The sequence below is a fragment of the Muntiacus reevesi genome, chromosome 4 (assembly GCF_963930625.1).
Source record: "Muntiacus reevesi chromosome 4, mMunRee1.1, whole genome shotgun sequence".
Lineage (NCBI taxonomy): Eukaryota > Metazoa > Chordata > Mammalia > Artiodactyla > Cervidae > Muntiacus > Muntiacus reevesi.
In genome coordinates, this window is record NC_089252.1 from 6,425,627 (window position 1) to 6,569,805 (window position 144,179).

Genomic DNA, 144,179 nt, shown 5'->3' on the forward strand with positions numbered 1-144,179 from the left:
AATCAGTGTTGCAGATGGCAGGTTATTGTGAACGCTTGTTCCTCTTACAAAATGCCCCTGACCCCAAGGCTGGGAAGCTAATAAAAATGCCCTTATGAACCTCCATAAATCAAAGCACATTTATTTCTCTTGTAGGGTTTTTTTTTAGGGCAGGACTACCATAAATGAAACCGATTAAAGCCTGGAGCACATAATACTAGACCACACACAGTGACAGCAGGGTATATATACACCATGTGCAAAAGTCCTTCCACTAATTTATATGTCTCCTACGCTTATACAAACATTTTATTACTAAGAATTACCAAATGTGGACATTTATTACTGCTGATGTAACAAATGAACTAGAAAATACATTTACAGAAAACTTGCTTAGTTCTCAAACCTAAGACATTTTAATCTCAAAGAAAAAAAAGAACTGCTAATGCTATTGTACCCTTGAAGGCAGAAAGTGGAGTTTATGGAGGGTGAAATAAGAGTTACTAAATGATGCAGCTCAACTGCTTTTACTACCTAAATGAAATGCAAAAGAGCTTGATAGGGAACTCAAGAGCCAAAAAAAAAAAAAAAAAAGTGCCTAGGCTACAAGAGGTTTTCAGGAACTGAAGGCAATGATCTCAATGTTTATTCAAATAGGTCATGACATTCTATAAATCAAAATAAACTAATTCATTCTTTTTTTCCATTTTAGTCAATTGGCAATAAGCATTAAAAAAGACCTGCAACTCTATACATACAGAACCTGCAAAATCAGTATCAACTGAGGCTTTATTGCTATTTTAACTGTACACATTGAGTAATGCCCAGCTTATTTAATCACTTTCCTTGGCTAGTCAATAGAGGTCAAGACCAAATTCCAAAAAAGCAAGAGTACATTAATGTACTATTACAATACACAAAATTTTATATCAAATGGTATAGTATAGTTTTACTTAATTGAACTAATTTTTCCCAGGTCTTCCTTTGCTCTGTAATTTTAAAGCTTTAACTCACTAGAATAAGCATTGTCCCAGATTTGTTAAGCTGCTTTTATCCCCAGATGAGCTCAATTGTGGTATATTTTCATCATCAAGAAGAGTATTTCTTCCATGCTATTATGCCCTCCGTGATATAAATGACACACCATTGTTTTTGCCTTCTTACTTTGTATTATATTTATTTACTTATAAAAGTAGAACCCATTTTCCCACATGTGTCCTAACAATTGTTATTGATTTGAGCACTAACCCTCATTATTCAAAATATAAACTGTACCCATAAACTACAGTAAAACAAAGAAATGACAACAAATACCTTTTGATTATGGAAATACAGTAGAAGTAATCTATGAACTATACCACAAAAAGGAAAATATTTTCAGTTAGTTTTTCAAACACCACATACTAACGGGTTAGGCTTTAGAATTAGGTCTTACTTTATTACAGTGTAATTTCATTCTCCTTCATTTTAACGTTCTGCCAAAGTAGGTTTCTTTTAAAAAGTATTGTCTTGGTGGAAAAAGGAGTTATTGTTTAATGAGTGCAGAGTATCAGTCGGAAAGACACGATGTTCTGGAGATGGACTGTGATGATGGTTGATTAATGATGTGAGTGTATTTAATGGCACTGAATGTACAATTAAAGTTAAAATGGGGAATTGTATGCTATGGATATTTTATCACAATTAGAGCATACTCTTTTCTTAAAACAAAATCTGTAAGTTCTGGAACCATCTTACTTTACTCCTCATATCACCCTTATGATAGTAAAAGCTATTCTGGCTTCCCTTCTCTCATTGATTGTGAAAAGGAGTTATTGGGGGAAAAAACTACTATCAAGCCCAAGCATTACCACTTAGAGACATACTGGAAAAGTCAGATTAAGTGATAAATGTGTGTATAGTCACAGAGGAAGGTTCCATCTGCAATAAGACCAGCTTTGCCAAGAACAAAGTAGAATGATTAAATCTGTTTTGTAGTCATTAGCAGAGTGATGCTGTTTGACTGTTTATAGGGGACCTGTCCTAATAGAAAATAGATGTGATATAAAATGGGCTTCCCTGATGGCTCAGTTGGTAAAGAATCCACCTGCAATGCAGGAGACCCCGGTTTGATTCCTGGGTTGGGAAGACCTGCTGGAGAAGGGATAGGCTGCCCACTCCAGTATTATTGGGTTTCCCTTGTGGCTCAGCTGGTAAAGACCTGCTCTAATATAAAATAGATGTGTCTTAAAGTAAAACCTATATTTTTGGGATATTGTGCTTTCACGTTCACTCATTCATACAGAACTTACTAGAAGCCAACAAAATTGTTGTGGAAACAAACATAAAATAAGACACAGCCATAAAGCTTATCAGTTCCTAAATGGATATTCTTCTCGTAAAAGCATTAGCTTATTTAACAGGAGGGCCTCCCTTATTTAAAAATAGTGCTATAAAAATATCTCCAGTATGGCCTTAAGGTGTCTGTGAAATGGAACAAAAGTTGCATTTGTCACATAGGGTTAATATGAGAATTAAATGAGATAATCCATACAAATGTCTCCTTGTCTGGCACACATTCACAGTCAACAAACAGTAGCTGTTATTCTCATTATTAGCAGTGCTATTTAATTCAAGATATAAAGTATCTATTTGTTTTCAGAAAGAACAGAATAATTAAACCCAAATATTTCTAGCTGAACTATGACACAGGAAATATTAACATATGATAGAGGATTTTATGACATGAAAGTTGTCATTTTAGATGAAAATCTCAACAGTAATGGTTGTTCAATACAGTATAAAAATTTGTAAAAAAGAAAATAATAGCATTAGGTAGGTAAGGCCCAGAATAGATTAATATGTGCCAAATAAAATGCCTAGGGTGCTAGCAAAGTTACTTTCTAAAGTCATTACAGAGTAACAAGAAGATCAAAAATAAGATAAATTATTTCAGGATATTTTTATGAATAGGATAGGGATATAATGGAAAATGGTAATTTGATTAGTGAATTCATTCCTAATTACACAGCTATACCCTAAGGATGGTGATTAATGAATTAATATCAACTAGAGGAAAATTGCTAATGATTTGAGTCATTAGTCGATTCTGCTCTGTTTTATGAATCCTGCTGTTTATCATATGCTGTGCTGTTTATCGGGCTTCCCTGGTAGCTCAGACAGTAGAGCAACTGCTTACAATGAGGGAGACCTTGGTTCGATCCCTGGGTCGGGAAGATCCCCTGGAGAAGAAAATGGCAACCTACTCTAGTATTCATGCCTGGAAAATCCCATGGACCAAGGAGCCTGGTGGGCTACAGTCCATGGGGTCGCAAAGACTGTTTATCAGTATAGTTCTTTTTCTCAGTTGCCTGTTTGAAATTGAGTAAACCAATGTTATCAACTTATTTAAATATCTATAATAGAAAACAAAGAATCTGAAAATAAGTGACCATTTGCCATAATGGAGCAAATCTATTATGATTAAATTATATAGTTACAAATCTAAATTGCTCGACTTGCATCCAGATATTCAAATGAAGGTCAAGGATCCTGGGTAGAGGAAAGATACACTGTCTGACAAGTCATTTACAGCCCTATGGATGCACCTGGGATAAATGGCAGTCCTCTTCAGTGGGTTATTCTGAAAAATAAAAGGTACTGTCTATAAAATGCTTCCTGAAGTCTCAGGCACAGAGGGAAAAAAAAACAACTAAAGAATTGCTAAGTCTTTTAAACAGCAGAATTTGCGGGAAAGGAAAGTATATTTTTGATTCAATTTCAGGCTTAATATAAGCCAACAATATGAAGGAGATACAAAAGATAGTAAGACAAAGACTGAGTGAAGTGAAAGACACAACTTCCGCAGCACACAATCATTTCTGCAGTGCCATGTTTCGACCAGGAAACTGAAAAATTGCCACAGGTTTGGAAAAACATTATCAAAATGGTCATAGGTTTAGAACCTGTGCAGTAAAAGCTTAAAGAAGCACAGAATAAAATTTGGAGAAGAAAGTATTTCAAAATAAAAGTATGGTTTTTAATATTAATACTTCTCTATAAAATGTTTCACTGTAGACTGCAAGCTAGGATTCTTCTCTTTAAATAAATTAATCATAGACAATAAAGATGAACAGATTATAACTTAAGAAAATTTTCCCAATTATCTCATTGATGCTGTGCATAGAATTAGGAATGTATCTCATTATAATTTACACTATAATAATGACTCTAACAATAGGGGAGACATAGCCCTCTGTGATACAATGGAGGCTATGCAATATATCCCAACTATGAAAAAGAAAAATCACATTTACAAACACTTACATTTCAGGCAGTATTTTAGACACTCTAAACTTCTATAGTATTCATATAACCCAGTTTAAGAATCTGTGGTCTAAGAGATATTTAATGTTTCATTAATTCTGATTTTTAAAAAAATTCCCAATGTGACCAAGGTATCATGATGTGACAAGTATCATTTTAAATGTTTTGATTTAGGGTTTTAGAATCTTGATTATTTTTCTATATATTATATCCAAAATCACAATAAGCAATATTAGTTTACATTATATACTTGTATTACAATATTCACTATAGTTTTTCCCTCAAATTTTGTATCTAATAAAAATATATCCAAGATCACAGAAACTTTAATTCTCAAACACCTTCTCTGAAAAGATTACTTGAAGATTACAAAACTACTTTGAAACAGAGCAGGCTATTGGAGAAAGGAATGGTGCTACTAAACTACCAGTAAAATAAAAATAATTCTTTGGTAATTGCTGTGCAATGGAGCTGTATCAGATATTTCGAATAAAATCAGTTAAAAGTAATCCTAAACATATTTCAAACAGCACGTATAAATTTGGGGGCCAGAAAGACTTTACTTATTATAGAGAAATCAGAAACTTCAGAAATATTCTTAAATACATAAAATCATTTCCTATTATTAAGCAAATTAAAATTGTGGTAATTTGTGGAGAATTTTGTTGTTAAAACTCAATCGTCTTACGTATTTATTCTTGCAATATTGCTCTAAGATAACTTGTCAAGGTCCAAATATAAACCAGCTATTTTCCCCTGGAAGCTCAGTTGGTAAAGAATTCACCTGCAATGCAGGAGACCCGGCTTTGATCCCTGGGTTGGGAAGATCTGCTGGAGAAGGGAAAGGCTACCCACTCCAGTGTTCTGGTCTGCAGAATTCCGTGGACTATGTAGTCTGTGCGGTTGCAAAGAGTCAGACATGACCGAGCAACTTTCATTTTATTTTTACATGTTTTGTTTTTTATATATTTGTCACCTCATTTCAATTAATATCTGGTGATGTCTGCATATACAGCATGGATATGTGGAGGGAAGTATACGTGGGTGTGTATATATCAAGGTAGCAACTGCTGTCTTTTCCCTGTGTCCTCATGGAAACTTTAAAAGATCAACTTGGGTCAAGAAGCGTTCTTATCTTCCAAAGGTGAGAAGTTACGAGGAAAGCAAACTGAGCTTATTTATGTGCTCATTCCTAATGCCCGAAACAAAACAACAAGAAAGCATTGAAATGTTCATTTTTTTTTTTTTTTTTTTTTTTTTTTGGCAAGGATGGGAGTAAGATGGTGACAAAACCTGTTTCTGCCAATTTCCCCTCTATTCCTCTTGCTCCCAAATCAACCAATGACACTACTCTGGGAATACGGATGTCATTATTTTCTTGCCCTAGTCAACCTTAAAAATGGTTCGGGGTATGTTATACTAACAATTCAGAAGTGGAAATAGCATCAATTATTCCTCTTATTCTGAGACTCAAATCTTATCAACAGACACAATCACTTTAGGCATCTGTATATGTGCATGTAAATGCATATATACATATAGACTTTATGTTAAAATTTAGTTTTTTACTCTTTTTACATCCTTAAAACTGTGTTAGGAAAATTTAGATATATATCTTCTCCATAACTCCAAATACTTTTTACTCATCATCCCATTTTTAAAATTACATGTCTGATACCTTGCACGGCCCCATCTCAAAATTCAAACCTATATTTTCTACTCAAGCACAAGGATTTTGGCAGTTCAGCCAGAGGGCTTCTATTGCCAGTAGTTATTATGCATACTCTGACTAATAATGATGCTGTGCTAGTGCTAGCTGAAAATCTTTATATCCAACATAGTGTCTTTGATTCAGAAAAAAAAAAAAGAATATAATTACATGGTGTGTATTCCAAGAAAGCTAGATATTTTTAAACATAAAGAGTAAAAATTAGCTTAAATAATTATATATCAGGATATATAGCTTCTTAGAATTTTTGTTTTGTCTTTTGTTTCAAGTTTTTGGGTCAGAATTTTTCCTCAATTCAAAATGCAGTAATGCCATTTGTTGAAATTTTTCTCCTTAGGCATATCTTCAGGTCTTGAGATGTGAATATAAATTATCACAGAGAACAAATTAAAAGTCAATCTTGTTTTAGTGTTACTTAGCTCTTTTTTTTGACCATGGCATACACAGCATGCTGGCTCTTAGTTCCCAGGCCAAGATCAAACCTGTGCTCCCTGCAATGCCAGTGGTTAGTTTTAACCATGTGATCATCAGGAAGGGCCCCAAATGTCAATCTTGTTTAAGAATAATTTTACCAGGTTTTTATAAAAATAAATTATTATTTCAGCAAACACTGTGAGTGCATGTTTAGTCAATAATTGAGTAGTTAGCTCTATTTATAATGGAAAACCAGTAAGGACCTACTGCATAGCACATGGAACTCTGTTCAATCTTATGTGGCAGCCAGAACAGGAGGGGATTTGAGGGGAAAATGGATACATGTATATGTAGGGCTGAGTCCCTTTGCTTTTCACCTGAAACTATCACAGTAACTGACTATTCCTCACTACAAAATAAAAAGCTTTAAAAAATAAAATATTCTTTTCACATAAACTAAAAAAAATGAGTGTCTATTTGTTGATTTAATATATACATGGCACTCTAAGAAACAGACACAAGGTTTGTTTTCTGAGCATAAGAAGTTCACAAACAAGTGAAAAGGGAAAAGTACAATCAGTTCAGTCACTCAGTCGTGTCCAACTCTTTGTGACCCCATGAACCGCGGCACGCCAGGCCTCCCTGTCCATCACCAACTCCTGGAGTTTACTCAAATTCATGTCCATTGAGTCAGTGATACCATCCAGCCATCTCATCCTCTGTCGTCTCCTTCTCCTCCTGCCCTCAATCCCTCCCAGCATCAGGGTCTTATCCAATGAGTCAGCTCTTCACATCAGGTGGCCAAAGTATTGGAGTTTCAGCTTCAGCATCAGTCCTTCCAATGAAGACCCAGGACTGATCTCCTTTAGGATGGACTGGTTGGATCTCTTTGCAGTCCAAGGGACTCTCAAGAGTCTTCTCCAACACCACAGTTCAAAAGCATCAATTCTTCTGTGCTCAGCTTTCTTTATAGTCCAACTCTCACATCCATACATAACTACTGGAAGAACCACAGCCTTGACTATGTTGACAAAGTAATGTCTCTGCTTTTTAATATGCTGTCTAGGTTGGTCATGACTTTCCTTCCAAGGAGTAAGTATCTTTTAATTTCATGACTGCAGTCACCATCTGAAGTGATTTTGGAGCCCCCAAAAATAAAGTCAGCCAGTTTCCACTGTTTCCCCATTTATTTGCCATGAAGTGATGGGACCAGATGCCATGATCTTAGTTTTCTGAATGTTGAGCTTTAAGCCAACTCTTTCACTCTCCTCTTCCACTTTCATCAAGAGGCTCCTTAGTTCTTCACTTTCTGCCGTAAGGGTGTTGTCATCTGCATATCTGAGGTTATTGATATTCCTCCTGGCAATCTTGATTCCAGCTTGTGCTTCCTCCAGCCCAGCATTTCTCATGATGTACTCTGCATATAAATTAAATAAGCAGGGTGAAAATATACAGCTTTAATGTACTCCTTTTCCTATTTGGAACCAGTCTGTTTTTCCATGTCCAGTTCTAACTGTTGCTTCCTGACCTGCATACAGGTTTCTCAAGAGGCAGATCAGATGGTCTGGTATTCCCATCTCTTTCAGAATTTTCCACAGTTTATTGTGATTCACACAGTCAAAGGCTTTGGCATTGTCAATAAAGCAGGAGTAGATGTTTTTCTGAAAAGTGCAATGGAGTTGTTTTAAGTAGTCTGCTACATTAAACTATGAACTAAATGATGTCTTTGCACAAAAGAAGGTAAGCATCTCTTTCTGGGTGTGTCTGGAAATATTTAACAGAGGAAAATATTTCAACAATAAAAAATATTGGGTTTTTCTGAATATGAAAAAACTAGGCACCTGGGTGATAAAGCATTCAGCTAGAATGGTTAGCATGTGAATTTTTTCTGAGGGAGAGTTCCAATCCCAGAACATTTTCAAAGGAAGACTCAGGTCAAGTGACATCCAAGAGGTAGACTTGGGAAGTCTATGAAGGATGCTGTAGAGAATACACTGAGGAATTCAAATTGCTTGCAGTGAGTTGCAGGTTCCTGTGGCATACTGACACTTGACATGAGGAGCTCCAGCTACACAGGGTGTTAGAATCTCAGGAGTCCAAGGGTATTAGAATGAGCTAACGTTGCTTCTCATTGCGCTCAGTTCACTAATGCTCTCGAGGAAAGCACCCTGACATTTACCTGCAACCTCTCCTCTTCGCAGAACCCATGGAAGAATTCAGGCAAATTTCTGAGCCTGTGCACACTCACTAAAGTTCACGTATGCTCTCCAGCACACCATGGTGGACACTTGATTAATTTATAACAAAGATGGACACACCTCAACAAACACTGTAAATGAGGATTATGAAATTTTACTTCAGTTAGAATGCCTTGCGAGTGCCATGAAGAATCTATATTCCTTGAGGTGGAATGAAGATTAAAACCTTCCTTCTGTGAGTTCTTTGAGGTCGATGAGGTAAAAAATAAATAAATAAACTTGAGAAGGCTAAATTCCTTAGGTCATTGGTTTGCCTTTAATAGCATGTTTGGCAAATAATTATACCTATATTTCTTTCAAATATAAAAATAAATTCATACCATAATTAGAAAAGCATACAAAGCCATATGAGTCATATACACTGCCTCTGCTTTGGTTAAATTATTTAAGCATGAGTCTTTCTCAAGTATGATATGTATACATTTACTTGTTTTAAAATAATTATATAATATTCAAAGTACTATATACCCCTTTTCTTCAAGATAAACTTTCTATTTCTTTTCAAAATTCTTTTCTATTTTTCCCTCTTTTTCCTGTTCTCCTCTTTCTTCTCTTTTTTGGCCAAATTAAGTTTTTTCACTTGCTTATATTTGTTTCTTTTAATTTGTTGTCAGTCACTTTGCATATTTCTAAAAGAAACTTCTGTCTACAAGTTGACTTACATATAGGGGCTGTTATAAATGAATAAAAATCATTGATGAGAGAAAGATCTCAATTTTAAAAGTATCATGATATAATTTTCCCATATGGTCATAGTAATTCTCATTCTCTTCAGAAATAACTGAGAACGTCTATTTCCCCAAAGATTAGAGGCAATGGATGCTGTAAAATTTTTCTTCTTTGTTGGTCAGTATGTTACATTGACACATATTCAAATTTGCATTTGTTGAATTCCTAAAGCAACAGTATCTTTTAGTAATTTTGACCAGGCATTTAAATTTTTTGAACAATGATTTGCCATTCATGGACTTGGATCATTACTAAATTATATGATTTTCTTTCTCCAATTTATTTAGCTACTTTCTGTACGTTATAAACATTATCATGTTCATTTTTAGGAAGCAACATTTTCCCTAAATAAGTTTGGAGAGGTTTTACTCCTCATCCATGATACCTTAGAAAGTATGTGCTGAAACTGTCTTTAAATTCTTGACTTTTAGGCATCCCATTTTATTTAGGTTGAAAGCTCCATGAAAATATTTTTCCAATGCTTAAGTTTTCTGTTTTTTTTTTTTAATGCTCTACCTCTTGCTTTCCCTCCCAATCAGTTCCTTCCACACTCCTTTTCCAAACAATGAACTGATCATCGTGCCCCAACTTAAGTAAAACCCTCAAGGTTTTCCCCTTCTTGGCGCGTCCCTTTCTCTCAACCTGCATACCCAATAAGAATCAATGAAAATATGGTCTGAATTTCCTCATTTTTCTCAGTTCAAATGTTGCCACCTCAGTGTGGCCTGCTTGTACCATCCACTGTGACCAGACCTACTTTCTCATTCACACATCCCCAAAAGGCACTCTCTTAATTCCTTTGGAATGCTCAATTGTTCATTTATTTCTTTGCATTTAATGTTACAGGGTAAGATGACAACAAATAACAGGTGTTCAATACAGTTCTTAATTTCTATTGCTGAAAATAATATTTAGCAATAATAAGTACTCGGGCTTCCCTGGTGGTTCAGCAGTAAAGAACCTGCCTGTCAGTGCAGGAGACATGGGTCAGGAAGATCTCCTGGAGAAGGGCATGACAACCCACTCCAGGATTCTTGCCTGAGAATCCCATGGAGGAGGGGCCTGGTGGACTCGAGTCCACAGGGCCACAGCAGAGTCAGACAGGACTGAGAACACATGTACAGCACAAGGACTCATTAAATATATACTGAACAGTGGATTCCCTTATTTCCATATACATGATAACAAACTTGTTTGTTTTTTTTAACATGTTTGTCTTTAAAACAATTTTTACTCATTAACTATTACTGTATTCCTCACCTGGGTCTTAGCTTTCTCTAAGTTACCATAATATGCATATTGGACCACTTCTTTCTCATCATCATGTATATAATTGATTACAAATATTTGATTTTATGTTTTTCATTATCTCATATAAAATAACAAATGTAATGCATTTTTTAAGTTAATTTTAATCTCCTAATCTGATACAGTAAATCTGTTTTATTGAGAGCAATATCATGATCTCTTAATCGCTTCGGCTCTATCTAATTGGATGTTGAAATCAGACCTAATTTTCCTTCCTCCAGTTGCTGCTGATGAAGACCTGGAGGCTTCCACAGCCTCTCCTTACCCATTTCAGGTTGAGTTTGCCCTTTTGGTCCAGAGAGATAGCTATCCTGCTTTTGATTGTGGTTATTTCCTTTTCCCTTACCTTTTAATCAGTTTCCTTTTGTTGTTATAATGAACATATTATTACTTAATGATTAGGTCAGAAAGGGATCCTCAAAGGGAAACTCACAACATCTTGACCAAAACTGTAGTGAGGACTTTCGATACATCAACAGTTATCAGTTGAATTACATTTTCCTAAATCTGTTGAAGTCCTAGCCAACAACATCTGTGAATGTGGCCTAATTTGGATATAAGATCTTTGTAGACAGTCAAATTAAGTTGAAATCATTAGGGAAGGAGGGCCCTAATCCAACATGACTGTGTCCTTTAAAAAAGAGGAAATCTGGACACAGACAAACACACAGGGAGAAGGCCATGTGAACTTGAAGGCAGAGATGAGAGTGAAGCATCTCAAAGTCAGTCAATGCTGATGATTGCCCACAAACCACCATAAGCTAAGAGAGACCATGGAATACATCCCCCTTGCGTCCTCAGGAGGAGCCAACCCCACCAACACCTGGACCTTGTATTTCCAGCCTCCAGAACTGTGGGAGGGTAAAGTGATGTTGTTTAAGGCACCAGTGAGGGGTAGTTCATTACAAAGCCTCTACCAAACTAATGTAACACCTGCTATTTAGGAGCAAAATTCTATATTCATATTTTATGTAAGTGAAAGTCAATATTTCAATTCAAATTCAAATCTGTGTAACATATTTTCATCCAAAATGTTCTTTATATACTTTAGAACTGTATAGGTTCCCTGTAAGAACATTGATGAAGTTCTATGGTTCTATATTAATATTACTAAGCTACTATGTACCACGAACCAGTTTGTGGATATATGACATTTCTGTTTTTTTTCTTCTTATAACTGACATGCAGCCCTGTATAAGTTTCAGGGGTACAGCATATTTAAACTTCGCCTACATACAAAATATAAATACACATATATTAATGTCCTTTACATAGAAAATAAAAATTATACTTACAACAATGAAGTTAGGTAACATATCATTCAAAGCACTCTTAAGCACTGCTTTCAGAATAGTTTGCTTTCTGAAAGATAACTTTGAAATGACAGCCTAGGAAGATTTTACCATGGTATCTCTTTGTCTTCCTCTTTAACCCTAACCTTCATTACAGGATCTGTAGAAACAGGGAGAAATCAGTTGTGGTGACATCTAAAAATGCTGTCATCTTTTGCCCAAGTCTCTTTAGGCTTCCAGATCCTTTACTGGTAACAGGAAGTTGACCTTAAGCTCTCTCAACCTAAAGTCCATGGCCCTCTTCTGAAACTAAATGACACAGAACATCAACCACTTGATAAATCTTGAGCCTCTAGCTTAAATCTCTCCCTGTTTCCACTGCTCCTTCCCTTTTCCTCCCTGAAGTGATAAATTAAGCAAAAGCAGAAGAATGAGGGGAAAAAAACTTTCAGAGAAAAATAAAAGGCATTTACCTCAGTTATTAGAAGTAAATTACTACCCTGAATCACAAAGCAGAAATATAGGCCAGCTTTTTATCCCTATTATTATTGGTGCTGAATTATTCACTGATACCCATTAGAATGTGATAACCTGGTGATTTTATATTTAGGTTTCCTTATAGAGGACGTCAGCAGCTTACTCTGAACACCTTGCAAGTTGACTAAGCACTGACTCAGAAATTATTAAAATTAATGATAAAATGGTAAATTCTAGTTTCATGTTTCAAAAACCCATGCCTAGAAAAATATTCTCCTTTAACATTTCTCCTTCTCTTCCTCCTCCTCCTTCTTCCATAATTACTATTATCATCACCACCATCATCAAATAAGCAAGGTCAAGAATAACTCAATTACAAGTAAGAGCTAAACTGTCTTAACATGCTTTTCTTATAATGTATTTCTTTAAAAAATCTGGGATGGCCATTTTTTCTCTTTCTAGTTTCACATTTTTTTAATGAAGTATATGTAATTTTTCTTCATACACCTGTGCTGTAATTCATAAACTGTCAAGTGAATCCTTTTGCACTTTTTAAAAAGCTGTTGCTTTTTCTGGTTGTTTTATTGCAAAGGTATCAAATCTAATCTTTTGGGTATGAAATCATTTCCATCAGTTTGAAAAAAGGAAGCTCTCTAAGTTTTACCAGAAGGTTTTCTGTAACTTTCATTGCTCTGTAAAAGAGAGACTAAAAAATAAAAGAAACTCCTAAGAAAAAAAGTCTTTATATATGGATAGATTTTTTGATTTATATTACTGGGTATAAAGTTTCCCTGGTAGCTCAGCTGGTAAAGAATCCACCTGCAATGCAGGAGACGCTGGTTCGATTCCTGGGTTGGGAAGATGCTCTGTAGAAGGGAACGGCTGCCCGCTACAGTATGCTGGCCTGGAGAATTCCATGGACTGAAGAATCTGGCAGGCTACAGTCCATGGGATCACAAAGAGTCGGACATGACTGAGCGACTTTCACTTTCACATTGGGGATAAAAATGAATACCACATAAATTTTTCTCAAACCTGTGTATGCAATATGTTCAAATTACGTTAATATGAAAGATAGTCACAATGCAATCTCTATTTCACTTTCTTTAAGTGATTAAAATTGTAACAATGATTGAGTGATTTTCTCTGGGTTGTGAAATGCTGAGTTTAAAGTTTTCTATTGAATTTGCTAGTATGTTTTTCACCCTTTCTACAACATGTTCATTTATTTTATATTAATAAAATGCTAACAGTATAAAATAAGTAACCCTTTCCACAACATGCTCATTTATTTTATATTAATAAAATGTTAACAGTATAAAATAAGTATACATTGTATGGCTTATGAACTAAAATTTTAAATGGAGAATTTTCTAAAAAGCACAATGTCATAAGCAAATATTTATGTGTTTATGTGCAAACATAAAGATGAGAAATTAATATAGTATTTATTTTTCATAGACTATTTAATATGTAATGCTGTTCTTACTTCTAGAGACTTGAAATTTTAGAAATATTTAAGCACATCCTATAAAACTTTTAGGCATTTAACTTAAAATGAATATGCCATTTCTATAATCTTTCTACTATCTTCAATGCTAAGTTCAAAGGCTCCAAGTATCTTGCTATCTTTCCAAATGGTTTACTGTTCTACTCACACTTGAGGCTTCCCTGGTAGTTCAGTTGGTAAAGAATCCACCTGCAATGCAGGAGACCCTAGTTCTATTCTTGGGTTGTAAAGATCCCCTGGAGAAGGGAATGGTTACCCACTCCAGTATTCTGGCCTGGAGAAGTCCATAGACTGTACAGTCCATGGGTCACAAAAAGCTGAACACAACTGAGTCACTTTCACTTTCCACTTACACTTATTACAAATGAGCATGGCATATGTTTATTTTTATCAAAGGAAAAATTCAATTTAATGAGGATAAGATATAGAAAAAGCCTTAGTAATATAAAATAATTTTAAAAACTCATTATATGAGAAGAGTGCCTACTCTTTTAATCTTTATTTTCAAAAAATAGGAGTTCAAAAAATTTGACTATTTGTATCTCAAATCCATCTTTTTTCTCTTAAGTTTTTTTAGTCATGGAAGGTTTTAACTCATCTTTTCAATATGAAATTTAATTAATTTTCTATATAATCAACAATTTTCAATGTGGAATATAAGCAACAACTTAACTCCTTGCCTTAAGTGTGCTTACAGGAATTTATCTGAAGCAAAGCAAATGCTTTTTCATCTATGTGTCTATTTGCTTTAATTTTGACCTAATTATGGAACACACTAAAGGTCTATAATCATTTAATGACCTTGAGCCCATTTCTATGGATATATTGTTTGCTTATTTTTTTGGGTATACATTGAACAGATATTATTTTCCAAGGAATACTTGAACAAAATGCATCACACCTAGGAAAACCGGGGCTTTGCAGTGGTAAAGGATCCACCTGAAAATGCAGGAGATGCAGGAGTTTGATCCCTGGGTTGGGAAAATCCCCTGGAGGAGGGCACGGCAACCCACTCCATATTCTTGCCTGGAAAATCCCATGGGCAGAGGAGCCAGGTGGGCTACCATCCATGGGGTCACAAAGAATTGAACATGACTGAGCAGCGCAGCACACATAGGACCCAGTAATTACATCACCGAAGATGGAGATTAAATGACCTAAGGATCTAGTATAAGGTTGTCCTTGACAAAGGTTCAGTTCAGTCGCTCAGTCGTGTCTGACTCTCTGTGACCCCATGAATCGCAGCACGCCAGGCCTCCCTGTCCATCACCAACTCCCGGAGTTTACTCAAACTCATGCCCATCAAGTCGGTGATGCCATCCAACCATCTCATCCTCTGTCACCCCCTTCTCCTCCTGACCCCAATCCCTCCCAGCATCAGGGTCTTTTCCAATGAGTCAACTCTTCACATGAGGTGACTGAAGTACCAGAGTTTCAGCTTCAGCATCAGTCCTTCCAATGAATAACCAGGACTGATCTCCTTTAGGATGGTCTGGTTGGATCTCCTTACAGTCCAAGGGACTCTCAAGAGTCTTCTCCAAAACCACAGTTCAAAAGCATCAATTTTGGGGGCCCAGCTTTCTTCACAGTCCAACTCTCACATCCATACATGACCACTGGAAAAACCATAGCCTTGACTAGATGGACCTTTGTTGGCAAAGTAATGTCTCTGCTTTTTAATATGCTGTCTACGTTAGTCATAACTTTCCTTCCAAGAAGTAAGCGTCTTTTAATTCCATGGCTGCAGTCACCACCCACAGTGATTTTGGAGCCCCCCAAAATAAAGTCTGACACTGTTTCCACTGTCTCCCCATCTATTTCCCATGAGGTGATGGGACCAGAAGCCATGATCTTAGTTTTCTGTATGTTAAGCTTTAAGCCAACTTTTTCACTCTCCTCTTTTACTTTCATCAAGAGGCTTTTTAGTTCCTCTTCACTTTCTGCCATAAGGGTGGTGTCATCTGCATATCTGAGGTCATTGATATTTCTAACTGACATGGAACAACAGACTGATTCCAAATAGGAAAAGGAGTACGTCAAGGCTGTATATTGTCACCCTGCTTATTTAACTTATAGCAGACTACATCATGAGAAAGACTGGGCTGGAAGAAGCACAAGCTGGAATCAAGATTGCTAGGAGAGGGTGGGGAGGGAGGTGGCAGCGGGGATCGGGATGGGGAATACATGTAAATCTATGGCTGATTCATGCCAATGTATGGCAAAAACCACTACAATATTGTAAAGTAACTAGCCTCCAACTAATAAAAATAAATGGGAAAAAAAAGATTGCCAGGAGAAATATCAATAACCTTAGATATGACAAAGGTTAGTCACCATTATAATTACTTTTTGAGTTGGGGAAACTATTCTTTCTTTGGAAACAACTAGAAAAGACAAGCCTGAGCTACAGAATATGATGAAGAATGCACATAATAACAAAGCCCTAGGGTAATAATGTAAGACTAAGGAAATTTAATACAAAGCCTCTTCTTTGTAAACGCAAAATAGAAAGATAATAAACCGGGTGAGGAAAAAATCCTATGTATGCTTGTTAGAATTACTTTTCAGAAGAAGTAGCATTTCTGGGAAATTTGAAACAAGAAGAGGTTTAAGTTATGTAGAGATTTCTGGAAGTAACTTTTCAATTAGAGAAATAGTATGACAGCACATTTAGAAAAAATTTGACATTTTTTAAGGCTCATGAGTCACAGTAGCTCCACAAGCAGGGATTATGGTCCTGAATGTGTAAGGAAGATAATGACACAGTTTTTAAAAATCTGAATACTATATTTCTAATTTATAAACATATCTATTTAATATTAATATTTTATTCTTATTCATTTATTTCTCAGTAAGTGTTAATGTCACATGAAGGCATGTGAAAACCTCTTCAGTTTCAGAGAGTTCAATAAATAATACATACACACACATTTCAATGACAGTAGACCATATGGTAATTGATTATATTGGTATCTAAAAGAGCATTATCAATATTTTTATGTTTCAGCTTTTGGAAAAGAATTTTAGATTTTCACAATGCAAAAAAGCATTTATACAATTATACGTAAAATATAAAAAATCTTATAAACATCCCATGAATACTTAAGTGTAGCTAAATAAAATATCTATTAGTGTATAAAAGGTTGAAAATTTGAATATAAGATGTCTAACATTTTTTAATTTCTTGAAAAATATGCTAATTTTAATCAACATTTGTCAATCAAAATATAAAGATGCTTTTTAAAAATTTAATTTTTATTCTTCTACTCTTCACATTCAAAGATAATGTAAAAGAATGTCAAGATAAGTACTCAAAGAAGACAATTTAGTTCAGTTATTCAGTTGTGTCTGACTCTTTGTGACCCCATGAAATGCAGCACGCCAGGTCTCCCTGTCTAACACCAACTCCTGGAGTTTATTCAAACTCATGTCCATCAAGTCCATGATGCCATCCAACCATGTCATCCTCTATCATCCCCTTCTCCTCCTACCTTCAATGTTTCCCAGCATCAAGGTCTTTTCCAATGAGTCAGTTCTTCGCATCAGGTGACCAAAGCACTGGAGTTTCAACTTCAGCATCAGTTCTTCCAATGAATATTCAGGGTTGATTTCCTTTAGGATGGACTGGTTGAATCTCCTTGCAGTCCAAGGGACTCTCAAGAGTCTTCTTCAGCACCACAGTTCAAAAGCGGCAAATCTTCAGCACTCAGCTTTCTTTATAGTCCAATTCTCACATTCATACATGAGTACTGGAAAAACCACAGCTTTGCCTAAACTTGCCAGCAAATGTGTAAAGAATGGAAAATAGTCTAAGTGCAGACAAATATGAACAAAAAAATCATAATCTGCAGATAATATGCCTAGGAAATCCAAGAAAACATGTGCAAAATTTTAGAACCATGGATGTTGTTAACAGAGAATTTTTTTTTCCTATTGTAAAGAGTGGTACAGTGAACATGTATCCTTTCAGACTATGTTTCTGAAATAGTCTGATAAGGACATATACAATCATACATAGTAATACAAGCCACAGATTGAAAGATCTGCTATATATATAACCAAAAAGAATTATATCTCTAATATTTACTCCTGCTAATCAATAACAAAATGTCAGACAGCCTCAGAGAAATACAGACAAATATTCAAACTGTACTTCACAAAAAATAAAATATCTAAATGAATAATACATGATGAAAAGGTGCTCAATTTTCTGAGAAATCAGAGGAGTGAAATTACTCCAGGTGACAACTGTACACATCCACAAGACTGGAAAAATATAAAATCTGAATAAAGAGGAAAGATTTTTTAGGATGTAAACAATAAGAATTTGCAAACCAGTTAATCCTAAAGGATGTCAACCCTGAATATTCATTGGGAGGACTGAAGCTGAAGCTCTAATACTTTGGTCACCTGTTGCAAAGAGCCAACCCATTGGAAAAGACCCTGATACTGGGAAAGATTGAGGGCAGGAGGAGAAGGGGGCAGCAGAGGATAATATGGTTGGATGGCATCAAAAACTCAATGGATCATTTATTTTATTTTTCTGGAATTGAGCTTCAGGAGTTGCTTGTATATTTTTGAGATTAATCCTTTGTCTGTTTCCTCATTTGCTATTATTTTCTCCCAATCTGAGGGCTGTCTTTTCACCTTACTTATAGTTTCCTTTGTTGTGCAAAAGCTTTTAAGTTTCATTAGGTCCCATTTGTTTATTTTTGCTTTTATTTCCAATATTCTGGGAGGTGGGTCATATAAGATCTTGCTGTGATTTATGTCGGAGAGTGTTTTGCCTATGTTCTCCTCTAGGAGTTTTATAATTTCTGGTCTTACATTTAGATCTTTAATCCATTTTGAGTTTATTTTTGTGTATGGTGTTAGAAAGTGTTCTAGTTTCATTCTTTTACAAGTGGTTGACCAGTTTTCCCAGCACCACTTGTTAAAGAGGTTGTCTTTTTTCCATTGTATATCCTTGCCTCCTTTGTCAAAGATAAGGTGTCCATAGGTAAATGGATTTATCTCTGGGCTTTCTATTCTGTTCCATTGATCTATATTTCTGTCTTTGTGCCAGTACCATACTGTCTTGATGACTGTGGCTTTGTAGTAGAGTCTGAAGTCAGGCAGGTTGATTCCTCCAGTTCCATTCTTCTTTCTCAAGATTACTTTGGCTATTCGAGGTTTTTTGTATTTCCATACAAATTGTGAAATTATTTGTTCTAGTTCTGTGAAAAATACCATTGGTAGCTTGATAGGGATTGCATTGAATCTATAGATTGCTTTGGGTAGAATAGCCATTTTGACAATATTGATTCTTCCAATCCATGAACACGGTATGTTTCTCCATCTGTTTGTGTCCTCTTTGATTTCTTTCATCAGTGTTTTATAGTTTTCTATGTATAAGTCTTTTGTTTCTTTAGGTAGATATACTCCTAAGTATTTTATTCTTTTTGTTGCAATGGTGAATGGTATTGTTTCCTTAATTTCTCTTTCTGTATTTTCATTGTTAGTATATAGGAATGCAAGGGATTTCTGTGTGTTAATTTTATATCCTGCAACTTTACTATATTCATTGATTAGCTCCAATCAAAAAATGGGCCAAAGAACTAAACAGACATTTCTCCAAAGAAGACATACAGATGGCTAACAAACACATGAAAAGATGCTCAACACCACTCATTATCAGGGAAATGCAAATCAAAACCACAATGAGGTACCATTATACGCCAGTCAAGATGGCTGCTATCCAAAAGTCTACAAGCAATAAATGCTGGAGAGGGTGTGGAGAAAAGGGAACCCTCTTACACTGTTGGTGGGAATGCAAACTAGTACAGTCACTATAGAAAAAAGTGTGGAGATTTCTTAAAAAACTGGAAATAGAACTGCCATATGACCCAGCAATACCACTTCTGGGCATACACACTGAGAAAACCAGATCTGAAAGAGACACGTGCACCCCAATGTTCATCGTGGCACTGTTTATAATAGCCAGGACATGGAAGCAACCTAGATGCCCATCAGCAGATGAATGGATAAGAAAGCTGTGGTACATATACACCATGGAATATTACTCAGCCGTTAAAAAGAATTCATTTGAATCAGTTCTAATGAGATGGATGAAAGTGGAGCCCATTATACAGAGTGAAGTAAGCCAGAAGATAAAGAACATTACAGTATACTAACACATATATATGGAATTTAGAAAGATGGTAACGATAACCCTATATGCAAAACAGAAAAAGAGACACAGAAGTACAGAACAGACTTTTGAATTCTGTGGGAGAAGGTGAGGGTGGGATATTTCAAAAGAACAGCATGTATATTATCTATGGTGAAACAGATCAGCAGGTGGGATGCATGAGTCAAGTGCTCGGGCCTGGTGCACTGGGAAGACCCAGAGGAATCGGGTGGAGAGGGAGGTGGGAGGGGGGATCAGGATGGGAAATATGTGTAACTTTATGGCTGATTCATATCAATGTATGATAAAATCCACTGAAAAAAATAAAAAATAAAAATAAAATAAAATAAATTACTAAGTAAAAAAAAAAAAAACTCAATGGACACAAATCTAAGCAAATTCTGGGACAGTGAAGGACAGAGGAGCCTGGCGTGCTGCAGTCCATGGGGTCACAAAGAATTGGACACAACTTAGCGATTGAATAGCAACAGATGATTATTTCTCAATTCCAACACTCTATCATTAATAATAAAAATAAATGAATGTTACTCTAGAGGTTTCTGACCTTTGCTTATTTTTTATATTTTACCAGATATTTCAATGAGAGATAAATGACACATGCAATATTTGTGTTTTACAAAACTGTTGCAGGAAGGGAGACCCCTTCCAGGGCCTGAAAACTGGGCTCTTGTCTAACACTCAGAAATGAATTGTCCGAGAAGACTCATGTGCTGACAAAGCAAGAGATTTTATTGGGGAAGGACACCCAGGCGGAGAGCAGTAGGGTAAGGGAACCCAGGAGAACTGCTCAGCCATGTGGCACTGGTTTTATGGTGATGGGATAATTTTCCCGGTTGTTCCTAGCCAATCATTCTGGTTCAGAGTCCTTCCTGGTGGCACGCCTTGTTCAGCCAAGACGGATGCCAGAGAGGATTCTGGGAGGTGGTCAGACATGTGGTGTCTCCTTTTGACCTTTCCTGAACTCTTCTGGTTGATGGTGGCTTATTGGTTCAGTGTTCCTTACCAGGAACTCCTGTCCTAAAACAACTCATGTAAATGGTTACTATGGTGCCTGACAAAGGTGGGCGGTTTCAATCAGTGTGCTTCCCCTAACAAAACTGCAGAGATGAAAAAGTTCTAAATGATGAAAATCCAAGTTCAAAATAGTTTGATAGGATAACAGATAAGTTAAATCTAATGTAAGAAAATTAACAAGAATTCATGTCTGGATATATCACAATCCATGTATAATGTTCTTTTGCACATATTTTTGAAGTGTTCTTATCCAGGGCTATGACTTCAAATATTATCCACATGTGGATAACTCCTACATATATATTTGATTTCTAGACTCAGGATGCAAAAGTCTAAGGAATAATTACAATGGGATTTATTTCAGGTGCTACGTATATAAAGTGCTTATCCAAATACTGTACCAAGACATCTGTCCCTTGCTCATTTCCATTCTAGTTACAGCATCAGTTTATTGTATAATACAAGCTATAAACTCAACCACCTTTACATTCCCAATTTCCCTTCCCACCCGTTTCATCCATCACTAAATGCTAAACAGTTTCTTTTCAACATCCCCTTCCTTTTTATGACATCTTAACTTAGACCCTCAGGGACTCCTAGCTTCCCTGTCTTCATCATTCCCCAAGTTCAATTCAGCCTCCCCTTCAAGTCATCAGAGGGGTGAATTTTCAGAGATATAAAATCTAAGGATGACAGCTCCCTGTATTTTCACCTCCTGGTTTATTCTCCCCTCCTTCAATCAGCCCCAGGTTGACTTCAGTTGTCCTTACCCCCAGATTGCCTGAGCTGCAGAGAGACAGCTCAAAGGTCACACCCTTCCTAGAATATTCCAAGAGGAAAGACAGTTTTAGCCCATTTTAGATCACAATGGATCATTTTGTTCTAGAGGTCCTGAGGCATCCTGGAATCTACATCACATCCTGTCTCCTTGCACTGCCTGTTCCTGACCTCCCCTCCCCTGCACAACTGTTGAACCCAAGAGTCCTTCCTAACAGGGATCTCGCACACTGTCAGCTATTCAGAGTCTCCTAGGGAACCCAAGCTGTGGCAGTGTATTGCCATAATGGATGTGGCACTTCCAAGATTTTCTGCTGTGGTTATTTCACCTGACATATGCCTACTGTTGTTAGTGTCTCCTGCAGTATGTTGATGTTGCTGTTCAGTCTCTGCGGCCCCATGACCTGCAGCAGACCAACGTCCCTGTCCTCCACTATCTCACGGTGTTCCAACTCATGTCCATTGAGTCAGTGATGCCATCCAGCCATCTCCTCCTCTGTCATCCCCTTCTCCTCCTGCCTTCAGTCTTTCCCAGCATCAGGGTCTTTTCCAGTGATTCAACTCTTCACATCAGGTGGCCAAAGAATTAGAGCTTCAACTTCAGCATCAGTCCTTCCAATGAATATTCAGGGTTGATTTCCTTTAGGATGGACTGGTTTGACCTCCTTGCAGCCCATGGGACTCTCAAGAGTCTTCTCCAACACCACAGTTTGAAAGCATCAATTCTTTGGTGCTCACGCTTCTTTACAAGGAATTACATTAATAAACAGGAAAGCACTTACCACAAAATTATCTATTATAATACCAAACCAAGATATCATTCTTAGAGAAAAGGAAGCCAAGACAGCTGTCCTCGACATTGAAAAAATTACTATGTAGACAAAGGTAAGAGGCCAGGTGTAGGCAGGAGACAGAAACCCTATCAGTTATGTTAACAGATAAAATTTGACTTAAAGAAGAATCAATAATTCATCCAACATTGTTAGCCAGGTAACTGACAGGGCAAAAGAAGATTAAGGTAACATGAGGGGAGCCAACTGAAGAACCAATGGCCATCCCTAGAGTAACACTGACATCATTCATATTTCGAAATTCAGTACGGGTCCCTGAGTAGCTAACACCTTACCTCTAAGAAGTGTCGGCTGATGCCGGTAGAACTTCAGGGCTGGAACGATGCTCTAGGAGCGCTGGAGAAATTATAAAGTGAGTTCCACTGTTTCTACACAAGTTTCCACTGCCTCAGTGGAGAAGGAACATAGGTTGGTGACACTGATACCAAAAAAGGGGCCAGCAAGAGTCAACAGCTACAGATGGTTTCCTTTCTCCCTCACTTTCCTTCTCATCCGATCAGATCCCATGGATGGAGCCTACAGCAACAGGCCATGCAGTCATTTGGCACCAGAGGGTTACATGAGAAGAGTGGCTTTGAGACTGGGAGAATAGCTTCAGAGTTGATTGCCATCCCCACCACTTCCCACCCCCAGGAAACACAGCCTAAGGAGAGCTTGTTTTGTGAGAGGAGCATCTACCGCTCACATTTTCACACGGAGGAAGGTGAGTTAGAGCGCCAGTCTCCAGCTTACCGCCTGCCTTCTCTCAGACAGGAGCTGTCACTCCTCTGGGAGATGCACTCCGCAGCAGGAGAAGCAGGACGCAGTGCGCCAGCCACGGAAGCACGTGGTCGCTGTGCGCTTTGAACGCGTTCTCAGCTCGCTCAGGAGAGATACTCACCAGGACACACAGGGCCTCTGCAGGGAGGCCAGCAGTCTCGGCGGCTCTCCTGTGACTCAGCGAGTCACCCTCCAGGGGAGACTCAACCGAACATCTACGTGATTTTATCAGGTACAAGCCCTATCCCGCTATCTAGGTTTATCTTTAAATAGCTGATACTTTGAGTTTGTCTGATTCATGTCCTGTAACAAATGGACTCAGAGCTCACATGGAAAAGACAAAAAGAGGATGCTGTTCACTCGCCTTGGCGTGACGGTGGTTTAGTCACTAAGTCACATCCGACTCTTACAATCCCAAGGACAGTAGCCCACCAGGCTCCTCTGTCCACAGGATTCTCCAGGCAAGAATAATGGAGTGCGATGCCATTTCCTTCTCCAGAGGATCTTCCTGACCCAAGGATCACACCCGCGTCTCCTATTTGGCAGGCAGATTCTTTACCACTGAGCCACAAAGGAAGCTCACTGGCCTTTAAATGTCCATAATTACTGATGGCTAGACATTTCCAAAGACTGAATCAGCCACAGATGTAAGAATTCCTTCTACCTTGAAATCACTCCTAGGAGCTCTGAGGATTCCAGAGTATTTTTTTCTTTGAAGAGTTTCTATGACTCAAACCAGGGTAAATATATAGTACCCATAGTCCTCTCAAAGAAGGAGGATACCATGTTTAAATTATATACATTCCTTCAGGGGTGAAACTCTGAAATATTTGATCATTACTTATACCTCTAGGCAAATTTCCACCTTCCCAAAACGTGCGTGGTTATACTATGAGAAAAATATGCAAATACGTATGTTAAAATCTCTTTTCCTCTCTGCAAAAATGAAACGATCTTCAGAGTTGTAAAGTGAAAATGTTAGTCACTCAGTTGTGTCCGACACTTTGCGACCCCGTGGACTGTTGCCCACCAGGCTCCTCTGTCCGTGGGATTCTCCAGGCAAGGATACTGGAGTGGGTTGCCATTCCCTTCTCCAAGGGATCTTCCTGAGCCAGGGGTCAAACCTGGGTCTCCTGCATTGCAGGCAGATTCTTTACTGCCTGAGCCCGTTGTAACCACTTTTCAAAGAGTACCCAGTATTCATGTGTTTAGCTGGTGTTTCCAAATTTCAAAACACAGAATTTTTAACAGGGCCTTCAAATTAAGAGCAGCCAAGCTAATATTTTATAAAAGGTAAGGAGATATTAATCAAGCTCACTTTAGTGAGGAATCGTTCCTGTATACTTTGGGTTTCACTTTCTCTTTTTTTTCATTTGTCTTATTAAGAGACACATGACTGAATCTCTGTTAGCCTCCCTTAATAATCAGCCCTATGAAGTGTAAATTTTTTTAAAATTTTGGTCATGAATCATTCAATTACATCACATTCACTTCAACCACAAAAGTGCAACAAAGGGATCTGAGATAGGTGGTCACAAAGTAATTAAAAGTATTAGGTAATTAAGCCTTGACTTTGAACCATATGAACACTGTCTGTCTCACTTAGTGAATTATTCGAGGCAGGGGAAAAAAAGAAACTTTATCTTGATCTATTAAAAAAATCAAAATAATATGAGTTATAAAGCAATTAATTTCTATAGCTTGCTGCTCTTCTTTCTCCTCTTCAGTTTTTAGGCACAAATCTAGTTCCATTTCAAGGGCAGATATGAGTTCAAGGAGTAAATTCAACATCTCTCTTTTATTAGAGCATCTTTGTTATTGTAAGTAAAATTGAGCTGGTTTTCATTCAAGTCTACCGTGTCTATGAAACAAGATCTAGTCATGCATTAAATGAAGGTTTCAAATAACATTATGCTGGGAATTTGTTACATGTTAAACACCAATAGTTTTCCTTCAATATGTTTATTGGCATAACAGTTATGCAATAATAAAATACAATAAAACTTTATAACCCTCCATTCATACCAATAGCTCCCACAGCACAGCGGTTCTTCAAATGGTGAGTATAAAATTAATAAAGGGAATGAATCTGTGGAAGTGATGTATAAAAGATGTGATGGGCTGAAAATATTAAGTAATAATGTGCTCCAGATCCGATTCCTTCACAAAATTGCAGGACGCATGTAGTAAATGAAGCTTTGAAAAAATGAACTTTCAATGATTCAGAAACAGCTATGTGCACGGTGACAAAGCTAATGTTGAGAACAGAAAAAAGATGAACAGCGCAAACAAAAGATTTGAATTGCTCTTTCAGATAGAACGGATAGAAGTTGTTTAAATAATGGGATTTGAAGGTTTCTCTACCCAATTGTAAGTCCCTGAAGGGCAAACTAAATGAATTTCTCTGGGACCAGAAGGTGTTGGGAAATTTCTAGGATCTCAAAAAGAGACTGAACCAAAATTGACAACACAGTTGGAAGAGTCAATTTATAAGGGGTTGAGAGCAAGTCTTTCTAGAAGGGCATCTACAGGAAGTGCCTGAACACGTAATTTGTGGAAAGATCAACAAAGGGAGGGGAGGATGGGAATGAAGAGAGAAGTTAGACAGACTTCATGATCACGCCGGGATCTTTAGACCAACATCAGCTGGTGGAATAACTACCAACAGAGGCGCCAGCATTTTGAAAAGCTTCGGCTGTAGTATCTCATATTGTTTTATCAGTGTACTGTCACTGATTATTTTATACAATGACCTGGCTTCAACTGGCTGCTAACAGTGTAGCCCCTGGTCTGGTCTGAGGAAATTCCTGTAAACCCAGACCTAGTTATTATATTTGCAAACATTCTATTTTCACATTCCTCTGCGGGGATCAGGCATTCAGAAAGCTCAAATTTTTCAGTTGCTAATAACAAGTCTCAGATTCAATACTGTTTGGCAGGGAAGTTATATTTACTTAATTCCAGGAGCATTTGAATTCTCACACACAGATTTATTGTTTCTCTTTTTGAACTTGTTTATCACATGCAGAGGTTATAGCGGTTCAGTTGAAAAGAAGAATAAAAGCAACAGTTACCATAAAACTGCTCAAAGCTCCCCAGAGCCGGCAGGGAAAAAGAGAGAAAAACAATTTGCTAAACTGATCATAGAATGATTTACCAGTCAATTAAGGAACACTTTTCCGCAATGCAAGGGGATTTCAAACACAGATGAATTGCATCAAGATTGCTTTCTTTATTTGCATTGCAAAAACCAGGCAGACCGCAGTTTTGTATAAGGAGCTTCATAATTTTGCAATTTTCTATTGCCTGAACTTTTATTTTGGCACAAGGGCCATGTTCATCTGAAGACAGTCACTCAGGTACTTTCCAAGCATGCCACTGAGAAATTGAAATTAGGAATAGTACATCACCAGATGCTACAAACGAAGGAGCCTTCTAAAAAGCAGTACTCAGGTGTCACTTTGAAGAACACCTGCCAGACACTGTGTTTGAAATGAAATAGTATTTAAAGATTTTAACTTGTAAGCATGATTTCTGATGTATTTAATTCACAACATTGCACAGAGGATCTTCTCATAGGAAGCTAAAGACATGTCTGCTTGTGACACTCAGTGGAAAGACTGACTCATGATGGTTGCTGATAACATGGGTTTGGTATTGAAACAAACCTCAGAAAATCCCTCATGTTGGGCTGCTGCTACAGAAATTTGATGCATGAGATTCTGAAAAGAAATACACTTTAAAAATATTTAGCTTTAATATTGAAACACTTTAATATTTAATATGAAACCCTAGAAAAAAGGAGGGCATTTTGACCTAGCACCAATAATGTGCCATGTCACTTATTATGGAGAAAATGTTCTTTGACAAAAACTCGCCAAATCATAATTGCTTCATAACTTCTTACTTAAATGAAACTGTTTAACTGTACAATAAAAATTGATATATCATGCTGCCAAACTTTAATATCAGAACTTGGTTTTTAATAGGTCAGTTTTTTAGGTGAAAGATGAAAGTGTCTTAAATCTCTTGATTAGCAATTGCCTTTACTGGGTGTAATACAGTGGTTTTTTTTTTTTTTTTTAATGCTATTTTGAGCTAGTTTTTGAGGTGCTGCCTTGAGGCTGGCCAGTTTTTTTCCTTGTGGAGCTGATAAACTCTGCACCACCTCTTATCCAGCTTTCACCCCCATCAGGTCCATGATGCAGAGGCCCTAGATGCTCCAGGGTCATGTGACAGACAGCTAGGAACAGCCCCTGTGCCCTAAATCATATAAACACTAAGCAACTGGGTTTCCCTGGTGGCTCGGACAGTGAAGAATCTGCCTGCAGTGCAGAAGCCCTAAGTTCGCTTCCTGGGCCAGGAAGATCCCTTGGAGAAGAGAATGCTACCCACTCCAGTATTCTTGCCTGGAAAAGTTCCATGGACAGAGGAGTCTGGCAGGCCACAGTCCATGGGGTCAGAAACAGTACCAAGTGACTATCACTTTCACTTAAAACTACTATTGAATTTACTGATGTGTCTCCTCAAATGAAACCTCAACTTCGATTAATTAAACCTTGTAGTAACTATGCGAAGAACATAGGGGATGAGAAATAAGGCAGAAAGTTGCACTTAAAAAAAAAAAAAAATTCCTAGTGCCACCTCTCACCATCCTGCTCCGAAGCAAGCACTTTGCTTTTCCATCAGAGGCATTTAGACCACTAGCATCAACCACCCCAGGTGGGGATTTCCCCCTCTTTTCAGTCACCATTAGAAGTCCAGGATGGGCAGATGTTTCTCAAGTAATACATCTCATTGTATTAGGACCTTTTCTTCCCATCTTGACCAACTTCTGAAACCTTGCCCTGTGCCCTCTGAAACTCATGAGTTTTCATCAGAAATCCTCCCCTCCCCTTATATCAATTCTTCCACTGTTCCATTTACCATCTTCTGACCCTCGGCTCTTGTATAAGGACTCTGAGACCCCTGCTCCTCTCCTAAGCAGCATGTCTTTTCATATCCAGGAGTCACTCACTGGGGATATGGTGTGTGGACTCCTCACTCTGCTTCTCCACCTTCAAATCTTGTCCTTATCCTCTTCCTTCGAACCATCTAAACTTCTGTGCTATAAGACTGTATAACCTGTTGTGTGCAGGCATGCTAAGTTGCTTCAGTCGTGGCCAACTCTTTGTGATCCTATGGACCACAGCCCGCAGGCTCCCCCATCCATGGGATGTCACAGGTAAGAATACTGGAGTGGGTTGCCATTTCCTCCTCTGGGGGATCTTCCTGACCCAGGGATTGAACACAGATCTCCTTCATGGCAGCAGATTCTTTACTGACTGAACCACCAAAGTCCTCCAGTTAAATCACTGCAGTGCATGGTCATTTCAGAATCTCTACAACATTGCTCTAATTTGGCTTCCCAATTTGATCTCGTAATTATTCTTCTAGACAAGCTTTAAATTTCAGCCAGCTTTAATATTATCGATTAAACAGTAGGTGCTTTTGCTTCTAACTTTTCCTTTTGCCTAGAAGATGCTAGTGTATTTCCTTCCTCTCCTTTGCTTTATTCCCACTTGATACATTTCTTCCTCGTTCTCACATTTTATCAGCATCATAAATACTTCTATCTTCCACTAAATTTAACTACTCTTAACTTATAATCTTTAAAATTTTCTACAGAATTTTAGTGGCTACTTGCATAGTAGAATCTCCTTTACATATTTTTCTACCCTTCTAAAGGTGATTATTTAGGACAATGTATTTACTGCAAACAACTCTTATACAGTCCAATGTAAATACGATGATTCAAAAGCATATACTCAGGCACTTCTCTAAGTTACAGAATAATCTATATCAAGCACTGATAAATGCATAATATAAAAAGGAAAATATTACATTACATAACTCTCTCTCAAGGGCACATCTACTGATCTAAACTGGCATGTAGAGTAATAAATCATTTCTTTTTAATTTCATGGTACAGAGAGGGAGGTGGTAAATTTTCTCTAGGTGCTATATCATCTATCCTTAACACTTTGAATTATAATTATATATGAAATGTAAAAGTTTCCAATCTTTCACTTACAGTACCTCTGAATTGTTAATCCCAACCTAATTTTAAAACAAAAATCATCATAAAAAATAAAAATGCTATTGTTAATAAATTTATGCATAGTATTATATATACTTTGTCTAATATTGACAGCAAATTTATACTGTCAGTAAATATTTTAATAAGTACGTATTGTGCTCTGTGTAATATTTTAGAAAACAAAAGAAAATAATCAATTTGAATAAGTTTATATCAATTTTTATATTATTTCCAGTATTGTACAGCTTTTCTTTCACCCACAAGTAATATTAAAACAATGAATCCTGGCAATTGATCTCTGTGATGTATGACTTTACTAAAAGTCAAGGGTATGATTTATTTAAAATTTGGGTACTGGATTGCTTATGTAAACCTCTTGCTAAAAATTTTAACAACCATAATAAAAAAGAGGAAAAAAACCATTAAGGAATTTTTTGACAAGAATCCACCATTTATAGACAACAGAAATTTTTCAAAGAATATATAATAGTAAAAATCAAAAAAGTAATTTTTTTCTATGTTGCTTAGTACTTACTCACTTTATGGCTTAGAAGCCACTTTCCACATCAAACATTCAGTGTCCTAATCTATAAAATAAAGAAACAATCTGAAATTGGGAGTTGTGATGATTAGATGAGAAAATAAAATAAAGCTCATCACAACAGACGTCTATCAGAACGTGTGCTGTTTTCCCATGGGTCTGCATGAAAGAGAACACAGATAGGTCAGGGCATTGGCCCCACATGCTGGGACTTCTCACACTTCACTTTGACCTTGGCTACAAACTGGTGTCACTGATTACTGGAACTCATCAATATTCATGCCCTCCTCTTCAATTCCCAAGCCTATTGCGCATGAAGGATTATTATATAAACAGATGTTTTCAACAGAACACGAAGGAGAAATCTTTGGTTGCTCTCTAATGAGCCAGGCAATTCCTTCAAATTAATTTTAAAAAAAAATTTTTTTCCTAGGCTAACTTTTGTGTTAGAAGTTAAGGAATCCACAGGAATGGAGCAAAATCTTACCTTGAGATCCCATTCAGAGCAGAAGCTCACACTCTACATTGACAGCAATGTGAGTTATAAATAAGACTCTGTTTCATGATGTCACTGAGATCTTGTTTTCATTGTTCCAGAAATTAACACGAAGTACTCTGGCTAATACAGTATTTAAGCAGCTTATTCATGCAGATGTAACATGAGGTGGATTTTGCATGGGCAAAAATAACTCACTCCATTTTCATGCCCATAATTGAGATTCTTCATTGGAAAATACAGTTATCTTCTTATATGCTGACATTGGAGAAACTCCATAGTTAAATGTTCTAAGAGTGGAAATAATAGTTATAACCATAAAGAAACCAAGGTCAAGTAAAGAAAGGATAACTATGAAAACTATACTTTTAATGAAGGTATTATTTGAATATGTTGACTTTTCCAAAGCAAAAAAAACCCAAACTTTAAAATATCAATGTGTTGACATGTCTTTGGCTAAAAATCCAAAATACCAGACTCTCTGAAGCAAACAGACTACCCACAAATTGCTACGTACGCAAAGAAACCATTAATTGCAGTAACCACCTCTTAAACAATCATGCAGAAATGTATCAGTGGATAAGCTGTCAAAGAAGCTGCATTTAAGATTTTTATGAAAACAAAACAGAAAAAGAAAATTTCTTCTAAGAAGGTAGGAGATATTGAGTCTATTTTCAGTGTACTAGCTGTATATTGGAAGAAAATAAATGTTTTGTCTAGAAAACAGGGTGGATTTGAAGTACTTAAAAATGCTCACACTTTGATTTTTTTAACTCTATAATTTCAGTAGTTTGTGGGGGAAATGAATAGGGATTTAAAGAAGAGAATGCCAACAATTTTAGTCAAATGAAGATTCATTGAACTATAGTCAACACCTATAGCTCTCTCAAAGTTTTCATAATGCATGGACCATTATTTCATCATTAAAGAAACAGTCTTAGCAGGCATAGGTGATGAACCAGACAGCACATAATTGACACTTGCATAAAGCAACAGTGGCTAAAAGTGCCATTCAATTCATTCAATGCAGAGATTTCTAAGAATGGCAGCAGAGTGTCAAATGGGGATTGTCTTCCAATTCTGCAGCATGAGTCTAACTAAAAATATGTGATACAACATGGGGGGAAATGGCTAGATGCTGGTAACTCTGTATCTTTCAGATATTGATTTTCACAAAAGAACAACCTTCTGCTTTCAGCGAAAATACAGAAATCATAAAAGGTCATCAGCCCCACCATAAGACCAAGAGTAAGATGGATAAATTACAAAGTCACACGAGTTTTTCTACCCATCACAGAGCTGAGGATAAGAAGAAACACCACAAAGCTAAATTGCAGAAAAAGTGAAGTCTTTGCTAGAGGAGACCATAATTACCTTCTCTTCTGCTGCAATGGTGGGACTGCTGGTGGGGGTAATCTGGAAAGACAGCCATAAGGCTAAAGGGGTCTAAATGTTACCAAATTTGTAACATCTAGGTAAAGGAGGATGTGAGAGATTACAACCCACCATTTTCCCCATGGTCTGTCAACAGACCTGACAAGCCGCAACTCTCCAAAGGCTGGGGCAGGGCAGAGCCAAGAGAAATCCTTCTCCCTCACCCCAGGTGTTTTTGGGCTTTTGTTGCTATTGTTTAGTCATTAAGTCCTATCTGAGTCTTTTGCCACCCCCAGGGACTGCAACCTGCCAAACTCCTCTGTCCATTGGGATTTTCCAGGCAAGAATATTGGGAAGGTAGCCATTTCCTTCTCCAGGGGATCTTCCTGACCCAGGGGTCAAACCCATGCCATCTGCATTGGCAGGCAGGTTCTTTACAGCAGAGCTACCAGGAACAACACACATATAACGCAGACCTACGCAAGGGGCACCAGTGCAAATCTCTGATCTGAGAATATCTGAAGGTGGTGATGAACACTCTAAAGCCAAGAATAAGCTCCATCACTATGAGAGTCGCGCATACCCCAGACGAAGGCTTCAAAGTGAAAAGAACATTTTTTTTTTCTGGGGTAAACAATATTTACATTAGTCAACAATGCTTTTCACACACAACATTCTGAATATATTTTAGAAGCATGAGACATGAGAGGAAAGCAGAGAAATGAGACCCATATTCAAGATGTGTTTCTGTTGATACACCAGTTACACTTTTCTTCTGTATCTCCTTGTGCTTTATCATGTCCAAATTTTATTCAGGACGTCCTGGCTAAGTATAGACACAGACTATTGATGTTTAAAGCAAAAATGATAATGATATATTGCGAAGTTCCAGACATAGGCAGAGGTAAAATAAATACTTTTTAAAATTCAAACTGAATAATTTTTAGATTTGACAATTAAATGTTAGAAGTCTCTTATTTATGTTCAATCTTTAGATTGGAAGGGTTTCCTTAGTGACTCAGCTGGTAAAGAATCTGCCTGCCCTGGGTTGGGAAGATGCCCTGGAGAAGGGAAGGGCTACCCACTCCAGAATTCTGGCCTGGAGAATTCTATGGACTATGTATAGTCCATGGGGTCGCAAAGAGTCAGACACGATTGAGCGACTTTCACTTTCACATACTGGAATATTTAAATATGTTCTATTGAAAAGATATCCCATTTAAAAAAATTTGAAATTAAAACTATTTTTGATGTTTAAATGCACAAGAGCCTCACTCATATCTTGTATACTCATTTACATTTTAAAACTAAAAGTAACAATTTAAATGTGTTGTGACATTCTTATTTCACTTTCTTCTATATGCTGCTTTCAAGCTTTACAATAATAAATTTTCTTAATAACAGAGCAAGCTGACGGCATAAATGACATGTTTGTACTGCATATGTATGGCTCCTTTATTCCTGTGAAGGCAAAATCTATACCAGTGTATAGATTTTTAAGCAACAATATCAAAATTTAATTTGCCTTGAACACAATGCTAATGTCAAACAAATGTAATTGGGACTGTTCTAATTAAGTGAAGAGTTACACAAATGTTCCTTAGATAAGACACCAAAAGCTCACGGTATAAAAGAAATTATGGATAAACTGTACTCCATCAGAATTTAAACTTCTGTCATTTAAAAGACAATGTGATGGCAATGAAAAGCCACAAGCTAGGAGAAAATATTTGCAAAATATACATCTGGTTAAACACTCACAGCTCAGTAAGAAATCAATTAACTCAAAAAAAATTTTTTTTGTAAACACATTTATCAAAGAAGGGACATGAGTAGCAAATAAACACATAAGAAATGTTTAACATGGTTAACATGTTAAATGTTTAACATGATTTAATATGACTAATATAATTAGTCATTAAGGAATAAAAATTAAAACCGAGATACCACTACACATGTAGTAGAATGGCTAAATTTCATAAAAATCTGATAATATCAAGTACTAGCAACTCAAATTCTCATGACATTATCCTGAAAAATGAAAAACATTATAGCCAGCATAAGAAATTGTTTGGCAGTTTCTAAGTAAACAGAAGTATGTCATATGATCCAGCAGTCACACACTTAGGTATTTACCTAAGAGAAATGTCAACATATATCTACATCAAGACCTATAAATGAATATTTATGGTACTCTTAGTGAAGGAAGGAAGGTGAAGATAAAGTCGCTCAGTCATGTCGGACTCTTTGGGACCCCATGGACTGTAGCCTACCAGGTTCCTCAGTCCATGGGATTTTCCAGGCAAGAGTACTGCGGTAAGTTGCCATTTCCTTCTCCCGGGGATCTTCCCAACCCAGGGACCGAACCGGGTCTCCCGCATTGCGGACAGACGCTTTACCGTCTCAGCCACCAGGGAAGGCTATTGTTATCACTCTTAGTGATAATAGCCAAAATCTGAAAGCAACACATGTATAATTAGTGCACAGAAAAAAGTCATAGTACATCTATAAAGTGAAATATTACTCAGTAATCAATGGAAATGAACTACTGAAAAATATAGAATCATTATTATATTTTAAAAGGCATTATGATAAATGAAAGCAATCAGACATAAAAGACCACATAGTCTGTGATTCTTATTATATGACAATCCAGGAAGAGAAAACTATAGAAACAGAAATGTAAGCAGGTTTTCCCAAGAATGGGAAAGATGGTCGGTGGGAAAGGGGACTGATTACAGAGGGACATGAGGGAACATTGGAGGAGTCAGAATTATTCTCTATCTTGATTGTGGTAGGGTTTATGGAATTTTATACATTTACCAAAACACATACAACTGTAAAACAGCAACAAGAACAACAACAAAAATGATGGATTGTACCATATGGACATTATACATTAATAAACACATCCTCAAAACAGAGGGAAATGCACACAGAAGTAGATTTATGGTTTGGTTTGATTTGAATCAGGAGCTATTTAAAGTATTGGGGCAAAATAATAATATAAAACAAAATCAAGCTCTTCTGAATTAAATAGGGTGGAAAAATCTATTTAGTAGGTTTTCTGTGTGATTTTCCTGTTTCACAACTCATACTGCCTTATTTACTCAGAAATGTCAGATGTAGGTTAATAGATTTAAATAGGAAAACTTTCCAGTCATTCTAGTATAATTTGGACTCAAAAACTGGCTTCTGCTTTCATTACGACAGTCCAGAGAATTGTAAACCTTTTAATACTTCTGAACACTAGTTATATAAATAACACTAGTTATTTATAATGCATTCTCTAGAACAATCTCACATGCTGTCAATCTTTTGAGGGACCTCACTGATTTTTTCAGCTGTATTGTATTCTTGAAAACAAACATACTTGAACGCATATGTGTTCAATCTCTTTCTCTCTCTCCTCCATCCCCACCACTCATGTACACACACACCTTAAGAAGACTACTTTAAACTTTAAACATTTTCTATGTTTAAAACTTTGTCATCTCTGTCTGAACTTCTATATAAATCACTACTGAATTATGAAATAAGGTTTATTCAGACAAATCTGTCTTGTTATTTGTTGATACAATTAGATTAAGATACTATACTACTAATTATCTTATAGTAATTCTGCTGTTTTCAGGTTAAGCATCAAGAAACATGATTTTTGGTCAAGTTTCCCATTTAGTACCTTTACCTGTCATAATTTGGTAAATTTACAATTATTTAGTATATTTGTTGCTTTGATAATTACATTTTTAAATAGTTCGGATAAAGAGATATGAAGCTCTGTGCAAATTTGTTTCATACCCATTCTGGTTGTTCAGTATCTTTGTGACCCCATGGACTGCAGCGTGCCAGGTTCCGCTGTCCATCACCATTTCCCAGAGTTTGCTCATGCCCATTGAGTCGGTGATGCCATCCAACCATCTCATCCTCTGTTGTCCCGTTCTCCTCCTGCAATGAGTTGGTTCTTCACATGAGGTGGCCAAATCCTTATGCAAACTACTTATTATGGTTGATAAGAGAGTGTGATTATGCTCTTTTCAAGATTTGAGAGAAATTATATTTATCCATTTTTTTTCATGATAGTTGACGTATTCCAGAGCAGTGAAATACTAACTTATGCTTCACCTGAGGTTTTAAGTGAAAGTGTTAGTCACTCTGTAAGGTTTGAGACCCATGGACTGTAGTCTGCCAGGCTCCTCTCTCCTTGGAATTCTCCAAGCAAGAATACTTGAATAGGTAGCCACTGCCTTCTCCAAGGGAATCTTCCCAATCCAGGGTTTGAACCCAGGTCTCCTGCATTGCAGGCAGATTCTTTACCATTTGAGCTTCTGGGGTTCCCTTGCTACCTCAAGACCATGAATATATTCTGGTGTGTTTTCTATCAAAAGAATCTTTGTTTTTTACTTCTCCATGTGTATCTAAAATCAACCTAGAATTTATTTTTGCACATAATGTAAGGCAGGAACCAATATTTTTTTTTTACAGATATCTACCCAACAGACCCCAAACTGTTTACTGAAATGACAGCTTATCATATGTTGTGATGAACTGCTATTCTGCTGTAAGTTCAGTAACCACACACACAACTTCTTGCATCTGAACTTACACGGAGCCAATACCACCATCTCTTAATCATTATAGCTTCAGAGTAGCTCACGATATGGAGTTCCCTGGTGGTCTAGTAATTAGGACTTAGCACTTTCAGTGCTGTGGCCCCAGGTTCAATCCCTGGTCCTCGGTAGCAGAACTAAGATCCCATAAGCCACGTGGGGCCGGGGGGCAAGGGCAAAGGGGGAGAAGAGGGGAGGGGAATCATGCTAGGTCATAGTTCAAGACTCCCAGCTTTGTTCTTCTCTGTATTATCTGGATTACTGCTTTCATGTTTTGATTTTTTGAAATCAACATGTACATTTCCACTATAATTACCTTCAGGGATTTTTCTTAGATTGCATTGAGACCTCTTAATCATTTTGTAAAACATACTCTTCTTTATGTATTGACTTTTCCAATTCATGAGCAAATTATATCCCTTCATATCCAGGGTCTTTTTACAATTTTTTCAATCATATTTATATGTTGAAGCCTTGGTTTCTTTCCCATATTATATTTATATCCAGTTTTTTATGCTTTGAGGCATAAATGGTATTATAGAATTACAATTGTTCCCACTTCTTATGCATTTATGCATTTGATAAGTTCACATATTAATTTTAAGAATTTTTGTTCATTATCTTCAGTTTCTGATACACAGGAAAATGTCCCCGCAAACAGTGTGCTTTGTATTCCATGCTTTTGCTCTTCAAGCTTTATAATCTCCTTTGGAATTCTTTATTTCATTAACTAGGACACTCCTGAAATATTTTTAAAAATCTTAAAATCTTAGTCCTGAACTGCAATAGAACAGTGGATAATTTCAGTAATTCATCAGTAAAATTGATATTTGCCATAGGCTTTTAGTGTGCATGCTTTAGAGAATTAAAGAAAGCTCATCTATGTTTGTACTTTTCTAAAATTTTTGTCAAGAACAGGTATTGAATTTTTCTAAATGTCATCCTATGTCTACCAAGATTAGCATAGGATTACTCTCTCTATTAGTGTAAGGCTTACATTTGTCAAAGATAAGTATGTAAGTGACTCAAATAGAGGTTGTTAAAGACTTTATTTGGGCTAATAGGTATCAAGAAGCATCTAAGACTAGGTAACTTTCAGATTGAAGCAAGGATAGAGATTATACAGGATGGAAGAAAGCTCATTAACAGGTATCAGATGTGGTTCTGTAGGACTCAATGATTTACCACAATCCACATTGGCTATCCACTTGCTAATCACACTGCCTTGATTACAGTTAACTTTCATCCATTCTTTTAATCATGCAATGTGAGCCTTTTAATACAGTTCTTTTCCTCACAATTAATTTGGTTACTCTAAAGCTTCATATTTTCATGTTAATTTTAGAATCAAATTGTAATTTCTTCAGAAAGTCTTTAGTGATCAGTCCTGAAATAATACTGGCTTTATAAATCAAGCTAGAGGAAAAGTTTTAGCAATATTAATTCTAAGTATATGAATGTACATTGCTTTATTTATTGAGGCATTGTAAAATTTCCCTCAATGGTCTTTGTAGATATCAGCTTTTAAATTAGCAGGTTTTTGTTAGATTTTTCCAAATTTTTTATGTTTTCATAAATGATATTTATAAGTTTATATGTTCATTTGTACATGAAGTAATCATATGGACTTCTTTGTTCAGAATTATTACACTGATAATTTTTTGTCTGTGCCTTTTGGCATATTCTAGAGCTTTAAGATTTTCATATTCTAGAGTTTTAAGGCTGAGCAACTGAAATGAACTGTTGGCATATTCAGGATGCCAGCTTCTCCAGCATCCAGTCCTGCAAGTATAATAAAGGGAAAACCTGAGAAATTTATCACCTAAGATGTTGAAGTTTTCAGCCTGTCTTCTCTTTATCTTTCAGATTATATTCATATCTGTTTTACACATAACATTAAAAATTAAATGTGCTTAGTCACAAGAATGAAAAGTATCTACTCCATTTTGCCCAGAACTAGAAGAGAAACATCAACATTTAAGTCTTTATTTTGAAAGATATGCTTGTTGTTGTAAGCTGACAATTATATTTGATCAGCATTTAAAGACATTATTCTGGCTTCTGGCTTCTATTGTTTCTTTGGGTCCTTAGCTCTCACATCTACTATTGATGCTTTAAATGTATCAGATTTTAATTTTTAGCTGTTTAAAACATTCTGTCTTTGTTCTATGTTTCTGGTAGTTTTAGGAAGATGTAACTAGGCATGGTTGTCTATTGAGGTTTGTAGAAGTTACTGAGTGTGTGGTTTGAAATCCTTCATCAGTTTTGAAAGTGTCTTGGCCATTAAATTTCTTCAAATACTGATGATGTCCTATTTATTGACTCACTCTTCCTTATACTTTACCTCCAAGTTTATCAGACTTTTCACCTGTTCTCATTTGCCTCTTACGAATTTTTTTCTATATACTTCTCATTTTTTTCTTCTCAATTTTCAGCTTGAACATATTCTACTCATCTACTCTTGTAGTTAAACCTAATTTAGGCATTGTAATTATATTCTTAGAACTTACATATCTTTCCATTTAATAGTTCTCCAGTTTTCGTAAAAAGTTTTTTTGTATTTTCTCCTTTTCATTAAACACATTAATCTCAGTTGCTTTAAAGTCATCGTCTTATTCCATTAGCTCAAATACCTTAGAGCTAACTTTTATTTCTTGATTTCTGTTTGTTTTAGTTTTTGAGCACATGATCCTATTTCTTGGCATTCTTAATTTCAACTGAGTATCTGATATGTTTTACTAAAAATATAAAGGTGATAGAAAGCATCAAATTTCTCTAAAGTTCACATTTTCTTCTAGACCTTCATCAAAACAAGGACCTTCTCATCTTGTCCTCTTCCCATAATCCTAAATCTAATTTCTGGTTTTTTAGCTCTGAGATGACAGAAAGTTCTGTAATGCTTCTTAGAGAATTCTGGTTTAATATTCCAGTCACTCTAACTAGGTACAACTTCATCAAGTCTTGAGAAGGAAATTGAATGTGTTTTGATTCCCTCAATATCATCTTTTTTTTTTTTTTTTTTTTGGTTAGATTTTAATTGAGCCTTTGGATACCACCAAGATTTCTTACAGTTTCTTCATCCCCCAAGTGTGTTCCTCCATCCAAGCAAAATAGATTCTCAGCCTGAGCTCAGAAACAGCAAATATATCCAGGGATCAAAATAGCTATAGATCAACAAAAACTTCTCTGAATTCCTCTCTTCTTTAGAGTTTGACTCATTATTGCTTCAACTCATTAATGCTTTGAATGGATACTTTTTCAATTGTATCCCAATTTTCAAATGGTTCTCAAGAAGATATACTTTCTGCAGCCACTGTTATAACCTACCTGAAAGTGACTATCTGGAGATCTTTTCACTTAGTAATTTCACAGATTCCATTCCTTCAAATTTTTATTTAGTTGTCTTTTTATGAATACTGACATCTACACTGAAAATAACTAAATAACTAAAATTTTCAAGATGCATTTCATTCATTTATCATTTTTTTAAATTTATTGCAAGATTTTAGAATCATGTGTATACTTCCCGGTCTCTAGGTAACTGCCTATATACACAAGATAGTTACATGAGATTTCTTTCCTGTATCCTCGAGGGACAATGTAAATCAAAATGACATAAAGCCAGAGATAGATGATAGATAGGGAGGTAGATGGATAGAACAAAAGATAAATTTATAGGTGATTGAATAAAATAAAATATATAAATTTAAAATTTATTAAAACAGGACAATTAAATAGGAAATTTTTAAACCAGATCTCAGGTGGTCAGGTTTCAAAAGTTGAGACTGCCACTAGAGCAAATGTTTCATAAGAAAAATGTTATAAGGCATCAGTAATTTTTATTAATGACAAACATGAGAACATGTAAACATAGAGAAGATAAGCAACTACTGAAGTCTTTTTGAGAGATTTTGGCAAATATGAAATATGTATGAATTTTAGGAAGTGACAAGGAAAAAAAAGATTTGCAACTTTTAAAAATACATGGACACTTATCTTAAAGAAAAATAATCGATATGTTCAAAAACCCATTGCTTTTCTAATATTTTAAAGGCATAAGTTTCCTATTCATTTCCTATAATGAAATTCTAAAAAAGGTCCATGACATTGATCTTGGCAATCATTTTTTGAATATGACATGCAAAGCACAGGCAACATTTAATTTTTAAATTAAATTTAAATTTAATTTTAAATTTAAATTTTATTTAAAAAAATTTTTTGGGGTAGAATAGCCATTTTGACAATATTGATTCTTCCAATCCATGAACACGGTATGTTTCTCCATCTATTTGTGTCCTCTTTGAGATTCAATGCAATCCCTATCAAGCTACCAACGGTATTTTTCACAGAACTAGAACAAATAATTTCACAATTTGTATGGAAATACAAAAAACCTCGAATAGCCAAAGTAATCTTGAGAAAGAAGAATGGAACTGGAGGAATCAACCTGCCTGACTTCAGACTCTACTACAAAGCCACAGTCATCAAGACAGTATGGTACTGGCACAAAGACAGAAATATAGATCAATGGAACAGAATAGAAAGCCCAGAGATAAGTCCATTTACCTATGGACACCTTATCTTTGACAAAGGAGGCAAGGATATACAATGGAAAAAAGACAATCTCTTTAACAAGTGGTGCTGGGAAAACTGGTCAACCACTTGTAAAAGAATGAAACTAGAACACTTTCTAACACCATACACAAAAATAAACTCAAAATGGATTAAAGATCTAAATGTAAGACCAGAAACTATAAAACTCCTAGAGGAGAACATAGGCAAAACACTCTCTGACATAAATCACAGCAAGATCTTCTATGACCCACCTCCCAGAATATTGGAAATAAAAGCAAAACTAAACAAATGGGACCTAATGAAACTTAAAAGCTTTTGCACAACAAAGGAAACTATAAGTAAGGTGAAAAGACAGCCCTCAGATTGGGAGAAAATAATAGCAAATGAAGAAACAGACAAAGGATTAATCTCAAAAATATACAAGCAACTCCTGAAGCTCAATTCCAGAAAAATAAATGACCCAATCAAAAAATGGGCCAAAGAACTAAACAGACATTTCTCCAAAGAAGACATACAGATGGCTAAAAAACACATGAAAAGATGCTCAACATCACTCATTATCAGAGAAATGCAAATCAAAACCACAATGAGGTACCATTACACGCCAGTCAGGATGGCTGCTATCCAAAAGTCTACAAGCAATAAATGCTGGAGAGGGTGTGGAGAAAAGGGAACCCTCTTACACTGTTGGTGGGAATGCAAACTAGTACAGCCAGTATGGAAAACAGTGTGGAGATTTCTTAAAAAACTGGAAATAGAACTGCCATATGACCCAGCAATACCACTTCTGGGCATACACACTGAGGAATCCAGATCTGAAAGAGACACGTGCACCCCAATGTTCATCGCAGCACTGTTTATAATAGCCAGGACATGGAAGCAACCTAGATGCCCATCAGCAGATGAATGGATAAGGAAGCTGTGGTACATATACACCATGGAATATTACTCAGCCGTTAAAAAGAATTCATTTTAATCAGTTCTAATGAGATGGATGAAACTGGAGCCCATTATACAGAGTGAGGTGAGCCAGAAAGATAAAGAACATTACAGTATACTAACAGATATATACGGAATTTAGAAAAATGGTAACGATGGCCCTATATGCAGGGCAGAAGAAGAGACGCAGAAGTACAGAACAGACTTTTGAACTCTGTGGGAGAAGGGAAGGGTGGGATGTTTCGAAAGAACAGCCTGTATATTATCTGTGGTGAAACAGACCACCAGCCCAGGTGGGAGGCATGAGTCAAGTGCTCGGGCCTGTTGGGCTGGGAAGATCCAGAGGAATCGGGTGGAGAGGGAGGTGGGATGGGAGACCGGGATGGGGAATTCGTGTAACTCTATGGCTGATTCATATCAATGTATGACAAAACCCACTGAAAAATAAAAATTAAAAAAAAAAAAAAAAAATTTTTTTTAATTTAAATTTTAAATTAAATTTGCACAGGCAAATTTAAATGAGACTATATCAAACTGAAATGTTTCTGGATAGCAAATGAAATGATCAGTAAAAATCAAAAGGCAACCTACAGAATGAGGCAAAGTATTTGCAAATCATGTATCTGATACTGGTTTAATATACAAAACATAGAAGGTATACATACACTTCAATAGTAAAAACAAACAACCCAAATAAGAAATGAACAAATGACCTAGAAAGACATACAGGTCTATCACTAAACATCAAGGAAATGCCAATCAAAACCACAATGAAATATCACCTTACAGATGTTAGAATGGCTACTATCAAACATGTGAGATAACAAGTGTAGGCAAAGGTCTGAAAAAAAGGGAACCCATGTGCAGTGTTGATGGGAATGTAAACTAGCACAGCTATTATAGAAAACAGCATGGAGGTTCCTCCAAAAATTAAAAAAAAAAAAAACTGAACTACTATAATAACCAGCAACTCCACTTCTGGTTATATAACCAAAGGGTATGAACTCACAATCACAAAGAACTATTTGTACTCCCATGTTCATTGCAGAATTATTCACAAGAGCCAACACATGAAAACAAACTCTCAAGGGGTGAATGGATAACAGAAAGGTAGTATTTTCTCTGAAAATGAATGAGCAACCAGACATGAATGGCATCCTTGCACCTGCCACTAATAATAAAGCACTTTAATAATGAAGGACTTTGTAAAAGTCCCCAGAGTTTGTATAGATAATCAACCTAATTATGTACCTTAGGTTAATCACTTGGTGCTTGAAAATAAGCTCAACATTCAGAAAGATAGTAATTAATTTCATTTTGGGTCTGATTCATCTTAGAATAATACTATTTCAGATAGGAATATTATAGAAATATGTGTCAGATTTTTTTTATTTGTGAACATGTTAGTGGATCTATTTATACCCACCACTTTTGCATCTCTTGTTTCATTTGTGATTTTTCATAAATGATTTTGCCTTAAGGAGTTGCAGTGAGGACAATTATACTTTAGACCAGTTTAGAATTAACACCTAGTGACTACCCATGGCGGATATAAACCATTCACTTCCTAGGAGTTATTTAAATAGCCCTAGAAAATTTCACAGTGCTGTGAGAGAGATCCTCCCAGACTCATGTGCAGATTTTATGTGCCTTTCTGGTATGAAGACATGGTTCTGTGTAGGGGAAGTGCACAGAGTAAAACCCTCAACAGCGATGGAGTGGCAGAGGGCAAAAGCTGCTGTGGTCCTTGAAAACCACAGGTCACCACTTCTCTGCCTGTGGTGACGAACCATAGCCCTCAAAGTCCGCACTTGTCCTTGCCTCTATTTCCACCCATCCTGGACATGTTGCCTCATTAAAATCATTAATCTACATAGATCCAGGCAGAGGCCAAATTCTTCTCTTAAAAAAAAGTATGAGGTCTTTTATTTTTCTGCAAGCTAAATTAGAGGTTTCAGTGGAAGAAAATAATTAGATAAGTTTTAGCAATATCTGATTTTCAACATACAGCAAGTGCAGTCCAAGCAGGGTCAGGAGAAAGGAAAAAAAAAAAAGAATCTTTTTAATGGGGGCTATTGATCTATGGTAAAGTATCATGATTAAAATAGACTTTTTGAATTTTAGTTGCAAAGACATAGTATATTCTAATTGCTATAACCTTTGGAAATCTTCAGAAGGATAATAGTGCAGTACAAAGGTTAGAGCGGATTTTAGGGAGGAGGTGTTTAACTGAATGTGATTATCTGACACCAGGGATAGAAACCTAACACAAAATAAATCTCCTATTTTTTCTAACAAAGACAGATAAGCAAAGCAAAACTGAAAATTAGGTTTCAAATTTGTAACTAAAGGCATATTTCTGCAATACTAAGTATCAAAACTATACCACTGAAGATAGAAAATTCTTAGAAAACTTATTATTAGACTCTTATTAGGTAGAGCAGTAATAACTTCTTATATTCGAATTGTTGTGAAATCTTTTTCTATTTCTTTTTTTTTAGTTTTCACAAACCCAAAGATATTTAGTGCACATTCAACTTAAGAAAAATATTTCAAAGACAAAGCACTCTGCATATGTTTTCAATATTGCTATATATCTAAAATTCCGTATTAATATAAGATCAGTTCTGAGGGTGTCAAGAAAGCTTCACTAAACAGTTAAAGTGTCAAGGAAAACTTGATTCAACACTAATGCAATGAGATAGAGTGATGGAACTGGACTCCACTGAACCAAAAGGCTGGAGAGATTGAGCACTGGGTTGAATGAGTAGAAAGGCAGTGGGAGAGAGGGGAGATGAGGGGTCGGACCCAGGCCTCTGTTTGCTCACTGGGAGTAACCGTAAAACGTGGTGAGCTGGGCTCCTACCCTCCAGGGAGATGGGGAGATTGAAACACAGGCTAGAAAAATGGTGCCCTAAGGGATGGCTTCCTGGTGTCTGAGAAAGACATTCCTGTGTTAAAAAATCACAGGAGACCCAGAAAGACTGACATCCCAAAGGGACAGATCATTTAAGTGCTTTCTAAAGCAAATGCCCTAAAGCTTAGGGAAGATGAGGACAGTATTAAGGTCGTCTTGGTTCAAGGACTTGTAACTTTTCAAAAACCAGTCAACTGGCTCATTGGTGCTGATTTTCTATCACTGTTTATTTCTGAATATGAACTAGTGAGTGATAGTCGCTCAGTGGTGTCCTACTCTTTGCAACGCCATGGACTGTAGCCTGCCAGGCTCCTTTGTCCATGGAATTCTTCAGGCAAGAATACTGGAGTAGATTGCCATGTGATCCACCAGGGGATCTTCCCAGCCCTGGGATTGAACCCGGATCTCTTAGGTCTCCTCCATTGGCAGGCAGAGGGCCTTTACCACTGAGCTACCAGGGAAGCAGCCCTTGAACCCCTATCCTAAACCAGCTGGCCAATCTTTAAGGAGAAATACTTTCTGACTTTTGTCAGAGTCAGTGACAATTCTTTGTAAGTCCCTGATTCTTTCTCTTCCTGGAAACATTCTTTCAGGGATATTTGAATCTGTGTCTTCCAAACTGCAATGCTTAAGACTCTAAATCCAGTCTTCTAATTTTTGCAGCTGCTACATTATCTATTTTGGTTGATACCCTCCATCCTAAATACTATTAAGGTAATAGTTAATTTAACATTTGAGTATTAAGTCTCAAATAACCTTAGAACTCAGCTGTGGGACTATTGACTAGCATCAGTTATGGAATTCAACTTTGGGGTCACTGACTCGCTAGAATGTTGAAAGGGATCAAACACTTTCTCAGTATAGGGAGAGATATTACCAGAGTTGGGGTAAATAATTCATATCAACTCTGGGTCTGCAGAGTAGAGTATCTGCATTTTAATACTTCTCTTAGCCTTTTGTCCTACAGTCTCTGGTGTAAGACACAATGGCAGATTCATCACCATAACTTCACAGTTGGAAAAGCTGAGGCACGCCACCAAGGCAAAGAGCCCCTTGGAACAAGAACCCCTTGAAGCAAGAGGCTGGCAGTCAGAGAACATACTCTTAAATACTCTGCTATGTGAGCAGGATGATCCTCATTTTACAGACAAGGAAGCTGACACTTTGAGTCCCAACACCACAAACACACTAAGAGTCAATTCTGGTACTGTTTTCACTGTACTACCTCAATTATATTTGTGTATTTTCACATTTCACTGTTCAGAGTTCACAAATAGCCAGTTATGTTTTAAGATCTGTATCTATCATTTTTGACCTCCTGAAATCTTTGTTGAAACTTGTATTTTAGTTTCCAGCTAGGAATGCAAAAATTATGAAGGAGATGACAAAAAATAACTTGGAAGAGGAAAAGGAGAAAGAAAATAAAAAGACAAGATTATTTTGTGGGTCTATCCTTGTTTTCCAAAGCTCAAAGATCCTAAGGAGAAAAGTAACCTAGAAAAATGATTGTGGGTATCTTTTTATATCTTAAATATATTTATAAGTTAGTTTTCTTCACTATCTTTCTTCATCCTTTTCCATATTTTCTTGCCATTAGATGTTGAATACATTGCAGTTTTATAACTTTGACAAATAATTGTACAATTTCCACTGTGGCTACCTTTGTTTCAATCCTTTATTTTTAATGTCAACAGCCATAATAGATTCATACCAACTGTATAAGTATCAAAATATCTAAAAGCCATAAACTAAAGTGCAAAAATTTGAGGGTAATTATTAATAACTAAGTCTTTTTTATAACTAATCAAACTGCACACCTATATCTTCATAAAGACAATTTTCCCAGTATAAAAATAAAATCAGAGATTTCTTTAGAATTTTAAAGATTTTAAATAATAAATAATTTTAAATAATAGTGTGGTGTTACTAGTTACAGAATTCATACTTGGAGCTGAATTCTGAAGTTCATTTAACTAATATCAGTTATTTTCCCACCCACCCAACAGTCCCCATAGAAACAAGGAAACTAACAGTGCCTTTTAAGATTTTAAAGACTAACATGAAAACTCTTTCAGATTATAGACTTCACCTCAACTTTAAAATTTTCAAAAGATGAGTTTTATGGGTAAATTCATTCTTATCTCATCCTTTAATAGGGAGAAAAATCATCTTATTTTAGTTAAAAAAGGAATCAGAAGTGAAGAAAGCTACTGAACTGGTTCACAGGGAAAGTGTACACAATTGATATATTTGTTTAATAATGAATGCCAACCATCAATAAAAGATTGAGCATACACTGACAGACACAGGCAGTATGTTTGGTTATTAAATAACTTAAGCCCAGATACTTTTTAGATCAGAGGGCTCTAGCATTTGAAGTTATTCCTCTATCAGAGGTCATGGTAAAATGTAAGTCCACCGTGCCACTGGAGAAGAACGGAGAGCAATTACGAGCGGCTCCGGAAAGGATGGCAGAGGAGCCTGGCGGGGTACGGTCCATGGGGCCGCAGAGTCGGGCACGACTGAGCGACTGAGCGACGGCAGACACCTCCACTATAGCACTTAAAAACAATCTATGATTTATTAGTAGGTTTTAAACAAAAAGTGGGATAACTAGCTAATTATCGAAGCTTCTGCAGACTCTATCCAGGGCATATGTATTAAGGAAGAATGCCATATACTCTAAAAGAACTCCTAAATGCCACATCATGTTCCTGCAGAATATAGGGCCAGACTTTTAATAGCCCGATGGTGACAGTGCAGATGCATCTAAGGGCAGGGCAGCAGCAGAAGAAGCTAATTAACATCAAACACTAATTAGTCCCCCAGTATTTAGCAATGAAGTATCAGCAGCTGTCTTAGATGCCATATGCTAATTAGCATTAATAAACTTCAGAAATAATTGTCTCCATTGTTCTGTGTCATAATACTTCCTCTAATTGTACTTTGGAGAGCACCGCCTATAAATGGTAGCAAGCATTCCATAGCATCGCTTGAAGTTTAATGAGCCATTTGCTGTGACTTGTGGCATTAGGAGAGAATATATACAGGAAAGAGGAGAGATTAATGCCAATTTTTAAAATTCATAATTAAGTTGTTGCCTGGTACTTTGTGTCTCCAATTATTCAAATATTCAGAAAGGAAAGACTGTTACTTTGGCTCCAGATAATCCTTAGGCAAATAAACGGTGAAGTTTAAGAGAGATGGCTCGCATCTGTGCCTCAGTCAGCACAGGTTTAGGCTTTCACTGGAAACTGTCTGTGCCATCACACTCGAGAAGCTGGAAATGTCAGGAGGGAGAAAGAGCATCTTTCTTTGCAGAGAAAACAACACCCGTTTTCCTCATGTCAGCAAAAGTAGGGAGAATGAATCTTTGAGAGTATGATCTGAAGTAAACACAGAAGATGGCCATTAATTATCTTGGAAAATGCTTAACACTCCAAAAAGTTTCACTGGTTATCGTTCCATGAATTAGACATCAAAATTCAGTATCATGAGAACGTGATGAGTGCCTACAGATATTTTAATACCAAAGACCACAGGATATGATTCTTGCTTTAATGAAGCCCATGGAGCAATTAAAGGGGAATAATATGTGTGTGGTAATGCCCTAAACAACTAGCCAATATAAAGATGCATTCTGGAAATTTAAAAAATTACATATAACCAGAACATTTTTAAAAATTGAGAAAGTAATATAGACCCATATAAACTAAGTCTTTAAAACACACATACAGTCTATGGTATAACACTTACATGCTCTTCTATAAGCATTTTTTTTAATTTGAAAGGAAAAAGCAATACTTGGCAGCAAATTATTGAAAACTTTTCCAGAAATTAAATGCTTTAATAAATACTATAAGCATTTATAATGTATACATTTGTTAGTACTATTTGCCATATGTGTCAGTAATGCAGTCTGTTCTAAACCCCCTGCTAAACTATAAAGACACTTAAAAGTGTTTATTTTCATTGATCCTAATTATCAGTTTATACTTAACTCATGTTACCTCAAACAGTATCTGAAAAGAACCACTGTCCTTATTACTGTATGACATTTTCCTGTAACTGCTATTCACATTAAATCATTTAATTTGCTAATTAAATGATTTGTTAATTTAAATTTATCTTAATTAATTTAAATTTAATTTGCTAATTTAGCAAATTGCTAAAAAAATTTAAATTCTAGCTAATGGTCAAATGTAAAATAACAACAAAAGAAAAACTGTTGTTTATTAAAGAATACCAGAATAACTTCTTTCACAATATAATTTCTGAAAGTTCAGTAATTCTACTGTCTTTGGATCTTAAAGGTGCTGTAACTTTTGAAAAGGATATGTTTTGTCTTTGCTCTGGCCACTAGAAACTTAGAGCCAAATATTCTGTCTTCCTTTATTACATGGGATCATACAGTTTCCATTTATCTGTATAAATGTTATCTCTATCTCTGTTTCATTATCCATAGGTTTATTGTCCTGATTTCTCTATTATTTTAAAAAACTTAACCCTTTGGACTTTATATACCTTTTTAAATGTTTAAGTTACATTCTAATTATTTGTGTAAATTAAGTAGATCATCATTAACTGGAAACAAAACAATTCTATCAACTTCCAAACAGAACTAACATATTGGGTTGGCCAAAAAGTTCATTCAAATTTTCCTATAACATCTTATGGAAAAACTCAAACAGACTTTTTTACTAACTCAAAAATTTACAGCAAAATTTCATTGATTTTGATCATTTATGTTGATTCATGTAAGAGTGTGGCTTGTGAAACTTGTTTTTAATTCACAAATGGTATATTATAAAGGGATAGAGCATATTCAAGAATATATTTTAAGGGCTTAACAGGGGTAACTGCCATTAATGAAACTGAGATATAAAAAGAAAGATATTTTATAGAGAAAAGTTTAGGCAATGCATCACTGGATATTACGAAAAATGTTCCAGAGGGACACACACCACCTTAAGCAGATAGATAATATGTTATCCTCACTATTGAGGTAGGAGAGCTGTAGATTGAGAAAAGAGAGCAAAAGAGAGAAGGTCGGCCACTGGTTTTGTACTTGGTGTAAAAAATAAATTGCAGCTGTGAGCTCTGTCCTCTGCGGCATGTCTTCCTCTGGCTTAGGAAGCTTTGATTTCATGTAATTTTATGCTTTCTATTGTCTTGATCAATTGAAGTGAGGCAGAATAGCAACCTGACCATGTTTGGTCTTGGAAAATGGTTATTAATAGGTAAACAGAGTGCCTGATGAACTATGGACGGAGGTTCATGACATGGTACAGGAAACAGGGATCAAGACCATCCCCATGGAAAAGAATGCAAAAAAGCAAAATGGCTGTCTGAGGAGGCCTTACAAATAGCTGTGAAAAGAAGAGAAGTGAAAAGCAAAGGAGAAAAGGAAAGATATTCCCATTTGAATGCAGAGTTCCAAAGAACAGCCAGGAGAGATAAGAAAGCCTTCCTCAGCAATCAATGCAAAGAAATAGAGAAAAACAACAGAATGGGAAATACTAGAGGTCTCTTCAAGAAGATTAGAGATACCAAGGGAACATTTCATGCAAAGATGGGCTCAATAAAGGACAGAAATGGTATGGACCTGACAGAAGCAGAAGATATTAACAAGAGGTGGCAAGAATAGACAGAAGCACTGTACAAAAAAGATCTTCATGACCCAGATAATCACGATGGCGTGATTGCTCACCTAGAGCCAGATATCCTGGAATGTGAAGTCAAGTGGGCCTTAGGAAGCATCACTACGAATGAAGCTAGTAGAGGTGATGGAATTCCAGTTGTGCTATTTCAAATCCTGAAAGATGATGCTGTGAAAGTGCTGCACTCCATATGCCAGCAAATTTGGAAAAGTCAGCAGTGGCCACAGGACTGGAAAAGGTCAATTTTCATTCCAATCCCAAAGAAAGGCAATCCCAAAGAATGCTCAAACTACTGCAAAATTGCACTCACCTCACACGCTAGCAAAGGAATGCTCAAAATTTTCCAAGCCAGGCTTCAGCAATACATGAACTGTGAACTTCCAGATGTTCAACCTGGTTTTAGAAAAGGCAGAGGAACCAGAGATCAAATTGCCAGCATCCGCTGGATCATCGAAAAAGCAAGAGAGTTCCAGAAAAATATCTATTTCTGCTTTATTGAGTATGCCAAAGATTGTCTGTGTGGATCACAATAAACTGTGGAAAATTCTGAAAGAGATGGGAATACCAAACCACCTGACCCACTTCTTGAGAAACCTACATGCAGGTCAGGAAGCAACAGTTAGAACTGGACATGGAACAACAGACTGGTTCCAAATAGGAAAAGGAGTATCTTAAGGCTGTATATTTTCACCCTGCTTATTTAACTTATATGCAGAGTACATCATGAGAAACACTAGGCTGGAGGAAGCACAAGCTGGAATCAAGATTGCTGGGAGAAATATCAATAACCTCAGATATGCAGATGACACCACCCTTATGTCAGAAAGTGAAGAGGAACTAAAAAGCCTCTTGATGAAAGTGAAAGAGGAGAGTGAAAAAGTTGGCTTAAAGCTCAACATTCAGAAAACTAAGATCATGGCATGTGGTCCCATCACTTCATGGGAAATAGATGGGGAAACAGTGGAAACAATGGCTGACTTTATTTTTGGGGGCTCCAAAATCACTGCAGATGGTGATTGCAGCCATGAAATTAAAAAACGCTTACTCCTTGGAAAGTTATGACCAACCTAGACAGCATATTTAAAAGCAGATACATTACTTTGCCAACAAAGATCTGTCTAGTCAAGGCTATGGTTTTTCCAGTGGTCATGTATGGATGTGAGAGTTGGACTATGAAGAAAGCTGAGTGCTGAAGAATTGATGTTTTTAAACTGTGGTGTTGGAGAAGACTCTTGAGAGTCCCTTGGACTGCAAGGAGATCCAACCAGTCCATCCTAAAGGAGATCAGTCCTGGATGTTCATTGGAAGGACTGATGCTGAAGCTGAAACTCCAGTACTTTGGCCACCTGATGTGAAGAGCTGACTCATTGGAAAAGACCCTGATGCTGGGAGGGATTGGGGGCAGGAGGAGAAGGGGACGACAGAGGATGAGATGGCTGGATGGCATCACTGACTCGATGGACATGTGTTTGAATAAACTCCAGGAGTTGGTGATGGACAGGGAGGCCTGGCATGTTGCGATTCATGGGGTCGTAAAGAGTCGGACACGAATGAGCAACCAAATTGAACTGAACTGAATCAATCTGACAAACTGGTTTGTAAGATCCTTCTGGAATCTTAGTAATTTTAATCCTAGTGGTTGATTGAAGTGTTACAAATTTATTGCCAGGTTCCTCTGTCCATGGAATTCTCCAGTCAAGAACATTGGAGTGGGTTGCCATTCCCTTCTCCACGGTATCTTCCTGACTCAGGGATTGAACCCTGGTTTCCTGTACTGCAGTCAGATTATTTACCATCTGAAGGACCAGGAATCCCCTCTCTGTCTTGAGGGGATAGGATTAGTCACTATGCTATCATTATCATTACTATTAAAAACAGCTCAGAGTTATGGAAATGTTTCCATGAGTTGGAAATGTATTGAGTAGTTTATATATTGTAGCACCTTCCATTCTTTGAACCACCCTCCTCAGTAGATATAGTTCCTCTTCTTAGTGTTGTTATTTTTATTGCTGTGTTCCAGATGATACAGTTTAGGATGTGAGAGGGCAAGCAGCTTACTCAAGGCTCTCCAGTCAGTATAAACTTGGACTGAGGATGAACTCAGGAGAAGCTTCATTAAGCTCACTTCATAAACAGCCTCATATAAATACTATGTTGGACTGTTTTACTCTAATATGATCAGATAACTAAACATAGAGTATAAAAACCAATCTGCCTGCAGTGTTTTATTTGTAATCTGCTCATTCTATTTTTTTATTACCTTAACTTTATTCAACCATTAACAAAAGTTAATTAAAAACCATTAGTTTTATTTTTCATGTAATTATTAGGGTTTTTATGTCAAAAAATACATATTAGTATACACACACACTCACACATATAATATGTCAGGCCAAATCTGTTTTCTTTAGCAGTTGTTCTTGTACCTGATGAGCAGTTATGGTTATAAAAGTCATGAATTATCTCTTGCCAAAGTGCTATATTCTATTACCTATGGATGCAACTAAATTTAAATATAAATGCCTATTAATTAATAAATATTAACAGTATATATATCTGCTTTTTAATTCTAAAAGGACATAAACAAGTATAAGTAACAACTGCATGTCTTTATGAATTGTGAAACAAATATTCCTTTTCACCAATTATGATTGTGCCATGTCGTGCTAAGTTGCTTCAGCCGTGTCAGACTATGCAGCCCTATGGACTCTAGCCCTCCAGGCTCCTCTATCCATGGATTTCTCCAGCAAGAATACTGGAAGGGGTTGCCATTTCCTTCTCCAGAGGATCTTCCCAACCTAGGGAATGAACCAGTGTCTCTTAAGTCTCCTGCACTGGCAGGCGGGTTCTTTACCACTAACTATTGTTTTTCACAAGTTAGTAAATTTAGGTCAGCATAATTGTATATTCCTTCTTGTAAATGAGAAACTGGTGATTCAGAAATGCAGAATGAAGTGTCCCCAGATCTTTCTGGATAATTAACAGTGCGTATGCTGGCAGATGGACATCATGTGTCAGTTCATCTCCGTCTCTCCACCTTATATTCGCTCTGTGTCAATTCTGTGATGACAGGACCTGTGTGAGTTACTCATCTTTGCAGCTCCAGGGCTTAGCAGTCACCGTCATGCGGGATGCAGAATATAATTGGGCCCTGAGCTTAAAAGTGCCAAGTAGTTGGAAACATATAGTACCTTTTACTTATAAAACATATTTAACTTCCTTGAGAGAATATACTAACATTCACAAGCTTAAATAAGTGAAATGACTATCAAAACAGCATGGGCATTTTATTGGTAGGAACAATTTCTCAATTTAAAAATGTTTAATTTCATGTAAATTATATAGGTTTGAGTATAAATGTTATCATAAGGATTTTGGACTAGAATTCACTTGTTTTCTTAGAATTAATGATTTAAATCACATAACAGTAAAACAGTCAAAGGATTTTTTTTTCTTTTCAAGGAAAATATATCTTATTTAATAGACAGATGGCGTCCCAGGTGATGCTAGAGGTAAAGAACCCACCTGCCAATGCAGGAGACATAAGAGACACGGGTTCAATCCCTGGGTTGGGAGGATCCCCTGGAGAAGAAAAATGGCAACCCACTCCAGTATTCTTGCCTGGAAAATCCCATGGACAGAGGAGCCTGGTGGGCTACAGTCCATGGGGTCGCAAAGAATTGGACAGGACTAAGTGACTTAAGCACAACAGACAGAGGGTAAAAAAACATTTTATTCTACTTTATAAGAAAACAAAGTGTAGGAATCACTTTTTTCCCCAAATCATTACTTATTCTGTCCAAATAACCTATTATTCAAGCACTTAAACAAGGGCAGAAGTTTTCAAGGTTATTTATGCAGTTATAATTTATTTCTTAAGAAAGTGAAATGCAATTGGTTTTATTTATAAATGTCAAGAGTTTTCTGTAGATTAATTAGATGTTGATTATTACATTTTTACATTATTTAACAAAAGACTGGCTTCCTAATTTTTACATGTTTGGAATTTGAATGTATAAGCAATCATGTGCATTACTATTATTCTTGTGTAATCATTAACTGCATTATGTTGGGCATACATATAAAACATTTATTTATTTTTCTTTCAAGTAATTAGTCTTAATCTCAAGTATGTTTACAATTTGTCTGAATTTGCAAATGTTCACATTTGCAAATTCTAACCTCAAACAATGCTGCTTCGAGAACCACTTTTAGCCAAATTCTATAAAAACTTAATGGAAACATGATGACAAAAATGAATATATAACATTTTTGCCACTTATATAAGGGACAAGGAAATTTGATAACCATTCCATTTGTACCACTGATATATCATAATTAAGGGAAGGAAATTAGCCAATTCTTGGCAAAAATCTTATCTTTTTAGCCTACTTTCTCCTACTGTAGGAGAGACACCTCAGACCGCCCCCCTGCCCATACCCATGTCTGAAGTCCTTCAAACACACAGGAGTATTACAATCACTTGTAGTTCATAAGGAATATGTGATTAGTCAATGGGTGGTGACAAAGGAGGAGTGTCAATTTCAGGCCAAAGAATGGATTTTCCAGCGGGTTCCTCAGTCTTTCCTCTTTTCCTAATGCCTCAGCCAAGGGAGCCCAGCACCCTGAATCTGTCTCCTCTTTCATTCTTGACCACCTGAAGAACAGCTGCCCTGGTGCTGAACGTCAGTTCAAAAATAAACGTTTGATGCTTTCGATCACTGAGACGCTGCTTATTCATTTGCAGTAACACAAACTTGTCCGATCCTGACACATGCAGACACATACAGCCTGTGCACACTCAAGTCATAAAACATACATGTTCAGTCACCTTAAAAAAAATGATCCTAAAACTGCAACTCATTTAGGAAAGTAAAAGGACCTTTTATAATTTGAATAGAGCATTGTATTGGTCAGCAATCCCCCTTTGCTGTAAGCCCCCTCCTGTCATAAACGTTTAAATCTTCAGAGTAACCTTAGAAAGATAGTGGGAGAGGAAGTCAGTCCTTCTGACTGACTTCCACAGAAACATGGATGAAAAGACATCTGGGCCAAAATACTTTATGGGAACTCTAGAATCCAGGTAAGAATTTGCAGCACACCAAAGGAGCACAAAATTGAGGGGAAAAAATGCTTTGTAATGGGTAAGAGGGGCGATTTACCTGTTACAGCCCTGCGCCCAAACCTCCAATAGCTCAGCACTCAGCCCCACTCAGCCCCCAATTTCCCCCGCATGGGAAGGAACCAGTGAAGCATCCACCCAACACACCAGCCTTTCGGGGTTGCTATCCAAAGACTTGGTGGCTTCCCTGGTAGCTCAGATGGTAAAGTGTCTGCCTACAATGCGGAAAACCCGGGTTCAATCCCTGGGTTGGGAAGATCCCCTGGAGAAGGAAATGGCACCCCACTCCAGTACTCTTGCCTGGAAAATCCCATGGACGGAGGATCCTGGTAGGCTACAGTTCAAGGGGTCGCAAAGAGTCGGACACGACTGAGCAACTTCACTTTCACTTTCACCCAAAGACTTACTTCCAGGTTGTCTCCAAGGCACCTGACACAGTGGGGATGTTAGGTGGAGGGGGAGTAAAGGATCGGGAAAGGGGGTGATAACATTTCAGGAGCCTCAAGCACTGCAGGATTGGGAGAAGGTCTGCAATCCTGACTCATCCTTCAAGAGGGGAAGAGTATTTGCACTCTGCCTGCAAAATTCCAGTGTATTTCTCAGGGAAAGGGGTCAGGGGGGTTATCGCAGCCAGCTGCACTAGACACTTAGCAAGTCCTGGGAAGACAGGAGGAAAGTAGAGATGGTTGATGTCTTCAATATCATACTGTCCAGCTTGTCCACTGTCCCCAACATCTCATTTTATAAAAACTCCTAAGAGCAACCTAAGTGTTCATCAGCAAATAAATGGATTATACATACAAACACACACATACTGGGATATTACTCAGCCACAAATTTATTTCATAAATGAAATTTTCCATTTACAGCAATGGAGATTGACCCAGGGGCTCCCCTGGCAGCTCAGTGGTAAAGAAACCGCCTGCCAATGCAGGAGACCTGGGTTCAATCCCTGATTCAGGAAGATCCTCTGGAGAAGATGGCAACCCAATCCAGTACTGTTGCCTGGGAAACACCATGGACAGAAGAGCATGTAGGGCTAAAGTCCATGGGAATTGCAAAAGAGTTGGATAAGACTTAGTGACTAAACAATAATAGATTGACCCAGAGGATATTATGCTTAGTAAAATAAAACAGAGAATAACACACACTGTCTACTATAACTTATATGTGAAATCTAAAAAATAAACCAAAAAATGTAACAAAAAGAAACAGGCTCACAGATGTAGAACACAAACTAGTGGTCACTGGTGGAAGGGAGACGTGGGGAGGGTGTGACAGGAATAGCGGATTAAGAAATACAAAGTTCTATGTATGAAGTAGATAATCAACAAGGATATATTGTACAGCACAGAGAAATATAGCCATTATTTTGTAATAACTTCAACTGGAGTATAATCTGTAGAAATACTGAATCATTATGTTGTATACCTGAAAGTAATATAATATTGTAAATCAATTATCCTTCAATTAAAAGAAAAACCAGACTCTGGTTTACTTTTCTTCATAATCTGTCATTAAGTATTCCTACATATTACTCAACTAAAATTGAGAAGATTGTAAACATTGATCCTAAAACAAATGTAAAAACAAATTGAGATATATTTCTCAAGACTTCTTAGAATATATTAAATGTATTAAATCCTACAGATTCTCATGTGCCATTTACACCTGTGACTTGATGTGTTTTTATCTTTACTTAGGATTAAATACATGCAATTTATCCTTCTGAAACCATATGCATATAATCAAAAACTTATACTTGGTATTATAATTTTTCAGCATTAAATTACTGCAATTAACACAATCAAAATATTATATATATCCATTTTCTGGGATTAGAATAGTATTTTTCAACTCATAATATAACCAAGTAATTAAACCCATATCTTTTGTGCCTAAGCAAGATTTTAAATTTGAAATTAAAACTGAAAGCTGGGTAGTACTCTAAAACTGCAAAACTAGACAATATATGATAAGAAAATCAGCCTATGAATTGCTGGCAGTTCATCTTGCAAATTCATCTAAATGTTAACCTGAAAAAACACATTTTCCTGTGATGTTCTCTGGCTGTTTTGAAAAGAGGGCCAATATTCAATGTGTTACATCACTGATCCACTCAGTCACTTTAAGTTAACTAAGGATAGGGATTACAGAGTTTACTACTGGTTGTAGGAAACATATCAGGATTAATTAATCCCTGGATTTGCTATTTTTAAATTGTTTTCTAAAACATGGTACAGTGCATAATTAAAAACTAAACCTTGTTATCATTGCACACATGAAGCATCTCAGTAGATACACCAGTAGGTACCCCTGTTTTTAACCAATTTCCCTGAATTATCCCTTGTTGTTGCCACTGCAGCTGTCACATAAAAACAGATGTATAAATCACAGGTATTCAAGTAACCTCGGTTAAAGGACTTCATCTCTTCGGTACAAATATTCACAATTAGAACTAAGAATCAATGCATGATATTTCTTTTTTTTGCAAAAAAGAAATCTTACTTGAGTAAATATACACTCTCATGCTTTAGAAGTTAAAATCAGCACCTCTGTTTCGGCCTGTGTAGACATTTACTTGGTGCAATCATTATTCATGGTTACAAAGGTGAACTTGTTCATTGGATCCATTGATTATAAGGATATTTTATCCTCTATATCAACTTCATTTTCTATTATAATTTATTAAATTAAAATAACTCCTTCCTAAGATCAAGCTGAAAGAACTCTAAATGGTTCAATAATTTGAGTGAAAAATAAATAATTATAGGTTTATACTCTTAACAAGAAATGTCCAAGAATCCATACTGATGTAATTAATACATTAACAAACAAATGTGAGGTAAGGGGGACATCTTCCCTACAGAAGATTACTAAGCAATAAATTAAAAGGAATTAGGGGAAAAGGAAATTACCGTTGGGACACTGGGGTACTAATTACTTCAGGCAGGTTCCATGGATTAATGGGCCAATTTTTAATTTAGTAGGTAAATCTTTTGGAATGCATATTTGTATTCTTCAAGGTTTCTCCTCCCAAACAGTATTAATTACTATGGTTACACGTGTCCACAGATTTCTTGATATTTCTCTCTCTAGGAGGTAGTTCTGAATTCCTCTCAGAGTATCCTAGGTCTAGTAACTGACTGGCAACAAAGAGGATGTGGGAAAAGTGAAATAGTAACTTTTTGGTGGGGAAATCCAGTAGACACCAGATAAAGTTGATATCTTACACTTCCTGACAGAATGATAAGAACACTCACATCTGTGGTATTTTCTAAAAAGCTCAAAGCCCCTAACCATGAGAAAACATAAGTTAAACCTATGTTGAGGGACAAATACTCCAAAATACTAGATCAATACTCCTCAAAAGTATCAAGATCAATAAACACAAGGAAAGACCAAGAAACGAATATGTATTAGAGAAGAATAAGAATATGTGATGAACGAGAATGCAATTTTGTATCCTATATTGGATCTCAGGTTGGAAGAACATTAGTGAAAAATCTGGTGGAAAATGAAGCCTTGTTCAATTGATAATGTTGTATCAGTATTACATTCTTCATTTGAATATGTACATGATGATTATTTAAAATGATAACTATTGGAAGCTGGGGGATGGATATACAGGAACCTTCTGTACTATCTTTACAATTCTTCTGTAAATCCAAAGTCATTTTGAAATAAAGTTTTTAAAGAATGGACTTGGAATACGTGTAACTCTATGGCTGATTCATATCAATGTATGACAAAACCAACTGAAATGTTGTGAAGTAATTAGCCTCCAACTAATAAAAAAAAAAAAAAAGAAAGAAAGAAAGAATGGACTTTTGACTAAATACAAATACTTTATTTTAATGTATACGACAAATTACATGTGGGAAGGTCGCATGTGGAGGTCACTTGCCAGCTCTCAAAGAGTATTATTGGTTAAAAATTTTAAACATTTTCTTCATGAAAAATGCTTTCTTTATGGATGGAAGCATAATGGCTAAATATCTCAAGAAAATATACCTTACTTATGGAAGAAAATACTGTATCTCTAGCCAACACTTATTATTTCAAAAATTTATGATTTATCCTTATAAAACTTACTATATTGGAATTTTATTATGGTATTACCTATTTTCTTCAAAAGTGTTTGGGTTTGTTTTCCTTCCTCTCACCCTGGTTTAAACCAGGCAGTCACCCTTGCCTCATAAATCATAAATTCAAGATTATAAAACAGGTTTATCTTATCCAGATCAATCAGATCAGCCTCATCAGCCTACCCATCATCACTGACAGGCAGCCTGACATTCTCTGACTTTACATTGAAGTGCTATCCCTGTGTTCTGCCTAAGGGCAGACCCTGGGAACAACCTTGCCCCACGCCTCATCTTCACAAATCTAAATGTACCCAACCAAATCTTTACTCAAGGGAATGCACAAAGAAGAAGGGTAAGTAATAGAGACATATACGCATACACATTTAACATGTATACACACATAAAGACACACGGCGCTTCCCTGATGCTCGGTGGTGAAGAATCCACCTGCCAATCCAGGAGACACAGGTTCGACCCTTGGTGTGGGAAGATTCCTCTGGAGGAGGGAATGGCGACCCACTCTAGTATTCTTGCCTAGAAAATTCCATAGACAGAGGAGCCTGGTGGGCTACAGTTCATAAGGCCATAAAAGAGTGAGACATGATTCAGCAATTAAACAATGTCAAAAGAACATACTCATAAGGCTAAATGTATAAAAGAATATATATCATAACTTTGGTTGAAATTTCCTCTCAATGCTCAATATCTCCCCTAGAAATATTTCATCTCAATGATTAATTACATTTCTAAATTACCATTATCAATGGAGCTATCATTCTATAATTTAAAAGAGGAAAAATATTTTCAAAATGTGCTAACAAACCAAGTGTTTTGTTACACTTTTGGCTGATATAATGTACATTTATATCCTTTATGATTTATAGAGCTGTCAGACCATTAGTTATAACCTATTTTAGCACAAATAGCCTTACTATCTATTAATTCCATGTAAGGCTTTACCTAGTTTGAGCCAAATCATGAGATGGGAAAGAGGAGCCTGAGAAGGAGGCAGAGAAACCATCAGAGAGAGGCAGTGAGGGAGCCGGTGCGCACTTGCAGAGGATTCAGAGAGGAAAGTGAAGATGCAGAGGGGGTGAAGGGTCAAGCAGAGATGGAGGACCAGGAGGGGGGCAGTCTGCTGTTAGACCACCCTGGGCGCTGGCGCTTGGAAAATGATGGGATCAACAAAACCTACTGAAACAGAGAGCAAGGGGACACTTCACAGAGATAAATAAGTTAAAATGAGGTCACTGGGGGAGTGGGGGGTTCCAACCCAGTATAACCAGTGTCTTTAGAGGATGAAATCAGGACACAGACAGGGATGGAGGGAAGACCACGTGACGACAGAGAGACCACCATCTACAAGCCAAGGAGACAAGCCTCAGAGAGAGCAGTTCTGCCAACACCTCCATCTCAAACTTCCCCACCTCCAAAAGAGCAAGAGAACACACGTCTGTGTGTAAGCTACCCAGCCTGCTGAGCTTTGATACCACAGCCCTAGCAACCACACCTCTTAATATCGACACTATCTCATCACAACGTCAACCGCAGAGCTTTTGGCTGGTGACTGAAACGGTTTACAAGCAGCCACTGAGACGCAAACATTGCAGCCACATGCTACCCCTGCGGCTGCCTTTTTTTTTTGTTCCCATTCATTTACACCAGGATATACCCCGGAGAAAAGGTGTGACGTCATATGAATCATTATAACAACAGCAGCTGCCTAAGCCCCTTCGTATGAATGGCTAACTTGACTCAGTATTTTTCTTTAAAATTTTTCTGGGATGCTTTCAATTATTAATTAAAGCAGAGAAATTTGTAGAAGATTAAGGGTCTTTTAGACTTTAAAGGAGTCACAGGTGTTGATGACTTGGGGGAAGTCAACACCATTGAACACCTCCAGATCCAGAAAGCATGAAAGGTTTTGTTAGGAATTTGTATTACAACATAGGAAATGAGATATTAGAGAAAGTTTGGAAAAGAAAGAAAAAGGCAAAACATTAAAATGTTCTGACACTGGCAATTATTCCCAATATCCTCCTGAGAGATGTTATTATTTATATTCTTAATTAAAAGCTGTTTCTCTGGCGGCAGTCAGATTCTCATGAGAAATCATACGCTGTTTTACTAAGAAGCCACTGAAGCACTGTACTTCCATGACTTAGATTTTCAAAAGCAAACTAACTATCCTTCTTGAATCCCACTTGATTGTGGTCGGTAAGACGGATCCCGATCTCAACTAACCCTTGCATGCCCCAAAGTGTCTGGGACTTTTCTTTGACTCTGTCTCCTCTTTGATCAAAGATTTATAAGGTAATAAACTCTGAATCCAAATAATAATTTAAACTTTGTGTGTTTTTGGCTAAAGAGACCCTGGATCTAAATTTCATAGATTTTCTTCTGACAAAGGAATCAAAAGATAAGGACTCTCTCTAGAAGGGCAGTGATGAACTGTGTGATTATCACGTATGGCAATAAACAGTTTACAAAATAATATCTGCTTTTGAAGTGCAGGTGGTCGTCACTCAGTGTCTGACTCTTTGAGACCCAGTAGGCTGAAGCCCACCAGGCATCTCTGTCCATGGACGTTCCCAGGCAAGAGTACTGGAGTAGGTTGCCATGCCCTTCTCGAGGGGCTCTTCCATACCCAGCAATTGAACCCAGGTCTCCTGCATTGCAAGTATATTATTTACCATCTGAGCCACCAGGGAAGCCCAGAATCAGATTTTAAATCAGTGCAAATATGCATATTACAAAAACTTCACAAACAAACCAGGAGGCTCAGAAGGAATATTCAGAACATTTCTATGACTAGAAAGATTCTGTCCATTTAGTCTCATTTTCTAGCATGATTAAGTATCTGATGATAATAAAGCACCCATAGTTGAACTATGCAAGCTTTCCAATTTAAAAAAAAAATCAATATCCAAAGTATTTGTGTCTTTTTGCCACATACTTTGTTTTTATATTATATATATTTTTTTTAATTTTTATTTTTCAGTGGGTTTTGTCATACATTGATATGAATCAGCCATAAAGTTACACGAATTCCCCATCCCGGTCTCCCATCCCACCTCCCTCTCCACCCGATTCCTCTGGGTCTTCCCAGCCCAACAGGCCCGAGCACTTGACTCATGCCTCCCACCTGGGCTGGTGGTCTGTTTCACCACAGATAATATACATGCTGTTCTTTTGAAACATCTCACCCTCCCCTTCTCCCACAGAGTTCAAAAGTCTGTTCTGTACTTCTGCGTCTCTTCTTCTGCCCTGCATATAGGGCCATCGTTACCATCTTTCTAAATTCCGTATATATCTGTTAGTATACTGTAATGTTCTTTATCTTTCTGGCTCACCTCACTCTGTATAATGGGCTCCAGTTTCATCCATCTCATTAGAACTGATTAAAATGAATTCTTTTTAACGGCTGAGTAATATTCCATGGTGTATATGTACCACAGCTTCCTTATCCATTCATCTGCTGATGGGCATCTAGGTTGCTTCCATGTCCTGGCTATTATAGTAAAGTTGCAGGATATAAAATTAACACACAGAAATCCCTTGCATTCCTATATACTAACAATGAAAAAACAGAAAGAGAAATTAAGGAAACAATACCATTCACCATTGCAACAAAAAGAATAAAATACTTAGGAGTATATCTACCTAAAGAAACAAAAGACCTATACACAGAAAACTATAAAACACTGATGAAAGAAATCAAAGAGGACACAAACAGATGGAGAAACATACCGTGTTCATGGATTGGAAGAATCAATATTGTCAAAATGGCTATTCTACCCAAAGCAATCTATAGATTCAATGCAATCCCTATCAAGCTACCAACGGTATTTTTCACAGAACTAGAACAAATAATTTCACAATTTGTATGGAAATATAAAAAACCTCGAATAGCCAAAGTAATCTTGAGAAAGAAGAATGGAACTGGAGGAATCAACCTGCCTGACTTCAGACTCTACTACAAAGCCACAGTCATCAAGACAGTATGGTACTGGCACAAAGACAGAAATATAGATCAATGGAACAGAATAGAAAGCCCAGAGATAAATCCACTCACCTATGGACACCTTATCTTTGACAAAGGAGGCAAGGATATACAATGGAAAAAAGACAACCTCTTTAACAAGTGGTGCTGGGAAAACTGGTCAACCACTTGTAAAAGAATGAAACTAGAACACTTTCTAACACCATACACAAAAATAAACTCAAAATGGATTAAAGATCTAAATGTAAGACCAGAAACTATAAAACTCCTAGAGGAGAACATAGGCAAAACACTCTCTGACATAAATCACAGCAAGATCTTCTATGACCCACCTCCCAGAATATTGGAAATAAAAGCAAAACTAAACAAATGGGACCTAATGAAACTTAAAAGCTTTTGCACAACAAAGGAAACTATAAGTAAGGTGAAAAGACAGCCCTCAGATTGGGAGAAAATAATAGCAAATGAAGAAACAGACAAAGGATTAATCTCAAAAATATACAAGCAACTCCTGAAGCTCAATTCCAGAAAAATAAATGACCCAATCAAAAAATGGGCCAAAGAACTAAACAGACATTTCTCCAAAGAAGACATACAGATGGCTAACAAACACATGAAAAGATGCTCAGCATCACTCATTATCAGAGAAATGCAAATCAAAACCACAATGAGGTACCATTACACGCCAGTCAGGATGGCTGCTATCCAAAAGTCTACAAGCAATAAATGCTGGAGAGGGTGTGGAGAAAAGGGAACCCTCTTACACTGTTGGTGGGAATGCAAACTGTTTTTATATTATTTTTACATGCTGAAATTATCAATGTTATCCAAAACAAAATGCTATTGGAATAGAGCTTCTCCTCTCAATGCTTACTTAGCACATCTAAGTAGATTTTAAAAATAATTTAGTACATCTTGACAGATCATTTTTTAAATACTTATTATTTATTTACCTACTTATTCAGCAGTACCAGGTCTCAGCTGTGACATGTGGGATCTAGTTCCCTGACCAGGGATTGAACACAGACCCCCTGCATTGGGAGCAGAGATGCTTACATACTAGACCACCCAGGAAGTCCTGCACAGATCGTTTCTTGATAGAAAAATTTTAAGAGTTTATGAGGAGGGGATATAAAGTTATAGCCCAGAGTATATAATTTATCTTGCACATGGTTTCCAATCAACATTTTCCTGAAACAATTAATTTGGAAATCACGCCTTGCTATGCTTCGCCCATCTTTTGTTACTAAGGCAGCTGTCATCTTACTGTTTTCCTAATTTGGATTTTTGCATCAAGACAGGCACCTGTGCGTAATCAACTGACAAAGTGATCTTATCGAAATAGCTACAAAAGCATAATACACAAAAACAACATATTATGCTAAAACTTTGGGATGTTTTTTCAAAATATAATAAAATAAATAAATGTAAACTCAAAGAATTATATTTATGGTTTCACATTTCTTTTCCAGATACCGTTTTACTATTTTTCACAGCCTGATACAAACACATGTCTTACTCTTCAATATCATACAATTTGCAAGATTGTTATAAATGTTCTATATAGTAGGTTGCAATAGTTAAAATATAAAGAGTAAAATGTCAAGTCACTTTATATCTTGGGGCATAATTACACATAAAATCGAAAATGAAAAACTACTTTTTAGCTCAGAGGTTACATTTCAGTTAAAGCCTAGGGTAAATGTGGATTTCTAATTCTTTGAAGATGATTTTGTAAGGCTTCATCATAAAACTTTTCTATAGTTTTATACTTCCAGTAGTGAAATCTCGATTAATTAAAAAGCAATGAAAAAGAGGCTACTAGCTTACTAAAGCAGCCTTCTGAAAAATTCCTTTGCTAATGAAGAGCCTGTTACGACCAAGTTTCAATAGACTTATGTGACATCCCTGCTGGGTCTGCAAATTTCCCCATCACCTGACTTCAAGTGGTGTTTTTCCATCCCTTCATTTAACTTGCTGATATCTTTTCTAGGAAAACAATATAAACACAAGATAAAGAAAGTATTAAAAAAGAGAACTGCTGAGAACATGTTATTGACTGTTGTTATTTTATCTTCTTTATTTCTAAAATGATACATAACTGCCTTTTATCAAGTTTACAGAAAAAAGCACAAAAATCGATAAAATAAAAATGTGTGCTCACTACCTAGAGCTGAAGGACTGCTATCATCTTTGTACGTACATATATATTAAATAATATGAAATCTCAATTTTCATCTTCACCTTTATTCCAAGGTATAACTGTTACAAAATTTTTATAATTAAGTCTGAAGCTATTTAACATCTCTATAGGTTTCCCCAAGTGAAAAAGTACCTGAGGATTTTTAAGTAACTATTAGAAGCTACATTGTTGTTATGGTTAGTTTACTAGAGAGCCTTTATATAATGTTTGATAAAAACAAAGTCATGTTTATTATTTTCAGAGAAGATACTGACATATTTTATCAATTACGAAACTACTCTCATTTGTTATTCTACTTCTTTCTACTCCTTTCTGTTCAGTAAAACTAATTTTTCATGAATACAAATTTTAACAATAAGGGTATCATTTATTTTGAATATGCTAAAAACATATTGGTGATATCAATGTTTAAAACCATAAACATATTTAAAATACATACTTAAAATCTGACACACCACATAAAAGTATTACAGAAATTTAAAATAACAACACTTAATAATTATGAAATATTCAAAATATTAGAAAATATCTGGCTTCAAACAGCATATTATTAATACATTATTAATGTAAAAATAAAATATAAATGTATATAGTGACCTACTTATCTTTCTGACTACAGGATTTAAATCAGCATGTTAATAGTGCTAATCTTTATGGGGAGGGATTACAAATTGGTTTATTTTCTTTTTTGTATGTGTTTAACTGTGTTTGTTTATATATTCAGAGTTGAGATACAGGTTATACTTTAAGCTAATTGGTATATAATTCTGTTTTTAACTACTTCATTAATTCAAAGCAGAAATTATATTGACAAGATTAATTTTTGTTTATAAAACAATTTCACATGTACAATAATTTTGTAATCCCTATTTGTCTTTATATTTTGCAATTCAATAAATACTGTACTCATAAATAGGCAAATACCAATTATTAAATAGTTTTGAAAGGAGTTTTAGGATAGGTAGTTGCATTACTAAATAAAGGGTTTAGTTATCCCTTTAAAGTTTTAACAAAATCCTAGTCTCACCTTAAAAACTTTTAATTCTAGGAAAGTTATTAAGGTAATTAAAGAAGACAACATAAAACTCCTATTTCAGAAAGCTTTGTGAATTCTTAGTATCACAATAAGCATGATTTCTACCTTCTTCATGAAAACAGCTCAATATAGTTTATTTGAAAAACTGAAAATTTACTTATACCATAAATAGCCAAATAAATGTTCACTCCTAAGAGGGACTTAGGAGTGAGTCGATGCACACAAAATGAAATAAATTTTATTAAAATGTATTTGGCAAGGGGAGATCCTTTGGAATTTGAGCAAAATTAAACTGACAGTGAATATTCTTTAATTGTCTACTTATATCCTCTGTAACTTCTCCTAAGGTTCCAGGGCTCAACAAGCTAGTATCACCTATTGCATGTTACATCTGACTGTGTGACTATCACCTCCTAAATGGTAGATTTCACAGGTTTTACTGATCCTTGGAACTCTGTCTTCCAGAAAGCGAATGTGAGTAGCACCTAGTACAGACTCCACTCTGCTCTATGTCATAGTGATTGAGTGTGGACAAACCTGCCAAGGTAGTGAGTGTCCCAAAGGTGCCAGAGCAGATACGGCACATTGTTTATTCCTCTCTTCTCTCATTGCTTTTACTTCAAATCGTATTTGCTGATTTTTGTGACACAACAAAATTTGGCTGGTATTTTTACAGAAGTGGCCATGGGGCCCTAAAAGAGTAAGTGTGAATCTATTATGTCTTAATCATCATCAATCAATTTGTCATTTCAATCTCGATGACTGATCCCTCAACCCAATGTCAGGCTATAACAAGGAGAAAAATTCATGGTGTGAATGTCATGAATTCATGGTATAGAATTCCTTTAAAAGTTATACCTTGATAATCAGGCTTTAACTTGTTTCCTTAGCAAAATATGGAAGTTGCAGTAAATATAAAATACCCATTTTTATGAATGAATACTTTTAATGATATTATAGATGACAATTTACTCTTGAATTTATCCACTCAATCTCTTTTTATAATACAGGATTCAGCTCTTATGAACTCATTATCATAAAGATAAACATAATTTTAAAAGAGTATAAATAGCACCAAACACAAGTGAATAACTGGGATGAAGATGTGACAAGACTTTCAAAAGCTAAAGGCATATCTGCTTGTATAACTCACACCAAATGGAAAAAACACTAGAATTTAAACCTTTAAACATTAGCCTACTTAATAGGTAGGTATTTGTGTAAGTAAATACAGAGGAAGTAAGAAGAAACTTGGGTTTAAGCATAGATTTAACAAATACTAGTTTTGTTTGTTGACATTTTGCTGATCAGATGTTGTATGTCAAAAATGTATGTCATTTGATTCACCAGTTTGACCAAATCAGTCACTTTCTCTCTTTAAAAGAAGGAGGCACTTTTACATAAATGTGGACATTTTTCTACTATATCCATGTAAAATGCACTAAATTCAAGGAGGAAAAGTCAAAATACATAATAACTGTCATAAAAAGCAACTATAAATGAAGAAAACAAAGAAATCACCTAATAAAAGATATGAATTTATGGGTTGACATTTCAGGTATGTCATCATGCTTATAAACTATTCATGTGTTTATAATATTTTGCAGGCCAAGAATATGTAAAGAACTGAATATTCTATAAGGGGGACCAGAATGACCAGAATACTGTTTTCTTACTTTAAAGCAAAGTTCATTGGCAATACATCAAGGAAGCAAAATTGTTTAGTGTTCTGAGACAAAGCATTCTGCAAATTATAAAGTCATAATCTGTTGGAATTTGGCTGTCTTGCCTACAGCTGAACACCTTCAAGAAACATAATTGACTAAATTACTCTCTTAATTAAATATAACCAACCAAACAAAAAGAATCTGAGGATTGCACTCAGAGTATATAATTTACAAACAACACACATATGTACACACATATACCCCAATCAAATGTCCTTTTACTTAAAAGGATAATCTAACAGAAGCATGTCCAATATGCAAAATTTGATGAACTTTTAGGACAGAGGGTTGTTCTTAGTCTCAGATTAAATTTTGAAATTAACATGCTGCCTTGATTCCAAACTCCTAATGTAATCATCAAGATAAATGGCAGATTACAAGTTAATTTTTGTAGTTAAAAAGTACCTAATAAGCCTACTTCACAGTTTTAGAAATTTGGAAAGAAAGGTTGAGATATTCTCAACCAATACTTAATTAATCCCTGAGTACAGGTATTACAGATGTAAGGTAATAACTAGGGGGGAGAAAAGTATTTTTCTTTGAAGATTTACATGACTAGGAGAATTTAAAGCTAGCTATTTTACTCTGAGTATTGATTTCAATTTGCCATTTTGTTAAGACACAAAATATTAAGATGGGTTCACGCTGGTGTGATCCCAAGAATAAGAGGAGACGGTGTCTATATCTGACTCTTTGATATGTTATGACATGAAAGAATGCCAGGTCCAGTGGCATTCAGGATCTCTAGGTTCTGTATTCTGTCATCTCAACTCAGCAAAGTAAGTGCTAATATCCTGCCTGATGGATGATCCAGAAATGAACTTGAAGAAACCCTGAATGACAGGAAGCCTCCGCTTCTTTCCTCCTCTCTGAAGGGTTTCAGTCACGGGCTGCCTAGTTCACAGGACTTAAATTGTGTCATTTCACATGATTGGTCAATTTTGTTTTTTAATTGTTTGGTGGTGGTGAAGTTAAATCCAGCTTTTAAGAAACCATTATTCTTGGAAAAGAGAGCCTCAGCATTCAACTTTAATTGGAGTAAAGCTAAGGTTTTGGTGAAGGTTTCCCTGAAGAGAGTCGACTGGGGAACCTCTGGGCAAAATTTGGGCAAAACCAATGAAAAGCATGCATGAAGCGACAGGGAAGTACTGAATCATGCAGTATTTATATTCAATACATTAACCTGGTTACCAAAGTCTTCTAGAACACATATTCTCATTGATTCACAAAGTGGAACTACCAGCATTACCTTACTAGATGTTTGACAAATCAGTGATTACACTTAATAAACATTCAAACATTCAGTAAAACAATTATCCCAGCTGAATTCTTCTCTCCAGCTTAATTGACCCAGTGTTGGACTATTTCACAGTAGCCTTTATGTGTATATACTGTTTCCAGAGTTGTTTTCATTATCTTTTCCAATAGATCGGGTGTTTCTTTATAGATTTGCCTTTGCAAAGGCATTTAATTTAACAGATTTCCCATTGATGAGCTCAGAAGCCAAAAATTTCCCCTGACAGTAAGACCCAACATTATGTTAAACAAAAAGTTAAATAAGATAACTGTGATCAGCTAATTTTCACATCATCTATATTATATAGCCTATAATTGTCTTCTTAAATTACGTGCCATTATATTGGCTGAGAGAGATAAAGTAAAATGATACACTGGGTGGGGTAGGGGTTATGCTTCTAATTAAGCATTGTAATTTGCTTAATACATTAAAATTAGTTATGTATCTTTCAAAATGAGTTATTCTGTAATTAAATACTCAAGTGGGATCTCTTTTCAAGAGTGTTAATCCCAGGACTGAAGGAGCATACTTATTGATTTTAGGTCAAGAACAGAAACACTTTCTGCTTTTAGCTCCATTCAATTCAATTTAAAAAATAATCTAGTCTGAGGAATAAGAAAACTGAAAAGAATTCCCATGGTCATGATCAACAGATGTCTTTTAACATTCTGCTAAATAGATCCCTTAATAATTTAGTTTATTATCATGTTTAGTACTGATTTTATTAAATTTATAGAAGTCTAAAAATCTCTACTATTAGTCATTACATAATATCTATTGACTATGATTTATGTTGTATGCATGAATTGTACAAATAAAATAATATTCAAGGCATAGGAATTTCTGAGCACTCATCTTTACTCATATTTGATTTGCATTTTAAAATTGACAAATGACTTGAAATTTATCTCATGTAAGTAAACAAGGGAAACAAAAATGTAAATAAATGAATTTAGAGCCTTAAAATGCTATTTTATTTTCAAATTATAGAGTAATTAGACTCCCTACATAATTGTAATGATATGGATGAAAAAAGAACACAAGGAGCAGATGTTTTGTGAATGTTGCTGTGATTTCATTGTGGATTCTCTTTCTTGGGCAAATTCAACTTCTGCCTCTCTGTCGGTGCACTGACTTGATATTAGAATACATGGCAGTGTTCTTCTATGACTAAGACAGCACATCAACAAATAAGGGACAACAAATAAATCAACAGATGAATGAACAACAAAAAAAATATTTCTTTAATGTTGACTCATACCCCTTAAGACTTTATCTACTTTTCCCTAGCAACAAAGTGAATTATTGTCAAGTTGTCTCCTTGAAAGCATTTTCATTTATTTTTCTGAGGAATCCAAGTGTATCATTCAGTCTTTATATGTTATACATTTCTGGATATTTCTTATCTTCTATTAATCCTCCCTTGTAATTTATTCTGTGTGTGTGTGTGTGTGTGTGTGTGTAATCTCTATTAATCAGATCCTGGGCTTCCAGAGTTGTTTCATTATTTCTCATTACTTGACTACTTCTAATGTCTAAGCTATATTTTCGACACTGTCATTGAATACTTTTCATTATTTTTTATTTTACCTTTAACATTTTTCATTTTCAAGAGCTTTTCCTTATTGGAGTTTTTTTACACAGTAACTGTTTTTGCAATATGCACACGGTATCTTTTCTAATTTAGTACTTTTCCTCTGCTTATTGCCTCTGCTTATTATGAGCTCCTTTTTTTTGTAATTTGTTTGGAGTCAGCTCTTTCCTTGATTGTGAAGGAAATAAAACATGAGAAGGTGAAAAGTTAACTGTTCAATTTCACTTAACAGATGTGCAGGTCAGGCCATTTTCTAGGCATTAGGAACATAGCAGTAAACAAACAAACCAAAAAAAAAAAAAAAAAAACTAATACAGGACTCATATCTACATAAACAATATTGCAAAGGGTGAAAAATTCTGAAGAGAAAAGGACAATAGGAAGTAGTTAGTTATAAGGCACCCATGTATGTACCAGCCCCACAGTAAGCTTGACAGGGCCTCAGCAGGTTCTTTTTAGGACACATATATACTATTGGCATAGCTATTTTTAAAAAGCAGGCATATTCCACAGAAAGGAATACTCCAACCACGTGCAGAAGAGCATCAGCTTGGCTGCTGGAATTCCAGAGGCCAGAGGGGAAGGGCTCTCACATTTCCGCAGGCGAGCCTTGACTCACCCCCTCACAGCCCAGCGGTGTCTGCTCTCCATTCTTCCAGCCTCGGCCTTTCTTAAGACTCAGCCTCATGCTTTGCTTCGGTAGACTCAGCAAGGGCAAAAATGGCTAACTGATAAGCTTCTCTTCTCTTTTCTGCTCCTCCTTGAACACCAGGAGGTGTTTTTAGAGGATCGCGATACCTCAGTTTTCTGAGCCTTTTCTAAATCTTCATCACAAACAGGCTCACTCCATCTTTGTGTTCTCCAGGAAAGACTTCTAGGTTTCCACTTCCTCAGCCTTGCTCCATCGGCGCCTACTAATCCAAGGGCCTCACGAGGTTCCAAAATTTTGCTGACATCTCTTCTCTATCATCATCTCTCCGCTCCTGTGTTCTTTGTTTATACATTTCTATTCACTCACTTTCATTTACATTCTGGGCAGCAGGACCAGTAAGGTGAATGTTTCCAACGTGTTATCTGCAGTGATTATTGCAAAATACAAATTGGATCATTTACTTTTTATGAAGAAATGCTCTTGCTTTCCTACACTCTGCATATGAACCTCAAACTCTTTAACGAGGCTTTCAGGATCTTTCTGAGCTGATATCCATAGTAGTTATGATAATAGTAATTTATTCTTTCACAGTTCTACAGGCTTGAAATCTGAAATCAGCTTATCCAGAGGTTCATGTTCCCTCTGAAATCTGTCAGGGAAACTCTACCCATGCCTCTCCCTAGGTCCTCCAGTTCCTGGTGTTTTGTGGGCAATCCTTGCAATACCTTGACTTACAGCTCCAGCATCCCAATTTCTACCTCTGTCCTCCCTTTGGGGGTCTGGGTCTCTCCCCTTCTCCTAAGGACACCGATTAGGTTAGATTATCATCCAAGTCTAGTATGACCTCATCTTAATTAATTATATCCACACTGAACTTATTTCCAAATAAATTCCCCCTCTGAGGTCCTGGCAATTCAGAATGCGACATACCTTTGGGGAGGATGCAATTAAACCCATAACATATACTTAATAATTAACAGTTAGATGAATGATGTATTAGTATAGAAGGGCCTGTTTAAAACACTATCACAATATATGCAGACACAAAAAGTTTGCCACCTCCGTCTTTGAGCTACTGAAAGGCAGACCGAACCCATGCTGTGTGCCAAGAGCGGACCTTTAAGAAGAAAAGACACACCATGCAGAGACAGCAGGGAGTGTCAAATTAAAAAGTAAAGAGAGGAGATTTCTTGCTCCCCGGACCTCCTCTGCTCTTTAGATGATATTTTAGTGATAACGGCCTCAGCCTCAGTCTGGGAAAGCCATCGGTGGGCTGGTGGCCACGGCCAATCCTTGAATCTGCTTGCGGCTCCAAGGCCAGCCAGTTGCTGACTTCACCATTCCTGCCATGCTTGCTAATAACTGAGGAGCAATTATATTATGTACAGAGGGAGATTTACTGTGAAGCAAATGAAGACGAAGCTTCGTGGCCCTCCACTGCACGGGTTCCTTCCAGGGCCTTGTACCTAATTTAGTTTCAGGAACACTGCATGCATCCTTAAAGATGACTGCCCAGACTGTATCAGCTGCAGGCCTCACAAAACCTAGACCTGCCTTTGAACACACTCTAGGGATTGCCAATTCTTTATCTTACATTTTGACTGGCAGATTTTTAGTTCTCCAGAAATGGTAAAATGAAAAATCACACATTTTCAGCAGGCATCATCAGTGACCCAACAGCAGAACACCAGCCTCCTAATTTCGAGGCCCTTTATTTTCATGGATGTGTGATCAGAGTTGTTTTTTTCAATGAACACGGAAAGAGGAAATGTGATCCTCTTTCTGAAGGGGAGGGGTACACATCAAACAAAGGAAAACGGACCAAAGCAACTCCACCCAAGTCAACCTTTAGGGCAGGGCTGCTGAAGAGTTCTACTCTTGGGGCCACAGTGGACACGCATTGTTAAACCATGGATCGGGTAGCGCAGATGAGGAAGGAGTTAACCAGTTAGGCTGTGCTCACTTGCTCAGTCATATCTGATACTTTGCAACCCCACAGACTGTAGCCACCAGGCTTCTCTGTTTGTGGGATTTCTCAGGCAAAGATACTGGAGTGGGTTGTCATTTCCTCCTCCAGGGGATCTTCCCAACTCAGGGATCGAACCTGTGTCTCTTGCATCTCCTACACTGGCAAATGGATTCTTTATCATTGTGCCACCTGAGACTGAGATTAAATAATTTTTTTTTTAAGAACTAAATTCTTTAGGAGCCAAAAGAACAAATGTTAAATGGTGGGATTTCAAATGTCATGATGCTCTTAGGGACAAAGATATTATGTTTGTGTATTTTTATCTTCGGCCACACCATGCAGCATATGAAATCTTAGTTCCCAGCCTGGGATCAACCCCATGCTCCCTGCAGTGGAAACCCAGTCTTAATACCTGGACCAAGATCTCAAGACAAAAATATTCTTGATAGAAGATTGTGATGGGCACTTTTTGGATCGTAACACATAGGTGTGATCAGCCTCACCATGCTATTTTGTTCCTAGAGCTTATTCCCTATCACCCGATCATTCATCTCTGTATATTTTATTTCCTATTCCCCCATCTGTTTCTTTTCTACATATTCTCCTACCTTGACTAATGACTGACCATGATCACTTATTTCTGGTTTAGTGTCACTTAAAATACCACTGACATTCATCCTTAACTTCATTAGGTCTTTGTTCTTACTCCAGATTCATGTTGAGCTTACTCTGGTCTTCCTCTTTCATGCAGCTAACTATTTCAAACCCACCTCTGAAAATCCCATATTCTACTTTCTCTTTTATTGCAAACTTCTAACCCACCAGGATATAAAATATTATATGATTTGTTTAGCAACACTTGCAAAAGTAAAACAAAACATAGAACCAACTGACTTACTTATCTGCCCTATTTTTTCTTTCCAACTTTAACGTCTTATGTAGACTCTCTACTTTATGCATTAAATAATTTTCATAAGTCTTTTACATTTTTCCAGAGGATAGCCATTTCATGAAAGATCCAGAATAGAAACTGCTTATTCCAATAGGGACCGATATTCACAGTACTGCTTAATTCAGCTGCCACAGAGGGCAAAAATATATTTTGCAATGCAATATGCTCATTAGTTATTACACGAATTAAACTGTCTACCTAGCATCAATATTGTTACCTAATTGGAGGCAGAACTTTTATTCTCAGTTCCTTTCAGATAGCATCTGTTTAAATGTGCCCCTTAATTTTCACTGTACTAAATATATTTTTGGAATCCAATGACACTCATTTGAATGCACTTGATTATTCATATCATATGTCCATATTTACATTGAGTAGAAAATTTTTTAAAAAATTGCTAGTTTGTGGTTGAATACTTCTAAAATATATTTATAACTGAAACAATTTCCTAAACTCTGCTTTAATTTTGTATTCATTATCTATTAAAATAGATTTATTCAATTTTAGATTGCCAGTTGCCACCGACACTAATAATGTGTCTTCTCTTTATGATTAGGCATCATTTTGGTCTCTGTTTTATGAATACCAGCAGCATTATCTTGTCAGATGTCTATAATTTTACTTTGATATTGCATTTTAAATGTTTGTAAAACTTTGAGTGACAACTACAAGGAAAATGTTCATTTATCTCTAAAATTACAACCAGGTTCTTAGTGTTTTAGTTCCTTGGGCTGCATGGGGACAAGAATTTTTGCAGGTTTTTTCCACTGCTCACCTAGACTCCAGAACAATGTCTGGTACATGGTAGTAGGTGCCCAATAAATTTTCTGAATGACTGAAAATGAAAAATGCAAGATGCATGCAGAACAAATAGTGATGGGGAGAGTCCCTTGAACAGAAAGGAGATCCAATCAGTCAATCCTAAAGGAAATCAACCCTGAGTATTTATTGGAAGGACTGATGCTGAAGCTCCAACACTTTGGCCACCTGATGTGAAGAGCTCACTCACTGGGGGAAAAAACCCTGATGCTGGGCAAGTTTGAGGGCAGGAGGAAAAGGGAGTGATAGAGGATGAGATGGTTGTATGGCATCAGTGACTCAATGGACATGGGTTTGAGCAAATTCCTGGAGACAGTGAAGGGTAGGGAAAACTGGTATTCTGCAGTTCCTGGAATCACAAAGAGTCAGACGTGACTTAGTGACTGGGCAACAACAAATAATTCAGACCGAGTAGTTCTACACGTTAAACTTCGAGCAAATAAACTCCTTACTTTGAGAGTAAAGTATAAGTGAAGTAACAGACTTCACAGACTTCAGGACAGGACTGGCTTTTTTATTTTCTTTTCACATAATCGGATGACAGAGAGATGCTCAGATGCCATGAAGACATGAAGAGTCTAGACGGCATAACCAGGAAGCCTAATCTTGAAAAAGAAAACTGTACACTTTCAGTTATTCTCAATTTCAACATAGTATATAAATCCTTAATACTTGATATATGTGCTATACAGTAGCTTTTAATTGAAGTAAAAAGAAATTGCTTAACTATTTTCTTAGACTACTTTCTATTTTCTAGACATGCTTTTGAGGGCTAATCTTTCTAGGGTCACAAAACAGGGATATTTGTAACACTTAAAATATGATGTCCATGTCAACTTTGCACACCAGAAAACTTAGAAGGTATCACTGGTCTACTTGGCTGCTGTGAAATAAAAACCGACCCTAGAAAAAAATGCATCCTCCTCCAGCCTAAAGCATCGGTTATCATATACTGGCTCAGCATTAATCACTATTGGACTAAGCCCATTTTTCCCCATTTAATTAATCCTGAATGGGTGGTCCTTTTCTATTATATGTATTTTGATGCCCAGATTGTTACTCTATTTTATATATGTACAGGTTTTATAATATCCTTCCTCATAACACAATATTCTCTCATTAATTCTCAATATATATGATATATAAACACAAAATTGTTTATTCTGTAAGTTGAATGTCCATGATAAACATTCCCCAGATCCAATTTGTAAGAAATAATTATTCTTGTGTATCAACCTGTGCTGTATTTCATGTATAGTTATATTTAGCACTGAATTATTTGCATTTTTGATACATATAATCACTTTTTTGACCAGCTTTTCTACTAGGGTGAAATATTTTGTGAATGAAAACTGAACACTACTCATCTTTTTCTTTTTATTTTTTTAAATTTTCCCTTAGAGTACCATCATATTTTTTGACAAATCTTAGGCTTAGGTGTATTGGTATTGTGACATACTCCAAAAGCCTTGGTTCTAAATCAGAAGATGCCATGATTCAGCCTGATCAAACTCAGTTTGGAGAAATTATTGTATTATGGAGAACCGATCAGGTTATAACACTGAAATTAGAAAGATAAACTATGTATGTTTGACATTGTGCCAATTGGCCTAACAACCTCAGTAACGATTTAAGGAAAATTTAGCAAATGAAAGTCAGAGGACAGAACAAGACATAGATCTGGAGAATTTAAGAATGAGGTCACAAATATACAGGGCCTGTTCCATAGATATCTGTACCTAATAATGTTTATGCTAAACAAAGACTGGAAACAGGAATGCTCCTGCCCAAAGGATGATGAAACATAAAACCGAGTCCCATGTGGACAGGACTGGAATTGGCTGCAGTTCTCAGGCTTCAAAGTGGAGACGACAGAGGACAACAGAAGACGTGGACCAGGACGCAGTCAGACAGTCTTCCTACTGGTTGAGCTAACACTGACGGAGGCAGAGAATGTGCCCTTACTTAAGAGCAGTGTGAAACCCAGGACTTCATTTATTCCAGGTCAAAGCCACACAAAACAGACTTTCTACAAGATTTCCTGCTATCTTAATGAGTAAATTTACTATCATCTACCCATGACGATGAGGACAAACTGCAAAACACTTGTCGGGAAAGGTTCAGTGATGTGCATGTCACTGAACCGTTCACATCCCTGGAGGGAGCAGGACCATTCTGGGAGGCAGAGCAGGGGCAGCCGAAGACTTACGCAGTGACAATGGGATTAGTATGGATTAGTATTTTATAATTAAGCAACTGTAGCAATTACATTACTTTCAAAAACCATTTTTACTATGTTGGAGAGTGTTACAATCAATATTATAATTACTAACCATGAGCATTAGCTGCTATTTCATTAAATTATGATGGGATTTGCATTGCTAACAAAAAGACTGTATAACTCTAATTGAATGTCAACTGAACATACCTAGAATAGTGTAGCTTCCTACCTGAATGATTAACAAGCCAAAACAGTAATTCCTCAGCATGAACAAGGATTCCATCCCACTGAAAGTTAATTCTTCATTGTAAGTGGAAGCTAACACGACTATTTTTAGAGCTACATTCCTTTTATCATGTACCACACGAACTCCGCCACGTTCAGTGTAAAATGATGTGTGTTCAAGCAAAATCAGGCTATGTTAAGTCATAACTGGGTAAGAGATGATGTTTATTTGATATCCTCAATTAGGGATTTTAAATAATTCAGTAATTTACTTACTAAATATTCGCTATGAACCTGCCACAGGAAAGAGAATGATTTGGAGGGTTCAATAATTATATTGGTAAGGTACAGTCTCAATCTTAAAGTTTCATGGCATGCAAAATCTATGCTTTTATAAACAGAAAATATAATGACAATAATAGCATAAAGTCTAGGTGAGGAAGGCATGTATAATCAAAACTATGGTTTTTCCAGTAGTCACATACAAATGTCAGAGTTGGATCATAAAGAAGTCTGAGCACTGAAGAATTGGTGCTTTTGAATTGTGCTGCTGGAGAAGACTCTTGAGAGTTCCTTGGACTGCAAGGAGCTCAAACTAGTCCATCCTAAAGGAAATCATTCCTGGATATTCACTGTAAGGACTGATGCTGTAGCTGAAACTAAAATACTTCGGCCACCTGTTGCAAGAGCAGCTCATTAGAAAAAGCCATGTTAGGAAAGATTGAAGACAGGAGGAGAAGGGGACGACAGAGGATGAGATGGTTGGATGGCATCACTAACTCAATAGACATGAGTTTGAGCAAACTCCAGGAGATGGTGAAGGACAGGGAAGCCTGGCGTGCTGCAGTCCATGGGGTTGCAAAGAGTCAGACACGACTGAGCGACTGAACAACAGGTGAATAAGTAAAGCAGGAATGAAATTACTAAATCTATTTACCTGGGATCAAGGAAGACTTTGTGAAAGATGTCATGATTGGGTGCATTTTTAGGGATAAAATGATGCTACAGTTAGACAAGATTAGGAGAGCATGCTTGGAGTCAAATGACTCAGACAGTACATGCTACTTGAAAAGCTTATGAAATATCTTTCTGTCCTACCAGATTCTACAAGTTCACTCAGTTCTGAATTTCACAAGCATTCTGTAGGGGAGGTGTCAACAGGCTTTCTCTGTAAAGGGCAAACACTCAGCTGTGCTCTTACAAAGCACCCATAGACAATGTGTAATGAATGTGGAGACTTTTCCAATAAAGCTTCACTTACCAAAACAAGCATTAAGATGGATTTAATCCACAGGCTGTATTTTGTCATCTCCTCCTAGAAAGAATCAAGAGTCACTAAATGTAGGAAAATGACCAGACTTGTCATTGCAAGAATACCTTGGTAATTTTACAGTGGATGGACAGAAAGATATCAGAATGGGTCAGAGAAACCCTTCTTTGAATAATACACTTACATTTTTGATAATTCAAGACATTGCAATAGTGAATGGAAAAAATGGGTTATAATAAAAATAACAGTTAGGAATCATAATCAATATGACTTGGTGTTTAATGATATGGGAGGTACAGAATATGCTGAAGTCATGGAATTAAAATAGAAAGTAAATTAAAATGCAAGAACAAATTTGGAATGAAGAGCAAATGACAAAGTAAGGACTTGATCCTATAGAGACTGCAATAACAGATGAGTTTGTGTTATATCATAATGGCTGAGGTCTTAGCAGACAAATCTTGCTTACTGACTGATTTAGAGGCCATTAGTCAGACATTGATAGTTCAAACTTAACAATAACAACAGCAAATTTCTTAATGGAAATTTATTCTCCTGCACTCAGAGCCATGATATCAGGTCATGTAGATGTCATCTTGTTCATAGACGGGTCCCTGTTGGTCTAAACCAGCATCTCTCCTTTCTGGGCGGTATTTCTATTGATCACCGAGAGAAAATTGGCGGTGCCTGATGTGTTTGGCTTTTTCATACTGTTTATGGGGTTCTTGAAGCAAAAATACTGAAGCAGTTTGCCATTTTCTCCTCCATAAAGAAGGCTGAACACCAAAAAATTGATGCTTTAGAATTGTGGTGCTAGAGAAGACTCTTGAGAATCCCTTGGACTGCAAGGGGATCCAAGCAGTCAATCATAAAGAAAATCAACCCTGAATATTCATTGGAAGGACTAATGCTGAAACTGAAGCTTAAATACTTTGGGTACCTGATTCAAAGAGCCAACTCATTGGAAAAGACCTGGATGCTGGGAAACATTGAAGGCCAAAAGAAAAGGGGGCAGCAGAGGATGACTCAATGGACATGAGCTTGAGCAAACTCCATGAGATAGTGAAGGACAAGGGAAGCCTTGTGTGATGCAGTCTACAGGGTCGCAAGGAGTTGGATGTGACTCAGTGACTGAGGAACAACAAAACCAAGATGTGTTTAAAGGAGGGGATGCTAATGCTATTATTTCCCAAGGGTAAGAGATATACACACCATCCAAGAGCCAGACATTTCTGCACAAAGAATCTGCTCAAAATGTCCACTGACCTATGGTAATCAGCATGCCTCACTAATGGTCATTGTTCTCTGGACAGGACTTTGAACCATCAGAGCCAACACGTTGCTGAGCATTGACACTGGGGCTTCACAGAAAGCAACCAGGGAGATTTCCCTTAGATTTATGTTTGCAAGCTGGCGGCTTTGCTCTTCTCCTGTCCACCTTTGTGCTAGTGTATTTTCACAAAGCTGAATCCTACACATGGAAGGAAATTGAGTTGATCCTGGAGAGAGGGCATAACTGCATTTTGGTGACATATTTGTGAATATCAAAGTGAAACCCAGCCTACCCTTCGTCTATTCTTTGAGTCAATAAATTATCTTTTTGTACAAGCCAGTTGAAAAGCCATTTTCAACTGAAAGAAAATTCTATCTGAAAAAGAGTCATGAATAGAGAATCCTGGGGAATATAAAAAATTTAAAGTAAAATCAGAATAAATAGGTGAGAGAGGGAGGAAGATCTAGAAATGGCCAGTAACATAGAAGAACCAGGAGAAGTGATTTGACAAAACCCAACAAAGAAGAAACAATTTAAAGAAATGCTCAGCAGTGTTATGTGCTCAAGGATAATGAGACTCTATGAAAAGTTTTATATATATATATATATATATATATATATATATATATAGCAATAGAGAAACCAATGTCCAAATCTGCCATCTTAATTTCAGGTGCAGAAACCAGATACTTTATAACCCCAATTGCTTTTTGGACTATCTAGTCATATACTTTGGTTTATCAAGCTGTGATGAGATTACTTATACAGTACACTACAATGATTAAAAAAGAGAGAATTACTGATATTAATATTCTGATTGAAACCTATACAGTCCACAAAATAGCTTGAATCATAAATCTCCATATTTTGTGTGGTTGTTAGTCACTCAGCTGTTTCTCACTCTTTGGGACACCATGGATTATAGCCTGCCTGGCTCCTCTGTCCATGGGATTTCCCAGGCAAGAATACTGGAGTGGGTTGCTATTCCCTTCCCCAGGGGATTTTCCCAAAGTAGGGATTGAACCCGGGTCTCCTGCCTTGCAGGCAGATTCTTTACCATCTGAGCCACCAGGAAAGCCCACATCTACATATACATACACATATATACACACGAGACATAAAATATTACAACATCACAGTACTAGTGATGTGGTGATGTGGTAGATTAATGACAAACTGCCCTTATTAGAAAATTAACATAACTCCAAGTCAGCTTGGGGAAAGCCTTAATTTCAGTTGCATATAGAGCCTCCTCTGTTTCCCTTGTCAAAGCTGGTATCATTTATTGCTTCTGCATTAATGCTCCAGCTCACTCTGGCAGTGTGGTAATTAATGTCAAGTTGTCACTTATATAACCTTACAGTAAAGAATGAATAGCTGATGATATATTCTGGAAGATGGAAATGGGAAGACAATCCTGGTGATTGGTTGAAGTGAAATAATGTTTTTACAGGAGGCCAGAAGAATACTCTGCCTGTATTGAAGGGAGAGAGTGTGAGACATCACAGGGGGTGGGGGGGAAGACTTTAAGAAAACAGAATGAAAAAGGGTATGACTACAAGTGATAAGAAAAACATTTTCTTCCCCTAGTGACTGATCTGTGAGTGAACCATAGGTTTCTGAGCAAGACATGCCAAGTAATTGCTGAGACAGCCCATGGTTGGTGCTGTGGTCCAGGATAAAGAGAATTCCCCAGGAGATGGTAGTTTGAGCATCTTGGAAGTCAGAAGAATGATGTGGGAGCCAAAATGGTGTGATTTTCCAGTCCTAAGCAATTGTAAACTAGGTCAAACCCACACAAAATCAGGAACTTTGTAATAACAGGGGAGAAATATGCTGAATTCCCATACTAACTAGGGAGTTAATGATGAATTACGTTAATTAAACTTATTAATATAACCCTGGGGCATCTTCTTGGAAAATCAATATCTGGTGAAAGTTATGCAAGAATAAACCATTATTACTTGAATCTGAAATGATGTTCTAACAGCAGAGACTTATCTGTAGCTTCCTGTATAGTTACTCAAAATTTAACTACTTCTTCATACACAACAGACTCAGTTACCTTATCATATGAACATTGGTGAATATACAGCAACCCCACATTTCTTCTCTACTATCCAATCTAAAACTGTTGTTGAAACTGCTCATGAATACATCTTTTTTTTCCCGTTTAATCTTTAACTCATATTTGACTCTTTTGCAACCCCATGGACTGTAGCCCACCTGACTCCTCTGTCCATGGGATTTCCCAGACAAGAATACTGGAGTGGACTGCCATTTCCTTCTCCAGGGAGTATTCCTGACCCAGGGATCAAACCCATGTTGCATGCATTGGGAGACAAATTCTTTACCACTGAGTCAACAGAGAAGCCTCATGAATACTTGGGACTGACATGATTAACTCTGTGTTATGGGAAGTGCTGCATACACTCCCCAGGCTGAGGCTGATAACAGATAATTTCTGAGAAGTTCATTACTTAAAATCAGCCTATCACAAAAGTCCTATAACCTTTGATTGTTTCTTCCATTGCCCTATTTTTACCAGCCCCTCCCACCTACATCCATGGCTAAAAGGATCTGCATTACGCATTTTGTCTATATCAGATCCACAGGCTCTCAGCTTTCAAGTCTCTCCACCCACTTACACCCTGACAAAATTTTAGCATCATTTCAAGCCTTTCTTTCAATAATAGAAGCTTGTTATAAAATTGATGTGATGGATATCTTCGCAGAACCCTTCTTTAGAACTATGCATACAAGCACATATGCACACACATCACACACAAATGTGGATCAAATTTTAATGCATAAAAAGCTACTAAACACGGTACCTGAACAATGGAAATAAATAAGCAGTTATGGAAGTTAAAGGAAATTTTTCTGCTATTCTGATTGTAGCTGATGCAGCTGATGTACAGTCTGTAGTCTTCACTACTCCACTCATGGAATGAATGTATTACCTCCATACCTAAGAGATGACTCTGCTCAACTTCTAAGGAAGTTTCAAGATATAAACCTCTGGTATCACCTGTTGAACCAGGAACACACATTCCAGATGGTCTGAATTCAGTTATGCGTAGGGCTCCCCCATCTCCATGTTTTCCTCAAATCTTATACAAGGGTAAATTGCCATTTCATTATTGTGCAACAGAATGGACTTCCTCTAGACCAAAACTTGACGCACAGTTGAATTCACAGCTGAATCACTGTTGAGAGGTTTCTGTTTATGGAATCGTCAAGTGAAATTCTGTCTAAGACTTTAATACTGGGTTCTGTCACTTTTAGTGTCACAGCCCATTTCTTTTATGGACTCATTGCTTTCTGTCAGGTACTGCTCTTGCAAAGGCATAGGCATGTGATAAAAAAATATTTTTCTTATTTCGGATTCTCTCAGAGCCAGACACTGAACTGAGAATTCAAGTGCAAGGTGATTTATGAACGAAGGGCTCCGAGGAAGCTCTAGCAAGTGGCCAGACAACAGGATAAGGAAGTTGGGGGCGCCCGGCCTCCCTGAGGCTGTGCAGAGCTCTGGGCTGTAAATCATGCCTTGGAGTTCGCTCTGCTTTGAGACAAATGAGCAGGGGGTTTATGCTCCAATCACGGACCATCAGTTACAGGCTGCCTCAGGAGCAAGGAGGTGACATCCAATCCCTCCAGACAGATGAGGCTCTCTGGTGACTCAAATTCATCCCCCAAAGAAGGTTACAGGTACAAATGCAGTTAGTAAAACCACAGGAGCTTGGTGGCGAGGCTGACACGCAGAGCAGGTAGAAAGAATGAAACCCCACCTGGTGAGTCAGGGCTTAGGGAATGGGGGCTGGGAAGAGCTTCTAGAAATCTCTCCCCCGGAGGGATTCTATTTGACAGGTTGACACTAGGAAAGGAACCCTTTTGAAGTCCCTGGAGGCTGGCCAAAAGGTTTGCTGACAACAAACTGAGAGGCACTTTTCCACCAAAATCTGCAGAACTAAGCAAGAAGCATGGGAAGCCAGCATTCGGGCCAGGTCAGGCACCCACCCCCACAGCTGCCGGTGGAAGGCTGTGTCTACAGCCTCAGCAGCTCAGGGGCCCCTGAGAGCCCTCAGGAGCCCATGGCCTGTGGCCTCAGAGGGTGTGGGAAGCTTTGGGGAGCTGCTTTAGCAGCTAAAGCAACACTGGCTTGTGTGTGTGTCGTTCGGCTCTGCCCTGCCGAAGGTCCAAGCTATAGGGAGCTGAGCAGAGGGGACGCACAAGCTTGTGCGATAGAGCAAGTCCCCGATATACAAGCATGTTCCATTCTGAGAACATTTGTAAATCCTATTTGTTCCTAAGCCCAGCAAAGTTAGCCTAGGTTCCCAGCCAACACACTGTCATGTAGCACTTCGCTATATTGTTTATGGAGCTTCCCTGGTGGCGTTAGTGTTAAAGAACCTGTCTGCCAATGCTGAAGACGAGATGAGGGCTCAATCCCTTCCTGGGTCACGAAGATCCCCTGGAGAAGGGCATGGCAGCTCACTCCAGTATTCTTGCCTGGAGCGTCCCATGGACAAAGCAGACTGGCAGGCAACAGTCCATGGGGTTGCAAAGAGTCGGACACGACTGAAGTGACTTAACATGCAAATAATGTTTATAACACTTTTCACACAGATAATACATAGAATAGAAACACACAAAAAATAGACATTGCTAATCTTATAGTTCAGTACCTTGAAAAGCACTGAAGAAGTACAGAACAAGAGTTGGCACACAGGTACTGGCAGCGAGTGAAAGGCAAGGAGAGTTTCAGACTGGAAAAGGGAGAGGAGATGGGCGATGGAAGAGCTGAAGGATGCTCAGCAGCAGCAGATACACGGCAGGCTACAATCTCTCTCACTCCTGACACTGGCAGAAATCACATCCTCGAGAGCTCACAGCTGGAAGGTTCACACGTAGAGGACTTAGTGTTTCTTTGGCATTTGAGGGCTTCCAGTGCCTCAGTGGTAAAGAAACCACCTGCCAATGCAGGAGATGCAAGAGATGGGAGTCTGACCCTTGGGTCAGGAAGATCTCCTTGAGCAGGAAATGGCAACCCACCCCAGTGTTCCCTGCCTGGAGAATTCCGTGGACAGAGGAGCCTGGCGGGCTACAGTCCATGGGGTCACAAAAGAGCTGGACATGACTGAGCACACACAGCAGGATGTACCCTCTGTCTTCCGGAGAGGCAAACTAGAAAGAAAGCAGACGACTGCCTAGAATGTTCCTTTAAAGTGTTATCACCACACTGTAATAGGAACAAAGGTATATCTCAAATAAAGCTCTTTCTCCAGGTGGTCTCAGATCTTATCTCACTGTGGCCAATCTCTTGGGGATGCCTAAATTCTGTGAGAGGTAAAGACTGTTTTTGAAGCTGGGGGAAATGTTTGAGTGTGTTTTCATTGTGATCAGTTTAAATAAAAACAGTGAATTTTATTATATTAATCCAAAAAATGCTAGACATTCAACGAATAAAAATTCCATCTTTATTTTTGCTGTTAAAAAACTCTGTTCCTCTATAAAACATACTATAATTGGCATCAGTGAGTGGCACATTTTGTAACAATAACTTCAGCTATCTATTTTGACAATTGCTCCTTCTGTCTGCACAGAATGCTTTGCTAAAATCTTAATAAGCAGTTTTTCAGACATAAAATTCATTTTCTCTCTATGATATAATTGTCAGCCATTCGTGATAGAAATGGCATGACAGACATTGACATAAAATTTTTAATTGTAGATATGAAGTTTTATCCATCCTGTTTCTTTGTAATCAATGGCATGGTCATGTCATTCTTGTCAATGTCTTAATCTATTTATGCTGCTTAGTCGCTGAATCATGTCCGGCTCTTTGAGATTCCATGAACTGCAGCCCGCCAGGCTCCTCTGTCCGTGGGAATTTCCAGACAAGAATACTGGAGTGGGTTGCCATTTCCTTCTCCAATCTATTTATAATCATTTTAACGTATTTTTCTTAATGTGTTAAGCAGCTTGTATGTGCAAGTCTTCTGCAATTCATTTTCTAAAAGACAGAAACTATTCTCAGAGTGAAAAAGAGATTGATTGGCAAATATTCTTGAGGTTTTAACTGATAAATTTCACCATCAGTCATGGAAGTAAAGATAATTCAATATTTATATCCTTCCACATAATTCTCTCCCCTTGGACACCAAGGAGATCAAACCAGTCAGTCCTAAAGGATATCAACCCTGAATATTCATTGGAAGGACGAATGCTGAAGGTCAAATACTTTGGCCACCTGATGCGAAGAACTGACTCACTGGTAAAGACTTGATGCTGGAAAAGACTGGGGAAGGAGGAGAAGAGGGGAATAGAAGCTAAGATGACTGGATGGCATCACCGACTCAATGGACATGAGTTTGAGCAAACTCCAGGAGATGGTGAAAGACAGGGAAGCCTGGTGTGCTGCGGTCCATGGGGTTGTAAACAGCCGGACACGACTGAGCAACTGAACAACAACAAAAATACAATTCTCATTTTCTACAAAGAATAACATTTTCTATAAAATAACAGCATTTTATGAAAAATGTTAAAAATAACTGAAGTGACTCCAACTAGATATTATGGTTATCTGATGCTAAATATTTAAGTACAATTTGAGGAATTTATTTTATAATAAAACTGCTTTCCTTTCATGATGATCTTGTGTGCTATTGGTACTTTTGGTTTCATTTCTTTTAATTGTCTGTGCCAATGAGTTTTTTATATAAAAACAGGCATACCTCTTTTTATTGTGCTTCTCTTTATTGCACTTCAGATATTGCCTTTTTAAATATACAAATTAAAGGTCTGTGTCAACCCTACATCAAGCAAATCTACTGAACTCATTTTTCCCACAGCATCTGCTCACTTGGTGTCTCTCTGTCAAACTTTGGTAATTCTTGTATTTCAAACGTTTTCATTATCATGTTTGTTATGGTGATCTGTGATCAGAGATCTTTGATGTTACTATTGAAATCACTTGGGGTGCCATGGGCTGCACCCACAGGAGACAGGGGACTTAACTAATAAATATGGTGTGTGTTCTGACCGGTCCACTGACCAGCGGAGACCCCTCATCTGTCTCTTTCCCTTCCAGTCTCCCTACTCTCTAAGACACAATCACATTTGAATTAGGAAGATTAATAACCTCACAATGGCCTATATATATTCAAAGAAGAGTTTCACGTCTCTCACTTTAAATCAAAAGCTGGGAGTGGCGAAGCTTAGTGAGGAGCACGTGTCAAAAGCCCAGATTGTCCAAAAGGCCTCTTGCAGCAAATAGTTAGCAAAGTTTTGAATACAAAGGAAAAGTTCTTGAAGAAATTAGAAGTGCTTCTGCAGTGAACACATAATTTATAAGAAAGCAAAACAGCCTCATTGCTGGTATGGAGAAACTTTGAGTGGTTTGGATAGAAGGTCAAACCAGCCACGGTTATTTCCTTAAGCCAACACCAAACCCAGGAAAAGCCCTAACTCTCTTCAATTCTGCAGAGGCTGAGAGGTGAGGAAGCTGCATAAGAAAGGTGGAAGAGGTTGATTTATAATGTTTAAGAAAAGAAGCCATCTCCATTGTATAAACATGTAAGATAAAGCAGAGCTTCCCAGGGGCTGAGTGGTAAAGAATCCACCAGTCAAATCAGGAGACGCAGGCTTGATACCTGGATCAGGAAGATCCCCTGGAGAAGGAAATGGCAACCCATTCTAGTATTCTTGCCTGGGAAATCTCACAGATAGAGGAGCCTGACAGGCTACAATCCATGGGGTCACAAAATATTCAGATATGACTTAGTGAGTAAACAACAACAAAAATAAAGCAGCAAGTGCTGATATAAAAGCTACAGCAAGTTATCCAGAAAATCTAATTGAAATCATTAATAAAGGAAGTTACAGTAAACAATAGGTTTTCAATGTAGATGAAACAACTTTTATTGGAAGAAGATGCTATCTAGGAGTTTCATGGTTACAGAGGAGAAATCAATGTCTGGCTTCAAAGTTTCAAAGGTCAAGCTGACTCTCTTGTTACAGGCTAATGCAGCTGGTGATTTTACCTTGAAGCTAATGCTCATTTCCCATTGCAAAACTTTCTATGGCTTTTAAGAATTATGCTGTGTGTGTTAGTTGCTCAGTCAAGTCCAACTCTTTGCAACACATAGACTGTAGCCCACCAGGCTCCTCTGTCCATGGAATTCTCCAGGCAAGAATTCCAGAGTGGATTGCCATTTCCTTCTCCAAGGGATCTTCTCAACCCAGGGATTGAACCCAGGTCTCCTGCACTGCAGGCAGATTCTTTACCATCTGAGACACCTGGGAAGCCCACGCGGCTAAATCTACTCTTCTTATACTCTGTCAATGGAATAACAACAAAGGCAGGATAACAGCATGTCTTTTTACAACATAGTTTTCTAGATATTTTAAGTCCACTGTCGAGATCCGCTACTCAGACGAAAGGTTTCCTTTCAAAACATCACTGCTCATTGACAATGTACCTGGTCACCCAAGGGCTCTGATGGGGATTTCCAGTGAAGTTCAGTTTAGTCTCAGAACTTACAACTCTGAGAACTGCCTCAACCTATGCCACCTGTGGATTATCTAGTCACCTGCACTTAGCAAGTCACACATTCTTTTCTTCTTCCAAGTTATCTCATAGAGCTCCTGTATGGCAAATGTGAAAGAAACAGCAAACAGTAGAAACAGTTTGGATGTATTCCTCGACCAAACGCTCAGAGTCCCAATACTCACACTTGAAACTGTCCAGATTTCCCCCTAAATGCTGACTCTAATCTTAAACAAAGCTTAACCTTTCTGCATGTCAGCATGAATTCATAGCTTCCTAACTCATCAGTTTCAAAAAAGTAAGTGATGCAATGAAAAGAGATGTAAGGTTCTGGTAATCACTCATGAGGGAAACCAGTGTGCTTCCCCAGAAGTATACACAGACCAACAATATCATATGGGAAGCTTCTTTTTTGTGAGCGTGGACAATGTAAGTTGTTCAAAATATTAGACACTTGTGACTTGAACTCTTTATTTTAACAATGGCAAAGTGTGTCACTGGCAAAGAGTTACAGTTCAGCTAAATATAAAGATCCCAAACACATCATGGAGTCATCCCGAGACGCAAGACAACTGGCAAAATGCTCATCGTATGCACAATTGCCTTGCTCCTGAGCACATGCCTATGTTTTGCTGTTGTCCCCTCCCTGAAGCAGGCTGAACCCACCCTGAGAGGCTGCACTCTTGCAACTGGTGCAGTTCCTCTGTGCTTGGAATGGAGACAAGAGAAAGCTCTTAAGAACATTGTATTCATTCTTCCAACACTTTCCATAAATTTTCTACCCTGAGACCACGAGAAAGGAAAACACTGCATCCAGTGAAAGGATGTCTACCATCATCGCAAAACAAGGCTTAGCGGGGAGAAGCAACTCATCCCTCAGGAGATGATGCTTCATAAACTGAGCTATGCTGCTGAGAGCTGAACTCCTGACCACTCTCCTCTGAGGTCTTTCTGTTCATGAACCACATGTTTCTTATTCACTAAAATATTCATATCAAGTAAAGCTCTCTGCATTTTCTCTTGACAGAAGCAGTAACCACAGTAAACTGATAGCATGTCTATGCACTCTTAGAGTTGAAGTGTGTGTGTGTGTGTGTGTGTGTGTAAGTCACTCAGTTGTGTCCCAAGCTTTACAAGCCCATGGACTATAACCCGCCCAGGCTCCTCTGTCCATGGCATTCTCCAGGTAAGAATAGTGGAGTGGTTGCCATTCCTTTTCCAAGGGATCTTCCTGACCCAGGGATCAAACCTGTGTCTCCTGAATTGCAGGCAGATTCTTTACCATCTGAGCCACCAGGCAAGCCCCTAGAGTTGAAGAGATATAATCAGTTATTTTCATATGTTTGCCTTTGCCGATGAGATAAATAATGTGCAGAGAACAGGAGCAATGTGATCCTAAACTCAGGCACTTGGAATCTCACATAGTGAGTCAGGCGTCCTGAACCCTCATCTAATTCTTTGGGCATCAGGCCAGCTGCCTGCTGACAACCAGACAATCACCTGGAGTGCCAGCAGGTGGTGGAGACAGCTTTAAACATGGTAAACAGAAATTATGCTGACATCTTTATCCAACCATTAACAAGAAGGGGGAGGGCATTTCAAACTCCTTCCTGGAATGTTATAAAGCTCAGACATGAAATACTGCACAGAAAAATCTGGGCAAGGAGAAAGAGACTGAGAGGAAACAGTGGAGATCAAGACATCAATTGGAAAATATTTGACAAATGGATAAACTGCAAAATTATCAATGTAAAACACAAATACTCTTGGGTTGCTTACATTAGAGAATATTCCTAAAACTGACCAACGATTGCATTTCCTATTACTTCAGATTTCCCAGAAATGTATTCATGAAAAGCATATGTAAAATGCATTAAAACAAATATTAAAGGCAAATGTTTAAAATAAAAGAGAAAAAAACCCTACACAGTAAAAAACCAAAGCAAACCATAAAACACACATAGCAATAGTGGCCACTAGTTCCTGTATCATCACAGAATAACTCAATTCAGAAAGCGAATCAAGAAATTCAACAATTATATACAAGAACATTTTATAGTCCTGTCTGACTCTTTGTGACACCATGGTCTAGCCCACCAGGCTCCTCTGTCCTTGGGATTCTCCAGGCAAGAATATTGGAGGAGGTAGCTGTTTCCTGTTCCAGGAGATCTTCCTGACCGAGCAACTGAGCCCATGTCTCTTATGCCTCCTGCACTGGCAGATGGATTGTTTACCAGTAGTCCCACCATATCTAAGACCAAATACACAAAACTCAAGATCTCCCATGAGAGGGAGGTGGAGCTCCCAATAGTGCAACTAACACAAAGCCTTTGAGAATTAGCAGATGTCTCCTATTCTATAAAAATTTTAACTGCACAGACTACGATAGAAACTCATTTAAATAATATGCTTTTTTAGAAAATAGAGGGTACCCATTGTAATATGAAAAACAAATTTGGAGATATTTTATTGAATATGTAACAAAGATTACAGAACATTAATCAAAATAAATTTGCTGTGGGAATAACCCTATGGTAAGTTAGTGGACAATTTGCCTCATTTGTCAATAAGAAAACTCAATTAAAGCTGTACTTAATTTTGCTAAGATCCTAGATTAAATCAGTGGGAGAGCCTTACATGAAATTTCAGTCTACCAAGAGCCAAACAACTATTTTTTTGTAACATGATTTGTTGGAGGCTGCATTTTGCCCCCAGTCATTTTTAAGCATGTTTAATAATGATGCAAAAGTTCCAAAATGTATATACTACATGTAATACAAACATTAATTCCAAATCACTCCAATGCTCAAGTTAAACCTGTATTTCACAAGGTTACGGATGAATGTAAAGTAGAAACACATGTAAACACATATGCACATACAAAAATTGTGGATGCAATTTCTCATGTCAAAAAGTAGAACTTATTCTTAAGGTTCCATGCAAACTTACTTTTCAAAGAGCTGAGTATTGTGTCACAATGATTACAAACAACTATGTGGGGAAAATGCAGTGAAGTTGTCAAAAGCAAGAACAAAGAATAATGTTTGATGTCCAAAATGTATTTGCCTGAGATAATGGAGTATATGCGACAGTAAGGCCCTCACCAGCCTTCTCTGTCTACAGCAACTGAGTTACAGAAACAAAAGGCTGTACCACCCATATCTCGGCAAAGTATTTTATTGCTAGTGGCATTATAGTCAAAAGTTTTGAAACTCTGCTCATTATGTGAAGAAAGAGCTTAACAAGCAAGCATGAAACACTATAGCTCCTCTAACTAGCTCCTCTTTCTGGATTGACTGAGTTTAATGAATCATTTAACAAAAACAGCTTAACTAGCCAGGCATGTAAAAGTCAGGTTCATTCATCACCCGGAAGACTTGACCACAGGGATGCGGCAGGGATGTTGTACAAATTGAAAGGAGAATTCAACCATCTCTTACAAGTGGAGTCTCCCACAGTCCAAGTATTGTTAAGGGCTACATCATGAAATTTCCCCCTCTTGTCTTTTCATTTTTAAACCATTTTTTTTCCATCTCAGTTTTATTTCAGAAAATTAAAAAAAAAAAAAAGAAAATCTTGTTCTTTGGTGGCAAATCCTGCTGAAATCCAGGACACTGCATTACTAGGTATTAGCTGGCTTGGGAATGCTGGTCTGCCACATAGCAAGAAGCAGTAGCTTAACAAAGACATTTAAATGAGTAAATGAATGCATGCATGAATAAAAATGGGAAAGTATTAAGTACAGTGGGCATTTAAAAAAATGTTTTGGCCATGCCACATGGCATGTGGGACTCGCCAACCAGGGATCAAACTGGCATCTCCTGCAGTGGAAGCACAGAGTCTTAACCACTAGACCACTAGGGAAGTCCTGAAATATACTAGGCATTGATTTCACCAGGGCTAAGTTTCTCTGAGCACCTAGAAGAGATCCTAGGTTATACAGTTTATGAATGAAATTGCTGGTCCCCTTCATGTCTAGAGTCCTTTTCCAACATATGTTCCTGTTGTAAATTGAACTCTTTTGTGTGGAAAGACAGAGAATATCATCTCTATCAGGACTTTAGGCATAATTGTAGTAGGGCTCATAAACCCAGGGGGATTCGCATGCATTTACAGAGGGGAAGGGAAGGTTAGAAAGACCTTGCTTCCCTGCCCACCCCAACCCTTACTCCCTGCGAGGACGCTTGTCTTGCAAAGTGAAAAGCAAACCAAAGAAGGAATAGCTTTCATTCCTCAAACATAGAAATCAGGAAACTCCAGTAACAACCTTAGTTCTGCCACCTTCAGTCCAGGAAACCCAGGAAAAGGGAGTCAATCTCTTTGGCTTCAGTCCCTTTGTCTCAAAATTGGGATATTAATTTTGACATCTGAGGGGTTGCCTGAGAATGAAATGAAATTTTACTCCTTAAATCAACTTGAAAACACCTAAGTGCTATACAAATCTCAGTTATTAAACTTTTAAAGATATGAGACAGGTTGAAGCTGACAGCTGAAGGAGGCGGAAATAGGTATTGCATATTTATGTTAAACCTGGAAATTTCTATCGCTAGAAGTGCAAGTCAGAATAAATTATAAAGTATGCTCATAAGTAAAGTACTAAGACTGTTCAAAATGACATTTCTTTCTGACAGTTACAGGGCAACCCACTGTTAGTTGGTTCGAGAGGGAATGACTTACCCAGGCTCCACCTCTAGAAGGTGACTAAAGAATTATGAAAGAGAAAAAACAGGCAGAAATACAGTGAATGATTATATTCCTTCTGTCTATCTTTCTGGCTTTCATGCCAGGGTCTGGATCCAACTTCTAATTGAATCATTTGCCCTCTAAATCCATGGAAACTGTGTCTATGCATACATATATAATACTTTATAATAAAATATTATTTCATTTGTAATAGGAAAAAACACCTACATGCATATACATTTGAATTTCAAAGAAATTAGGAAAAAGAAGATTGATATTTGTTTTACCTCTCTTGAATGCCCTAGAAATCTAGTGGTGTGATCTACGTTAGATTTTTTTCGATGGAGTTACGCTCTGATACAAAGAAGTGTGACTGAAGAAGCTATAGCAGTCCCGTTTGTTAACACACCAAATGGTTTCTACTTCAAGGATTTCAAGAGCACCTCCATCATACCCATCGCCTACACAGGAGACAACCATTTCAGGCTGAGGAAGTCGTGAACAGAATGGACCAAGGGTTTCTTCATGCTATTTCTGCTGTTGTCAGCATCACTAACTCAAGTCCATAAGAGGTACTTGGCTGAACAGCCTTTGTCATGATGGATGAGAAACACAACTTTCCTTGTTTAAAATAACATCAAATAGAAATGCTCATAAGCATCTGTAGATGGAAGTAAATGTGTTCTTACTGAAAAATGACTTCATTTCACAAGGTGATCTTGGTGAATAAAGTTTTCTTAGTATAGCATCAGGTTCTAGAAGGTGGTGAGGAAAATTTTTTGAAAATTCAAGGTATATAGAAAGAGAAGTAAAGAAAAGAAATCTTGGTATATGAAAAACAACTTGAATTCTATCGAATTAGTAAGAGAAAATCTAATATATGAAGCACATTATGGTTGCAGAGCATGAAAGTAGGAACAGAACGTGATTATTATCTAAAATTATATTTCACATGAGATGTGATAAGGATACTGGTAGAAATGAAGAAAAAGATACAAATTAACAATTCTAGAATGTTAACTAGAAACTTACATTGTAGAAAAATAGAAAGATAAAAGATGAAGACAAGCATCTTAAAATGATATAATACACATTGCCAAGCTTGTGTAAATATAATAGTGAATGGTGTCACCCCTTTAAAGCTTAGGAAAGTTCTTCCTGTAAGATGTAGTTACTACATATAACATGAACTATAAACCCTTTATCAAAACCAAAGTTCTAGAAAAGAGACTTTCTAAATACATTCTATGTACTTATATGCATATAAATACACGTTCACATGTGTTTTATTTCCTTCTAGTAAGCAATATGTGCTCAGTCAAGTCTGATTCTTTGCAACTTCATGGACTGTAGCCCACTAGGCTCTTTTGTCCATGAAATTGTTCAGGACAATTACTGGAATGGGTTGCCATTTCCTATTCCAGGGATAAAGACAGAAAATAAGATGGATGGATATAGAAATTTAGCCATTGCTCTTAAAGAACTTTCATTTTTGCATAATCTAAAACCACATGTTTTTATCCATGAGATTAAAACAACCTCTGAAAAAAATTAAAAAATAAAAATAAAACAACCTCTGATGATCAGAACTCAATTTCTCTATTATTCAGTGACAATGCTTACAAAAGATAACATGAACAAGGTGATCAGAATCACTTAGAGTGATTTAATCTAAATTTATAAAAGTATTTATGGTTCAAATTTTCAAGCATTCTAAAAAGTATATGTAATTCTCCTATATGTTGAAACTAAATATCTGAGTATACTAAATGCATAAATCTAATCATTTACATATAAAAATATATTTTATTTATATTGTTTAACTTGAAATGTTTCTATAATGTCTCTGTCTCTATGCTGAAGAGTCACAGGCTGCAATTTGCAATGCTATAGAGATACCGGAGCTGCTTCAAGTATATTTAATCTGAAATTTGTAGACATAGTTTTTTAAAATATTGAACCCCAAGCTATCAAGCTAATCACATTTTCCAGATGAATTTGAGAAATGTAATAAATTTCTAAAGCAAAATTTCACTCATAACAGGACAATAAAGTTAATTATGTATATAGCTGAATACAAATTTAATTAATCCTCAAACGATAAATAGAAAAAAAGTTTCCAGTTTTAAGATGCCAGACTGATCACACATGAAAATCTCTTCTTCTTATCTCCAAGATATTATAGAAATTACATGAAATTATTATCTATATTTTACATTCATACCAAGAGAAATCAGAGATTGTCAGGTTATTAGAAAACTTAACACTTATCCTGAATTTAAAAACCAAATGGCATGTAACTATATGGCTGATTCATGTCAATGTATGACAAAACCCACTGAAATGTTGTGGGGTGATTGGCCTCCAACTAATAAAATAATATTAAAAAAAAAAAAAAAAAAAAAAAAAAAAAAAAAAAAAAAAAAAAAAAAACCAAATGGCTAAACCAGTTGGAAGAAGTACATCCCCCAAAATTCATGGATAGGACTATAGCTCTGAGACTGAGAAATCAGTATAGGCTGGGTACAAAGCTTTTAATGTAGAAACAGTTCTCCCCACTTCTTCACAAAAGTTTAGCAACTGGACATCTGCCAACCTGGCAAGAATTGAAAGCTTCTTTACTCAAGAAACAATGCTTAGGGAGAAATATGAACATCATTTCTATGCAAGTGAACTCCAGTATATTGTTGTTCAGTCACTAAGCCATGTCCAACTCTTTGAGCATGCCAGGTTTCCCTGACTTTCACCATCTCCCAGAATATGCTCAAACTCTTCCCCGTTGAGTCAGTGATGCCAGCATCTCCTCTGCTGCCCCCTTTTCTTTTTGCCTTCAAGCTTTCCCAGCACCAGTGTCTTTTTAATGAGTTGACTCTTTGGATCAGGTAGCCAAAGTATTGGAACTTGAGCTTTAGCATCAGTCCTTCCAGTGAACAGTCAAGATTGATTTCCTTTAGGGTTGACTGGTCTCATCTCTTTGCAGTCCAAGGGATTCTCGAGTCCGCTCCTGCACCACAGTTTGGAAGCATCAGTTCTTCAGTGCTCAGCCTTCTTCACGGTCCAACTCTCACAACCGTGTGTGTGTGAGTTGCTCAGTTGTGTCCGATTCTTCACAACCCTATGGCCTGTAGCCCACCAGGCTCCTCTGTCCATGGGATTTTCCAGGCAAAAATACTGGAGTGGATTGCCATTTCCTTCTCCAAGGGATATCCTGGACCCAGGGATACAACCCAGGTCTCCTGAGTTGGAGGCAGATTCTTTACTGATTGAGCCACCAGGGAAGCCCCCTTACATCTGTACATGACTACTGGAAAACCTACAGTTTTGTCCCTTCACCATTACAAGGCTGTGACCCTTGTAATGTCCCCCCTTGAGGGGGGAACTTTACAATATCTTGTTCTTAAACTTTCTGAACAAGAAGGATCTGAGGCCGTTTAAGGAAAGTCTGTAACTTGAATGAAAGAAATTCCCTTTCTCCCTCAGAGAAAAGAAGATTAAAAACTCAAAGCAAACACTTGATTCAGAGAAAAAAAAGGTTTAATAACAAACTAAGACAAACAAAAAACCTCTAATGAGTATCTCAGAGGGACTAAATGTATTACATCATGAGACAAGAGACTGTGGAAAGAAGGAGTTCTTAGATATTAAATATATAATTGCCATAATAAAGTAAAAAGAAAGTTCTCAGAAACTGAAAATATGCTAAAATAAATCATTAAATTTAACAGTTGGATAAATGAAATTGGGGCAGTATCTGGGAAACAGGAATACAACAATGTGGGGAAAAATAAAACTAGTAATTCCAAGAAAAAACCAACTGTGCCCCAAGAGAAAGATAAATATATTTTAGTGTGCAGATATACAATAAATAATATGCACCTTTAGGTATTAAGATCCACCCTCTTTATCAAGTGTCAACTTTTAAAACCAAAATACAAAGCCTAAAAAATAAGACAGGATGTTGGACTATCAACAGTAAAAGAAATAAGAAAAATGCAAGCAACATTAGGACAAGAACTGCTTAGTGAGGAGACAGACCCACATAGATACATAAATATAAATTAATATCTAACTACATAAATATTTAATAAAGACAGCTTATTAACAAAAATATACAAAAGATATGAACAATTAAATCACAAGTGAGAAATTTTAAATATCAATAACACATACAGAAATTTATCAACTGTACTAAAAATCAGAAATATGTCAGTTAAAAAAAAAGTGAGTGTTTTTCATTAAGCACTTTGCTGAAGACTAGAAAGTTCTGATGTGATAGAGTATAGTTTAGAATACTTTCAGTGGAATATTAATGGTCCTTTAGAGTGGTTGTTGGCAGTACTTAAAAGAAAATTTGTTTTTTTCACAGATAAGAATCAGAGAAATTTTTGAGGGTATACTCCTGTTCACTAAACTAGCAACAATAATAAAGATCTAAGAAAGGTATCAGTGCTTTAGCTAGCAAAATAACTCATTCTAGCAGTTAGTTCTTGATATAGGAAGCTTTTCCAAATAAGATAATTTTTTTCCCTAAAAATTGGCCTTTTCTAATCAGCTCCTTATCATTGCAGATGGTGATTGCAGCCATGAAATTAAAAGACACTTACTCATTGGAAGGAAAGTTATGACCAACCTAGATAGCATATTAAAAAGCAGAGACATTACTTTGTCAACAAAGGTCCATCTAGTTAAGGCTATGGTTTTTCCAGTGGTCATGTATGGATGTGAGAGTTGGACGGTGAAGAAAGCTGAGCACCGAAGAATTGATGCTTTTGAACTGTGGTGTTGGAGAAGACTCTTGAGAGTCCCTTGGACTGCAAGGAGATCCAACCAGTCCCTCCTAAAGGAGATCAGTCCTGGGTGTTCATTGGAAGGACTGATGCTGAAGCTGAAACTCCAGTACTTTGGCCACCTCATGTGAAGAGTTGACTCATTGGAAAAGACCCTGATGCTGGGAGAGATTGGGGGCAGGAGGAGAAGGGGACCATAGAGGATGAGATGGCTGGATGGAATCACTGACTTGATGGACATGGGTTTGAATGGACTCTGGCAGTTGGTGATGGACAGGGAGGCCTGGCGTGCTGTGGTTCATGGGGTCGCAAAGAGTCGGACACGACTGAGCGACTGAACTGAACTGAACTGAGTCAGCTCCTTCAACTACCTAAAGTTCCAGGTAATACCTGCTACACTTTTATGGGGTCACAAAGATATAGATGTGACTGAAAAACAATAATACTTTGAACAGTAATTTTCAATCACCAAAAACTTTGCTAAGAATCTCTTGTTCATCAATAAGAAATCTTTTTTATTTCCTAAGCCCGTTGTTAGTTTATAAGCCACTGACAGAATTTGGTTACCAAATAATAATGTATTAGCTAGGAAATATTCCATAATATAAACCTTTTAACCTTTACAATTTGGGATTACATTTTTACAGAATAATGGCTGTGGTTTCATTTAAACAGACACTTATTAAAAAAAAAATTTCTGTAACTGTAACCTCAAACACTAAGGACAGCTTTGCAGAAGGAAATTTCCATTTGTCTTGAAAGCAATGTAAACAGAAGAAAAACTCTATGAACATGGGTGAATGCAAAATGTGAAAGGAAAAACTTCCTTAGATTAAGCAAACTACCCCCTTTCTATTGGATACAAAAGTTTATACCAAAAAGTATATACCTTGGCTTAAGGTGTGCAGGTAAATAGTGGGTGATGTGTTTTTTCTCTCAACTACCCTAAATCTCATTTTGCTCCTCTTTTGGTATCAAGGATCAGGGTGGAAGACCTAGGTTAGAGGTGTTAGAGGCACCTGGGATACACCAACTCGGGAAGAACTCTCGAAGAGCTTAGTTCTAGGTAGCTGCTGCTGCTAAATCACTTCAGTCGTGTCCGACTCTGTGCAACCCCATCCCTGGGATTCTCCAGGCAAGAACACTGGAGTGGGTTGCCAGTTACTTCTCCAATGCATAAAAGTGAAAAGTGAAAAGTGAAAGTGAAGTCGCTCAGTCGTGTCCGACTCTTCGCGACCCCATGGACTGCAGCCTACCAGGCTCCTCCGTCCATGGGATTTTCCAGGCAAGAGTACTGGGGTTTAGGTAGGAACACCTCTAAAATATTTCAAGTGAAGAAGTATTGGGTTGGCCAAGAAGTCTGTTTGGGTTTTCCTGTAACATCTTACAGAATAAGCAGAATGAGATTTTGGCCAACCCAATAAACATTAACTAGTCTTGTTGCTTCTTAGTGATTTTGTTTCTCAGGTTTTGCTGATGTTACTGTTTTGTGTCACTTGGAATGTCTGACAGGGAGTAAGTCCATCTTCTGAGAGTCACAGTTAAGAGTCACAGCCAAGGTTACCTGGGGCAGTTGGAGAAGCTGATGATGTCTAAGTGTGTTCTTCCTGTCACCACACCCACGCCTGCTCATTTTAAAAACGTCTTGGGAAAAATTTGTTGACAGTTTAAAAAAAGCTAATTTGTAACAAGAAAATTTACGAATGAAGATTCAGCTCAAACATGGCAGTGTCTATGCATCCATGAAGTGCTATTGAATCCAAGTTGGAAAATGCAATAATACACTCATTTGCTTAATGCTGCATTCTGAGCTGTGCTAAGTCAATCCAGTCGTGTCTGACTCTTTGTGATCCTCTGGGCCATAGCCTGCGAGGCTCTTCTGTCCATGGGATTCTCTAGGCAAGAATACTGAAGAGGGTTACCATACCCTCCTCCAGGGGATCTTCCAGACCCAGGGATCAAACCCGCAGCTGCTGCGGCTCCTGCATTGCAGGCAGATTCTTTACCACTTAGCCACCAGGGAAGCCCTTAATGCTATATAATTAAAGGTAATTTTCTAGCGTGAATGAAACTTCATGGAGACATTGACTTAATACACAGAAAAATGTGACAAAGGAGGTTCTCAGAATGCATGAGTAAGACACAGAAACTATTCACTACGCACTTTTCTAAAAAGGTTCTAAATTCCTGGCGGTTGCATTTATACAGCCTTTGCAGATTACTCACTTGTCATAGAAATGCATTATTAGTCATTCTGCAGCACAGTTTAGGTAAGGAAGATATTGTGGAATCATGATGACTTACTAGTCAGATAACCTTCTTTTCAAGTACATTAATTCAACAAAGGTCAGGGCCCCACCATTGGGTCCCCATTCAACTTTGACTACTTCTTTGGAGACTCTATGTCCAAGTCCACACTGGTGGGGAGAGGTTGTTAGACTTCAACCTAGGAATCTGGGGGAAACATTCAGTCCATAATACTCCCCATGAACAAATTAGGATTACAGTGAACATCTCAAAGAATTTTTAACATAAGCAAGACTGTTCATTCAGAGGCATACAAGGGAAAATCCTCCTGAGAAGACTCTTTGCTGTCTGACAAGAAAAGTTCACGTAATGGAGAAACTAGCTTATCTCAGCCAGATTCAATGAACCTTAAGCTTGTGTGTGCAGGGGTGTCTATGTGTGGGTGTGTGGGTGGGTGTGGGTGTGTGTGTAAGTGTGGAGTGCACATTTGTTTGACTATGCACGTGTTTATGTCAAGGTCAGTTTTGTGTATCTAAGCTTTCTCTCCTCTTTGCAGAGGGAATAGAATTAGGCATTTCCAAAGATAATTTAGGGGGTCCCTGGTGGCTCAGATGGTAAAGCGTCTGTCTGCAATATGGGAGACCTGGGTTTGATCCCTGGGTCAGGAATATCCCCTGGAGAAGGAAATGGCAACCCACTCCAGTAATCTTGCCTGGAAAATTCCATGGATGGAGGAGCCTGGTAAGAAACAGTCCATAGGGTTGCAAAGAGCTGGACGCAACTGAGTGACTTCATTTTCAAAGAGAATTTAATATTTGTCTGAAGTCAGCTCCCACTTACTTCCCTGTTACTTTTCATTTTTCTTCATCTCCCATCCTTTCCTTACCCACTTGGGAAATTTTGGAGACATATTGATCAAAGTCATCATGTTTGCATTCTATGCATATCTATCTCTGATAAACAGAGTCAAAAAAGAAGTAAAAACCAAAAAACTGGATTGCTTTTGCTTAAAAAATAATGAGCTAATTAGAAAAAAGAACAGAGAAACAAATCAACTGAGAAATGTAATCTAGTTATAATCCTGTTTATTACTTTTAAGAGTTCTAGTTCAAATAAGGAAAGAACTTATAAAGATGAATTTTGAAGTTTTTAAAATTTAGTTTATGAGTCTATTGGTTTATAAATCATATTAGAAAATCATGATGGTTCATGCAATAATATTCCTGAAAAAGTGCATGATTCCTTTGGCCAACTAGAATGAGAAAACAATAAAAGCTTAAAGATTATGTGCTATACATCTTCTATAGTGTATTATATTAAATTATTATCACTGTAAAATTGTAATTTATATAGTGACAAGGTTATATCTCTAATGGTTTAATCTTTCTAAATGACTTGATCTAAAGATTCAAGTTACTATTTATTTCACAAATGTTTTAGAGTTTAAATATTTCAGAATTCATAGGTCCCCAAAACCACTCTCACTTTTGACACCCCTGACAAGTTCGGGGAACCCCAGGGGCATGATCAGAATGAGCCTGGTGGCTCACTGATGAAACATCCACCCACCAAGCAAGAGACATGGTTTCCCTGGGTCGGGAAGGTCCCCTGGAGAAGGAGATGGCAACCCACTCCAATATTCTCGCCTGCAAAATTCCATGGGCAGAGGAACCCGGCGCCTAAGTTCAGTAAAATTGTTATTATCTGATCCTTAATGTGGACATTATCAAAATAGGAAAAACAGACAAATGTGAATCACTAATGCTAGCCTTAAGTAAACTTTATTTTTACAAGCTGTAAAATGTGAAAGGCTTTTGAATGATTATACCTAACCATACCTGTCTATATACATGAGTCTATATTATATAGGTAATAATATGTATGTATGAACTGAAGTTTACAGTCACATCTCAGTTAAAAGTCATCATACATAAATTCGTTTTTTGTACCTCCGTACTAATGGAAGACATGAAACAGAATCCTTAAGGATTCTTTAGAAGCAGAAAAATCATAAAAGAGAGTTTTCTGAAGAATCTTGACAAAAGCAACATGTGGGACATTTCTATCCAAAGTTCCTGATCTAAGATCCCCTCTGGAACCCCTCTGAGTACCAGCCCTCTTTGTCTCATGCTCTTTGTTCTTTTGCTCTTAGTCCTTCCTTTCATGTTGAAATTCCAGATTATTAACAAAAATTAAAATCTTTCTTTTTTTTCTTTAATACTGACGTTTTCATGTTTAAAGATTAACCCTCACCATTTTGAAAATACCTCACAGGAAGGACACAGAATGGGACACAGAAGAAAAAGTCTTGACCACGTGGCTCTCCTCTCACTCCCTGGGTCACCCAGATCAGAAAATCCAGGTGGAACGTGGGATGTCTTTTTATGATTTGTACCAGGTAAGACAGTGGGGCCAACGGACAGACCTTGAAGGCCAATCAGTGATTCAATTTCTAGTGTCCAAGGCTTCCTGGCCCTACATTACATCCCCCTCCGAGTCGTAAATGCTACTTTACAGACACCTTCTGGTGAAATGATACAGTGACCAAAGAAATATGGAAGCTGTAGGAAGAGCTTCCGCATGCACTGCAAACTCAGTGATTTCCAAAGGTGTGGAGGGCACAAATCAAGGTCTCAGATACAGGGTTCCCATTCTGATGTTGACAACTGACCTAAGCATGCTAGCCCTCAAGGTAACTGTCCAAAAGGAAAAACCGAGACCTTAAAATGTGAACTGACCCTTGAGATATCTTAGTTTCAACCGTCCCTCTCCACCACTTTCACTAAACCCAAATTGACCAACCAACAGCTATTTGGGCCCACGTCTTGCTGTCTCTGCATCTTACCCCAGGAAAAACACAACCTTTTCCCCCCATAGTTTGAGAATTTGAATAGTGAACCATTCCTAGAAAACAAAAACTAAACCATGACTACCTTCCTCGATCCTACCTTATAAAAAACTTAACTTCCTTCCCACAAAACAGTCATTTAAACTATTCTAATGCTGCAATGTTTTAATAAAGCCTTGAGACAGTGGCTTGTCATTGGTCTCTTTTCACATTTGAGCTAACTACCTATTAAACATTTCTTGTAGAGGAAATACATAAGATTCTAATTTTTTTCCAATGCGCCTAAGCTCGTCAATAGTCCAAGAATTACACTGGACACAAATGAAAGTCCACCAACCACGCATTCAATGAAAACCCAGACAAAAGACTCCAGGCTGGCCTTTGGAGCAAGAGAGACCATTCTGGTGTGACAACTGTGGTGGACGGTGGCACAGTACCTAGAGTTCCCCTTTAGAACCCCAAACCTCATTTCCCCATTTGCCAGCAGCACTGGGTCTCCAGCCTCTCTAAGATCTTCTAGGGAACCAATCTTACTCAAAGGGAGAAGTCTCCCAAGGCTACGAGGTCTCTGTGGTCTTATCCTGTATCCAACACCATGATGGCAGATGACCACAGCCCACCCTGAGACCTGCATCTTCTGACCCCTGGTATCCTTTATTCTGGGCCATCATTACTCACTGAGTTTATTATCTATAAAATCCACAGACAGGTCTAAAAGCTGTAACAAGGTTTTGGGAAGGGATTCAATTCCAAATAGCTTCTCCAGATACTGATGATAATCTTTTGGAAGATGGAGATTTCCTGCTTCATACCACATCTCTGAAATCCTCCCCACTCAGAACAATACATATTAAACTATGAAAAATAATAACTCCGCCATGATGAATTTTAAGCAATTAGCACTCCACAAAGGTTTTGAAACAATGCAAATCTTATAAAAGAAAATTGGTGCATCTAATTAGTCTTATAATTCATCCGTCTCTGTGATTGTTGGATATCATAAAGCCTTAATAATGAGTATAAATCTATACTGATAATACAACAGCCGTGTTGACTGCAGAGAAACATCCTAATTATGCAGTAGTAGAACTGTGGGGGGAGTTTTTAAAAGCTAGGTCATCAGGGCTTGTCTCAATTTTTAATGTTTACCAAAAAATTAAACACACAACTGAAACCATATATTGAATCCACTAAGATAAATGACCCAATTTCTTTTCCCAAATCAAATTAGGCAAATTTACAATGTCTGTCATGTGTTTATGTTTTGTATATCATGCTGTGAAAATAAAGAGGCATCGTAAGGTGGTGGGGTTGAATAGATGAGCCAACAATAAAATCAGGGACTTAGAAAAATAAAAGACGTGTAAATTTCAACAGGCAAACAAAAATAACTCAGGCAAAAAAAGGCAAAGTAATGTCTTTATGATAACGACTTGCTCCTAGTGTTTGAATAAGTGAGGAGGAAAATACAAGTTCAAGCATATAAGGCATCTTGATGAGGGACCCAAAAAGTTAAGGTAAGTCACAGAGAACAAAGGAATAAATGCTACCTTTTAAGGAGACGGGGGTTGAGGCAAAAAAGTGGCTCAGGGCAGAATTTATATTTTCTCTTGGTCTTAGGCAATAGAATTAGAGGCATAAAAGAAAAAAAATCAGAATTGAGTCATGCGGTGTTAGTCACATTAGTGTCAACATGTGACCTTGTTTTTCAATGTTGTTCTGTAGAATTAATTGCAACCCTAAGAGTGACACTCAGGGAGAAACATCACATCAATGTTTGCTTTCAGTACTGAGGCCATGTGGATGGCCAAGTCCTTTAATAAAAGTTTACTCTTTCTTTAAAATTTCAACAAGACCAAATGCATTAGAGTAATAAATCAAAATTCACACAGATAATTCACCACTTACCTAAATACTGTTTACAGTGTGAAAGGGTACAAAATCATGTTTCATTAAGTAACACTTAATAGGAGTGTGGACTGTCAAATGTTTTAACGTGCCAGATGCCAAATTTAAAAATTAAAAATGATGATAGATGTTCATGACACAATGCAATAATCATTTCATTATGCATGTAAGTCAAATCATTACACTGTACTCCTTAAAGTTACACAATGCTATATGACAATCATATCTCACTAAACAAGACATGGAAGAAACCTAAATGCCCTTCAATGACATTTGAATGTCATTGAATTGACATTCAATGAATGTCAAACGAATAAAGAAGACATAAATGAATAAAGAAGACATGACAAATGAATAAAGAAGACATGGTGTGTATACACACACAGAGACATACATATATATGCACACATTGTAATATTATTCAGCCATAAAAACAAATGAAGTAATGTCATTTGTAGCAACATGGATAGAACTAGAAATTTTCATACTAAGAGAAGTAAGCCAGGCAAATATAAATATAATATGATAGACTGATATGGGGAATCTAAAAAGAAACAAAAGATACAAACAAATTTATTTTCAAAACGGAAAGATTCATAGGCATAAAAAACAAAATTATGGTTATCAAAGAGATACAAGTCTTTAACAGGGTAAATAGCTTGTGAATAATTTTTTTATTCCTTTGCTCATCTTTTTGCTTATCTATCACTTAACAGTGCTTTCCAAAAGGAAAGCAGATCATTTTGAAGAAGTCCAAAAAAAAAAAAAGAAGAAGTCCCGTTTAACAGAGTCTTCTTCTTTGGATTATGGTTTTGGTGACTTCTCTAAGAAATCTCTCTGTCTCTGTGTCTCTATTCTTCTCTTTTTTCTGTTAAGGACATCAATCATACTACATTATTTTACCCTTTAAAAATATTTTAATATCCATATGGTTTTGATTCCCTCCTTTTAAAGATGTTTCCTAGGTATTCTAATATGTTTATTTTTCAAAGGTATTTAACAAAGCTTCTTCAAAAATATTTTTGTATCTAATATAATTCATCAATACTTTGGATATAATTATCTTTAATACTGAATCATCAGAGTGAATCAATTCACACCTAGTTGCCAGCTACAGAACGCCAATGCAAACGACAGAATCAATACAACTTGAGGGCTCATAAAGTCTGCAGGTGGGACTTCATCTTAAGTGAGGCATGACACTCGGGTGAAGGTTGTCACAACAAACTAGTTTTTTTCTTCTTTTTTTCTTGCAAATATACTTCTTTTTTATTTTATTTTTTTAACACCAAAAGCATTTTGGGTTTTTTTTCCATTTATTTTTATTAGTTGGAGGCTAATTATTTTACAATATAGTTTCTTTCTATGCTTCTACTTTTCTTCCCACAGAACTGTGTTCATTCTCAGGCTAGAGGCTCTGGTTGCAGTGGTTTCCTGGATCATATATTGGAAGAAAGACTTCTTAAAAGTTTGGGCTTCATGATTCTCTTAAAAATCCACAGCAGTTATTATATCAGTTCAGTTCAGTCGCTCAGTCGTGACTAACTCTTTGCGACCCCATGAATCGCAGCATGCCAGGCCTCCCTGTCCATCACAAACTCCCAGAGTTTACGCAAACTCATGCCCATCGAGTTGGTGATGCCATCCAGTCATCTCATCCTCTGTCGTCCCCTTCTCCTCCTGCCCCCAATCCCTCACAAAAAGGTAATTTTATAGGTTTCAGAAATATTCAAAATTTTATAAAGCTGACTATTAGGTTAAGAAGCTTTGGAGAAAAAAACCACCACAGAACTATCATTTTTCAAAACGGTTAATGCAACTTATTTTAATAACTGTAAAACTAATCTAAGTCAATTATTAACTGTAATTTAACTATTATTTTACTTTCTCTGATGGCATGTCTGTGATAAATGTGTTTCCTACAGTATTCCACTATACTGTGATACACACTGGAATGACAGTGTTCTCTGATTCAGGTAACGTATTTCAGGTGACCCTCTCTATGTGTCCTTGAATAAGTGACCTCTTCTCAATTTTAGCTTAGGAACTGATAAAATGAAGATCCTAATAGCAAATAAATAGCAAAATATTGTGATCATTACTAAAATATATACTTATTTGGGGGCTTCCCTGGTGGCTCAGATGATAAAGAATTTGCCTGCAATTTAGTTGACCTGGGTTCGATCCCTGGGTCAGAAAGGTCCCCTGGAGAAGTGAATGGCTACCCACTCCAGTATTCTTGCCTGGAGAATTCCATGGAGAGAGACACCTAGTAGGCTATAGTCCATGGGGTCAGAAAGAGTCAGACACAACTGAGAGATCAGTTGCAAGGGCTGACATTAGTATCACATGTAATGCATCTTCCATGTTAACTGGCAATAATAGGTCCCTGCTAAATATTAATTCTATTCCATACCATCTAGTACTGATATGTGAAAATTTTTAGACTGGTGCATAAAATACCCTAGTAATGGTTAATTGCCTCTTCAGAACTGCCAAACATAATTTGGTTTATCCAAATCTAACACTAGAGAAAACACCATCTTTGCAGAATTCATTGGAGACATGCCTTATAATTGGGCCAGTTTCATTCAGAAATGCAGCATGTTCTACTACTCCTGCATCAACATAACAACATAACAGCATCAATTTGTAGAAAAGACCATAATTCTGGAATTTGCAAGTGCAAGTGATTTATAAAAATCATTCTTTCCAAATGAATACCTTATGAAACAAATTGACTTTTCGAATAGATTTTTCTTCTTCTTTTAGTTCTTTTATGCTCCTAGAAGTGCTATGCTTGAGCTCCTTTAATATTTAACTAGCAGTCTTTAACCTCAAATTCCAGGGAAAAAATGAATTATGATTCAAGAGACTTAATTATATTCAAGCTCTGCCAGTAAATGAATAGGGCAGTGTAAGGAAGTTGCTTAATTTCCCTGGGCCTGAGTTTTCTCCTACAGAAGAGCAGATATTTTGATGTTTTGTGAAAGTGACAATCCCATTTAAAAAATCTACGACTCCTCATAGAATAGAACTTCTAGTTAGGAGAGAACTTATGAGTAAAGTTTTAAGACACTTGCTAGCTAACGATTCTATTTTCAGTGAAAGGATGATGCTTAAATAGCTGAGTTGTAGAAAAGTAGGAAATCCAGAAGGTAGATGTGGGGGTAGGGGGTGGGGAGTGGAGACAGGATGGAGAAATGGAGAAATAAGTTAGACTGAAGGACAGAGACACAGAGAGACCACAGTGTGTTCAAAACACACAATTTGGCAAAGGTAGTCTTAATTTTCAATTCTTACTTTCAATGAGACACAGATTTATTATTTTATCTTCCTGAGTCTCAATTTATTAAGTGGAGATAACATCTCCCATAGGGTTAGTCTGAAAATTAAAGACAATCTCTCTCCAGCAAATAATATGGTTCTTGGCAACTTATTTTTATTACTTTTGCTGTATGTTTAGTCGCTCAGTTGTGTCAGACTTTTCGACGCTGTGGACTGTAGCCCGCCAGGTTCCTCTATCCATGCGATTCCCAGGCAAGAATACTGGAGTGGGTTGCCTTGCCCTCCTCCAGGGGATCTTCCCAACCCAGCAATCGAACGCAGGTCTCCTGCATTGCAGGCAGATTCTTTACTGTCTGAGCCACCAGGGAAGCCCTTTTAAATAACTCAAATCTTCTCTATTTGTCAGTTACCTCTTCTTTTTCCTTTTCCATCAAAATAAAAATTCAGAAGAGATTATGATTTAAGGCAAATAAAAAGTTGATTCATGCTTAATGCAATATATTCCTGAGCACCCAATTAAATGACACAAGAAATAGAGGAGGAAGGGTGGAGATCTTTGAACAGAGGTCTGCTTTGGACAGCAGCCACAGCTGGTCATCTGCAGTGAAAATTGTGGTCCTCGTGCAATTAGACCACATAAATTATCTATCAAGTGATATGGAGTTTACAAAATGTACACTTTAATGAAGCACTTAGGCATATGCACTGCCATGGTGAACATTAGCACAATTATTCAAGTTTAAACATTGCACTTCTGATTTTTTAATTAGAAAAGCACTTGTCTTTAGATTCAGATGGTCATGTCTTTTCTAAGTTTCTACTTGCTAAGAATTTTCATGAACACTTCGAGGAGCTGTATAATGTAAGCCTCCTTTCATTTATTTTACTGTTTTTCAGTTTGTGATCTGTCTTCCCCTTGCAACAGAATCATTCAGGGTCCTTGTTAAAAATGCCAGTTCAGGGACTCCAACCAGATACTGAATCAAATTCTCATGGAATTGTGTCCCAGGGACTTGGAACACTAAACTCCCAACGTGAATTTCACTCGTCACCATTTTAAGAAATGCTCTCTTTAGAGGGTTGGTAAAATACAGAAGGAAGAAGGCTAGACCACCAGTTAGGAGACTCGACCTCTGCAGCTCTGCGCATTGTGATTCTATAAATCCTGGCAGGGCTTTTTGAGTGTGAGTATATGATGCCATGTCAACTTGTGACTTTCCTATATGAATAGTTAAGTTACTTCAAAAGCTATAAACAGAAACTATTCCAAGTAAAACAAAACATAGGGTTGTTAGACTTGAGTCTATTTCTCATCCGTAAGGCAGCTGGAGTGAACTCCTCAGTCATTGTTCATATTAATATTTAGTGACTCTAGCATGTGAATATGGTTAATTCATTAATATTCAACACCTTTCTGTGATTGCAACAGTTCAAATGACTGAGAGGCAAGGGAGGCAGAACAGATTCTGATCCAAATACGTTTATCTCAAAATCCACTTGCCTAGGCATGCCGAGTGCAGTCTGACACATGTCTCACACACATTTGCAGTAAAAGCAGAAACCCATCCTTATCAACTATCGCCACACTGCAACAAAAGTCGTGAAGAAAATGAATAGAGGAAGAATGAAGGAAAAAGGAAGACTGCCTTGTTAGAAGCTGAAGGCATTCTGTGTTAACAAACACCCATTCTCTCACTCTTTCTTCAAAAATATGTACTTAGTACCTATGGTAAGCCCGAGCATTCTCCTAGGTGTTTGAGATACCGTAACAAAGACATAGGGCCTAATTCCTAGGAGTATAAATGATACTGATAATCATGCATTCCATGCTCAACTGGTAAGACTGGCAGGTTGCCCATCAAATTCTACACTTCACTCTCCCATTTTCTTGTCAACAGATATCATTCAGGGCACCAATACAGTATAGATATACACACAGTTATAGACACGAGGATGATACAGAAATAATTATATACTATATAGTCATGGTTTTCCCAGTAGTCACGTACAGATGTGAGAGTTGGACCATAAAGAAGGTTGAGCGCTAAAGAATTGATGCTTTCAAACTGCAGTGCTGGAAAAAACCCTTGAGAGTACAAGGAGATCAAACCCGTCAATTCTAAATGAAAACAACTCTGAATATTCATTGGAAGGACTGAAGCTGAAGCTCCAGTACTTTGGCCACGTGATATAAAGAGCTGACTCACTGGAAAAGACCCTGATGCTGGGAAAGATTGAAGGCAGGAGGAGAAGGGGTGACAGAGGATGAGATTATTGGATGGCATCAGCAATGCAATGGACATGAATTTGAGCAGACATAGGGAAGCAGTGAAAGACAGAGAAGCCTGGCGAGTTGCAGTCCATGGGTTGCAGAGAGTCAGACACAACTGAGCAACGAACAGCAATGGAGAAAGAGAGCTGGAGAGTTCTTGTGCTGCCTCTAGGGGAGCCCTGCGAATGTGATGTGCTATTAATAAGATGCACAGAACGCTGTTGAAGCCTTTTGGAGAAGCCCGTGAAGATCGAGCCTTGTCTGCTGACATCATTTTTTGCTCTTGTCATTCTTCCTGCCTGGAACACAACTAAGATGCTGGAACTGGAACCACAGAGAAACCATGTGGAGATACACTAACCACAGCTACGCGGAAATTCAAAAGAACCGGGCACTGACCACCTTCAGGCGTGCCATCACTTATGGGAAATGGTTAGAGCCCTGTGAAGTTTCAAATCCATAAAATGACCAAGAATTTTATGCAGCATATATAGCAACTCCAGTGGTACAAGTACATAAAAGAAATTCAAGAATTTTATATCAAAGGCATCTGCAATCTTTCAAACAGAGAAGCATTCCTTGTATTTCTACATGTTTTATAGAAATGTGTGAAAAAGATCATTTCTGGATACATAAAGTGGTTTGAGGTTTGAGACATTTTATGAGCCAGATGTTTCACCTCACTCTGATGCGGAATTCATAACTCAGACTAACATATACCTTCAAAAGCAAAATACTCTCCCTAACTTAGCATTACAACATAAGAAAAATGTTTTCAGACTTATAATATATATTTTATATTTATTGAATTGTTTCCCTTAATAACTGAAAATAATAATTGCATACTGATGGACCCTAATGATTCCCTATAGTTTAAGAGTTCATTATTTTATGAGATAATTTTTTGTGTGTGTGAGACTATCAGCAGACCCATCTCCATATTTAAGGTTTCAAAGAGAACAAACTGAAAGTTTGGGGTTGACATGTACATACTACAGGGAACTCTACTCAATACTGTGTAATAACCTAAATGGGAAAAGAATTTGAAAAAGATTAGATACATGTATATGTACATCTGAATCATTTTATTGTATACCTAAACACAACACTGTTAACCAGCTATACTCCAATATAAAATAAGAATAAAACAAAAAAATCACAGAAAATAGTTACACTGAAATCTGGAAAAGGAGATTGAGATATTTGGGCTGAGACATGTCGAGAGGCAGGAAAAACTGCAGAAGTCATACAAACATAGAAAACATTCACAAAAAAAGATAATTAGAGCACAAATTATCTGCTTTGGAACAGTGGGAGTGATTAGAGTAAAAAATGTATAATGGAATATATATTTTCATATTCTCGCGGCATTTGATTTTAACAACAATAGTGAGCTACTGCAGGAAATTTCAGAGGGGCAACCTCAGTGCAATGGGCTGAGGTTGAAGTTTTCCTTTATAAGAAGAAGGGAGAAAGATGTACGAGATTCAGAGACCCTTTGGTACTTTCAAACGTCTACATGTTCTAAAAACTAGGTTTTTAATTTTTTTTAACTTTTGGATAGCTGCAGCTCATATATATCATTAAATAGCAACTATACATAAATATTGGGGCTTCCCTGCTGACTCAGTGGTAAAGAAACTGCCTGTCAATGCAGGGGATGTGGGTTCCATCCCTGGGTTGGGATGGGAAGATCCCTTGGAAAAGGAAACGGCAGTCCACTCCAGTATTCTCGCCTGGGAAATTCTATGGACAGAGGAGCCTGCTGGGCTACAGTCCTTGAGATCCCAAAGAGTCAGACATGACTCAGCGATGAACAACAACAACACACGTAAAAATACATACTTAATTTGCTGCAATTAAGAGTATAAAAAACCAAGTCATTGGAACATTTTGAGGAAGGTACCATATCATATACAGACACATAGGCTGGCAACAAGTCAACTGAACAAATATAGGGAACACTTATAACTGATTAAGAGACTCCTAAATACAAAATGTACTTCAATCTGGGCCTATAAATCTAAGTATACATTTCAACTCTTCCTACTACTGGATTCAGAAACCCAATATTTAAAATGTAGTTTTAGGGCTTCCCTGGTGGCTCAGGGGTAACGATCCACCTGTTGACGCAGGAGACACAGGTTCCATCCCTGGTCTGGGAAGATCCCACGTGCCAAGGAGCAAGTAAGCCCGAGCACCTAACTGCTGAGCTGGTGCTCTGGAGCCCAGGAACCTCAGCAAAATAAGTCACCGCAATGAGAAGGACAGGCTCCGCAACTAGAGAAAGCCCCAGCACACTGTAACTAGAGAAAAACCCACACAGCAATGGACACCCAACACAGCCCAAAGGACATAACAAAACTAAAAAAGTGTCCTTTCGAAAAGCACCCCACTCATTCGTATTTAATGAACATGCATCTATTTATATGCACTGCTCTATCATTAACAAGACAAACCAAAACAAACAGCAAACAATTTAAAAAAATGCCACAATCTGCTTCTTGAATTTGCTATGCTGCACAAGCCTCTCTCTTCCAAACACAACCCCCTCTTGCCCTGCATCTTGCAAGCATGCCTTACGCCTGGCCCTATACCTGTAATCTAGGCTGAAACAAGATTAACACGAGAGCCTTTATGGAAGCAATCTTTCTTTTTCTTCAATAATTGGGTTTCATAGTAATAACAAAGCTCAGTAAATTACATATGCCCAATGAAATACATTATCCATATGGGTGGAGGGTGGAGGAAAATCCCAAAATAAGTTAAAACAAAAATGGAGTAAAATGAGTTACTTTGTCCTACTGTTATCACAGGCATGATACACATTCTTTGGGAACTGATTACCCAGGGGCAAACACAAATTACAGCATTTGAGGAGAAATGAAGCAAAAATATGCGAGAGAGGCCAGAGCTGGCTCTCTCTTCAACCCCAGTCTCCCCTCAAACCTAAGATGTGGGATGGAAAAAATAAAAAGGGATCTCTTCTGGCAAAGATAATTACTTTCAGACTCTTCAAATACAACATATAAAAGCAACTATAACTACAACAAAATATTCAACTTTTTTTTTAACCTCTCAGAGTCAAGGCACATACTTGACATGAAAGGATCAACTTATTTTTACCAAAAGGAGAAACAAATTAAATTCCAGCTGATCATTAACTTTTTCCATTGAAACTACACTTTGTAAATTTTTAAAGTATTGCTTTTCTGTAATTTTTATTAAATTACAGTTGATTTCGGCTGGGTGTTTTTGTTGTTGTTGTTGTTCTTTTAGAGAAAAATGTTTAGAAAACAATGGAACTCAGGATATTTACCTCTAAATTTCAGAAACAATTCCAGAGCTCAAGGTTATTCAAAAGTAGAAATCATATTAGTGTTTAAACTAGCAGTCATCCCATGCTCTAATGTTACCCAGTATCTAAAACTGAAATTCAAATTTAAAGTCCATAATATTAATAATGGTTACATTCAGTGACAAGTTCCAAACACAGGATTTGATGATGTCTTATGAATATGCCTCTAGTTACTACTAGTAGGACATTGATTTGGGAATAATGTAACAACAGCCCTTTGTATCAGTCACAAAACCAGATAATTTAATGGGTTTAATTCAGAGGCAAAAAAGTAATGAACCTCTTTTGCAGGAAAACTAAAACACTTTTTTCATTTATTTTGATTTATTCTGCTTATTATTCCAGATAATATTTTACATAGAATACAAAAGTGTGTAAGCTGTGATGGATGGTGTAAGTTAAACATGTGATTAATGTAAAAAATAAACAAGGTCATAACGTAGAGGACCATGGCTATAAATCCTTACCATAATCTACACACCTAACGTGAGCCTGCAAATGTGCTATGTCTAAATTTCTTGGCAGCCAAAGGAAAAGTCCACAGATATTAACAGAAACAAAGACCCTGCAACCAGATTCCACTGAACACTCCCTAGGAGGGCTGGGGGAGGCTGAGGGAGGGGCATGGAAACAGTGTGTGTCCCTAAGGCTGACGGTGGAGGGTTTCAAATAATTAATTATGTGATGAGAGAGGCGGTCAAAAGAGACAAGGTGGCTGGCAGGTTTGTTCTTAGACTCCACAGAGAGCAAGTGAAAATATTAGATCCAAAAAAGGCATAAGCTGTATAAAAATTAATCTCCAATAGCAGAATTCATTCCTAAATGCAGGGTGATACCTGCATAAGTAGAGATTCCTCTAAATAATTAAATCCCCAAGAAAGTCAGCAGTCCCTGCAGTATCAGCTAAGAGTGTAAAGCTGGATCCACTTAGAAGACTAGGGATGGTCCCCACATCTATTGTGTTACTTTCTAGAAAGAAATGATACAAAGATCATAATCAGAAAGTGCATGCACACTCGTGATCCTTACATGTCTCCTTACAGTGCATTCCTGAATTGCTTAGTCAGTACTCCTCACAGTGTAAAGAAGTCCAGCAAGAAAAATACTGATGACCACTGTCAGTCAACTTCAAGTTAATATGACTAGAAAAAAAAGCTGGCTACAGCCACACTGACAGCAGAACCAAAGCGTGAGCTGAATGTGTCCAAAAGATGGGGTGAAAAATCCCGTTTAGAAGATAATTGAAGATCATTGGTTGAAACACTCCTCCACATCTCCTTTGTTCCCTCATCAGCCACATGTCTCAGAAAACTCAATTTTACACAGTAAACTTTCATCCACACAACGATGTCTGATCTGGAGACATCACTTCTGGAGGCAACCTCTCTGAGACATTCTCTCAAGTTCACAGAACATATGATTTACCGAAATCTGGGGGTTTTACATTTTGGAGACCAGGTACTATTCTGAGAACCATCCTCAGGAATAAGTCAGGTCAGGGCCAAGGAATGAAGTGTATAACAACCCTTTCCTAAGACGTCTTAGATGAGTTCTTCAAGGACTGTATGTGCTTTCTCCTTTTCCCACCTTCTTCTTTTCAAATACCTCAGCTGGTAAAGAATCCGCCTGCAATGCAGGAGACCCCGGTTCAATTCCTAGGTCAGGAAGATCCGCTGGAAAAGGGAAAGGCTATCCACTCCAGTATTCTTGGGCTTCTCTTGTGGCTCATCTGGTAAAGAATCTGCCTGCAATGTGGGAGACCTGGGTTTGATCCCTGGGTTGGGAAGATGCCCTGGAAGAGGGAAAGGCTACCCACTCCAGTGTTCTGTCCTGCAGAATTCCACGAGCTGTATAGTCCATGGGATCGTAAAGAGTCGGACACGACTGAGCAACTTTCACTCCCTTTAAAAGTACCCACCCTCTGTCCACACGCCACGTGTCAGTTGACAGCGTGCTCACCTTTTCTGCCACTGTTGCTCTCTAGTACCCCGCGGTGTTGAGTCCCATGTTCTGCAGACAAGCAATGGCAGTTGTTTCATGTAGCACATCAGATACAGACTTCAGGTACTCAGCTGGTGCCTTTTCAAAGATGTTCATGAGGGAAGTACAACTTTATCACCCATGATTCCCGTCCACACTGTCACTGGGGCTGGTCCCTACATCAGATTAGAGATATCTTGGAGTGACCATCCAATCCCCACCAGCATTGGTTTAATCCAGTCTGTAAATGGCCTCGTTAGGAGTAATTGAAAAGAACATTATTTTTGACTATGTTCCCTCCCAATGTCCCTCTTGCACTGATGGTTTCTGTGTGGGTGAACAGGTGTCTGTAGTCAACAAATAATGATGCTAGACTTTGCATCTTTCAGATGACACAAGGCTTCAGAGATATGGGGGCAGAGAGAGAGCCCTGTTTTACACAAACTTCCTAGATGACACTAGTAGTAAAGGACCTGCCTGCCAATGAAGGAAACAAACGAGACATGGGTTCGATCTCTGAGTTGAGGAGATCCCCTGGAGGAGGGCATGGCCACCTACTCCGGTATTCTTGCGGGATAATTCCATGGACAGAGGAGCCTGGCAGGTTACAGTCCATGGGGTTGCAAGGAGTCAGACACAACTGAAGCAACTTAGCATGCGCACACTGCTTTGCAAATACTTTCTTCAAAGTGGACTCTTCTTCTTCTAAAGCTCCTTTTATTCCTTCCATGTGGCAAAGCCTATGTAACCATCAGGCTTCACTGGGACTGGTTATCTATTGCAATCTCTCTCCCCCACAACCAGGAAACTCTAGAGAGCAAAACACCGCAAGACTACAAAACAACAAAATTATGCGAAATGTTGAGTTTTTTTTTTTTTTAAGCTTCATTTTCCTTAAAAATCATCTCATTCTGAAAACAGCAGGAAATACTGCTTCTTCGTGAGGTGACATGAAATGTCCATACATCAGTGAGTCTTTCGCTTTATTTCAGAGCTCCCCTGATGGGGTATGAGATCTGGAGGGGCAAGGAATGAGCCCATTGGTGTGGTACCAACCACTGAAGCCACAGAAGCACAGTCTCCAGAAATGTCCTCGGATAATAAACAATCCCTTCGAGCATTGATGTTTCCATCCTCCTTTAAGAAGCAAATGGTCTTTCATCAACAAGATGCCATCATGCAGATACAGAGAAGCTCCATATAGCAGGCAACTTTTGCCATCCAAGAGACAAATAAGAGGGTCTGAGATATAACTGCTGTCATGGCAACACAAAGATGTTTATAGTGTCGACTTACTATGGCTTAACGATCAGCTGGAGGTGGTTTGAGGGAAAGGTTGTTATTAAAGATGATTCTAAGATTCCTGGATTTTGTGGGGTATGAATATTACCGCAGGCCTGAAGAATACACAAGTCACAAACTTGAGGAGATTGGGAAATAAAGAGTATCTGTGGATGTGCTGAGTTTGAGGTCCCTGTGAGATAAGAGGAAGGATACATGTAGGACATTTTTCAATATTGAAAGGCCTATGCCATCATCATGAAGCCCGTGCTCTGTCGGTCTGACTCTGTCACCTCGTGCACCCTGCCAGGCTTTTCTGTGCATGTGATTTTTCAGGCAAGAATACTAGTGGGGTGATTCTCAGAATAATCAATAAAATATCAATCATAAAAATAAAGTAAATAAATAAATACACTTCTGAAGTTCTCCTGATAGACATGGCATAGAGTTCAGGGTGGGCAGTCATCCGTTTAGCTAGAATCATCACTGTGAATGGCACACCCAGTTGTGACAATATACAGTGGGAGGGGTGGATTTCCACATGAAAACCAACATTTCAGGCAAGAGGAGAGAGAAAAATGAAATTGCTTTTGCTTGATATGAATTAATAATTAATATTGTATATAAATATTTAATGGATTTCTAACCATATTGCTTGAATTGTTTTTTTAGAAAAGAAGCAAAATAAATGTGAGAACTTAACACTTTTCAAAACCAGCAACAGAAGGCAGTAAAATGCCAAGTTATGATGTGATGAAACAGACCGCACTCATTAAGCACCACAGAGAAGGAAAAATAAGCAGAATGAGGACTCATCATTAATGGCTAACTTGCAAAAATAAGGCTGCACTGCACCCCCACGCAGAATTTATGAAGTGTTTGCAAATTAAAAAACAAACCAATGAGAATGAGTGTTGTGATATTTCTAGGACAATTCAGAGGAATGTTTCAAATTATTTTATATTAGTTGCTGTCTCACTGGTTTTTTAATGTGTGCCATAAAGAAAAGAGTGGCAGGATGATATTCAGTCTCTTTGTTTCTTTCTCCTGATGACAGTGGGAAAGAATCTTTGATTAAAACCAGTAAGCAACACACCACAAATTGCAGATGACTAAGATCACTGTGGGCGTGACTTTGTCAGGCCACTTATTGTTTAACTGGTAAAAGTGTGTGCATAAACTAGTTCAAAGATGTATAAAAAAACCAATACACTCAGCATTTTAACATACTATGAAGAATCATAATTAAATGCTAATGTCAGTTACAACCATAAACATAATGTCTTTAGGGAAAAAAACCTCATTTTTAGCCATTATCATCTGAAGGCAGGTGAGTATCTTGAGCCAACAATAGCATTTCAGAAAAGAGGTTCATATAGTTAAGGATTTCTAACCTTACGTATTTTATATAGCTGCTTTAAGTCCACATTTATTTTCATGCTGAGTAAAGAATTAACTTAGTAACTATGTATCAAGTGTTTTATAATTTGCTTCAAACACATCTTATGAACTATTATTATGTAACACTAACCCAGAAACATTTAAGTCTCCAGGCTTGATGAAATTTTGCATTATCTGAGTTTGGTACTTACTTTCAACAATTTTTCAGTGAGGAATCTGGAAAAGGTTAAATCAGACATCATTAGCTTTTACTAGCTTTTACTACCATAATCATAAATTCTTTAAAATGTACTTTGAATTTTTTTAAAATGAAGCTTTAAGAAAGAACTCCCATCAAATATACTAAATGACGTGTTTTTAGAACCTTAGGCTTTTACAAAAAAAGAGAAAAAATAACAAGAATGTGCACAAAATATAGTTGCACAGCAAAACTGTTTTACCAAAAATAAATTCTGTACAAAACTGTAAGATATCACAATTTTCACATGCTCAAAATTCTAAAAGAAGGATTCAAAGAGATGGACTCAAAGGAAAGAAAGACTGTTTCCATTAAATAACTCCAAGTGTATTATTTTCAATAGTAAAATTCATGCTTCTTGAAGAAACTATGGTGAGCACATTAAATGTGTTGCCGTTAATTATTTTAAATCTTAAACTAGAGGAGAAGAATATATTCCCTGTTCTTGATATGTTCTCTCATATGGAAGAATTTTCTACTGGAGGAAGACTTCTAGCCTCTTAGTTACTTGATTGAACAAAAACAAGACATAAGAAGTGGCCCCTTGGACATGAAAAGATGCTCAATATAGCTATCATTAGAGAAATTCAAATCAATTACAATGAATTATGATCTCACACTGGTCAGAATGGCTATGATTAAAAAGTCTACAAGTAACAAATGCTAGAGAAGGTTGATGGGCAGTGTAAACTGGTAATTTACTATGGAGAACAGTACGGAGGTTCCTCAGAAAACTAATAAGAGTTGCCATATGACCCAGCAATCCACCCCTGGGTGTATATCCAAACAAAACTATAATTCAAAATGATACATGCAGTCCTTTGTCCACAGCAACACTCTCCATAACAAAAAAGAATGGAAAACAACCTGTGTCCATTGATAGATGAATGGATAAAGAAGGTGTGTTCCATAAATACACAGTGGGATGCTACTCAGTTATAGACAAGAACAAAGTAATGCCATTTGCAGGAACATACATGAACCTAGAGATCATCATACTAGTGAAAAGTGAAACATGTCAGAAAGAAAAAGACAAATACCATATGATATCACTTATATGTGGAATCTAAACTATCAACATGACACAAATAAGCTTATCCGCAAACAGAAAGAGACTCAGATATAGAGAGCAGACCTGTGGCTGCCCGCACGGCCGGGGCAGCGGGAGGGAGAGGGTGGGGGTTTGGGCTTAGCGTGTGCAAACTATTCCATGTATAGCACAAGGAACTAGAGTCAGCGCCCTGGGATAAACTACAATGGAAAGGATATTTTACAGAGAGATACACTGGTGCGTAGATAAAACTGAATCACTTTGCTAGATAGCAGAAATCAACACAACACTGTAAAGTAACTATACTTCAATTAAAAAAAGGTTCTTCTGGGTTGATGAGTTTGATGAGTGGAGCAAAGGAACCGAGCATGGCTCACATTAGTTCCTGTTGCTTTTCCTCTTTACAAAGGCTGGCTGCACACACAAGGCACTCATTGTTTCTGGGGTAGGGTGTCTAGTTGTCAGCGATCTTGTTGAATAGGGGCTGACTTTTTTTTATCACAAAGTTCTCCAAACACTTCATCCCTAATCAAGTTGACATTCCAACAATTCTTTATTGAGTATGTGATCATTCACAAACAAGAGAGTAAACCATAGTCTCACTAATGACTAGCGATTTTTCTTCAACTCTCATAAGTGTTTTTAGAATGCTCATATTGTTGACCAACCTTTTTTATAATAATAGTAGCTACAAAAAAGCAAACTACTAAAAGTAAGCATTATTAATGTGGTCCTTTTCCCCTTAAGGTCTAGAGAAACCTTGACTATATCAACTTTGCAGAGGAGCACAGATTCATGTAATTAAAATAATAATTAAAATGTGATATTACTTTAACAAAATACAGGCTAACTAGAATATAGATACAATGATTAGATTTTCTTCCTTTTTCTCTCTATCTGGAGTTTAGAAATGAAGCGTACATTTTTAGAAAATTTTTAATAGAAAACTATCAGGCAAATGTGAAAGATTAAAGCTGGCTAAACAAATGATTATCATTTTGAATGAAGAGCAATATAGCAATCATGATGCTCTACATTTTATGTTGGCTGCTTTAAACTATTATTAAAAGTAGATGTTATAAGATGAAAATTAAAATGAGTATTTGATGGCCTAGTAAGTATGAGCAATATGTTAATTAGAATTTATTTTAAACACATTACCTGAAACTGGCAAACATCTCAACCTGAGCCACTAACTGTAGTTAGATGGATAGCTAGATAGATTTATATAAAGCACAATTTTTAAACACTAAACACATTCTGTATTTATTACTATATTCATACAAGTCAGATAAAAGAAAAGCAGGCACTTTACACAATGAAATTTAATGATGACACCAAAGTATGTTGGCTACTTCAGACCAAACTATAGCGTAAAGAGGACAGAATGGCTTGGTTTACTTGCATTTCTGTAATGAATTTCTCCACTGGTGGCTCAGTGGTAGAGAATCTGCCTGCCAGTGCTGGAGACCTGGGTTTAATCCCTGGGTCGGAAAGATGCCCTGGAGAAGGGCATGGCAACCCACTTCAGTATTCTTGCCTGGAGAATCCCATGGACAGAGGAGCCTGGCAGACTACAGTCCCTGGTGTAGCAGAGTCAGGCATGACTGAGTATGAATTTCTAGAAAAATCAAGTGACCCTTGCCCTCTCTAGGAAACAGATTTATCTATACAATTGTATTGGTCTATTAACCATGAGTTAAGCATCCCACTGTGTCATGCATCACACTAAACTGCCTTCCCAGATGGAATAAACTCAGCATGCCGCTCCAAGATCCCTTTTCTCAACCTCCTTCAGCATCAGCGCATCCAACCCATTTATGCTGGGATAATTACAAGGGTTTGACAAAATCCTTTGGGAGGCAGTCATGTGAGCCAGGTTACATCCCTCTTTTTCCAGGTCTCAGTATTCAGCCATTTATCTTTTCTAACAGCCCTCTCATCGTGTGTGTGTGTGTGTGTGTGTGTGTGTGTGTGTGTGTGTGTGTGTGTGTGTGTGTGTGTGTGTGTGAGACCACACGTGCGCATGTGCTCAGTCGTGTCCAAGTCTTTGTGACCCCTTGGACTGTAGCCCGCCAGGCTCCTCTGTCCATGGGATTCTTCAGGCAAGAATCCCAGAGTGGGTTGCCATTTCCTTCTCCAAGGGATCTTTCCAACCAGGAATTGAACCCGTGTCTCCTACATCTCCTGCATTGGTAGGTAGATTCTTTACCACTAGGGAAGTCTTCTCATCTTTTTACCTGGTGTTCATCTATCACCTGAACAGTTATACCCAGCAGTCATTCCTTACGCTTGTGGATATTCTTCTTTTGAATGATTAGGAGAGGTTCTCATCATTACAGTCTATACATGGAACTGTAAAAGTAAGTTACAGTGTATTGTATAGCCCCTTTTCTTCCAAAACGAGAGGAGAATGACGTTTCCAAGTGTGAAAGACACCTTGTTTTAAGACACCTACTCCTTTGTGGTGATAATATGGTCTAAGGCGCATCATTCTGGTGCAGCTCAGCTGTTTTCTGATGGTCGGAACCCCACATGGGCCACCTCAGTGAACTTGCACTCCGCACCTCAGCTCCACCCACACCCTCACCCATTCCTAAATGGGTGCGGGAAACTAGAACCACCCAGGGATCAACAGGCAGTCCATCTGAACAGCCCTTTCACTTAAGTATGGCAACCATCAAGTTTTACTGTCATTTTTGTCATTCAATGTTAGAATGACATTTTTGTTTGATTTGTTAGAATCAAAGAGAGCAAAGCTTCATTGGGCAGCAGTGATATTTTGATGGGTAAAGCGGCCCATATCTTTAATGTTATGTTCTCCCATTTCCAGAGTCACACAGCTACTACTAGTACTTGATACCTTTAGTAGCATCACAAATGAATGCTATATTTTCTGAAAGTTATATAATTTATTTGTATTTGTTAAAAGACAGACACTAACAGGCATAAGGTTATTGTTCGACTGAATTGATTTTCTCAACCAGAAAGAATTTTCAACATTTTACCTTAAGCTGGAATCTGGAGAGTTCCAAAAATGCAATTCCCAATGGTCTTTCAACATTCTTTTCACAGCACACTAGTAAGAAATTATGGGACTGGAAACTTTTCCTCGAGTATCATTAGGGAAAATTAATGTGGTTATATTTTTATAACTTCTCACGTTCACTCTAAAGTTCCTTAAATTTCCCTGGGTTTTAAACTTTTAAAATTTTCCTAGATGCCAATTATCTTAATATGCTTTCATTCCAAGTTCCCCTCTAAACTTGAAGAGATAAATTCAATTTATACAACTATCTTCTTAAATAATGAACAGTATTTAGAAGCTTTTTCTAATTTTCTATAAAAATATCTTTCCCCCTTCAATACTTTCCTAAAGCTTATTTTTCTACAGATGATTAAGAACAAATGGAATATATAATGATTGTTAAATGAAGCTGAAATATAGCCTTATACAACAGCATCACTTATATGTAGCAAATTTGACTGATTTACTAGATTGAAATGCAATACATGTTGTACTACAAATGATAAAATATTTCCAAATTAGAAAGCAACTGATTTCTATGTCCCTCTTAATAAAAGAATGAATTTAATGATGTCAAGATTTAGAATTTTATATTTTTTGTCAAATTCCAAAATCAAAATTACTAAAACCTAATTCAGATCATATTGAAATATTTCAAAGTAATTATTTCATCATACTGTATGATGAAATTTTAAGTTGCTTTTGTTATTTTATTATGTAGTTAAAATGAACAAAGGAACTGATAAGGGCACACCAGTGAGAAAGAATTAAAAAAAAAAATCAAAGGATAGTTTAAGCTTCAGTTTTAGCATTGAGGCAGAACCACGGAGGAGGCAATGAGACAGCATCTGAAGATCAGACACGACTTCACGGCTTTGAACTCTGTCCCGCTCTGTAACATAAAGGTAGCTTGTTTGGGTTTTTTGAAACTAAATTCTTTGAAACACAGGTTGAATGCAGACTGGCATTCTAGACTCTATTGCAAAAATGTATTAATTTAGGTTCTAAGGACATATTGGCGGCACAGTAAGAAAGGTTCAGGAAAACTAAAGGGACATTCACTCATTTTCCAGATTGAGTCCATATTCTAAGAAGGAAATATGTGTGATTACAGAAAAATAAGAGGGAAAGAAAGGGCTTGGAAATAAAGGAAAAAAAAATAATGTATCTTATTGAGCAAGTCTATTTATGAGGCAAATTATGTGCTGGAGGCTTTCTGTGAAATGCTTTAAACTGTTTCACATCCCCACCTCTGGAAGGAAGGGCTAATTCAGGCCCTCATCCATCCATCTGCCTCCTCCGGCACACTGCTTCCTATCCTTGAAGACAGACCTTTTTTTCTTATTTTTCCTCATTAGCACTGTGTAAGCACTCACTGTGGGTTGAACTGTGTCCACGCAAACATGTCAGAGACCCTCAGCATCGCAAGATGTGATCTTACCTGGAAACCGAGTTTGTACAGAGATAAGAAAGGCGAGGTTGTCTGGGGGCCCTCACCCAGTAAGACTGGTATCCTTGGACACAGTGGGGGAAGGAGAGGGTGGGATGAATGGAGAGCAGCATGGAAACATACACATTACCACATGTAAGATGTGCAGTGAGAATTTGCTATATGATGCAGGGCGCTCACCCCGGTACTCTCCGACAACTTAGCAGTATGGGATGGGGTGAGAGGTAGGAGGGAGGTTCGAGAAGAAGGGGACGTGTGTATACCCACGGCTGATTCATGCTGATATCTGGCAGAAACCAGCACAATATTGTGAAGTGATTAGCCTCCAATTCAAAATAAGTAAATTTATAAAAAGGGGTAAATTCAGACACACTGAGGAAGAAAATCAAGTGCTTCTCTTTGTGTATAATAAATCTTTTAATGTTAATAATTAGAGTATATTTCATTTAAATGTATTCCAAATTTGAAAATAATTTTATTAAATTTAGCAAAGCAATTTTAGCTCAGGCTGTAGAATCAAGTGATGGAATTACAACTGAGCTATTTCAATTACTAAAGACGATGCTGTGAAAGTGCTGCACTGGATATGCCAGCAAATTTGGAAAACACAGCAGTGGCCACAGGACTGGAAAAGGTCAGTGTTCATTCCAATCCCAAAGAAAGGCAATCTCAAAGAATGTTCAAACTATCCACAACTGCACTCAACTCACATGTTAGTAAAGTAATGCTCAAAATCCTTCAAGTAAGGCTTCAACAGATGTGAACCATGAGCTTCCAGATGTTCAAGCTGGATTTAGAAAAGGCAGAGGAACCAGAACTCAAACTGCCAACATCCACTGGATCATCAAAAAAGGAAGAGAGTTTCAGGAAAACATCTACTTCTGCTTTATTGACTATGCCAAAGCCTTTTACTCTGTGGATCACAACAAACTGAAAAATTCTTCAAGAGATGGGAATATCAGACCACCTGACCTGCCTCCTGAGAGATCTGTATGCAGGTCAAGAAGCAACAGTTAGAACTGGACATGGAACAATGGACTGGTTGCAAATTGGGAAAGGAATGCGTCAAGGCTATATATTGTTACCCTGCTTATTTAACATATAGGCAGACTACATCATGCAAAATGCTGGAATGAATGATGTACAAGCTAGAATCAAGATTGCTGGGAGAAATATGAATAACCTCAGATACACAGATGACACCACCCTTAAGGCAGAAAGCGAAGAACTAAAGAGCCTCTTGATGAAAGTGAAAGAGGAAAGTGAAAAACCTGACTTAAAATCCAACATTCAAAAAATTAATATCATGGCATCCAATGTCATTACTTCATGGCAAATAGATGGGAAAACAATGGCAACAGTGACAGACTTTATTTTCTTGGGCTCCAAAATCACTGCAGATGGTGACTGCAGCCATGAAATTAAAAGACGCTTGCTTCTTGGAAGAAAAGCTATGACCAACCTAGACAGCATATCCAAAAGCAGACATTACTTTGCCAACAAAGGTCCATCTGGTCAAGGCTATGGTTTTTCCAGTGGTCATGTATGGATGTGAGAGTTGGACTATAAAGGAAACTGAATGCCAAAGAATTGATGCTTTTGAACTGTGGTGTTGGGGAAGACTCTTGAGAGTCCCTTGGACTGCAAGGAGATCCAACCAGTCCATCCTAAAGGAGATCAGTCCTAGGTGTTCACTGGAAGAACTGATGCTCAAGTTGAAACTCCAATACTTTGGCCACCTGATGCGAAGAAATGACTCATTGGAAAAGTCCCAAATGCTGGTAAAGATTGAAGGCAGGAGGAGAAGGGGATGATAGAGGATGAGATGGCTGGATGACATCACTGACTTGAGGGACATGAGTGTGAGCCAGCTCCGGGAGTTGGTGATGTACAGGGAGGCCTGGCGTGCTGTGGTCCATGGGGTCGCAAAGAGTAGGACTCAACTGAGGGACTGAACTGAACTGTAGAATCAAGATCAGTTCTATTTGTTTGGAAAAGATAGATGTTGATGTAATGCAATGTTTCATGACACTAGGGTCCCCAGGTTGTTCTATTAGAAAAGGTACTGTGGTAAAATAAATGAGATAAAGTTTAATGTTCTATTCTCTAATCTTTGTTTATTCAAAATTTCCTAAACTTCATAGATAACAGAATCTCTTTTGTGAGTAGCAAACTATTATTATTCTATAAAACTAGAGTTTCAGAGTAGTTCCCAATTAGGAAAGTGCTGATGAATGTATGTTTTATCTCAACCAGAAGAAAAAGGAAATAGTGAATTACATGACCTAAGACACTGAAAACATCATACAATGACATACATATTGTCCATCTAATATTAATATACTTAAATATATTAATGTACCAAAATTAACATACCAAATATTATAATGTAAAAAGTTATACATTTGCATTTTCTATATATATGCTCTCTTAAAAATTAGGTTTTATAGTTATAAAACAATGGTTAGGGTTTAGAAACACTGTGTTAGAATTTATGCTTTGACTGACTTGCATGATAATCATGGAAATATCTGTCTGAATCTACTGAAAAAACACACAAAGATATAGAGCTGGGAATGCTCAAATAGAGAAATTTGACTTATTCTATACCTATACTTTAAATATTAGATGTCAGGATGAATCTGAACAGCATTTTCATTTATACCCACTTATGCATTTTTAATAACCTGAGAAAGTAACACATCTGAGTTTCTGATGGTCATGCCTTTGGATAGTTGTGTAGTTCAAAGTTATAGAAAAAAGAATTAGGCAATGGGAGTATAGGAATAAGTACAGATATACATATTATTCACAATTGTATTATTTAGCAATAGTTATAAAGGCAAGAGGTAATTCTTAAGTCTTAATATTTAATGGTAATAATTTCATGTGTTCTGTGACTTTAACTTCAAATTCAATTTCTGTGCTCTTCCATGTTTAGAAGCAGAGAGAACATAAATATGAGAGTTACACTTGGATTATCAGAAGAGAGTGCTTCATGGATGATCTTCAAAGAATAGAAAGTATTTGAAAATTAGCTCTTGATTATGCATTTTGATGATTATTTCAATATTCTCTGTGATTATCAGAATATGAATCTATTATATATTTCCTTGACTCATTCAGCTATCTGTTGCTAAAAAATTATACTGTGAAATGTGACAATCTGTACAATAGACACAAACACCAAACCAGCAGTTCAAGTGACCTAATTTTTCTGCAGTGTAGTGGCTTAAAAAAGCAAATTACGTATATATATATATATATATATATATATATACACACACACACACAGAGTCACATACATATGTAATGTATGTATTATTATAAAAGAAAATACAGGATTGAATTGGAAAAATGATTCAAAGGAAAGTACATTCCCAAAACTTTTCAGCAGAAATGATAAAAAGGATCAAAATAAACTATTAACAGATCATGTGAATCTGTTAGTCCCATATAAACTATTGTACATAGGAAACAAGGATCTACTATACAGCATAGGGAATTATAGTAAATATCTTACAACGAACCATAATGGAAAATGTCCTTCAATCTATATAACCCATGAACCTGAGTGACTGCCCTGCACAATCTAACAACACTGTAAACCACCTCTGCGCTGTGTGCTCAAGCGCTCAGCCATGTCTGACTCTTCGCAAACCCATGAACTATGGCCCACCAGGCTCCTCTGTCCAAGCGGTTTTCCAGGCAATAATACTGGAGTGGGTTGCCATTTCCCACTCCAGGAGATCTTCCTGATCCAGGGGTGGAACCTGGGTCTCCTGTGTCTCCTGCCTTAGCAAGTAGATTCTTTACCACTGCGCCTCCTGGGAAGTCCATAAACCAACAGCACATCAACAATAATTATAAAAATTTTACAGAGTATTACAACTGAAACACTGCAACTCAAAGTCAATTTCAGAAGGAGATGCAGTTGAATTTACAAGTTAAAAAGGTACAAAGTCATATAGAAATATGTAAAAACTGTGAAGATGGTAAAGAAATGGAGAAAGAAATAAAAATCTTTAAGTATCAGATAGCATCTCATAGGACATCTTAGGGAAGCTATGATTATGAAGTAACGCTATGTCTCTTGTCCAGTAATGTTCGGCCCACACATCTGGTTCCCAATATTAACATTTTTGTCTCTTAGCCACAGGCAGAGTGCTCTGTGCTTCAGCATCCATACTCAGGCTTGATCTCCAACTCTCAAAAGTCGTGTGAAGGACCTCCACTGAGATAGTAAGGCAATACTGATTGTACTGTGAGTACAGTAAAGCCGGGCTCTCTGCACCCTGTTCCATCCCAGGGGAGGATCCTTTAAAATGTGACTGTTCATCACCCAATCAGGTGGAGAATACAGAACAGGCTGAGGCTTCCTGCTGCCCTCCTCTGGGGTTTCCTCTCGTTCATCCGACCTCATCTCTTGCTCCTCCCTTCCTTTTACTTGCTGAATTTCACTCTTGTGCTTTAACAAGGTGCACAGTCATCAAAAGCTCTCCAACTGATGGCCTAAGGAGATTTATTTCCTCTCAGGAAAACAATATCCTAGGACTTTGCTCTCTCCAAGAGTCAAGCTTAAACAGAAGCTTTTTTGCTAATGTACACAGCATAAGCAATAACTCCATATTTAACATGCTACAACACTGTCTTTTCTCTATACTTGCTCCTAAGGCTCCAGGTTCCAGTCCACTCATGATTTGAGTTCCAAAACACAGCAGGAGATGAACTGATAACTGCTTTACTGCCCATGACAAGGACAGACAACTGCTGGGAGAGAAGGTGCTTTGCCTTAGCACAGGAAAGCTGATATTGTGTTCCCTATCACTTGCAATACAACATATACCCTAATATCAGTTTCTATATCAATGTTTCTTGGAGAAGGGAATGGCAACCCACTCCAGTATTCTTGCCTGGAGAATCCCAGGGACGGGGGAACCTGGTGGGCTGCCGTCTATGGGGTCTCATGCATGCATTGGAGAGGGAAGTGGCAACCCACTCCAGTGTTCTTGCCTGGAGAATCCCAGGGATGGGGGAGCCAGGTGGGCTGCCGTCTATAGGATTGCACAGAGTCAGACATGACTGAAGCGACTTAGCAGCAGCAGCAGCAGGATATCATTATTTCAAGTCACAGATACCTAGTTCAAATAAACATAAGAAAAATGTTTAAGTTTACTGAGACGTGTCTGAGGAGTCCAGAGACACTCATGTCTTCAGAGATTATTCCTTCATGTAAAGAGAACTTTGCACATACTTCTGCACATCTTTCTGTGAGGTGGGGAGCCCAGCCTAACATTTCCACAGTGAGTGTGTAAGCTCGACTCTTCCTCTCATTGCCCAAATATCCATTCACTGAAGAGTTCTGACAGACTATATGTGAGTAACATGCCTACTACCAGAGCCATTCACTCCACCAAATGAAACCCTACATGCAACTAGGACAAGTCCTACATCCTCCTTTGTGAGACAGTGGAGAAAAGCAGGTGTTATGATGAATTTTATGCATCAACTTAAGTGGGCCATAGTACCTAGATATTTGGTCAAACATGCCTGAATGCTGCTGGCAAAACTATTTTCAAATGAGATTAACATTTAGATCAGTATACATTGAGTGAAGGAGATTACTACCATAATACGAGTGGGCCTCTTCCAATCAGTTGAAGATCTTGAAATGAAAAAGACTGAGGTGTCTGAGAAAGAGGGAATCCTGCCAGCAGATCGCTTTCAGACTCAAGTTGTGACATGACCTCTTTCCTGGGTCTCCAGCCTGCTCACTCTGCAGATTCTGGACTTAGCAGACTCTATAATCATGTGAGCCAACTCCCTGAAATCTCTCACCTCTCCCTCCCTCCATGTCCCTTTCTCCTCCTCTCTCTCTTCATATGAAAATTTATGTTAGATCATATTATCCCTACCAGTTCTGTTTCTCTGGAGAAGCCTCATAAAGTCATTAGGATTGGTAGGCCTACAGAGGCATAATTTATTGGGGGTGGGGTATAGCATATTTGGAGAGAATGCTGAGCAGAATAAAACACTCTAATTCCTCTGAAATACCTTAAGTACCATCCCAGACATGTCAGGTGACAAAACAAAGGGGACATAACATGTTCCCTCAAAACTTTATTTTTAGATATTATAAAATTTCCAGGAAAGGAATAAATATAATTAATATGTATGCAGGCATATGAAAATTATACATAAATACCTCATTTTAAATATATACACATTAAGAACTACAGATATATCTATTTGTGAGTTAATAGACATACACATATTTCCTAGTTCTGTCTTCTGAGAGGACCAGAATCAATGATGGTATAGGTAACAACCATAATCTCCCACACACGTTGCCCTCTAAACATTATTCACATTAAAAGGAATCAGGGCTCTTTGGAGAAGTAGCTGATTCCAGAGCAGGAGAAGGGAAAATCCAAGACGAGCCTGCAACATCATTTTGTGGTGCTAAAACATAGTGAAGTGAAGTGAATTTACTCAGTCGTGTCCAACTCTTTGCGACCCCATGGACTATAGCCTACCAGGTTCCACCGTCCATGGGATTTTCCAGGCAAGAACACTGGAGTGGGTTGCCATTTCCTTCTCCAGGAGATCTTTCTGACCCAGGGGTTGACCCCGGGTCTCCCTCATTGTAGGCAGACGCTTTACCATCTGGGCTGCCAGGGAAGAGATCATTAAACAAAGAGGGAAAGCGCTTGTTAAAAGAATACAATGGCCAAGCTGAAGGAGGTCCTAGTGGCCAGAGTTGAAACAATTTAAGAAAATAAACTGCTAAATATCCATAAGTCCAGAGAAATTAACAAGAGGTAGCTCTTCCTTACAATAGAATTCTAACTAATAGAAATAGGAAGTAGAAAGGGGCTCCCCTGCTGCCTCATATGGTAAAGAATCTGCCTGCAATGCAGAGAAGCAGGTTTGATCCCCAGGTTGGGAAGATCCCCTGGAGAAGGGAATGGCTACCCATTCCAGCATTCCTACCTGGACAATCCCATGGACAGGGAAGCCTGGCGGGCTACAGTCCATGGGGTCACAGAGGGTTGGACATGACTTAGTGACTGAACGACAACAATTCTGATGCTGGGAAAGAAGGAGGGGGAGGAGGAGAAGGGGGCAACAGAGGACGAGGTGGCTGGATGGCATCACTGACTTAATGGACATGAGCTTGAGCAAACTCATGTGGGAGAGAGTGAAGGACAGGGGAGCCTAGCGTGCTATAATCCATGGGGTCACAAAGAGCAGGAAATGACTTAGCAACTGAACAACAGCAACAGGAAGTAGAAATTCACCAACGGGTCAGAATACCACCATAATATTACATGTTCCAGACAACGGGCATCAGTGGATGCTAAAATTTTTGGCAAGTTAATAGAGAAAAAGGAGTTTAATAGTTTCAAAGATATTAATACATATCATCTATGGAGAGAAATACAGTAATTTTATTGGGAGGAAACCCAGTTTCATTCGGCTAAACCACCAGTAAGATGTATGCATATCATTAACGTGCATACACCAGTTAAATCAGCAGTAAGATACATGCACATCATTAACTCCATGACATGATCCAATGAGGAACAAATCATTTCTATGGTATTCTTACAAAAATCATAACTTACTATAACCCTGAAAAGATGTTGGACAAACCAAAATTGAAAGACAGTCTACAAAATGAATATCTTCAAGTGTCAAGCTCATGAAAAGACAAGACAGAAGAATGGTCACAAGTTAGAGAAGATCAACAGGAAAAAATCATGTACAATAGGGCACCTTCAAAGATACTCACTCCTGTGCTCCTTGGATGAAAAAAAAATTGGAAAACAATGGCAAAACCAGAAAAAAAAAATCTGTACTATAATAATGAATACGTACCAACATTGAAGTTCTTTTCTTGGTACTTGGACTGTGGTTATACAAAATACTGACTTTAGGGAATAAGATGAATTATGCAAGATAACTTCCTATATGGTTTCTGCAAGTTTTCTTAGTCTAACATTGGTTTGAAACATAAAAAAAATTAAATTCATGTGTATGCATGCAAGTGCATTCATGTCAATCATTTGCTTTTACTGCCCTATAGAATGTTCCCACCAAGGGAAACCTTCTGGCCCCTATTTCTTGAATTATAACCACCATCCATGACAACCTCAAATTATGCCTAATTACCTAAAATTGCAGTCTCATTTCAATTGCAGTCTAATAATTAAAGATATATATCACCTAGTACAGTGGGATGAAGGTTGTACTGCCATAAATAGTGAAATAGCTTTTCTATTTTATTCATAGACATAATGAGTAGTAAAGTCCTCACTGAAGGAAGCTTTCTCCTATGCATGTTTATTTCATCATCATTTATACATCTCTGAACAATTCAAAGTGTCTAAATTTAGGGAATTTTGTCTTGAAAAACAGCAGGAAAGGTACATGTTGGCTACAAATAACATGGAATTTTTAACATTATGTTGTATGTTGTTATTCATGTTGGCATAAGCGTACTAGAGTAAATGTGAGGAAGAGATTAAATAGAAACAAAAATAATTGGAAATGAAGCACTTTTAAAAATCTTTTCTGATGAAAATTTTGGGCACCCCATCCCAAAAATTGCCACTATGTAGATATCCCTAAACATTTTGGGAATAATTTTGTGCTAACAACAGCAATCCTTCTATGCAGAGTACAATGAGGCAAAAGCAAAGTCCTATGACTTAGATTATGCTTATGGGAACATTTTGTGTGCCATTTATATTAAACTATAAACCAGTCACAGAAAATGAAATCAGGAGTCAAAATTGCATATTTAATTAAACTGAACAATTACTTGAGTGTACTAAAAGTTTGATCAAGTCAAATTAATTTTGCACCAGTAAACTTTTTCAAAAACCCATTTTAGTATTGAGGGGTTATAAACACCCCCACTATCATATTCCTAGTCCCAAAATTTCAGTTCCAGAAGTGTCATTAGACCGCCTCTTAATTTCCATGATTAAACTCATAATATAGCATGAAAGGTAACATATCCCTCTGTATGTGATTTTCTTTAAAACATCTTATGAAAAGAAACATGAGGGGACGAACAGACATGAAAAGATGTTGATGATGGCTGAACCTCAGTGATGGGAGAGCTAGATCTTTCATCTCTGTGCTCACTATCTTTATCCCTAGGCTTATCCCTTGCTAATTTTTGTCTCAGACCAGAATTCCTGAAGAGCTGGAAATTCCCAAGAAATAGACTATTTGTCATGCTGTTTTACAGATGCTGGTCCCTGTGTTAGGAAATATTTTGTAACCCTACTCAATTCAATTCTCCCCAAGCTGTTCTTCCCTGTCTGGCTACTTTTATTCCTTTAGATTCAGCTCAAGTGTTGACTCCTGTGTGCCTCTAGGGAAATAATCTCTCCCACATTATATGCAAAATCAGAATGTTCACTCTGAATACAGGGGCAATGCACATCTCTGTGTCACCTTTCCCGATGAACAATCAATGCAGAATCAGGCCAACATCTCTTCTCATGCTGATCTGAGTTGCACTGGGCATCTTTCTTTCACGTTGTGAATTTGCAGGAGACTGGAGCATCTCTGCTCTGCCCACCTCACTCTGTGGCCCTGGCTAAAGGGGCAATGGCTACCTGGATAGTACATGTTTGTCTTCGCAGAGGTCAGAAACTTCCAAAGGTGTGAATGGAAATGGAGGTGCCCATTAAGACTTGAAAGTGGCTCAAGGTCATTTCTGACTACACTTCATTGAACAACGGCAGCCACACAGCCAAGGCAAAAATCAGTGTTTAAGAGCAATATACCCTTTTGATGGAGATGAGAGGCAGGGAGGAGAGTAAGTATTCCCTTATAACTTATCAACTATCACATTCAATGTCGGGATGTATGTAGTAGGTATATAGTAGGTGCTTAATACATTTTAGTGTGTTTGATTGCTATTTAAAAAAAAATATTTCAATGGTTTATCATTTTTAGGACCCTGAAAAGTAAACAGATTTAAAGCAGAGTCAAAAATGGCTCATTAATTTAGAGTTTTATCATAGCAGCTGGGGTTCTTTGCTTATTTATCTGTTTCCTTCACTCTACGGTGATCCATGATGTGTTGCCTCATTACTAACCCCACCTGCGGGAGTGGGGGCTTGCCATCTGGGACAGGAATGTCAGGAAGCATTTAACAAGAGGCTTCCTGTGTGCTGTTTTGGATCTGTCAGGAACCCTCTGGCCCTTATTGATTCCTGAATATTCAGGAATTAAGAGGAGAGGCACGCCTTTCCCGGGGCTGAGGAATCCAGGCATTTCTCATTACAGTGATAAGTACCCTCTTCCTTCTTATGAAAAGGTGATTGTTTGCAACTCTCTCTTTGATAGGGATCATATTATGCTTTGTAAGTCTGGAATTTTAATCTTTATCTTTGCTGAGAATAATCACCTTGTAAGACAGTATACATGCCCACGCCATGCTGATTAAAACACCTTTGCTCCTTCAGAGCTTGGGTCCCCATGTCCTTCTTTCTTTCTTTCTTTCTATTCCTTCTTTCTCTCTCTCTCTCTCTCTGTCTCCTCTCTCTCTCTTCCTCTCTCTCTCTCTCTCTGGCTAATTCCTTGGAGCGTGGAAGCCCGCTGAGCTAACTTTCTTGCCCGGGCTTCTAAGACCCTCTCGAGAAGGCACACTGTGCCTTCACCCACTCGAGAGGGTGCCTGGTGCCTACATGCAGCAGCGCGAGCCCTCGGAACAGGGCTCTATTGGCTTTCCGCGTAAACTAGGGGATATCAGCCTCTTTCTCTCTCTTACTTTATCGTCGACTCCAGGCCACCAGGTTCTGGTCCATTAAAGGACCAACACAGGAGCAGTAAATGCTGACTGCATAAGGGGGAAAGGACCAGGAGTTAGAAAGGAAAAGTAGAGAGAAAGAGATCAAAGCAAATCTAAGACAAAAGAAGCAAGCGGCTTATCTTCCCTTGTGGAGCTCACAAGTGATGCCTTAGCATTTACTAGAATGTGTGTTCTTCCCTTTGAGGTGATAGCCAAAACCTTGTGATTTAACCAGTTGTCATTATAAGTATAATTAATCATAAGGTAAGTCTCTCAATTTGCTTTTGCTTGTTAATTTACAAGTCACATAGGGTAGATATATAAGAATGCAAATTGAACAAGATTCAGTTAGGTTTAAAGATCCTAGAACCACAGAGATAAAGAATCATAAAATATTTATAGCTCAGTTAACTTGAGACTTCATCTAATCTTATGAGCTGAATTAGAATACAAAAAAGCAAATTGAAAATAATAACTGAGACTTCATAATACAGTGGCCCATAATCATGTGCCTACGTGGATACAGAGTCAGAAAGATAACTGGGCATCCTGTTCCGGTCTCAATATTCTTTGTTATTTTTTTTCTCTCCACCTCCCTGAGAATTGCAATTAATCTTACTATAAAATATTATCAATATCTAATTAAACAATACTAGTATTAATCAATATTAATATATTCCTATAATATACAAGGTTATTCTCCTATATATATTTTAGAGTTAAGGCATTATACTTGAAAAGATATTTGGGCAAAATCATGGATACATGTCAAAAACATATCATTGAGCAAAAGAGGACAAACACAAAAGTAAACGTAGTGCATTACTGTAATTATATGAAGTGAAAATGGAAGCAAAATCACTGGAGGATTAAAAGTACAAGAGGGCTTACTTGAGCTGAGAGGGAGGTGACTGGAGAAGACAGTAGCAGAAAGAGGTTGATGGGTGGAAGCCTTGAGAAATACTGCTCATTTACCATTTCTTCCTCTGTGCAGTTTTCCCAGGAACCTCTATCCTGTGGAGACCTGGGTCCCCTGAACATCCAGCTAGACTCGGCCCCTCTGTCCAGGTGCACTTAGTTCAACATACTGTAGGGCTCGAGATACTTGCAAGAGGAAGCTCTTTTCACTGAATGGCAGAATCACAAACATTCTAGTACATTTCAAACCTCCTCCTGTAATCATGTCTGTTAACATCCTGTTGACCAAAGTAAGTCTCAAGAACAAACCCAAACCCAACCGCTCCGCAAAGATCAGGCAAGGGGGAAATTTGACTGAAAGTATGTTAATGTACCAAGCAGGTAATTCTACCTAGGGTATTCCCTAGAGCAGAGAATTATGAGCTTGAATTTTCATATATGCCTAGCATGCAGTGGGGCTTGAAAAAAAAAAAGAAGGCTCCAATGAATAAAACTTATTTGGCCAAAAGACAGTCACTGCCCTCATCTCCAAATTTAGAATTAACATGTTTAATGCATTTGAAACAAAAATCCTCAAAACTAATGGGAAAAAATTAGATATTTACAAAACATGCAGATCATGTAACTACAAAGGATACTCTGAAAAGGATCCTTTAAAACATAAGGAAGTAAAATGCAGGATACTAAAAAGGAGGACAAGTATGCAATCTATGAGGATCATGTGGAAATATGAATCAGTATCTGCTAATTATCTAACAAACATATATATACACACACACATAGGTAATTACATTTATTCTCCCTGTGAAGGAAAGCTATGGCAAACCTAAGCACATGTTAAAAAGCAGAGACATCACTTTGGTTAGTTAGCATCACCGACTCAACGGACATGAATCTGAGGGAAGTCCTGGAGATAGTGCAGGACAGAGGGGTGTGGTGTGCTGCAGCCCATGGGGTTGCAAAGAGTCAGACACAACTTAGCAACTGAACAACAAAAACAAAGTCAGAGTAATTGCTATGATGAGTGTATTTCTTGGGTATATTTTAGAGAAACTTCTTAGAGTATGTGAAAGTGAGAAAGTGAAATAGGAAATGGGGACTAGGTGCCTTGGCCAACATATTCTTAATAATTCAATTCATAGTAACTTATTGAAAATATGAATTTAGCATTTTGATACTTCTCATAATAATCAATTGAAAAATCTTTCATTTGCTGCGGATAAAACCTTTTCAATAGAATAGGTCTCCTTATAAAGCAGCTTGTATTTGCAAAAAAAAGGTGTCCTATTTTTATTGTTTCCTAAAATCATTTGATGAAAGCGTTACAAAGGTTGCCAAACCACTTACATTTTCCAGTACATAGCATGTTTTACATCCAGAGAATGTTTAATTAATTTACTGATTAATTTTTTAATGCTATTGCTATTTGGCAGCTGTTTTGACAAAACTGCCTTCCTCATTACAGACGTTCTACTTGTGAAAAGAAGTCAACCATAGCAAATGGACTTATTGAATTATCCAGCTCACCAATTATATAGTATAAAATTATTCATCCTCATATAATTTGATCAGGAAAAATCACTTATCTTTAGCAACTGTGTAAAATTAGATATTATGCTGCTGGATGGCTGCAATTTCAAAAGTGTCTGTAGTTAAAAAAACTTTTAAAATGTATTTGAACACTGAGTTATTGCCTATTTTCTCGAACCACTTTGTTATAAAAAAAGGTTAGTATCTAAGTAATTGCTCCACTGAGCCCACTTTTCTCACCATTTAAAAAGCATCACTTAGTTGGTTAAATGCAAAATATCTGTCCGTTATCATTATTGACTGTGCAATTTTGCAGAGACCTCATTCTTATTATATTTCAATGTTTATAAATTAATGAATACATAATCAATTCATTTCTTAATAAAACCAACATAATTTAATTGGAAACTCTTCTGTGTTATTATTATAGATATATACAAAAAGCAACATAGCAAAGCATTTATAAAGGTTGAGCTGACACTTAACATTTCTTATTCATAGCGCTAGACTCAGCATTAATACTACTTTCCAACCTACTTATAGATCTTTGTATCTTATCTTATTTAAAGACCATGCCTGATGTATTTGAAGATTACTTTTCAGTTTCAGCTAACCTAACCAGGTGGATCTAAATAGGCTTATTAACTAAAATGAACACCCCAATGAACTAAAAATGAACCTCTCAGCATCATTTCATACTATGCAGATTAATTTTTCCTATTTGGGCACTATTTCTTGATATCTTCCAGCTAATGTATTACTCAGCTAAAAGTCAAAAAGATCATTCAACTCTAGCTTCAACATATCTATCTACATTTTCTTGTCTATAAATATGTATCTAATGTATCTACACATAATTTATAGGCAACTATATTGATATATCAGGCATCCCTGGTGGCCCAGCAGTAAAGAACCCACCTGCCAATACAAGAGATGCAGGTTTGATCTCCTGGTCGGGAAGACTCCGCTGAAGAAGGAAATGGAAACCCACTCCATTCACACATTTGCATGACAACAAATTCATGTTCAAACACTTCTATAATGCCCATAAGTTCATAAGAGAAAAGCTTATCCCAAAAACTTGAAGAGGAAAAGAGCAAAAAGAAAAATTCCAGAATATTAAATCTCACTGCACATTAGTCATATGAATATGTATTCTACCTCACTAGCAATCAAAATAAACAAATTAAAATAAGATTATATAGTATACCTGATTAGCAAATATCTAAACAGTTATAATAGTACTGACAACACAGGCGGAAATGGGGACATTCAAACACTTTTAGAGGAAGAATTAACTGCTAGAATCCCTCTAACATATCTCTAGGCTACATTTAGCAAGTTTGGTGCTAGTGAAAGACAGGGAAGCCTGGCATGCTATATATAGTCCACGGGGTTGCAGGGAGTCAGACGTGACTTAGAGACTGAACAAATAAGTCTAGAGGTGAATATGCCCGAAGATTCCATTTTCCATATATATATTAAAATACATGCAAAATATGTAAGTATGGACTTCCCTGGAGTTCCACTGGTGAAGCATTTACCTGCCAATGCAGACATGGTTTGAATCTCTGCTCAGGGAACATTCCACAAGACGAAGAGGAACTAAACCTGTGTAGCACAGCTCCCGAGCCTCTGTGCCACAACTACTAATGCCAGCACACACTAGTGCCCAAGCCCCACATCAAGAAAAGCCACTGCAGTGAGAAGCCCATCATCACCACTGGAGAGGAGCCCCACCCTCTGCAACTGGTGAAGCATCATGCACCAACGAAGACCCAGCACAGACGAAAGTAGGTAATATGAATGCAATATGTATAAATTGAAGTATGTACAAAAGCTTTTGCTGCAACGTAGTTTAAAACAAAACACTGCTACCCAGCAAAAGGATCATAGAACAATGAACAAATTTTACATGCAAGCCATGCAATGTTATGCAAGTGAAATCAGTTAACAAAAGCTTTTATGATCAACATGAATAAATAACAGAACCATAATGGTAAAAAAAATTAAAACTGGTTTCTGAATGATTTAATAACATTTGTATAAAGTATTAAAACATATAGAACAATATTAAATGGCCATAAAGGTACCTATATGTTACAACAGTTTAAAAGCACACACAGGAATGAAAAATAAATACAGGATGCTGTTTAGTAATAAAGATACATTTAGGAGGGCAGTAAGATGGAAAAGGAGTATAAGAAGGGTTTCAAGTATGTGATGTTACATTTCTTAATTGGGTAAAGTTACCTTAGTGATATTATACATATTTGCAATTTTGAAATAATAAGAATGAGTAACACCACATTCAGTTCAGTTCATTTCAGTTGCTCAGTCATGTCCGAAAAGTTGCGACCTCATGGAAAGTGGTCACCATGATTCCCTGCCTTTCACCAACTCCCAGAGCTGGCTGAAACTCATGTCCATTGAGTTCGTACCGCCATCCAACCATCTCATCCTCTGTCGCCCCCTTCTCCTCCTGCCCCCAACCCCTCCCAGCATCAGGGTCTTTTCCAATGAGTCAGCTCTTTGCATCAGGTGGCCAAAGTATTGGAATTTCAGCTTCAGCATCAGTCCTTCCAATGAACACCCAGGACTGATCTCCTTTAGGGATGGACTGATTGGATCTCCTTGCAGTCCAAGGGACTCTCAAGACTCTTCTCCAACACCACAGTTCAAAAGCATCAATTCTTCAGCGCTCAGCTTTCTTCACAGTCCAACTCTCACATCCATACATGACCACTGGAAAAACCATAGCCTTGATTAAACAGACCTTTGTTGGCAAAGGAATGTCTCTGCTTTTTAATGGCTGCAGTCACCATCTGCAGTGATTTTGGGGCCCAAGAAAACAAAGTCTGTCACTGTTTCCACTGTTTCCCCATCTATTTGCCATGAAGTGATAGAACTGGATGCCATGATCTGTTTTCTGAATGTTGAGCCTTAAGCCAGCTTTTCCACTCTCCTCTTTCACTTTCATCAAGAGGCTCTTTAGTTCTTCTTCGCTTTCTGCCGTAAGAGTGGTGCCATCTGTGCATCTGAAGTTATTGATATTTCTCTCGACAATTGTGATTCCAGCTTGTGCTTCATCCAGCCTGGCATTTTGCATGATGTGCTCTGCATATAAGTTAAATAAGCAGGGTGACAATATACAGCCTTGATGTATTCCTTTTCCAATTTGGAACCAGTCTGTAGTTCCATGTCCAGTTCTAACTGTTGCTTCTTGACCTGCATATGTATTTCTCAGGAGGGAGGTCAGGAGGTCTGGTATTCCCATATCTTGAATCTTCCACAGTTATTGCGGTCCACACAATCAAAGGCTTTGGCATAGTCAATAAAGCAGAAACAGATGTTTTTCTGGAACTCTCTTGTTTTTTTGATGACCCAGTGGGTGTTGGCAATTTGATCTCTGGTTCCTCTGTCTTTTCTAAATCCAGGTGGAACATCTGGAAGTTCATGGTTCACATACTGTTGAAGCCTGGCTTGGAGAATTTTGAGCATTACTTTGCTAGTGTTTGAGATGAGTGCAATCGCGGGGCAGTTTGAACATTCTTTGGGATTGCCTTTCTTTGGGATTGGAATGAAAACTGACCTTTTCCAGTCCTGTGGCCACTGCTGAGTTTTCCCATTTTGCTGGCATATTGAGTGCAGCACTTTCACAACATCACCCTTTAGGATTTGAATTAGGTCAACTGGAATTCCATCATCGCCACTAGCTTTGTTTGTAGTGATGCGTCCTAAGGCCCACTTGACTTCACATTCCAGGATGTCTGGCTCTAGGTGAGTGATCACACCATTGTGGTTATCTGGGTCTTGAAGATCTTTTTTGTACAGTTTTTCTGTGTATTCTTGCCACTTCTTCTAAATATCTTCTGCTTCTCTTAGGTCGATACCATTTCTGTCCTTTATTGTGCCCATCTTTGCATGAAGTGTTCCCTTGGTATCTCTAATTTTCTCAAAGAGATCTCTAGTCTTTCCCATTCTATTGTTTTCCTATATTTTTTTTGCACTGATCACTGAGGAATGCTTTCTTATCTCTCCTTGCTATTCTTTGGAACTCAGCATTCAAATGGGTATATCTTTCCTCTTCTCCTTTGCCTTTAGCTTCTCTTCTTTTCTCATCTATTTGTAAGGCCTCTTCAGACAACCCTTTTGCCTTTTTGCGTTTCTTTTTCTCGGGGATGGTCTTGATCCTTGCCTCCTGTACAATGTCACAAACCTCTGTCCACAGTTTTTCAGGCACTCTGTCTATCAGATCTAATCCCTTGAATCTATTTGTCACTTCCACTGTATAATTGTAAGGGATTTGATTTAGGTCATACCTGAATGGTCTAGTGGTTTTCCCTACTTTCTTCAATTTAAGTCTGAATTTTGCAATAGGAATTCATGAACTGAGCCACAGTCAGCTCCTGGTCTTGTTTTTGCTGACTGTATTTTGTTCACTAATGCCACATTAGTTAACCAACACCACATTAGTTAACTATTATAATGTGATCTGACTTGTAAGTATACGTTTTTGAAAAGTTTTTGTCAAACAACTACATGTCTTAACTTGATAAAAAGAAAAGATATGTGTATGACATCCCTTATATGGGGAATCTGAAAAGAAATGTTATGAATGAAATTATTTAGAAAACAGAAGGAGACGCGCACACTTAGAGAACAAATTTATGGCTGCTGGGGAGAAGGCGTAGTTGGGCAGTTTGGGGCTGACATTCACACCCTGCTCTATTGAAAATGGGTCAGCAACAAGGCCCTGCTGTAAGCACAGGGAACTCTGCTCAATGTTCGTGGTGGCCTGGATGGGAGGGGAGTTTGGAGAGAATGGATACATGTGTGTGTATGACTGAGTCCCTTCGCTGTCCATTGGAAGCTATCTCAACATTGTTCATCAGCTATACTCTGATATGAAATAAACAGTTAAAGAAAATTAAAATGAAAAAAGAAAGAGAGAGAGTATACACAACACCTAAGAGGATGGAGAAGTCGGCTCACCGTCCAAAGCTCTGGCTGCTCTGGTTGCTGTTAACAGCTGAGGCATCGACTTGTTGCAACACAAGTTGCAACCCGCTCACCCCCATCAGTTGGAAAACTCTGTTCTAGGAGGCTGGCCACCCTAACAGTTACTACCAGGCCTGGATGACCACATCCACAGACTGCATGCTTGCTCTCTAGACTCTGACATCCGATGGTTAACCTGCCCAAGGGAAAGGTCAGGCTAAGGGTGAGCTCCTGGACTTAGACACGGTGCCCTCACTCACAAAGACTATTGGGGAAAAAACCATCACGCCAATCAGCTTAATTCTTTGT